Source organism: Anser anser (assembly GCF_964211835.1).
Source record: "Anser anser genome assembly, chromosome: 1".
NCBI lineage: Eukaryota > Metazoa > Chordata > Aves > Anseriformes > Anatidae > Anser > Anser anser.
In genome coordinates this window covers 193734312-193878490 of record NC_139720.1, presented here as the reverse complement: position 1 = coordinate 193878490, position 144179 = coordinate 193734312, and the positions used below count along the sequence as shown (strand labels likewise).

At 39.0% G+C, this 144179-nt stretch overlaps 1 protein-coding gene and 1 long non-coding RNA gene across 15 annotated transcripts in view; both read left to right on the top strand.

The window, feature by feature from the left end:
* LOC310904162 overlaps positions 1-6429 on the top strand; it is a 9152-nt gene extending 2723 nt beyond the window's left edge. Inside the window, exons 2-4 of one of the 2 annotated variants that reach the window (XR_014588089.1) lie at positions 3961-4066; positions 5052-5108; positions 5509-6429. This is a non-coding gene — a long non-coding RNA (uncharacterized lncRNA). Of the gene's footprint in view, positions 1-3960; positions 4067-5051 lie in introns of both variants that reach the window. The other variant, XR_014588090.1, reaches the window with a different exon arrangement.
* An 18319-nt stretch (positions 6430-24748) lies between these two features.
* On the top strand, positions 24749-118890 carry ZMYM2 (zinc finger MYM-type containing 2). Of its 13 annotated transcripts, none has more exons than XM_083810496.1 (26): positions 24757-27173; positions 28161-28219; positions 46826-46917; positions 48259-48757; positions 49022-49115; positions 54878-55163; positions 58980-59145; positions 59945-60157; positions 73233-73383; positions 74169-74284; positions 80092-80208; positions 80567-80717; positions 92554-92726; positions 98516-98681; positions 99652-99686; positions 101423-101552; positions 101713-101828; positions 102664-102835; positions 104726-104833; positions 107130-107224; positions 108356-108524; positions 109453-109604; positions 113789-113903; positions 115014-115265; positions 115674-115794; positions 117972-118890. In XM_083810496.1, exons 4-26 carry the CDS (start codon positions 48266-48268, stop codon positions 118162-118164), a joined length of 3783 nt encoding a protein of 1260 aa, XP_083666622.1. In that variant the 5' UTR covers positions 24757-27173; positions 28161-28219; positions 46826-46917; positions 48259-48265; the 3' UTR covers positions 118165-118890. The 13 variants fall into 13 exon arrangements, with proteins under 13 accessions (XP_083666627.1, XP_083666626.1, XP_083666620.1 ...); XM_083810495.1 differs by having other exon boundaries at positions 24758-27173; positions 46826-46947; positions 48256-48757; XM_083810501.1 differs by having other exon boundaries at positions 24749-27173; positions 48259-49115.
* The last annotated feature ends 25289 nt before the right edge of the window (positions 118891-144179 follow it).

Here is a 144179-nt window from a genome sequence, read left to right as displayed (position 1 = left end):
AGGACTTATATTTGTACTCTTATCTAAATACTTGCATAAATTCTACATTGATTGTAAAACTAGTAGGTAATACAAGCTACTCAAACTTCTAACATTCCGAACACAAAATAAATTCTAGAGTATTATATGTGTACTATTTAATTAGTTTTTAGCTAATGAGTTGAGTTGGGGTGATGTTTTGAAGTAAAGCATAGATAACAGTAACATTAGGTATCTCAGAAAAGCTACTGTAGCACAAGCTCATTTTTAAAAAGTCTGTCAAAGAAATATATTAAATGCTCCTCGATAATATTTATCCAAATAGCTAATGAGAACTTTTTTTTTTTTTAAGATTGCCTCAAGCTAATTCTGACAGTGGAGGGAAAAGCAATGTGTGTGCTAGGGAAGCTAAGTGGAATGTTTTGGGTAGATATATATATTCTCAACTAATTGTTTCCTTCTAAAGTCTGCCTTAGATATTATGTCAATATGCACAGTCTTTTTTTATACAATTTCTATAATTTAATTTCATTTCAAACTACAATTGCAATACGTTTTACAGCAGATACTGATTGATCTCTTGGAACTTGTTTAAAGCTCAATATTAATTAGTATGTTAGACTATATAAAGTTAAACTGAACATGCTTAAAATGCAAATTCTTTGAAACAGATATTAAGATGTTTATTATAAAGTCAGTAACACAGTGGGAATAAGTGATACCCTTAAGTGATACCGTGGAACGTATATTCAAGTGAAACTGCAGTGTAGAACATTTGATTAGGTATGTCATTATACCATTGGATTTATCCTGTTACCAATACAAGTACTGGATATTGTATTATACAACCCTATAGTCTATTAAATAAATAAATAAAACATTAAATGCAGAAAGATGAGCATTCATTTTGTACCCTCTTACACTCTACAGATAGTGCTGGTTACAAATTGCTGCTTTTTAGTGAAACAGCAGTTGCCAGGATGTAGGCTGAAAAACACTGGGTTTAATTTAAAACTTTATTGCCAGATTTCACGCTTTATACTTAGCAAGAACTGTTTCTTGCCAAGTGAACTTTCAGGAGACCATACTGTGCAAAATGGGCGATACTGTATTTGAAAAAATAAGCATAAATCTGTGAACACAGACTGCAGTCCATCCAGACAGTGTGAATGTTTAACCTAGAGAAGAGCTGCCTGTGAGAAGCACTGTATTTACTGTTATAAAACATTCTTTGTATATTTCAAAATCACTTCAGGGAAGCCTATTCCAACATCCTGAGATGCAGACTGTTCTGAGAGTGTTACAAAAGTTTTTAGTTAATCAAGAATTTAAAATATATTTTCTATATTATGGTAGGAATCTGTTACATCTCCCAACAGAAATGTTCAAGGATCAGAGGAGCAAACAACGCAAAAAGGAAAACTGAATACATTGTAGAAGTGTGGATAAGGCTCAAATCATACAGAGGAATCAAATAAGGCCATCAGAAGCAACTAATACTCTTTTTTCTGAACTTGTGGTAAGAAACAGAAGTGCAAAACTTATTCTCCAGGTAGCTTAAATGAATGGATGAATGGCATAGAGGGATCAAAATTCAATGAAGTCTCAGCAGAGAAATAACAGATTATATAGGTCTTCTTGATATGCAATTATGTAGAATGGCAGGAATTACAGTGAAAAGTGGTTCAGAGATCATCACTATGCAGTCAGCTACCTGTGTAACACAGTGAAATAATGAAGAAAGAAGAGCATCCTTCAGCCAACTTAACTGCCGCTCTCAGAGGCTAAAGATGCTGCCAGTTTATGTTTTTATAGGACTGTATGTCCTGACTTCGCATTTTACTCCATTCAACAGGTTTAAAGATCTTATCTGTGGGTCTGTTTGGGAACTGGTCACAAAATTATCAACCTACAAAGACAATCCTAATATCGCCATACACCGGGTGTTCCTATCCATGTGATTTTCAAAGTTATGCATTTCTTCTTAGTTACTAATACAAATCCATTTCTGTTCATCTCCCAGATAAAGTTGTCAGAGACTGTTTGGTGGTAACTGTAAAGTAGAAAGAAACTGTGGTTACTTAATTGATTGTTAAAAGGTAGAACATTAAATCTCCATTTACTCATCTGAAGCTAGGATAGGTCTCCCAGTTTCCTGGCTATTTCACTATAATACATTGTTGTTTTCCTGTATTTAAATGTGCAACTCGATTTGTTCAATCTTAGCTATAGAAACCATATGACTACAGTTGTAGAACTGTTGTCAGCACCATTAAGGTTCCATCTAAGTTCTTTCTTCAGTCCTATGCTATTTTATTTTAGTAAATTTTTAGTAAGAGTAGTTGTACTGACTACTTCTGAATTCCAGATGATGTAGAAAAAAATCCAGGTGCTGTGCAATGTTGATATGTGTGTAAAATTACTTCAACCCAAAATACTCAAGATACTAAAATAGTTTGATTGCCAAATACTATGTAGGATCTGGATCTTGGGATCCACTTGTTCAAAAGGATCAATTTCTATCTTACTTTGCCTTCCACTTTCAAAACTTCTGGAAAAATAATGAATGGGATGTTTTACTGAAACAGAGGTTGTAATTAAGTAAAACTATAAATAATTATGACAAGTGTATTTCAAGAGCAGTAAGTATCCTGGTCACTTACTGGAGTACTGCCCACTTAAAAATATCGGGAGAAGTCTTAGGACTTGGTTCCAAACTTTTACATACTGGATCACCTTACCATAAAAATTTAATCTAGATCAAGCCTGAATACAGAATAATGGCATTTCTATTACACTGCAAGAGCACTTGATACAGTGTTTATGGTACTTTTATAGTGGCTATCCTTTTTCATACAGTCTACAGCAGGACAAAAGTTGTTTGATTCAGCATGAAATCAAAAGTAGCTTGGTGAGATAATACCTGGTCCAATATCAAATCCTCTAGGACAAAGATAACCTTCACATTTTTTACATACACTTGAAGTTGCATTGTGAGATTGTATGAATTCAGGACTTTGCGTAATGTAGCTGCAATGCTTTTAATCCTATACTACAAGACTTCCTAAAATGTGATCAACCACCACGTGAAACTGTGGTCTTATGGTCTGTTCCTATAAATCAAGCAGAGGAGGGGTGTCTTCAGAAACCAACTAAAGGATTATTATTATTATTATTATTATTATTATTATTATTATTTAGTTAAAGCACCTGAGTAACAATTTCAACTGCACTGTATAGAGATTATTAGCAAGAATGATTCTGAGCTAGTGCACTGTGAAAATTACTTAAATAGGGATATTTCCAAGTACATTTTCATTCTCACAAAAAAATGTGCCACATGCAAAGATCATTGTTTAATCTGACCGTGCAGAAGAAGTTTTTTGATATGCTGGAAACTGATTGTACAGTCACATAGTAGAGCCTTAAAAATAGGAGTTTTCTGATGGAAATCTAAAATTGTTATCCTATGTCCATATTCCAGTTGCTAAATATATAGCTTGATTTTGGACAATACTAACCAACAACTACCACTAAGTCCATTTGGAACTACCATGGGTGTGTCACTTTTGAAAATACAGTTACTTATTCAATGTCTATCCTACTATCTTATTGTTAGCCTATCAAATAACATGATAGAAAATCTACCTGATTTGAACAGTGCATTCTAATTTTTTTTTAGGACATTGAGAGCTAAACTTATCTAGGGAGGGATTAAACCCTATATTAGATCCCAGTGCTTTCTGTCTACCTCCTGGAAGAGTGTACTTACATATAAATCTCAGACTTTTATTTACAACTTAAAATGCACATTTTTGGTCTTGTGGTTGCAAAGGAAATATTGAAGTCATAAATTAGGTATGAACGATAGAGATGTTTTATCTCCTAGCCTAAATAAGAAGTGTGAACAACAACCACCACTTAGAGGAAGAACTCTTTGAACAGACAAAAGGAGTCACAGATGGTTTCTTTCACACACAGAAACATGCAAAGCATGGTTACAGAGAAGTACTGTCTATCTCTGCATACCCTTCCTGCTCCTGCTTCTCTGGAGGGAAATGTGGATTCCTGTAGTCACTGTGAGGAGGTAGGCATCCCCTGAGGCCTGTATGGGAGGGGATAAAGTTATCAGTGCCACTGTTTGCCAGGGTGGTGGGGAAGGCGAGCCCTGCCCCTGCGTTACTACTCCAGTCGAGTAGCCACAGTGAAGCTAATGGGAACCCTGTGTCATGATATACCTGAGTCCATAGGCTACTTCAAAGGCTAGGAGAAGATGCCCCCAAAATCATAGAATCATTTAGGTTGGGAAAGACCCGTAAGATCATCAAGTCCGATCATGACCTCACACTAAGTCTGCCACTAAACTCTGTCCCTAAGTGGCATGTCAACACGTCTCTTAAATACCTCCAGGGATGGTGACTCCACCACTTCTCTGGGCAGCCTGTTCCAATGCCTGACTACTCTTTCTGTGAAGAAATTCTTCCTGATGTCTAATCTAAATCTTTCCTGGCACAACTTGAGGCTGTTTCCTCATGTCCTATCCTGTCCCACCTGAGAAATGACACCCACCTTGCTTCAACCTCCTTCCTTTCATGTAGTTGTAGAGAGTGATGAGGTTTTCCCTCAGTCTTCTTTTCTAAAATAATGTGTGGATAATACAACTGGGATTTGTCATGTCTTTTAGGCTGAGAACTTGCTGATCCCCGCTGTAGAACAAGAAGGGGTAGGGAAGCCTCTGGGTCTTTGCAGCATAGGAACTTACAAGATGATGAGCATATCTTAAAATAACCAGAAGGCCCAATGAATGTTCACAGTTAGTGTGAGAAGCCATGAATCTCTATTCTTCCTGATGCTTAGAAGATGAACACCCCTTTCCCTCACCCCTTCATTTAAATACAGCTGAGTTCTAAATGACTGTGTTTAAAGACCTGGAAGTCTAATACATAACTCAAGTTATGATCAAATCAGCATAAGAGATATTGTACTGTGGTTCAGGGAAGTAGAATACTAATGGGTTAGGAAATAAGCAAAGGCTTACTTTTTCTTTTTCTTTTTTTTTTTTTTTTTATAAGCTGCAGGTGAAAGAAGGACATCTCCTGCTGAAGATCTCTGGACAAAGAATACAGGAAGTATGTATGGGTATTACTGCGGTGGGAACCTATTACAGATCAGCAAACGAAAAGCTGTGAGTAACTACTTGTGTGCAACTATTTGATAGTAATAGAGTTTATTAATTAGGCTTATTATTTGTTGGGAAAAGAGCACAGTGGGATACAGACTGTCTGATAAGGTCCTAAAATGCTTTGATGAAATCTTTTGATACTGAAGGGGAAAGCATCTTGAAGCTTTCCAAGATGAAGTATTAACCAGTTGTGAGGAACAGGTTGAAAATGGGAAGTTCGGAGAACACCTGTGTCCTGGTTTCAGTTAGGACAGAGTTAATTTTCCTCCTAGTAGCTGGTAGGGTGCTATGTTTTGGATTAGGATGAGAAGAGCGCTGATAACATGCTGATGTTTTAATTGTTGCAGAGCAGTGCTTACACCAGGCCAAGGACTTTTTGGCTTCTCGCTCTGTCCTGCCAGCGAGCAGGCTAGGGGTGCAGCAGGAGCTGGGAGGGGACAGACCCAGGACAGCTGACCCAAACTGGCCAAAGGGGTATTCCATACCATCTGACGTCATGCTAAACAATATATAGGGGTGGCTGGCCGGGGTGGGGGGGCCGGCTGCTCGGGAATAGGCTGGGCATCGGTCAGCGGGTGGTGAGCAATTGCATTGTGCATCACTTGTTTCGTACACATTATTATTAGTAATACTATTATTATTATTATTATTGTTATTATTATTATTTTCCTGTCTTAATAAACTGTCTTTATCTCAACTCACAGGCTTCACTTTCCCGTTTCTTTCCCCCATCCCAGACAGGGAGTGGGGAGGGTGAGCGAACGTCTGTGTGGTGTTTAGCTGCTGGCCGGGTTAAACCACAACAACCTGGGAAAGAGGGCCTAGAAAACAGAATCCAAGATCTTTAAGGAAAAAAAAAAAAAAGCAAGCAGAAACTGGAGACAAGATGCCAGTTCCTGAAAGAATTTAAATATACAAATGTGTAATGTTTCATCAGGTAGGAAAGATAGTAAGTGTACACAGAGACCAAGTTAGTTAAATCATGATTTTTTCATTCTTTTCAAACAAGGAGGAACCACAGAGAAAGTGCAAAAAAGATGGAATTGCCAAGGATGAAGTAAAAATATATAGCATAAGTATATAGGTACAAAAATGAGAGAGGCCAAGACACACTCACAAACACACAAAAAGGAGGTAGTGAAGTAAGAACTTCAAGGAATAGTATGTGTATATTTAACTACATTAGTGATAACACAATTATCAAGAAAAGCATTATCTCACTAATCAATACAGAAGAAAATGGTCAACTGAACTAACAATTTAATGCTTTTTTGGATCAGTTTCCACCACCAAGGTCAATTGTGTCAGATGGTGGCACATTGCCATAGATAAAGGAGTAAGTACTCAGCCTAAAATAAGAAAGAACATATTAGAAAATACTTCAAACTGTGGGTTCTCAAATTGTAACTTCAATCTAGGATACTTAAAGCACAGGGGGAAGTAGTGAGCAACTATATCTGAAAATTTGTGAAAAGTAATGAGAGAAAAAGAGGAGAGGAGAGGAGAGGAGAGGAGAGGAGAGGAGAGGAGAGGAGAGGAGAGGAGAGGAGAGGAGAGGAGAGGAGAGGAGAGGAGAGGAGAGGAGAGGAGAGGAGAGGAGAGGAGAGGAGAGGAGAGGAGAGGAGAGGAGAGGAGAGGAGGGAGAGGAGAGGAGAGGAGAGGAGAGGAGAGGAGAGGAGAGGAGAGGAGAGGAGAGGAGAGGGGAAAGGAAATGTGAGGTGAGGGAAGGAAAGGCGAGGTGAGGAAAGGCGAGGCGAGGTGAGGCAAGGCAAGGGAAAGGCAAGGCAAGAAAAAAGAGAAAAGAAGAGAAAAGAAGAGAAAGAAGAGAAAGAAGAGAAGAGAAGAGAAGAGAGGAGAAGAGAAGAGAAGAGAAGAGAAGAGAAGAGAAGAGAAGAGAAGAGAAGAGAAGAGAAGAGAAGAGAAGAGAAGAGAAGAGAAGAGAAGAGAAGAGAAGAGAAGAGAAGAAAAAAAGAAAAGAAAAGAAAAGAAAAGAAAAGAAAAGAAAAGAAAAGAAAAGAAAAGAAAAGAAAAGAAAAGAAAAGAAAAGAAAAGAAAAGAAAAGAAAAGAAAAGAAAAGAAAAGAAAAGAAAAGAAAAAAGAGAAAAGAAGAGAAAAGAAGAGAAAAAAGAAACTAGGGAATTCTAAACCAATCAGCCTAATGTCTTTCTGTGTAAAAATACTGGAACAAACTACATATAAGAACCAAAAAGAACAAAAGTAACAGCCAGCACAAAGCAAGTCATACCAAGATAATTTAATTACTATGTCAGGTTAATTGGTTTTATAGATGAAGAAGCAGTCAGTGTATGCTTTTGTATGCTGACTAACGTTTTTGATACTCCTGTAAGTGAAATTCTAATAAATAACCTACAGAAGCATGGCCTAGATCAAACTACTGTAATGCAAAACTGTACTAATAGAGTTGTTATTGATTGTTCTCTGTCCAAGTGGGAGAGTGGAGAGTGTATTGACTTGAGTTCTGCAGGGGCTGGGGCTGGTATTGTTCACTATTTCAAAAACCACCTGAGTAGTTAAATAGAAAATCCAACTTTGCAGGCTACACAAAAATAGGAGAGAATTTAACTATGTTTAGTAAGGATTAGGATTCAAAAGAGTGCTGGTAAATCACAGAAACAACCTGGAGAATAAAAAATATATAATTAAATAGGGAAAAGTGCAAGATGCAACCTACGGGCAAAAATAATCAAATATAGGATAGAGAACAACAACGTGCCAGGTTACTGTTCTGTGAAGAACGATGTTGGACTTCTGATGGATTATCAGCATATAGTGGTGTTAGGAAAAAACAACAACAGCAACAACAACAAGCTAAAACCAAACCAAACCAAACAGGACACTGAGATGGATAAGCAGGAGTACAGTCTACAAGACACAGGAAATAACCCCACTTTATGTGGCTCTAGAGATACCAGCTGGATACTGTGTCCGGTTTTGGGCACTCAGCAAAGTCATGCATCAAACAGCAAGTGTCCAGAGGATACCAAAAGGACAACTAAAGGGGTAGAAAATATGGTCTGAAAGAAATTAGGAATATAGTCTCAAGATATTTGTTCTGAGAAAGAGATATGAAGATCTGTCCTAAGATTTCAAATAGATTAATGGACAATATTTGGAGGAAGGCAATACTCTGTGCTTTGTGTCCATTTTTACAAGGTAAGAAATACATGGTCTTGATCTTCAGCAAGAAAGATTCAAAATGGATGTTAGGTAAAACTTATGAATGTTGAAGATGTTGAAGGGTTGGAATAAAATTCATATGGTGGTAGAGGTTGTTTAAAAACAAGCTGACAAGTTTTAAAGAGCAGGTCAGGAATGATAAAGTTGTAAATAATTTTGCATTGGGCTAGAGTGATAGACTATGTGACACTGAGAGCTCTCTCAGCTTTAGTTTTCCAACTTGTCTCTACAATCTAATTAGTGCTATGAGATTTCAGCCTAGTGAGGCAAAAGAGCAGTCTCTGTCCTAATTACTCCAGTTTTTGAAACTCCTTCAGAATTGCCTTTTTTTTAAAAAAAAAAAAAACCAAAAAACAAGAAAACTGCTTGCTCAGATGATTTTAGCTGTGACCAGTCAGTCATAATATTTCTTTTCAGTATCCTTCTGTAGATCAAGGATTAGGACATCCTAGTGAGGCCTTAAGTTCTATAAGCAGTAGTACTGGAGTGTGTTTCTACAGACAGAAGATGATTGTGTTGTTAACTAGCTTGAGCTGGCTAGCTTAATACTACACAGGAATGGAGCACAGATTGCTTTGTCAAATGGCTGAATGAATCATTTCACTAATCCATTCATGGCAGGAGGGTAAGAGGCTGATGTGTCACTTTGATACCACTTTCTTGAAAAGCAGCTGGAACTCTTCATATGTGAACTGAGCCATTGCCACTTACGGTCTGTTCAGGGAATTCTTGTTCTAGGGCCTTATTACTTTCTCTATTTCCAGCTAACTGTCTGAATTTGCATTAAATACTTAGGACTATTTTAGACACCTTACGCACATAAAGATTCAGCACAGTAGCTGAAATTGAATTAATTATTCATTCTCCAGTGAGTATCTGGAAAGTGCCAGGATATTTGTTTGATGTTCTAAGAAGAGCTGGTATGGCATGCTGTCACATGCTGACCCATCTGATCGCTCACCGTGCGCAGGCTGCTATAGGATTTGGGATTAGCCATTCCCAAAGGCGCAACGCAGCTTCTTCTGCATGCGTTGTGGTCATCGTTCTCCTTGACTCTGTCATTTCTTCTTATTTGTGGAACATGCTACCTATGCTTGTGACAATGATTGTCATTTTTACCACTCCCAATGGTAAAATTCCCAGAAGTAGTTTTCATAGGATAACTGTTCTGGTGCTTCATTGTTATACAATAAACTGTTACTTTTATGCAAATACAGATGGAATCAGTTCTGTTGACTTATGCTAAGTCCTTTTTCTCATTGTAATACCATGCATGTCAGCCAGAACTAGCACACTTTTGGTTTCATGTTGCATCTTACTGTTTCCATGGGATTCAGTTCGTGCCATACACAACAGATGACGCGTTGCTTCTAGTTATGTGTCTTGATAGCCTCACCTGCCATCACTGATGGCAAATGCAAGAAGTCCACATTGTTGGTTGTTAGTTTTGATCTCTGTATTGTAATCAGTATGTGTCCAGAACCATCACTTTTTTTCCTCTAACTGTACATCTGCTGTTGTAGGCACTCATTTTCTGGATTACACATCAGGGTAGAAGGTCCAAGCCACATCCTTCCTAGCTTCCTTCCCAGTCCCTCATTAGCTAAGGTGCACTCTTTATCACATGGTAGATAAAAGGGGGCACCTGGATCCAGCTCCCATTCAACATAGGAGCTGTCTCCAATCCTAAAAACTAAAGCTTGTTGATATTACCTACAGCTGAAGTAAGCTGCTTCCCATATCAGTATGGGTGATATCTTTCCAGTTCTCAGAACTTCTTATCAATGCAAACATGTGTTTTCCATGTGTTTTCTACACATGGTAGGAAGGTAGGAAGTTTAGAAATAAAACTATAAAAACTTGAAGTATCAACCTAAGATATTCAAAAACACTGCTTGTCTGTAGAGGAGAATGACAAGTTATATGCAAATATGTAATATGACATGAAAGAATCATTATAGATTACAAAAATTTAATGATAATTGAAAGCTTTGGTCTGCTGAGACTGACTAAATTTTTCTCTACTGTGCAATGTTTCATTTGATTTTAGCTACTCTGTCCCAGTGTTAGGCGATGGAATTGCTGAAATGACTAAAATACCCGGACATGAACCTAAACAAATCATATTACAGAGTCAAAATGACTAAAGACAGCTTGTCATTGGTGGAATTCATCTTTATCAGTGCTATTGTCACAGTCCACAGTGGAACTGTTGTTTTGTTTGAAACCCTTTGCTTTGTTTGCTGGAAGACCACACTCAGCTGCAAAATGCATTTTGGAGTTGAGAGGTACTGTTTCTCATTTGTGTTACCGAGGAGTAAATGGCCCAAACAGCATCATCACTTTGAGGATTGTATACTGTTGTGTCCTGCAGTCAGATTGCTCTGGTAGTTACTTTCTGGGCTAATAACTCCATAGCTGATCACAAGTCTTGACAAGCTGACGAGGTAGAAGCCAACCCCAAAGCTTTGTCCCCTGTATTTAAAGATCTATCCCATACACTTCATGTGCACTGTAGTTCTACTAGTTGTTCTTTGCTGCTTAAATTGTATTTCAGTTGTAATCATGCTCCTGACTTGAGTCCTTACTGATGATATTATTGAGATCTGCTTTCTGTCGTGTATTTTTTCTCCTCCCACTCCAGAACTGGCACTTGCTTTTGACCAGATCACCCCAGCTCCCTGCATACACAAGGGCTTTCTTTGGTTCTTTTTAGCTTTGTCAATAGACATGCTCTTAACTGACTACTCATTTTGGCAAATCCTTCAACAGTTCTGGCTTCCTGAGTTCAGCATCTGCTTCTTCATTTACAATGAAACCCTGTGTTTTCTGCTGTGGTCTGTTTTACATGGTCTATTGCTTGTTGAGAAATAATATGCCCAGTAATTAATATATATATTGTTTTAAGTGTTTTAATTGCAAAATGCTGCTTTTATCTCCTTGGGCTAGACTGATCTTGGAATAATGCTTGTCAACAGCTAGTAAGTCAAATATATGCAGCATTTTAGACAAATAGGGTTGTTCTCAAGACAGTGTTAGTTAACCTGAGATATAAATTAAGAACTCTGTGAGAGCTTATGTTTTATGTTTCTTTCTCCATAGTGCAAAATATACTGGTATAACTGCTCCACATTCAAGTAGCATTGCATTCCCGTGTTTAAAAGTCTTATGCTATGCAGAAAAAAAAAATCATAGTGATCTTTTCTAAAAGGTTAGCTACTTCTGTATTGCTCTGGAGCCTCTCTTCCTTCCTTCCTTCCTTCCTTCCTTCCTTCCTTCCTTCCTTCCTTCCTTCCTTCCTTCCTTCCTTCCTTCCTTCCTTCCTTCCTTCCTTCCTTCCTTCCTTCCTTTTTATATGGCAAACATAGTTGAATATTCCTCAGTCATTTACTATCAAGTAGTAGATAATTCCTTCATTTCCTACGATGTGAGTGTAATCATAGTTTCATGGGCCAATGCCAAATGTACACAATGACCACTACCTCAGCTGGTATATACCTGGGAATATTCAATACATCAAGTTGCAAGTGACAACAAGAAAATGAGAAAATTAAACCAGGAAAATGCTGCAATATCTCTACATCTTTTTTTTTTTAATTAATATTTTTATTTTTATTTACACATGATTCATATTTAGTCTGAAATTTAAAGCTGATCGATGCCCAAAAAACACCTGCTTTAGTTTATAGAACAGCAGGAATTGGGAGAAGTAGGTATTCGGTATTCTGTGAAGCTTCTGAACCCTCCACTGATCCAGTGAAAGAAAGAAAATTATAATATTTCAGACTTTTACTCTGTATATGGAGAAGTTCTTACTACAAAAATGCACATTTTACAATATAGAAATGAAGGTTTTGTTTTTAAGTTAATTTGTACAGGCCAAATTTCTGTTTACCTCACTACTCCTTCTTCTAGTAAAATAGTTTCATTTTAATTCTGAAAGCATTGGATCGTATTGGATTTATATATTTATTGTGATAATGATATTCCCAGCAGTGGCAGATTTGATATAGAACTGCAACAAATCTTGAATGCACCCATTAATCCACACCAAATGTCTGAATCAGATTATTTTTCTCTAGCAAATACAGAATTTGACACCGACATAATTATTAATTTAAAATACCTATCTGAATTTGCATCTGGGTAAACATGAAGAAAATTAGGCTCCTTTTTTTTGTTGTTGTTGTTGCTGGAGGAAAAACAGGATCATAGAATATCCCCAGTTGGAAGGGACCTACAAGGACCACCAAGTCCAACTCCTGGCTCCACACAGGACCACCCAAAAATCTGACCAGATGTCTGAGAGCACTGTCCAAATGCTTCTTGAACTCCAGCAGGCTTGGGGCTGTAACCACTGCCCTGGGGAGCCTGTCCCCGTGCCCGACCACCCTCTGGGTGCAGAACCTTTCCCTAACCCCCAGCCTGACCCTCCCCTGTCCCAGCTCCGTGCCGTTCCCTCGGGTCCTGTTGCTGTGCCCAGAGAGCAGAGCTCGGCCCCTGCCCCTCTGCAGGTCTTGTCCCTGATTCCCTTGCACTGAACTGATATTGACAGGCCTATAATTAACAGCGTCTTCTTTCTTGCCCTTCTTGAAAACTGGAATTACATTTGCTACTGTCCAGTCCACTGGGACCTCTCCACATTCACAAAACTGTTAACAGATGACTGAGAGAGGTCTCACAATGACACTGGCCACCTTGTTCAGTACCCTGGGATGGACGCCATCAGGCCCCATAGATTTATGTGCATTTGGTTGCAGCAGCAAACCCCATACAAGTTCAAAGTCAACTGGGAGCTTATCACTCCACAAGTCATGGTCCTCCAGCCCAGGGTTCCAGGGGTCCCCAGGCCCCTCACTGATGTTAAAGACAGAAGTGAAGAAGGCATTAAATGTTTCTGCTTTATCCTTATTTGTGAGGTGACCAAACTCAACAAGTAACAGTCCAATGTTTTTTGTTTGTTCTTTTGCTATTAACGTATTTTAGAAAGCCTTTTTTTTTTTTTTTTTAATCCACCACGGTACTGGGCATCTTCAGCGTTAACTGAGCTTTGGCCACATTAATTTTCTCCCTTCAAGAGCGAACAGCATTTCTGTAGACCTCCTGTGCAGCCTGGCCTTCCTTCCAAAGTCTATACACTTTATTTTTCTGCTTAAGTTTCAGTAGGAGATCCTTGTTCAGTCAAGTCAATCTTTTGCCCTGCTTGATTGACTGCTGACACATTGGAATTGCCTGCTCCTGTGCCCTTAAAAAGTGACCAGCATGTATGGATCTCGGCAGCCTTGAAAGCAGATTCCCAAGGAGTTTTAACTAGTTCCTTGAGCAGTTTAGTCTGCTCTCCCGAAATCCAGAGTAGTAGCTCTGCTGACAATTTTTCTCATATCACCAAAGATTTTAAACTCAACCACTTCATGATTGGTACGGCCAAGGCAGTCATCAATCATCTCTTCACCCAGGAGACCAACGGATCAAGGAGGGCAGCTTTCCTAGTTGTCCCTTTTAGTACCTATATCAAAAAGTTACCTCCGAAGTGCTTCAGGAATCTCCTGGACCTGTATGATAGTCCCAGCTAACATCTGGGAAGCTAAAGTTGCCTATGAAGTTGTCTTATGAAAAAGGGCAATTGACCTAGAGATTTCCCTTAATTCCTTATAGAATAATACATAAGTGTCATCATCCTGGCTGGGTGATCACCCAGCCTATAGTAGACTCCCACAACAACATCCACTTTATTCACTTTTTCCTTAATCCTTATCTGCATAGAGCGCTCCTCCTCTTCCTCACCTGCCCTGCCAATCTCTCCTGAATGAAGTGAATGCAACCCACTTATGGGAAAAAACAAACAAACAAACAAAACCACAAAACACAACAAACAGGCAAACAAAAATCTTGCTAATTATTATTAAACATTCTTTGTAAATAAACACACATATTTTTCCTGCTGTGCTTATTTTGGAATTAATCATCCTTGAAACAAGATCTCTCACTAAAATGAGTAATTCCTACAAACAAATCAAAAAAAAAAAAACAAACAACTGTTGAGTGGAAAACACAATGCCACTATTTAGTTTCAGCAGTTATCCCAAGTTTGGGTCTTGATTTGTTTCCTCCAGAAGAAAACTGATACTAGAGTCAGTTACTTCTTGATGCAATCCCACTTATTTCCAAAGAAATAAAAGAGAATACATTCTGATTAATATAAAAAAAAATTTATCTTTCATAGGAGAAGAAAAAAAAAGTGATGGTAACTCTTCTTTAGCAGTTCTACATTCTAAATTCTTTCCTCTGCAGTTCTTTGATGTGCCATCTACTTATGTATAATCACATCTAAATGAATAGCAACATAAAACTCATCAGCCTTCCTTTGACAAACCGATTAGACCACATGTAGTTTAAGTGTCATGGGACATTTTGTCACAGGATGTTTTTCCGTTTTTCTTCCTAATTCTTGAATCTAGTTAAACCACCTGGGCCCTGCTAATGACAAAAGGATAATTCATGATAGCTTCCTTGATCAGAAAGCCAGAAAGGACCATTGTGTCCTCTCTCCTGATTGATTCTAGAATAGACCCTCGGCTGCCTGATCAGCACAGACCAAAAGACTTTTTCAGAATGAATTCCTATGTGAGTTATATTATAGCTTTTAGGAAAAAAAATATAAACATGATTTAACATTTGTGGTGATGAAGAATCTGTAACAAACATTGATAAGTAGTTCCAGTGCAACCCAAGGCTTTATTTTGTTCGAATATGTCTGACTGCAACATCTAGGCAATAAACAAGGAGCTCTAGTACTACCAAATAAAAGCTTTTCCTGGGACAAATCTTAAAGTTAGGATTTGTTTGAAGCTAAAGCCAGCTGAGCTTCTCAGTGCAATGGTGTCTCCCACTGCAGATTGGCTTTGCTATTTCAGACATCCAAAAGTTGGGTGCAACCAAATGCACTTAAATCTATGGGGCCTGATGGTGTCCATCCCAGGGTACTGAACAAGGTGGCCAATGTTATTGTGAGACCTCTCTCAGTTATCTGTTAACAGTCTTGGTAATCTGGAGGGGTCCCAGTGGACTGGAAAGCAGCAAATGTAATCCAGTTTTCAAGAAGGGCAAGCAGTCAATGGTGAGAGAAAAGTACATGCAGAAATATTGTACTATCTACAGGATAGTGCAATTTTCTGAGATGAAAACCACAGAGTAAGTCCAGTTTTTCACTCTTTTATTTGTTCTCCATAATTTTCTCAGTTATTTGCTCTAATTTTGCAGCATATTTTGGACCATGTACTACAGTATGAACAGTACTTTGTCCAGTACAGTCGTAATATAACTTCACTACAACCTCTTAGTATTATTTTCTTTAAATATTTAAGTATTATTTTCTTTATATATTTAAGTATTATAGCGGTCCTCTTGCCTACAAGACAGTGCTGAAAGATCATATTTCACTGTGACCCAGTTAGCTCTGGCCAGGACAGAGCCACCTGGCTGCTTAAGATTGTCAAATTTCTTCCAGCCTAATAAGCTTGCATGTAGAAGTAATAAAATGTATATTTCTTCCTCAGACCCCCTTACTAAATGATCATATCATTCTATATGTGACATGTCCTTACAGATTAACTGTATATATCAACTACCTTATAGTCAGAAAACAAGGAAGACTCCCGATTACATTTTATAAATAGAATAATTCAGTTGGAAGGGACCCACAAAGCTGTATTACTGATTCAAAATATACTACTGGATCACATCGTGCTAGAGTTCCCCTAAATTATGCCATCAGTGTGAGTTTTGCTGCTACTATCAGTGACCCAACAGATACAGTGCAGGACAACTCTTTGATACTCATTCCTTTACCATTCACAAATTGTTCCTTACATTAATTCCCTGTCTGCCTCCCTAGTCATCTGCTGATAATGTCTTCATAAGGGGCATTTTGCACTGATTATTTCTAGCCTTTTTGAATTTTGTGTGTTGGAAAGTGACTTTGTAGAGCAAAATTTCCAGTCCAGGATTTTTCCTCACAGATGTTTTCATAGTTTTACTTCTGGTCCATACTTTTAGCTTTGCTTTACCAACACAAATAGAAATAGAATCAAGTACTCCATTTCTTTGATCTGTAAAATGTCTCTTGATACTTTCCTGTTAAATTAAAGGTCTACAAAGTGTAGAGAGGTAAAATGTATGGCCTTTGGCTTTGTTGTAAAGGTATTTATGATGAAGTATATTTAAAGTTCAGATTAAGCTTTTTCCTGTAGTTTATCTTGTTGCAATCTTCTTTCACATGTTATATCAAAGGTCTACTGCTCCCTGGTCTCACAACTAACTGGCATCTCTCTTCTATCTGAGAGGAAAAAAAAAAGCCACCTACCTCAGTGGGTCATCCTTAATCTAGCAGAACAGTGACTTTGGACAGGTTAGGGTTGTTTTGACAATACACTAAATGTTAGGTATGTTGAAATCCTATGACACATGGGTAATTAATTACAGTATCCAAAAGCCTAGGAGCACAAATAAATCCATTAATGTCTCCTGTTTGTTCCAAACAAACCTTGAAACTTATTTATTTAACGACCGTGATCCATGGTAATATATGTAACACCTGTTATTTCCCACCTCCCTCCTTCCTAACTTGTATCTACTAACCTGTATTTGCAAAAGATACAAGCTGGAGGCTTACAGAATATTTGGAGAGGTATCACCCTGTAGCTGTCTTCTGCTATTCTCTAGATATCTGCTACTGGTCCCTGTTAGAGATGGGATCCTGGGCTAACAGACCTTTGATTTGACTGCTTTTATGTTTCTATATTCCTGCAAGCCTAAAAACTCTACTTGCCCAAGTTAGCTTGTGATTAAATCCTTAGATTCCATGATTAACGTTCCAGGCTGAAGTGCAAACTTTGCAATTGTTCCTCAACAGCTTGCTATAATGCCAAGAACTGAGAGCAGGGAAGCTGTGCAGGAGTATGGAAATAAGAGAAGATAAACTTGAAGGGATTAAATGATTATTGAGACAAGGAAAGGATGGGAGCTGGAAGAAGGTTTCAAAGAGATACAGGACTGGGATGTAAGCCTCAGATGTGCCAAGATGTATGTCCTTACACTGGAAGTTAAGATGTGAGAAAACAGGAGACGAGATATAGGCTGCATGGCAGGCAGTGACAGAGAAGAAAAGGGAAGGCATCATCCTTTTGAATGCAGATTAGGATCCAGGATTCATGAGTTAGCTGGCAAAGAGACAACATAAAATATTAGTTTATCTCTCCCTAATGATTGGTTTGCACAGAATTCACAGATGATAGTTTTTTGCTGCTTTTATTTGCTATTAGATCATGTCACCAGACTTTGCTCTATAAACTCGTGAGTTTTGAACTTTTTGGATGAGCCCCAAGGATGTCAATTTGCTTCATCAAGACAGAATTTCTGATGGTTGTTTTTTTCTAGATTGCCTCCTAAAACTAATTTGGAGAGTATTAAGATTACAAGAAACGAGAACATTCAAAAAGTAGAAAACACTGGATCTCAAGCTCCTTGCAAAAACTCAATTCAAACTCCTGGAATATATGTACTGTGATACAGTCTTTTATTTGTGAGATCACATACTATTTTTACCACATGCCATTCCCTCCTTCAGTACAGAGGATACCTAGTGTTCAAAGTATGAAGTCGTTTGTTGTTTGTATGACCCTTTGCTCATCTAGTACAAAAGCCAGGCAGTGCAGTGACTGAGGCAGAAGAGTTCAAGAAGAAAAAGTTGTCTGTGTGCTTTGGACAGCAGAATGAATATCTTCTGAATAACTGGACTCTAACCTTATCCCATTTCAATGAATCCCGCATGAGGCTGAAACTCATTTAATTCACATTTGGGATCGGTGATGAGAGATGTGTATTTTTCAGCTTCTAGTTACCCAGGCTTATGCTCTGGAGACTTCTCAACTGAAAGTGAAATTGATGTCAGATGTGATTGCCAAATAAAGTATAAAAATAAATGCTATATCCTTGACAAAAGCAGGCACCCAAAACAGGCACACGAAATTAACACATATTTTTGACGCTAATCTAATTGTACCTTAGTTCTCTGTGGGGATAAATGAACTAATGTTTGTGAAGCTCTCATCTGCCAGTGACAGGTGTCAAAAGAAAATTATTTAGAGCATGGAGCTGCCTAAATAAAGCACAAATTGAATACCCAAACATGAGAATAAAACAAAATGTTGAACAGCATTCATCAATGCCATTCACTTTATATACTGAATGAGACAGATGTGATATGAAAAAAAGAGTATTAGTGTAATTAGGAAGTATGATGCAATGCATATGCTCAAATGTTCACTGCCAATTAATAATTAACTCAAGGGGTGGAAAGCATAGGAGCAGGTCTGAAGGTGGGAGCACAGGGTGGGATTTTTGAGTCTGACTCAGCATGGGCTGGCAGAGGGTGAGGAGGAGCTGCTGGTTGAGCTGAGCATAAGCAGTGTGACTCAAGGATAGGAGGCAGCAGCTCCAGCGAGTGGAGGGTATAGGAGGCAGTTCTCAAGAGCCATTTTGGGAATTGGCTGTGATTTCTACAGCTGGCTTTATACAACTGAACTAAACCAAGTTGCATGGGCAAGTAGGGAATGTTGCATTTCCTAACCTGTAAGTATTTGACTTTGCAAACTTACTATTTCTTCACTTATTTCTTCATATATACTATGTATTTATTTATTTATAATAAAGAGCACAAATGGTTTAGAACAACATGAAAAAAGGTTTGTGAAAGGTGAGTAGAGTAAGAGCAATGCATTGAAGGGATACCCTAAAAGATACTTGAAAAATAAAAGGGAATGATGGACCTTTGGAGGACGACAAAAGTAAAGAACAGACTCAACAGATTCAGAATTTGGGACACAGGAGGGAGGGAATGTCATCAGTGAGGGGACTGAACATGAGGATCAAGCGTCAGTTAACGCAAAACAAAACAACAAAACAAAACAAAACAAAAACACCGAAGGAAGAAAAATTTTATAAATGTGGAAAAAGAGGCTGCAATATGATGACGGATGTTTAAAGAGCAAGAATTTTAATTTTCTGGCCACAAGTGAAAGTCTTATTTTATAGTCATTCTAAAGGAAGAAATGGTAAGGTCCGTAAGGAGTCTTGCAAGAGTCTCATCACACAGTATTGTCTTTGTGGAAAATAGGCTCGGGTCCATCCCACTTACAAGGCTCTGTGTGGCACATGATTTGAGTCTGGTGGCAAGTGAGCAACGGTGCTGTTTAGCATACACTCCCATCCACCTTTGAGTTCAATGAAGTCCTGGTGGAAAGATCCTGTGATAAATTTCCTGGCTGTATCCTGCCTGAACTGATTTTTCCAAATGACCTTTTAGCCTACAAAACAGCAATGCATTAATTTAATCTGAAGGTACTGATGACCATGGCACAGTCCTCATCCAAAAGGAAAGGACAAGTTGCCAAAAAAAGCATCGTTGTTCACTGCTAGAATGGGCTGAGACACTTTGAGTGAAACTGAAGAACAATGGTTTTGCTGTGAAAATGAAAAGGTTTGCAAAAAATTACCTTTTTTTTTTCTCCAGTCTTTTTCTATGAAATATGTCAAAATATTGTCAAAACCATCATCACAATGATTTGTATTTTTTTTAATTTTTAATATTTTTTTTAAATTGAATTTCCTACAATAATTTTTAATATTTCAAAAGCTGACAAATTTTAGCCTTACGAAATAGAATTAACTTCACAATTTTATATGGTGCATTTTTTCCACTCAGCTGGTTCTAAACAATGTTAATAACTAATGAAGAACTACATTGTAGATCCTACTGAGATAAAACAGCAGCCAGATCACCAGTCAAAACATACTCCTTCCTTTTCACATATATAGCATCACTTTGATTTATGCAGGCTAGCAGTGTGGTTTCACAGATGGGATATGCGTTGTTCCCCTGTGCTTCCCACTGCACCCCCTTATCTGGCAGTATCACTTGTCTGGTTGCACATGCAGCGAGATCAACATGTTCATCCAACTGAAAATTGGCCAGTTTTTAGCCACATGAATACACGTGTCAGCACAGAAAGGTGACAGAAACATACAGCCAGCCGTAGAGGAGGGAACAAGAGAGCTACTTTAGGCAGCGGCTTTCTCACACAGCAACGTGCCTGTGGTAAAACCACAAGCTAACCTCATGGAGACTGATCTCATTCAAGCTCCTCGGTTTCACAAATACCAGGAAAATAAAGGAAAAGTATCTACTATATTTAATGGGAAGAAACAGAGTTGAAGGTTCTTGTGTACTGAAGCCTCCTCTTCCAATATTGTTCTTACAGACACCACAGGAGATGTAGGTAGAAAGATCTAGTTTAGGAGGAGACTTAAAAAGGTTTGAATTACCAAATCCAGTACTTGATTAATATTTGTGATCAAATAGGATTTGAGATCCACTACTGAAAACCTAGAGAGAAATTGGATTTAGAAAGAAAATAGATTTTTCTTTCTAGATACGTATACATATATAGACACCGCTCCAAAGTTAGGTTGTGGTAAGATGAGAGGCTAGGCTCATGTAACAACTCCCTCTTGCTGAAACGGAGTAATTCCACCCTTCTTTAGGCTGCACGGTCTACTGTGCTGTCTGTGGGGGCTTTGGTACCTGACTGACACCTAAGTCACTTCAACTCACTAAGGTGGCAAAAAGCTATTCACATTTCTATCCCCTGATTGGTTTAGTAGGCTGGAGAATAAATATTATTAAAGGTGGCAGGACCCCAAATACAGCTGAATGTCAGACTAGCAGCTTTTCTCAGCAAAAGGTCACTAAACCAACACGTAAGGATGCTATTTTAGGGCTGGACTTACAGTTTGAGGACAGTACAAAAAAGCTAGTTGTAGAAGATTATCCTGAAATTGATTTAGTGTAAAATGAATGGAAAGTAAACAAAAGCAGGTCTGTATCTAAGCCCCCTGATTTCATAAGGCAACTCTTGGTAAACTAAGGGACCCAGATAATCAAGTCAACTGGACCGAGGAGATCAGGAGTTTGAAATGGAAATGGTTTGCTGTTACTTCAAGAGGAAGGTACAAACACAACACATTAAATGATAATTGAGAATATGTAGAGAGCTTTCATGGAAAGGAGGACTGCTTTTCTTTCCTTGTGGGTCCCTTCCAAACCAGGATGTTCTAAGATAGCATCAAGAAGCACAGAGATAAGACATTATTTGCCAGAGCAGAATAAAGGAAACGGCAGCCGGAAGTACCAAACAGGGGAGTGTCAGACAGGACAGTGTCTGCTAGTAGATTTCTTCAGGATTTATTCTCGGGACTGATCTTACTGTTTGTCAGTTAAGAGAAAATAAACTTATTGCATTGGCTGGTTTCACAGAGTCAGGCAGCAGCACCAACTGCAGTGGGATGAGCTGCAGTGGGATGTCATATGGAAAAACAATGAATGACCCTGATGACTGAACTAAGGGAAACAAAACAAACTGCCATAGTACAAAATGCAAGGTCATGCACCTGGAGAATAATAAAAATGTTGCTGTTAACTGAGAACTTTTCTAATAAACGAGTGGGGTAGAAAATAACATGGGTATTGCTAGAATAGATGGTGGTTACCTAACACATTTGTGCAAAAAAGCAAGTGTGCACCCAAGTCTGAGATATTTTCTGGAGATATGGAAATATTAATGTATTGTACAGTGTACTAGTTCAATTTAAAATGCAACATAATTGGAATTTGAACCCATATTTAAGATGGATGAGTTCAGACTGGGGGAGGTGGGTTCTACTCAGGCTAGTGGAATGATTAGGGGAATGAAGATCTGTTGAGCAAGAAGAGACGAAAAGATCTTTGTTTAGTCTTGCAAAAGGAAGGCTGAGCAGGAATATGATTACTGTCTATAAATATATCAGGGGGTAAACGCTGGGGAGGGAGAAGAGCTATTTAAGCCAGAGGACAAATGCTGGCACAAAAACAAATGGGTTCTTGAATAAAATTTGTCTGGAAATTAGAAGAAGGTTTCTAACCACCAGAACAATGAAATTCTGGAACAGATTTGCAACAGGAGTAGGGGGTAAACATATCAAACTACCATTAAGATGGAGCTTGAAAAATTTCTGGAAGGGATTATATGACACAGTTTCCTGTAATAGCAAAGAACTGGATTCAGTGACCTAGGAGGTCTCTTCCAGTCTTAAGGTCCTGTATTCTGTTTTACACTGTCATTTCTTATCCATAAAGACAAGACATTTATCCAACTAAACCCTTCAGATGTTTAAAAAAAGAATAAAAATATTTTGCAAGTAAAAATAATGTTGATTATTGTAAAAAAAACTAAAAAAAAAACGATTTCAGAATAACACTTTATTGGGTAATACATTCATGGTCAATTGGAATGAATTCTGTGTGGAGGTTGCCCAGTTTGTTGTCCTTTACTTCTTCAAAACTGAAATATGGGATGTAGCATAAGGGTCATTTCAAGACATATTGTATCATGCAATGAAGAGTAATCTTATAGGATAGTGTATATTCTCTCACTATTTGACCTTTTGAAAGATCACTTTTGGTCAGAAAAGCTGTAAATTAAACATCTGAATGCAATCTATTTACAGATACATATTGATTTGTTTATAAATATTATGAGAAGTATACATACCTCAAAAACCATAATGAAAACCATAGGCAATACTTTGTAGAAAGCAATTTTTTTTTCAATTTTATATGGTGTGGGGTCTGTTATGTACTGTCCAAACATATACACACATATGGTCTCTTTCTTTTAAGAGTTTTAGTCTATAAAGAATAGCTAAAATACCTAATGAAACTCAAAAATTGGAAGACAATTAGGGGGAATATTATAGAATAAAAACAGAATGATCAAGATGTTGCTGATCACAGGTGTTTTAAAAATTCTTTTTTTTGTTGTCTGGTTTTGTTCTTGTTTTTTAATCTTTTTCCTTCCAATACTATTTCTTGAAGTTGTGCTGATGAACCAACTAGTAGAAGATTATACCATGACCATGAAAACAGGACATGTTCCATCAACAGCTACAGTTTTTCCACATCTTTCTTTCTGATGGTGAAGGAAAATGCCAAGGGGAATTAAGGCTATATACAGGCAAGTAAGTGAGACTAAGGACCAAAGAAAAATAAATATTGCCAGAAATGGTAGGGGAAGAAAACAGAGAAAGAAACAAGACAGAGGGTAAATAAAACTGTAAAAAGCAGTGAAAATGTGGTTTGTGGGACAGTACAGTATGGAAGCAAACGATATAAGAGAAAATTTGGGGTCACGTTTTACAAAAGATTAGTCTCCACTTTCGCTTCACATGTGGTGGAAACACACAGACATTTTTACAAACCCAAGATTTATTTGCTGTTCAACCACAAGTTTTTTCCAAGCCGATCTTCGAATCAGCTGTAATAGTCTGTGTTTTGAAGGGTTCCATGAACCATTGCTTTTGAAGTGTTACATATATGAAGTGGTGAAAGACATCTTGTTCAAGTACTTCCTCTTCCGTTCTCATCCGTTCTCAGAACTCTGTTCTAGACACTGGGACAATTATATTGATGCAAACCTAAACAGTGTTCAGGCTGAAGAAGAAGTCCTTCAGGAAATGGAATATGTTTACTTCTACTTCTGGAACAAATCCCACTATTTATAATCATAGATAAACACTGCTGATGGCAGGAGGTAGCTTCAAATTATGTACATTCTGATCTTGCAATTTACTATGCATCACTTGAAGGCTGGCGTGGTAGTGTTCCTAAGGTTCCTGCTCAGACATAAACTCTTCAAAATATATCACATTACTCCTTCTCAGATCAAATACTGTTGACTGCTTTTTAAGACAATTTTACTCCGTGACAGATAGAAGGATGTCACTCTTGTAAGTCATTGAGCATATTGTTGGTTCAGCTTTATTGAATTTGTCTACTACCAGTCAATACGTTAAACATTTTTTAGTGAAGTTGCTGACATCAGGCCTGTCCATGAAAGCAGTGGTGTGGAGCCTATAAGTACAACCATTTTGGATCTGTGGAGTTTATGAAGAGATTTTTACTGCTTAGTGTTTGAGCTAATGCTAGCTTTCTCAGCATAAAAAAGAATTACTTGATCTACATTGTTGTTAAGAATAATCTGAATTATACATGTTTTTAAAGATGAGGAAGAGCTTACTAGGTGTCTGAACGTATTTCTCCTTTCTCCTGATATCACATGTAAAAATAATACAAAAATATGTGCTGTATCTCATTATTTTTGTCTACTTTTGAATATACAAATTCAAAAATGGGGTTATATGTATACATGCAGACTATGGCTCTCTAGAGTTATAGACTTTTATATATAAACACATTTCAGTCCAGTTCCAAAGTTGCAAGCAAAACCATTACAATTTCTGTTGGACCTGTATAAGTTTAAGCATTAATGGAAAGGGTCTACATTCCTATATAAAAGTCCTAGATAACTTTGGTAGGTAATGTTTATTGCAAGGACAGTAATAAAAGGAAGGTGTTCTTTGGTTACTTTTTTGAATAACTGAGTGAGTTTCACTTAATGTGTTCTAAATGAGAAAAACCCTTGTTTTCTACCACCTATCTTTGCGCATCAAAGCTCTCAAAACCTGGGACTTAAGTCTTCTTGAATTTCTTTCTGAACTTCATTATAGCAGAACAAAGATGTCTTCCTGAGGCATGCAGCTGGAAAGGTAGGAAAATGTATAATGCGGAAGATGACTTAACATGTTTTTGACTTTTACAAACCTAGAAGGTTTTCAAGGCTAATAAAGGAAATGCTTAGGAACTAGCTGACCTGACTGAACATATAGATTCATAGAATCATAAGGGTTGGAAAAGACCTTCAAGATCATCTGGTCCAACCATCACCCTACTACCAATGTCACCCACTAAACCATGTCCCTAAGCGCCGTATGAGATTTAGTGTTATCAATGGTTGTCTGGCTACCATGAACATAGTTAGTTGGACAGTGTTGTAATGTGGAACAATGCTTATGAATTATTTGAAAAGACCTTCAAAATGCTTGGCAATAACTCTCCTTGGCATGTCCCACCAACTCACCTCCTTCATCCAGGAAAGAGCAATGGCGGTGCAAGCTGCCACCAGCCCTCAGGTAACTCTGTCACTCCAACACCAAGCAGCCCTCCAAATTTCATCAGAGAGGTAGGATGGTGTGAAAATTCATAAATTCCTGTCAACAACTTACAGTAACAGCATTGGGCAAGCGTTTGGCTTGAGCTGTTGACTTAAGTATGTGTCTCTGGGTGGGACGGTTGGGGAGGAATTAGATGTATTGTTGTGACAATAGAAGATAGGCCATTTCTCGTCTCTCCCACACATGAAAATTATTAACCGAGCACACCAAGGGTAGCGAGGGAGAAGCCCGCCCTTCGGCGACTGGAGCGCCGTCGGAGGGCTCGCTCCTCCGCCGGTTGCCCGGGCCGGTCCCGCGGGAGGCCCCGGCTCCGCCATGGAAATGGCGCCGGCAGCTTGAACCCGTCTCCTCAGCCCCGCAGGAGGCTCTCTCCGGGGGACACCGCGCCGCGTGCTTGACGCGAATTGATCCGGGCTGGAGAGGACAAGGGCGGGTGCTCGCTCCTTCTTCCTCCCTCTTCTGGGCAGGGAAGGACGAAGAGATGGGGCAGAGCGGGGCCGGCTCGCCAGGTCCTCGACCAAGCGGGTGTAGGTGCCATGGCCGGAGAGGGGGCACGGCGCCGCGCAAGGGAAGTGCGCATCCTCCATTTTGGCAGAGGGCGGGCGGACAGCTTGGCTCCCGGCGCCCGGCTGCCGTCGCTAGCCCCGGAGCTCTCCTCCCCACCCCGCGGCGCTGCCAGGGGGGCCCCGGGCTCCTCTTCCCTCCGGGAGCCGTGCAGGGGCGCCTCAAATGGACGCCCTGCTGCGCCTCCCGTTGGTTTGAATTGGTCCCAAGCTCCCCGCAGCGGCTTCCGACAAAATGGAGGACGCCACCACTGCTACCACCACCACCACCACCACCACCAGCAGCAGCTCCTCCAGGAGCCATGGCGGCGGCTGACATGGCTCCCTCCCCCACGGGGGGTGGGGGCAGGAGGGTGCCCGCAGCCGGGGCGGCGCTGCTCGGCGGGGCAAGGCTGCGGGTGCCCGGGGGCAGGCTCCTTCCCCGGGGCTACGGGCGCAACCTCGCTCTCCCCTATGGGAGCAGCTTCCATTATCCACCCTCCGCCCCTCATGGAAGTGGCCCCGGGCTCACAGCCCCGCCGGGGGGCGGCGCCTTCTAGGTTGGGGGGAGGCTGGAGGCGAGCCCCGCCAGCCCCCCAAAATTCTCCTTTTCACGGGGAAGCTGAGCCCGTGCCCGGGGGCTGTCGCGCCCGCAGGGACCGGGCGCAAGGCGGGGACGGGTCTCGCAGCGGGCGGCCCGGAGGAGCGCGGCCCGCCCGGCCGCCAACTTGTGCGAGTTGCCGCTGTCAGACGGCGGCGGGGAAGGGCGAGGGGGGCGGCGAGCCCGGCGGCGAGCGGCGCGCCGGTGGGCACCGACTCGGGCTCCTCAAACCTGATGGATCAAAGTGGGAAGAACTCGAGGCACGGCCAGCGGGAAGATTGGCAGTCCGTAGGGTCAACCGGCTGCGGGCAGCCCTGACGGGCGGGCCTCCCGCCCACTCCGCTCTCCTAGCGCCAGCGCCCGCCCTCGGGGCGAGCCAATAACGGGGTGGAGGGGGCGGGCTTTGCCCAAGCTCGGTTGGCCCGGTTCCTCCTCCCCTCCGTTAGCAGCTGCGCTTAGCCCGGGACTGGACCGAGTTAGAGTTGAGACGGCGGAGGAGTAGCGCAGAGTGCGTGCGTCCCCGCGGGGAGGGGGGGGGGGAGGGCGGCGGGTTCGGGGGGGGGTCGGCACTGGGCGCCCGCTGAGCCCCGGGGAGCCGGGGGAGGGCCGGGGGGGCTCCGCCGCCGCCGCGCCTCGCAGCTTCCCCGGGCCAAGTGCCCCGCTGTGGCGTCGTCGGTGCCGCCGCGACGCCACCTCCCGGGGTGGTGGCGGCGGCGGTGGTGGTGGTGGTGGCGGTGGGAGGAGGGGGGGGGGGAGCACCGCCGGGGGGAGCACCGCCGGTACGGCCCGGGGGTGGGCGGCGGGGGGAGCCCGGGGGCAGTGCTGGGTGGGGGGGGTCGGGGTATTTGGGGGAAGGGCCGGGTCTGGGTTAGCGCCTCCTATTTTAACTCCCTCCCCCCGGTGCCCGCCGGCTGTTGTGCCCCGCTGCCTTGCCGTGCCCCCCTCCCTCCCTCCCTCACCACCACCACCGCGGCCCCCTCCCCAAATTCCCCCCCCCCCCCCAGCCCCGGGTGCCTCCCTCCCCCGTGCCCGGCGCGGCTCCTCCCGTATTGTTCGGCTGGGTCCCTCTAATGGCGGACAGGAGGCGGCGGTGCTGCCGGCCGACTGCAGGGGGGCAAAGCCCGCACCGGGGGCAACTGCCGGGGGGGGGGGGGGGTGGCTGTATGCCTGCGTGACCCCCCCGGACCACCCCACACACACCTCGGGGTGCCGCTTCGGGGCCGGCTCGGCCAAGTTACCGGCTCCTGGGGGCTACTGCTTCGTCCCCGCACTCGCCCCGGGGAGCCCCCGCCGCGGCTGAGCCCCGGGTGGGGCCCGGCTCGCGGGGGGGGGGTGCAGGAAGGGTCCCCCCCCCCCGAGGGTAACCTCTGTTAATCGGTGTGTTTGGAAGGGTTTGGGTTGAAGGGGATGCGGGAGATACCTGCTGCCCTGGTCGGGAAATGCTGCCTGGGGGCGCTGCTCGGTGCCCCGTGTTAACCCCGTGTCTTTCCCTTAGGCTCCAGCCCGGTTTGGTGCAGCCTTGGCAAGAGAGCGACGAGGAGAGGGAGCTCCATTGTGAGTGCTATTTATGTATCTATCACCGCTTCGGCCTGCTCACCGAGGGCTTGACCCCCCTTCCTTCCTTCCTTCCTTTTTACCCCCTGCCCCCAGAGGAGAAGGAGGGGCTCGGGTGGGGAAATTCCTGGGTCCAGCAGCTGCTGCCCTGGGGCGAAGCCCCGGTAATGGCTGTGAGGCGGCTCCTCCTCGGGGTGGGCGCTGCTGCTGCTGCAGACATCGCTCCTGCAGTACCAACTCCGGCAAGCAGACGACGGGCTGCTGCCGCCGCTCGCCTTACCCGGCTCCGGAGGGAGGGGGAGGGCATATTTCGGGTGCCCTCTAGAGTCTCAAAGCGAGAATGGAAATCCATAACGAGGCGCCTTTTGCCATCTTTATTTTCTTCCTCTTTCTCCAAGCCCCTGTGCTGCGTGTCTCGAAGATAAGGAAAGGTACGGGAGGTTTTAAAATAAGCCAGCAGTTTGCAGAGCGTGCTCTGGCGTCTGGTCTTTGTATGTTCAGGTTGGGTCTTTATGCCTCTGGATTTGCTCGGGTGATTTCGTTGTGTGCTTTTGGTGTTTTGTGCGCCTTGGCAGTGCTTCTGAGCCATCTGCTTTGCCCCTTCCCCAAAAAGCTGAAGGTCACTAGGGAAAAACCCACAGCTTCTTAATAACAATCGGTTTCTGTGCTGTATCTCTGTGGGATTTTCAAAGCAGACTGTGTTCTCTATTGGGTGGTAGGCCACCTAAGGGGAGGCTCGTTACCAAATCTTGTATGTAAGATCAGGGTAATTTGACTCTAGTTTAAATGCTTTTAATATCATTTTTTGCTGTATACTGTGAAAAACGGTGATTCTGAAATTGCAAAGTAGCACAGTGAAGGAGAAAGTAACCTGGCGTGTATAGATGCACGTTTTAGGAGCTCATGAGTTTGGATGCGACTGTTGTCTGCAGGCTCTCGCCGCTAGAGGCCACTGCAAAAAGCGTAGCCTAGCCTTGGGAGGTCTGGTTGATAACGTGCAGCACAGAGAACAAAACAAAAAGGGAGTGTGTATTTTGTGCTCTAGGTTCTTGAGTTGGGCACAGGAGGAATTCAGGTCTTGTAGTCTTCTCCACCGCTTGTATCTTGAAGTCTTTTTGTTATTTTCCCCTTACCATTCTAAGTAGTAGATTGCCCAGATTTACATAGGTTGTCACTTTGGCACTTTTCGGTGGCTTACATGTAGAAGGAATAAGTGGTTCTCTGCAAAAATGCCACTGCTAAAGAGGAAGACATGAGATCTGAATTTATTCTGAGCTTCTAAAATTAACAACTTTGTGTAAGACTCTAAGAGTTTGTATGGTTTGTTATTATTAATAAAGCGGTCTGTTCTAAACCTTGACTAACTACTGTATAATTTTAATTGTAGTTCTTTTATTTTCACTATGCCTTGGGAGGAAGGCTACCATCTAATTTTACTTCTGATTCATTATACATTCCAGTCTGACAGCTGTTCTGCTTTTTCTGATGTTTCTTCATGTTAAAAAAGTAACTTCTAACAGTGATCCAGGCAAGTAATGCTTTGGAAGGAGGGAGACTGTTGTGTTGGAAGGGAGTGGAAGAGGATGCGTACTGGAGCTGGTATGAAAAAAATATTGCAGCTTTGTGTAGCTGCCTATGAAAAGATGAGAATACTGCCAAGAACAGCTGTATAGCTAAGATTCAGCAAACCTCAATGAGTAGTTGCCATCTGGTTTGTGAATTACACTAACGTCTTGCACGAAAGCATCCTACTAGATGGCATATTGTTCTCCACCAACTGTGGTGGTGGTGGTACAGCCTTTTCTCTGTTATGTGGCTGGAGGAAAGCAGGGTGTCCTATGGCATCTGATAGGCCAGGCTGTTGTGTGATGGGAGTCTATTCAGTGCCTGCTGCTGCGTGGGCACTCCAGGCTCCTCAGCCATAATTTGTGAAATGAAGGTGGTGATGGGACATAATTAGGTAGTTAGACCAAATAGTTTTTTTTTTTTAAATAAAAGACTGTCTTAATTAGAGTATCTACGAAATTTGCTGTGTATTGTTACTCTTTGACCCTAAGTATGATTCCATTCTACTCATGCTTACACTGAAATAATATGCTAAGAGGGATTTGCATTGGCAAGAATGTTCAAACGCCAGTGAAAAAATGAAAGCAGGTTTACTGTCTTCTATGGAGCTTGTTCAAGTATGCAGAGGGATGTGGGACCAAAATGGATACAAAGTCTGAGACTTCTGCTGGCTTTCTTTGTGTTTTTGTCCAGCAGCATTGTGAACAGCCTTGAACTGTTATAGGAGCTTTCATTGTGGTTTCAAGGGGTAAATAGGGTATTACCGAAGTTCTATCTGTGTGTATTGGAGTTCACAACTAATCAATATACTCAGCAACAAAAGCAGAATCAGGAGTTCTGCGAATAATTTATATGAATTATTATTACTGATGGAAAATCCAGTGTTCATGGAGAACTGCTTTTTTACTCTAGGGGGCATGTACATCACAAATAATAATGAACTCTACCTATCTGTAGAAAGAGATTGAGATAGAAAGCTTGGGAACTTGAGAAGTAAGCTATCCCTTCTGAGAAGTTGAAGATAATGAATGATTGCCTTGTGAGGTTGTTAAAGCCCTGTATGCTATAGGAATTTTGTTGTCTGCTGAAACTGTTTGGGTTTATTGCAATAGTTAGAAGTGCTTTTTTGCAACTTCTTTAAACTTTATTTCTGTGATTTAATCTTACTAGGTGAGTGCTTCAGGAAAGTAACTGGGTTTCTGAGAGCAGAGTTCAGAAGAAACTTAACTTTTCTTCCATACTTGCAGCTTACCCTACGTGCTGCTGGAAGATATGTCTGGCAGTAGGTGTTAACTTGGTATGTGACTCAGAATGGTTTGGGTTGGACGGGACCCACCCTCGTAGTGAAGAATTTCTTCCTTGTGTCTCATCTAACCTGTTTTAGGTTAAAACAGTTAGCCTTTGTCGTATCCACTGCAGACCCTGGTGAAACGATCTGCTCGATTTAGTTGCTAGTATTAAAATTCTTCATTTTGGAGCAGGATTAGTGAGTTTGTCAGTGTTTGGTACTTGTGAGAGAGGTTTTGGATAGAAGAGAGAAGTGTGAGACTTCTGAAATGCAGTTCCCTGGTGTATCCCCTTAGTTAACATGTGGACTACTTGGCTTGAAACTCCACGTATTTGTGCTTACATTGCTTTGGCAGTTTAAGACTTCTGTCTTTCCTAAGTTTCCACAAATCATCAATTTTAAGACAAAAGCCATAATTGTTCTGTGTAATTCTATGCCACTGGAGTTCAGTAAGATTCATATGCACACAAAAAAAAGATTGTAAATCTGTATGTGTGGGAACATCAGCAGTTGTATAGGGGTAGATGCCTGCCCTTTATAGATGGGTTAGATCATAACTGTCCATTCAGGAAGTCTCACATGTTCACCTCAAATATTTCATGAATTGGGCATGTCAGTGACTCAAGTTTTGTTCTGATAGCATACTAGAGTAAGAAAACAGTTGTTGTTTTAGTCAGTGGTTACAATACAGACAATGAATTCAAAATGAACAGCGATTATTCAGTTTTGTGGTCAAATGGGAGTCTCTGGTGACATGGTTGCCACCAGCGTGTTTTTGCAATTACTCTGTCTGAAGGGCATTAATGCTTACTGTGTGTCTGCTAATGCATAAGCACTCAATCTTCCTCCAAGCTTTTTGGAGCAACCTTTCACCATAACTTCCTTCTCTACTGCTACTGTTGGCCACGGGAGAATAATCTGATGGGGGTGTTGGGATCAGCGCTGGGGCAGGGGGCTCAGAAGCAAGTGTTCAACTCCTTGAACAGAGTAGATGCAGTAGTGTCTTGAAATGCACTTGGACGTTACTGGTACTCTTCCCAACCACACTGAGCATCAGTAACACAAGAGGATTGTGGATTTTAAGCTTTTCTGGGATGAAATTACATAAGCATGTGTTGTTGTTGGGCAGGAAGGATAGTTTTGGATCTCTGGAATACTTAACACTTAAAATGTTAATGCTTTACCTAAAATAAATAAATGAATTAGGCATTCTGTAGTTAACCGTGTTAAGGTTCATAAACTCTATCTTTAACTCTTACAAGAGTTATCAGAATCCTTTTGTTTGTGTTACTGTAGCTTCTGAAATCCATAATGCCTAAATTTGTGTACCTTATAGTGTACAAAGTTACTGAAGCATAGTCCTTACTCATTAGCTTTAATGCTTACTGACAAATGCTGAGCAGGAAGTCATCTTAATTCCACCTTTTTGGAAAAGTGTGTAAAATACTGGTATTCACTTGTTTGCACACACTATTTTTAATTGATTGGAGAAAAACTGATCAGATATTTGCACCATAGCTCACCAATTTAACTCTTGGGGGCGGCAATAAAGTAGGTCATGGTCCTCCACTGGAGAGAGGACAGGGGTGTTATGGAAGAGCTCTTATAGCTTTCTATATAGTTTCCTCAGTTCTTTTGTTGTTAAAGATAGCATTGGAAGAAGAAAGGCAAATTGGGTATAACCCATAGAATAGCAATATACACAGGGTTTCTGATTTAGCCCCATGGGGTCTCAGTCACTAGAAACATGGACCTGTTTTGCAAACTGCAGACTTCTGACTATGTTTTGTCGTCTTGTGCTCCTTTAGGCTTTTCTGTGAGATACAGCTATACTGAGCTCCAGACAAAAGTGCACTCATGAAGCAAGTATGCCCACCCCCAAAAAATAAAATAAAATTTAGACTTAGTGAAGATCTTTCTTCTTTCTGAGTTCCTTTTCTTTGCATCTATCTCTGTTAGACCTCTCCAGTTTGATGTTTGCCCCTAGTACTACACCAAATTTCTCTGAAAGTTATCTTGCTCATCTCATTCGTAAAGTCAGCTGTCATCTCTGTATGGAGGGTTTTCAAATCTCTCTCTTCCAGACTTTCTGCTTTTTCTACCAGCTGTATCGTGGTGTGTGCCTCTGACATCTCTTTGTGGACGTTTGACCTTTAGCTCAGGCTGCTATCTCAGAGGCAATCCTTCCTCCCCAGAAGGAAAGCTCTCCATGCTGTCTGTCACTTGGGGGCTGTGTTGTCATGGGACCTCTGGTTTAAGCCTGTAATCTAGCTGTTGTTTTAGACACAGAGCACACTGTTCTTCTTACAGATAATATGCTCCATCTTAATCGATAATAAACATGTAAATGGTTGGTATTTAGTTATGTGATCCATTAACACATACATCTCATACCTCGTTTTTGATCTCTGTATTTTATAGTAACACTTTTTCTTACGGTTTGAGTAAAAATGATCCTGATCTGTTGATGTGGATTCAGAATCCTCAAGAGTGATTCCGTATTCCTTGGCTTTGACTGTCTGATTTTTTTGCATTTTATAGTTTATGGTTGTAAAAGTAACAGGTTATCAGCCTTTAAATTAAAGTTGGGGGTTAGCTGTGAAAGGTATTACCAGTAATATAGATATATATTTTGTTAAAGAGATTTTTAAGGGCTCTCCAGAAAGTGACATCATGGCCAGTTAAACACCTTTGTCCATTCTCCTGTGATGCTCCTCGTGCTCAGGGAGGTTCCTTGTGTGCATCATTTAAAGCAGGTGCAATCTTGTAATGCAGAGGAAGCAAACTTCAACAAACAAAGCCTACTAAAAAAAACAAACCAGCACCTTTCCCATTACCCTGGGACCCAAACACTCCATCCTCGGGACAAGAGCTAATTCAAACCATTGTTTATGGTGGTGCTCTTTCCTTGTATTCTCTTTTTTGTCTCTCTCCATCTGTTGTCCCTTATGTTTAGGTTGTTTGTTCTTTGAACAGACATTCCTATTCTGTGTTTGTACAGTGGCTAGCATAACGTGGTCTGTCACTTTGGCTCCTAGGAACCTATGTTACGAGCTGTAATATATGGGTGTGGTATCAGTGCTTTTTTTCTTCCTTTTTTTTGTAGATAGGGAAGGAAGACCTAGTGTTGTGTTACACCTGAAATCACGGCACAATTTTATTTCACCAAGAATTAATGACTAGTATGTCAACCTGTATATGTTTATGAACTGCTACTAAGCTGGAGGAGTTTACCAGACATCTCCTGAGTTACTAGCCAATATATCTGTGTTCATGGTGGTTATTTAATATTAATTCGGCAGGTAAAGTTTTATTCTGGTAGATGGTTCCTCATTAAGGAAGCCAAATATTATCGAGAAGTTCCTGTAAGATGTCCTCTGCAATACATACCAAAAAAACACAACTATGTGGAGGTGACAGAAAATGGAGAACACAACTAAGAGGTTTTTTTATTATTATTATTTTTTAATTTGTCAGATGCAAGTGTTGGATATATTTTGAAATTATTGTCACTGTGTTTGGCTAGCATTGTGTACACTTCTATCCAAAGAACAGAAACACTGAGATGGTCTGCCTAATATTGTGTGTAGGACCGCAATTATGATCTGAACGAAGGCCAGCATTTTTTAATAATTAAAAAGAACTGGAGAGTTCAGAGAAGACCTACAAGAATGACTTAGGGAGGAGTGGAAAATACGCTTTGTATTAACAGATTTTAGAAATTCGGTCTTTTTCTCAGTTAGGAGAGGATAGGTTAGGGTGTGACTTAATCCTGGTCTGAGACAGACTATGCACCCAAGAGTGTATTAGATAATTGGGTGCTTTTCCTGCCCTCTGCGTTAAAAACTTCATTTCTGAGGGCTGGTTATTGGCTAAGCAACACAAACTCAGGGAACAGTGGGTAGCCTTTCAGCATCTACGATAACGAAGAGTTGGAATAACTGATTGAGGCACCACTCTATCCTTCTTCGGCAAAAGTTTAGAGAGGACTTGAAAAGCTCTCCGTTAAAGTTTGATGGATTTTTTTTTTTATTATTTTTAATGAGACTTGGAATATACTTTGTACAGGTCTTCATTCAAGTTACAGGTTTGGACTCAAAATACTGGTTTAGAACAAATGCTATACAATGTATTTTTAATAGGGTTCATTCAAATAAGCATGTATGCTTCTTTGCATGACTGTTTAAGCCACCCTAATTTAGTGCTGTTGTCCTCTTCTGTTTTACCAACAGTGGCCTTTTCTGTCTCTTCTGGGGAATCAGTTCAGCTCCACGAAACCTCGCAATGAAGTTTCTTCTTCAGGGGAGCTGTGTAGTTGTTGCGTTTTATTCTGTTTTTAGTGTTTCAGCTCTCTATCGCTTTAGTCCTCATGAGTGACTGACTGTTGGGACCTGTGATTACCTAGGACAAGCGTGAGAAGGGGAGAAAGTGGGAGAGAGGAGTTGGAAGCCAAGATCACGGCAGTCCTGTCCTAATCTGGATGTGTTTCTTGCCCTGTTCTGGATATGTTTCTTTGTTGTGGAACAGCAACCATGGCAAATATAGTATGCATTTTGTTGTTGTTAAAAATAAGGCTACATTTAACTTCTTAAAACTAGTTGAATTTTTTTTTCCACTCAATATACTGGAGTCTTGACTGCATAATGTAACTTAGAGCCAGTCAGGGAGCACAGCTCTGAAAACTTACCATACTAGCAATGCTGACCATATCCATTCTCGCCTTGGATCCCAGTTCCTATCAACTTTACCTCTGCATCAAACTTGAACTATTTTTTTTCCTCAACCCTGCTTTTTCACATTGCTTAATGTTAAGATCTTCTTTCCTTTGTAATACTGTGGCTTCATTGGCTGTTTGTCCATAGTCTGCGTGGGTTTCCTCGCTATATCTAGCATAGTATTCATATATGTTCTCAAATTCAGTTTTTCCTTTTTCTGAATTACTAGGTGTGATGAATGCTAATCACTGAAGGTAAATTCTGTTGAAGAAGCTTGTCCATACTCAGCCAACAAATAGTAGGTTGTGAGCTGAACTTGGGTATTTCTCAGGTGAAAAAAATCTGTTCAAGACTACTAGTTGATGTTTTTGCTAAAGAGAAGAGGAAAATTGGTTATCTGTAAACTTCTTCCTTTACAAGCTATATTGAATGGTACTTTTTCCTCCTGAGCACATACAAAAATAAAAATGGATTTAAAAAGCTTTAGTAAAAAATGTTTGTGGGCCCAGGCTCTGAGAAACTGGGCATGCCATTAGATGCGATGTTTATCAGTTATCCGTACAGTTATTTGTGTCATGGGCAATACATACACAAGTGTAGATTGTATGCTGGTTTTAAAATAATTATAAACAGGGGGAAAAAAAAAGAAAAACGAAGAGGAAGCAGCTTGCAGAGAAGGAGCTGGGAGTCGTGATGGACACTAAGTTGAACATGAGTAATGTGCCCTTGCAGGGATGAACGCAAACAGCATACTGGGCTGAATGAAGCAAGACTATAGCCAGCAGTTTGAAGATAGAGATTGTTCCACATGGTTTGATACTTGAGGCCACATCTAGAGTGTTCGGTCCAGTTTGGGGTTGACCATAGTATAATAAAGGTAGCGATAGATTGGGATGAGTCCAGTGGAGGGCCACCAGGATGCTTCGAGTTGGAGCATGTAACAAATGGGGGCCAAGAGGGATGGGGTGTATTTAGCCATAAGAAGAGAAGGCTAGAGGGACATGTAACTGTCTTCAGCTAGTTAGTGGGAAGGTATAAAGATGAAGGCAGATACCCACTGGTTTGATGGCAGGTAATGGGCACAGGTTGCAACCGGGAAATTGTGAATAGCTAAGATAACAGCACTGGAAGAGGGTGTCCAGACAGGTTGGAAAATTTCTGTAGATACTCCAGACTATGTTGGATATAACCCTAAAAACCTGACTTAACTTCAGATATGGGTCTTGTTTCTAATTTGACACCCTTCTGAGCTGGAGTGAATTCGCTAAGGTGACATCCATCAGCCCCTTTCGAAATCTGCTGTTCTGTAATTCTATTAAACTTGAAGCATTTAAGCGAAGTCTGATATCATTTAGTGACAAAAAATGCTCTCAACTGATAAGCAGTGCTTTATTGGAAGTTATATTGGACATTTATTTTTTTCATAACAAAAAAAATGATGCTGTTAAGGTAAAATCGATAATGTAAATGTGTGAAGCATGGTTTAAAAACTGCTTAAAATCACCTTAAATGTACTAAATTAAAAAAAAATACAGGGAAGGTTAACTTCTTATGAGAATTAACATTGCTCTGTCTATTAAATTGGTCTGTTTCTGAATGCATGGTTTTACAGGATACAGTAATCTACTAGATCTCACCCTTTTACAGCTGAGATTTCTTTTCCTGTTTCCTGTCCCTGGTTGTTTTTTCAGGTTTCAGTGGTTTATACGTGACTGATCGTACCCCCAATTCCTTTTAATGTTACGAACTTGGCCAACTTCAATGTTTTTATAAATGACTTGGATGCAGGACTCGAATGCTTACTAAGCAAGTTTGTGGACAACACTAAACTGGGAGGAGCTGTTGACTCCCTCAAGGGGAGAGAGGCCTTGCAGAGAGATCTCAACAAATTAGAGGGCTGGGCAATCACCAGCAATATGGAGTTTAGACAAGAGCAAGAGCCAGACTCTGTGCCTAGGAAGGAGCAACCCTAGCTATATATACAGACTGGGGGACGAGAGGCTGGAGAGCAGCCTTCTGGCAAGGGATTTGGGGGTTCTCGTTGATAAGTTGAATGAGGGCCAGCCTTGATGGCCAGGAGGGCCAACTGTACCCTGGGGTGCATCAGGCAGAGCACTGCTAGTCAGTCGAGGGAAGGGATTGTCCCGTTCTGCTCTGCGCTGGCGTGGCCTCACCTCAAGTACTATGTGCAGTTCTGGGCACCACAGTATAAGAAGGACATAAAACTGTCAGAGTGCCCAAAGGAGGGCTACAAAGATGATGAAGGGTCTGGAGGACAATACATGTGAGGAGTGGCTGAAGTCACTTGGTTTGTTTAGCCTAGAAAAGAGGAGGCTGTAGGGAGACTGTACCTCATATATAATACATAGAAATAGATTATTACTCTGAGCCTTTTCTCATTAGTATCTATATTAATTTAAATCTCTAGCATTTGCTGTAATGACTGTTACCCGAGTATTATATAATGTTACCTGAGTACTTCCAACTCTGCTTCCTCAAACCTGTAATAATTAAATGGTGTGTTAAAGGGATTATACACTTTGTGAATTACCATCTCAATTTAAATTTTAAAATGCTAGGAAAAGCTGGGGACTTGACAGATTTAAATTCTGGATTAATAGTCTTTATTGGTACCTGTGGAGCAAGTGTGAGGCTTGTTTTTGAAATGAGTGCTGTAACCCACGGATGCTTAGTAATCAGTAGCCTATATTCCACGTCCTAGTCTGGACATCTAAATAATTTTACTGATTTTGGTCTGTTTCTGATCTAGCCGTTGGGTATGTATTTTTTCCCAACTAGATTATGTGTACTTTTAAAATTAATTTATGTCAATTGACACGGTACACTTCTACTTTTCTTTTGTGTGTATTGTGCTTATCCTTTGCTATTTCTGTATCTTTAGTGTTTCTCTTCTCTTACTGTAACGTTCCCTTTGACTTAGGTCATCTTTCAAGTCTGTTGCTGTGGTCTAGTGTTACCGACTTTCTTGGAAATAGATATGTATTTGGATGTATGTAGTAGATAAGCATTTAGATAAACCTTCTTTTGTGGGTCCTTGGTTTCTTTGTCTTGTTTCACCTTTCTATTCTATTTATAACAATGTATATCCTCAAGTAGCATGTTGCTGCTTGAGTAGTAGAGAGAGAATTTATTGTCTGCCACATTACAGATAATGGCTTTTAAGGCTAGAAGCAGTACTGGGTTCTTGCTATTCAGCACCTTTTCAAGATTAAACAGGTATGAAATACATTGAGTGTGTGTGGGGTACATGTCAGTATGGCTGTCCTAAAGCTTCTACACTGTCAACATTATGATTTTGATTTGCCATGAATAGCTGTGCCAAGTGCTGCTTATTCCCCTGTGAGTAATCTTGAAAATGCGAGGTGCTTGGTGTGGATACTCTTCCATTCAAGATTGATGTTGAATAGAATCAAGTTTGAGATTGATCCTGAATTTTGATGCTGTTCATGCATACGAGGGAGCAATTCTCAGCACTGGTTGATAAGTGAGACCAAAAGAAGAGGCTGTGTTAAATAAAGGTATTCAGATGTTCCTGGAAGTGTCAGATGGAAACCAGATGTCAGCATTCACATGTGAAGTTGATGGCTGCAGTACAGTTAAGATATTCAGGAGGTACTGAAGCTTGCGTGTTCGTACCTGTCACTTCTCAGTAAGCTTTAGTTTGTGTTTAAATACTTTCTCCTCTGAATAAAAACAACTTACTGATTCAGCTGCTTCAAAATGATTCTTTCACTGCATAGCTCTTGCCATCTTACTGTTTTTAGTTGCTGTCTCTGCTGGAATGCAGGTCTTTGCATGCATATGCTTTTCTCCTCAATTTCTTGAAACGTGTGACAAACATGTTTTGGATGCTATATAATGAATTTTAGTACGTGAGTTTCTTACAGATTTGAAAATCTGGGGAAAAAAAATGGAATTTTAGGCAGCTCCAAACCTACTGGAAAATAAATTCTTCTGGAATATTATCCTTAGGCTGAAGTAATGAGATCTTAGGCTTTTATAATGATGATACTTGGACTGTAGGCTTGTAAATCTAATCTGTCAAAACTGAGTATCCTGTCCTTGAAAATTCTTACCTGTGGTTGAGAAACAGCAACATGAACACGTTGATGGGTTACTGTAAAATGTTGTTCGGACACTTGGTTAATCTTTATAACTAACTTGAATAATATTTTAAGAAAGACTCTTGTTTTACTTTGATGTTGTGTATATTTGCACTTGAGTTTAGCTCAAAGTACGCAAGTATGTTGAACTCCGTAGCATGATTTGTGTGTTAAGCTGGTTGACTAATTAAATAGTCATCGTGGCCTCAAAGTAGTGTGTTAGGTTTGCCTACAAATTTCCAATCCCCTACTGATTGTGATCAGTAGATACACATGTTTTAATTTAGTATTCACTCATTTCATTGTCAAATGGCACGTGCATTTTGGAGCAAGCGTGTTTTACTCAGTATGGGACGTGTTTGCTGTCAGAGTCATGCAGTTGTGGCTTTCAATTTCCTCTCACTATCCTATCCACTGAAGTGGTCTTGACCAACCTTGTTACAGTCTGGCACAGCTGCTAGTGTTGTGCAGAGAATTTGTTTTGGGGAACTGATGTGGCTGGAAAGGACTTTTGGAAGAAAGTCTTTGTTAGCTGTATCAGCTTTTGTCTGGTTAAGAGTGTGGTAGCATCATGAAATGAGCCTGTGAACCTAATCACCAGGTGGACCTTCAGTAATGTTACAGCTTTTGGTAAGGTCAAACCTGTAAAAGTTGACAGTAACTCAGGGCCACCATGTATGAGGCATATCTTTGCCTAATATGCTAGGATTGTTGGCTAGATACCCCTCAGGAAGGACATAAGGAGAAAACATAAAAGTGCTGAATGTTTATAGTAAGGCTGTTCCACAGAAATGATCTTATTGTGTGGTTGTCTGCGGTAACGGAGCTCTATATCCCATGACTCAGAAGGGCCCTTCAACCCTCCCCAACATGGGTTTCTGCTCACATAGGTAGCTGGCTGTCCATACACACTATATTTTATTCACTACATAAATTGAGACTGGTCTGCAGTAGCAGCATTCAGATTCAGCTTACAGCTGGTTTAAATTGCAACCTTTTAAAGTATATTGGATTACTTCTGCTCTTCTAGTGCTTTCAGTCTTTCTCTGTGGGTATGGTTGGGCTATTACACTCTCTTGATTGCAGTGTAAAACAGCCACTTAAAAGTGACTTTTAATTGGAATGGTTTACTTTATTTTGGGGTGACTGGTGGCACACATTTGGTCAGCCGGGGAGGTTCAGTTGATGGTTCATACCATGGTGTGTAGGTTGCATCTATTTGTGTAGGGGATATAATGGTCCTGAGTTATAGCAAGAAGTTACAGCATGCTGCTAAGCTAGTGAAACAGCTTCTTCGTAGCTGTATACAGTCCTCACAATAGACTGAGGTTTTGATAATTAGACTTATAAAAAGTCAAGGTAATGAAAAGTGAATTTCTGTGGTGTTGTGGTTGGAAGGAAGGGTATGAACTCCAGGAAGTAGCTGAGTTGAGGAATTCAAATGAAGTTATGGTCAAAGAAACATCAAGGTAAGGAATTAATCAGTAGAACCATACAGCATCACAGAACATTGAGATGTGTTCAGATTAGTCTTGTAGCTCCTTATTTTGCTTAAATATTGATTTTTTTTTTTTTCTTCCCCTCCCCTAAAGTCAACCTAACAGCCATAGGCCAAAATTCAGATGTGGATAAGTGGTTAAGACTTCCATGAGGCTAGTGACATCTCCTGTACATCTAATAATGATGTTATTCCTCTACTAGGTTAAAGTAATTACTATATTAGGTTAGTAGACAGTTCGGTAATCTGGTTGCAGCAGCAAGGATAGAAACTTGGCAGTTAAAGCACAATTTTTCTGCAGGTGTGTTCTCTTGATTTTCAGCATCTGGCTGGCTAAGTACTTCTGTAGTTGCCTTTCAACTACTGTGTTTAATGGTCATCAGTGTATTTATTTCCAGGTTTGCCCAATCCTTATTTTAACTGGTTGCGTTTCTGGCCTCCAGCATTCTGTCATGGCGGTTCTCACAGTTGAGGGTTAAAAAAAAAAACAAACAACTTTCAGGCACAATAGATTATTAAATCTACATAATTATTTCACAGGGTGTCTTTGTGTATAATGAGACTCTGGGCATAGCTCTCTATTTATCTTCTGCATTTTTTTTTCCCCCTGAGTTATCTTCCTTTGTTTGTGTCTTCCAAAAAGAAAACCTTTCTTTAATATAAATTCTTCAGCATCTCACCTGTTTTTCTGTTTCTCTGATAAGGGGGTGACCTGAAAATCTCATAATTTAAAAAACAAACAAAAAACACCTCCCACCCCCAACCATAGTTCACCAGCATCTTCCTTATAGCGACAGATATCTTCTGTATTGTTGATTCTTTGTTTAGAAAGTCTTAACATACTTGGTTTTTCCTCTTTGGTCATTGATGGTTGAGTAGATTTGATTGAAAGAGTGGATCTTTGACTTCCAGTTCAGAGGAATCACTGTGTATGTTATCCTTTTCTCCCTGTTCACTGTCATGTTTTTATCACAAGTGAATTTTGCCTATCGCACTGTCTGATCGTTCAGCACTGTGATACTCTTCTGCTTTCAGATACTGTGAATAATTTTGCATGATTAGGAAAATGTCCCTGTGGTAGTCTCCATCTCTTATGGTTGATTTATGAATGTTGACCTGTATTATTTTATTTTGGGACCCCATTAATAACTCCTCTTTATTGAGATAACAGCAAGCAATACATAATACTTCTTTCTCTTCAAATAATTGCAAATCCTCGTGAGGACCCTATCTTGAATCTAATTATGGATAATTTCTACTGCAGTCTTTAGTGAGAAATGTGTTTGAATGTCTTCGGAAATCTTGAGTGCTGTATACTGGTTTAATTAGGCTTGGTCAATGAGCATGTGAACCCTGCAGAAGACCTCTACAGTAGTCCTGTGAGATGTTAAATTCCTCTTGCAAAATCCCTGTTAATTCTTTCCCCTTACATTGTATTTTTCCTTAGTGTATTTATTCAGCCGTAGTTTCCATCAGTCTGTCTAGTGATGGATATAGGACTGTAATCTGTAATTATCTGGGTAATTATCACCTTCTGTTTAAGTAATTGGTTGCAGATACGTAAATACAAAATTGCTGACTGTCTTTAGAAGTCGTAAGTGTATGTCATGCGGCCCTAGTGATTTGTTCTAAAATTCTCTTCTGTTACCACTTTGATAGGATGTCTTTCCTCTGACTTGACCCCTAGAAAGAGAGCTTTGATGTAGTCTTCCCTGATCTTTTCCTTCCTGAACATCAGTGCTAACACCTTATTCTGTGTTTTCTGCTGTGGTTCAGGTTTCTCAGGTACTCTTCTTATTTTGGAAAATTGTACTGTTGTATAAGAATAGATATGTTAGTCAAACCTTTGCTCTGACGTAGCTCAGTGGCCTGTCTTAAGCCATGCGTAGCAAAAGGTAAAGAATAGGATAAGCATGTGTGAGACTTCCCTCCTAGTACAATTACAGCATCTTTTTATCTCAGAGACTTTTTGATAGTAGTCCTTATGGTTTTGGGTGTCATTTTAGGTTGGTTGTGTACTTAATATGGTGAGTTTTTAAATAGCCTTCATGCTGTCAAAAAGCTTTTTGTTCTTCTAGCTGCACCATTTCATTTCCTTCTACCGGGTTCCTCATACTTAGGCTGTTCTTTCTTTTTGAAGATAAGCGGTGAAGTGACAAATTATTTTTTCATTCCTTTGGGAGCTTAAATGTGCTGCTCAGATAATTGCATCTTGACCATGTTGCATGGCGCAGAATTACCAAGTGGTGTTTTTGTTTTTGTTGGTCTCCTAGTTGGTTGCAGTTGGCTGCATTGCATCTCCATTTCTGGTTTTTGTCTGCCCTCTTCCCATAGTCTATGCAACAGCACTTGAATTCTTCTGTTTGCTGCATGTCTGGCTTTTGCAGTCTCTCTTGCGCCTGTTATCTCATGCGTGCTGTCAAGTGGAAGTGATTGATATTATAGCATTAATATGCTGTTTCTTCTATTTTGGGTATAGAATGTAAATGTTAGCACAGTACCTGTTGAGGTAAATAATTTAGTTAAGGTACTGTGCTTTCTTGACAGAAAGTAGTACTCTTTCACAGGGGCAAATCAATCATTCTGTTGTTCCTGTGGCGTTTGTACCCTGGTATAGTGCTACCCCTAGGATTTTATTCATTCATTCAGCATTGAAGATCTCTTAGTTACGTGCTCTCTTTTCCTTACAAAGTTTAGAAGCCTAGAAAGGAAAAAATTTATTTTACCTTTCTAGGCTTCAAACCTTTTATATGGAAGCACTTGCACATGCTGGTCTTGGTTTGGGTGTCTGTTTCAAGTGCCCTGCTTTGATTTTGTTTTGGTGGGGTTACAGCGATTCCTTTTGATTGCCATGACTTTGATCCAGGGCTGCATAACCACGACTGTGTTCTTCCATACCTGTCACCTGCATCCCAGGTGTTATTAATGGCACCCAGGAAAGGCCTTTAAACTCCAGATTTTGGTTAGTTAATCACTTTTAGGTATACCCTCCCGCCATTCCAAAATTTCTTCAATTTCTTATAAGTTTAAAACTATTTTATTGTTCAGCTGTGGAATTAAGACTTGGCTTATGAAGCATTGCCTGGCTGGCTGTCTTAAAAGCTGTCATATCTGTCACTTCTTTCTAGAGAAATGCCCAAATTTTGCCTTTTTATTTCTTCAGCAATTAAGTCTTGAATGTAGCCATGGGATTGTAATTTATTTCAGCATGAACACTTTTTATACGTGAGTGATGTAATCTAATGTAAAAGGAGGGCATGCAAAGCCTGGCTCAGGAAGGGCTGGTGTGTATCGGTAGCGCCCATGTTTCCATCCAGCTGTAATTGTGGGGCCTGTGTGCTGCCACAAAGCCTTGAGCTCGCTGCACAGCAGAACTGAACGTACGTTGCCTGCAGACTAGGCCTCACCAGTCTCTGTTATTTTTTTTATTTTTATTTTTTATTCTTCTCTCTAGGGTCTAAAAAATTCATCCAGTGATCAGTCTAATGAATCTTAGAGGTTTTAGCTATTATGCTTCTACAGTAGCAGCGGGAGATGCTTAACAAGTTACGAAGTGTGGAGTTTTTCCTATTTTCCCATTCTAAGTCTATACTTTTCACCTGGTAGATTATTACTTTTTTGGTATTTTTCATTTAGAAATAATTGACCACAACATTGCCTGTGTAGTCACTGAGTTTCTCCTCAATATTGGCATTTATAGAGCACTAGCTATCTCACTTTGCAAGTTTTTTAAAACTTTTTTTTTTTTCTTTCTGAGTCTTGCAGAGTTAGAAGCTGATTTTTGTGAGGAAATACGTGCAGGTATTACTGTCCACTAACAACTAAGCACACAAGTTTTTCTTACTTTTATGTCATACCTATGTCATACCATACTATTGTACAGGTCACAAAACCCTTTAAAGATCCTGTGTGGAAAAAACGAGTATGTTTAGGCAAAAAAGATATCTTTCAGGCTATGTTATAATACATGGACTTAGCTTTGCAGTGTATTATGTGCAAATCTACCTTTTTACTGAGCATCTGTAAAAATAGGAATAGCAAAGGTTTGAGTCAGACCTGAGGTATAGTCTTGGCATATTCTCATTTCCTCCTTGCTCCCATCTGTTCAGGTATATGTACAACTTTATTGAAAGCTTTATATGCTTGATATGCTTTTCTCCTTGTTGAGAAAGAAAATATATGAAATAAAACTGGGAAACTTTAAGAATCAATGAACTGAATACATGCTTTTCAGCAAAAGCTGAAATGTAGGGAAATCTAACTTTTGAATTATTCAGCCCTAGAGGGAGAAAATGATAGGTAAAAGAGAATATTGGATTAAATTAATCTTCAGTGTAACTGACTGATTTCCAGGGAGGTACAAGCCAACTGCGTTGATATTTTTTTGTAAGAAAACTCTTCATTCCAATTGGATGTTACCTTTATTACAGTTCAAATGCTCTTACACAATGGCATTTGGCTGTAAGGCGAACATATGAAGGAATTAAAAGGTGGTTGCCTCTCTTCTAGGATTAATCTGGTTCACAGCTTTGCTGTTTGGATTCTGCTTTGCCAGCTTCAGTTAATGGACATGAGGGCTTGAATAATGTTGTACATGCTTAGAAGAATTTTTGTGCTTTATTCCCTTAGGCCTCTTTGCTTTCTGGGGATTTTAAGGGCTGTCCTCAAACAGTATACAAGTTGATACTGTATTGTAAAAATGCTGCCAAGCTTGGTAAACCTAATGACTGTTGCAAAACCTGGGGAATAAATACAGTCTCGAGCTATGAACATTTTCAGTCCCTTGTGAATGGTCATATGTGTTAATATAAGCTATGGATGCCTGAACTTGTGCTCAGTATTACCGCAGTGTGTATATACAATTTGAAAATGATTAGCAATGTAGGGTTTGTGTTGCACTGTAAGATTGATTTGCAGTATGCATTCTGTAATTTTCCTTTTGCCATGTCTGAATTTGAATTTTGTATATTCTGCTACAGGCATTGGGAAAGTTGATACCATAAAAAGCAAAGAAACTTACCATTTTTTTTTGTCAATAGCTTGGTTTACTTGAACCATTTATTTCTTTCGTGTTCTATTACAGATAGACTTTTTAATTCTAGTGTTTGATTATTTAATTGCAGCTATGTCTGTCTGTCTCTTAACAGACATTGTACTTTTTTCATGTACCTATAAAGCATTGAACAAAAGATTCTGGAAATGTGGCGTCATAGATTGGAAAATGTAGTCCTGTTGCTGCTTTACTCATGGCAATATTTGTCTAGACTAACATTCTCTATTGGCGTGGAATAACAGTGCTAAAAGTCAGGTTTGAACTTAAACCACAAATTCAGCTTAATGAACAGAGTTGGTACAGGAGGTCTGAGATGCAGAAACTGTTTGAGGTATCTAATGTTTGTTTCAACCCTGTTTCAGAAAACTGATTTTACAGAAGGCAGCAAGTTGATACAAGAAGAGCAGGTTCCCCACAGGAAAAGAAATAAAAGGTCTTGGAGCAATTTATTAAGGTAAAGAGATTGCAGTGGATTTCTGGATGGGTAAGTATTGATGAGTGGGATATTTCAACTTCCTCTATACACCTTCCTTTTATAAAGGATTTATAAAAAATGCGTGGAAAGCTTCTTCTAGCTTTTCACAAAAGCACAGTGATAGCATGCATTAGTGTATACTCTCAGACATACCCCATCGTGTTATTTTCGTGTGTTTCTTGTATATATTAAGATCACCTTGGTATACACATTACTAACTTTTTTTAGTACAAAGTTTTTTTTACAGAGATATTAATCCCTTTAACACTACTTACTTATTTGGAATTACAGGTACAGAAATTAAATATCCAGGTTGCCTTTTATCAGTTTTGAATCGATGGTAAAGTAGACAATTATAAACAGGAGATTCCCCAGACTGAATGATCACTAAATGCAAACAGAAACCCATGAGCAAGGTAGCTGTTGGGAGGGAGCCTGAAGAAACATTGCTTGCTGTTAGAGAGAAAGGAGATAAAAGCTGTTGAAAGCTGCAGTGGGACTTGAGGTAGTAAGTCAGGACCTCAGATGAGCCACATCTGATAGTGGCTAGAAATGAGTAGTTGCTGTGCACCCTCAGTAATGTATCTATTCTCATTGCGTGCACCAGTTCCATATCTGTTTTCCTTTTCTGCCCGTTACACTGAGGCCATGTAAGGAGCTCTGGCTGTATGGCGGTGGGGAAACATCAGTTGAATTTCAAAGTTATTCATATGCAAAATGATTTTGCTTCTGCTTTTTTTCTTTTTATTGGCTAGGTGCTTGTTTGTGTGTTCATCTGGCTTCCGTCTTTTATTGTATAAATCTGTTGTAACTTTGTAACATTTCTAATAGCAGCAAAATTTAATAGGAGTTCAAATTTTCTTTCTGCTTGTCTAGATCTTGATCTTGTTTTGCAATCTAGCAAAAATAGTGTTACGGGATCACTGTGTATATATGTGGGTGGAAGGAGTCCCTCAGGAGAGGGACTGAGAAATGAAGATTTTATAATAGATACCAACAGAAATTCAGTTTCTGGTGTGTGTGTATTTTGTGTTAAACATAACGTGTAGCTGTTAGTGGGAAATACTAGGAATGGCATTATCTCTTGCTAGTACAGGATTAGAAAGTTAATGAAAGAAGAAGTGGGAAAGTTAATGTTAAGGTACTCAGAAGAGTATAGATAAACTTTTTGTGTGTGTGTGTGATCCCATATAGGAAGAAAACAGAGTAAAAGCTGAAACTATTAATTCTGTAGTTTTTTTTGGAACTGTTACTGGAAAGTTATATCTTTCTCTGAAGCTGGGTATGTTTTGTCTTGTTTTGTTTTTCCTCAAACAGCAGATCTGGAATGGATGCAAGTTCTCTGGGAGGATTAGAACTGTCTGAACATACTCCTGGTCTACTAGGGAATACCGCCATGGCAGCTGGTCTTGCAAATGTAGGAAATACATTTGGAGGTCCACCTAGTTCTTTAGTTTCTAGACCTAGTAAATTCCAAAACTCGCCTATAGAAGATGATGATGATGTAGTTTTTATTGAACCTATCCAACCGCCTCAAAATTCTACATCACTGATAACAGAACAAAGGAACGCTGCATTTACATCATCCAAAAATGATGAACTTCAAGGGGAAGATTGCAAAATGCTTCCTCCTCCAAAAGACTTAAATTCACAAAAGGGGAGCATAAGTGAAACTATTATTATTGATGATGAAGAAGATATTGAAACAAATCAAGGACAAGAGAAGAATGCTTCCAGTTTTAATGAGCGAAGACTTCCAGAGTGTAAAAATAGAACCAACGATATGGATTTCTCAGCTTCCAGTTTTTCAAGAAGTAAGGTAAATTCAGGAATAGGTGGTAGTGGTATAACCACAGAACCAGACTCTGAAATTCAGATTGCTAATGTTACCACATTAGAAACACGTGCTGTGAGCTCTGTGAGTGATGGTCATTTAGAAAATACTGAAGGGCGTGACATGAACTTAATGATTACACATGTAACATCACTGCAGAATGCCAACTTGGGAGATGTTTCTAACGGACTGCAGTCAAGTAATTTTGGTGTTAATATGCAAACATACACCCCATCTTTAACTTCACAGACCAAGACTGGTGTAGGACCTTTCAATCCTGGTAGAATGAGTGTGGCTGGAGATGTATTTCAAAATGGAGAATCTGTGACTCATCATAATCCTGGTAAGTTACAATTCTGATTATTTTCTTAAAATGTGAAAATACATAATAGAATGTTTTGTTTTTTTTGGCAATTGAACTGCTTTAGTTTATTAATTTAATTCTCACAATTCTCATGGAAGATCTTGGTTCTCTTCATTCCTATGACAGCCTTATCTGTGACTCTAGAATAAAACACGCTTGATAACATGATACGTTGCATAAGTACAATATCCCAGTTTAGCAGGTAGTGATGCTTTTAGATGTCTTGAGACGTAAATATTTTTATCTAAAGAGCAAAGCTTTCTTTATGACTTCAGTGTATCCCTTTAATTCGCACAAAAAAGGTAAGTGTATCTGTGTAACTTTTATACCTTTTTGTGTGGTTCTATAACTAGTATAATGCATCAAAATTATTTAAATAAGGTTTATTTTACAGATCTGTTGTTGTGCCATCTGAATATAATTTGACATGCAAAAAAATTAATTTGAAAGTCTGATCTTAAGTCAAAAGTAGTTAACTGTCATAATGCATTCCATACTGAGCAGTTCTCAGTATTTACAGTGCTTAACAAAATGGGATACAACTTGTAGACTTGCATATTCCTGCAGTAAGTTATACGCACATCATAAATGCTATTTTGTCAGCTGTGATAATATGCATTTGTCTTAAACACATTTATGAGTTGGCTGGTTTTGTTCTGTATCTCTGTAAATTACGGTATATTGTCTCGTGTTTTAGCGAGTAAACAGGTCTTGCTAAAAATAGCATAGGGCAGTTGTGAATTGTTTTCTTGAATTGCTATTCTATAGAATTTAAGCTTTCAAGTTTGAGCTTTTAACTTAAAATCTTACAAGTTTGTATACTGATACTCCGCTGCCCCATTGGGATAGAAGTGGGAGTGAGGAGGGAGAATTACCACTTTTGCAAAAGATTTGGCTTCAGACTAGTTAGGGTCATTTTAAAAGGAAAATTTAAAACAATTAAAATCCAGATGCAATAGGCACTTATTAATTCACAATTTCTTAACTTGCTAATATGCTGATTAAAACATATGGACTTTCTGCCTACTTTTCAGGAAATATTTAAGTAGTATAGTTCTTCAGTTTGGTGATACATCACCAAATACAGTTTTGCAAAAGCGTTAATATCTTCTGTGTTGTACTATGGAAATGCCAGTATTGAAACTAAATCTTTAAATCAGATGTTATATTGTGTTCTTTTTTGTTGTATTCATCTTAAACCTAACTTCAAGATTTGACTTTTGAAGTTGAAATTTGGGAAACATTTGTGGTCTGGATGTCTCACTGAATAACTTAGAAATTCGTCTTTTAAAACTAATACTCTCACTATTGATAGTTGATTCCTCAGACATGGAGTACGATTATTGTGCCACCACAGATGGTCAAGTAGTTGTGGATGAGAACTTAAAAGTTTTTGTAGTTTTTGTTACCTTAAAATAGTGTTGTCGTTCCCCCCTCCCCCCTTTTTAAGGGGAAGTGCTTATGAAGAAAATTAGCATGTACCTTTCCTGAGAAAGGGTATGAGCAATTTATTTCAAGGTGTACAAATGCAGGATTTTATTTCCTATGCCTGTGGTCTCTGGTCTCTGTATGTGAATATTTATAAAGAGCAGTAGGCTCAAAAGGAGACAGGAAGGGCTGGCACAAGTAAAAAGGAAGGAGAAAAATGCAACGCGAGAGAGAAATGAGAAAAATGACCAGGAACATGGAAAAAAAGGAGGAGAGAAGAGGGAAGACAGCTATAGTGGGAGTGGCTTTTATTCAAGAAAAAGCCTGGAAAATGGTAGGTTTGGGTCATTTACAGTTTTTATGTACTTATAGACATGTACAGGAAAGATTTTCAAGATACGTATTTCAATTTTCTTTTTTTTCCCCAGAAGTTGCCTTCTTTTCTTCTAGGGACTGTGCGTGTGCTTGTCAGCAGAAGTATCAATGTCTGTAAATCCTTGAAGGGAGGGTGGGGAGAGGACGGAGCCAGGCTCTGCTCAGCGGTGCCCAGTGCCAGGACAGGAGGCCATGGGCACAGCCGGGCACCCAGGAGGCTCCCTCTGAGCACCAGGCAGCACTTCTGTGCTGGGCGGGTGACGGAGCCCTGGCACAGGCTGCCCAGAGAGGCTGTGGGGTCTCTTCCCTGGGGATCTCCAAAAGCCACCGAGACGTGGTCCTGGGCAGCCTGCTCTGGGTGTCCCTGCTTGAGCAGGAGGTTTGGACTAGATGGATTCCTGAGGTCTCTTCCAACCTCAGCCATTCTGTGATCCTGTGATTTTTTTTTTTTTTTTTTTTGCTTCCTGTATGGAGGATTTGAAGTCTTGAAGATGAAAACCAAGAGCATTATTTTTCCTGATCCTTATTAACAAAGGAACAAGGACATGTGTTATCTACATATTAGAAAAATAGTAGATCAAATCTGTTGCTAGTGAGGCTCCTCAAAAATCTGCTGTGTGTGGTGACAAATGCATTATAGGTTGTTTGGAAGATTTCTTCTGGATTAGTGTTAGTCTGTTTCCCTGGGCGAAGTGCCTCACCTATGTGGGAAGAGGTAGGTAAATAACAGCGAACTTTGTGTCCCACACATTAATTCAAAACCCAATGTCCCCAGTAAGCACTATAGTATCTATTTCATGTGCTTTTAGGATGAAATTTAGTTTCTCTGAATGGAATCCAGTTCTTGTGCATCAAAACTGCTCTAAGAGCAGAACCAACACAGTAAATTGACGGCTGCAATTTAGAATTGTCCTTATCTGAACCAGGTGATTAATGCAGAGGTAGTTGAGTATGTTTCAAGAGCTGCATACCTCTACAAAGCTTTATAACCACCTTCCCCTTCACCCCTGCCCCAAGTTGTGCTGATAGTTTCTTCAGCTGCGTTAAATAAATAAATAAAAATTTAAAGGCATCGTTTCACTGAGCCTTTTTTTTCTTTCAAGATGGCTCTACAGATGAATGTATTGGGTGTGAGTGAGGGTAAGGAATAATTTCATAGCAGTTTAAAGCAGGAACAAATGAAAAAGAATGGGAACACCCCGAACAGCCATTATAGTTAAGAAATTGAACATGAAACTGGTCTCATAATTATGGTCTCATAAACGTGACCATTAGAGGAGAGAGTTGCAGATAGAAACCTGAAGGATGAAGACATAAGGGCAGTGGGGCATGGAAACTGATCAGGAATCAGCTAAGGAAGTGTGACACTTCTCAGTTCAAGGACATGAAAGACAGATTTTAGAGGTCTTTTGTAGAGCATGCAAAGTGGAGGAGGAAACATGGTTAAAATGAAATGTGAGGAAAAGTCACAAGATAAAAATGTTATGAATGAAGGTGTGATATGGAAAAAGTAAAAAAAAAAAATAAAAAGGAAAAGCAATAAGATACATGTTCTTGTGACATGTTTGTGGAAGGAGGAATGCAACAAGATGTCAACTAGGGGAGGCCTTTTGAAGTGTAAGATAATAAGCAAATACTAAAATCATCTTAAAGAGGTACTAGGAAATCATGATAAAAGTTTCAAACCCAAATGAGCCTAGCGAGTATATATTTTGGTGAGTGGAAGTTGAGTGCTTAACTAGAACTACAAGCACATGTAATTTTACAGCACATGCTGCATGTTTCTTATAGAGGAGATACAAACTGTGCTCCCACTTGAAACCTCTTTCTACGAGGAGGATCTGAAAATATTTTGTGGTATTAAGGTGCTGTCAGGATATAAACAGCTGTCTGAGGTAGTTCACATAACAGTATAGAAAAATTTGAAGAGGGCACTCAGGTGGATTTTAACTTGAGCACTGTGCTAACATAACTTAGATAGTCAGTGTAGAGACTTGTGCTTTAAAAAGTAAACATGTTTAATGGTTTAAAGAAGAATGTGTTTTGTTCTGTTTCCTTTCTCTCTTCTCCCCACCTATTTGTTTCCAGCCCTTCTCTTTACCCTCAAGCATTGCAACAAGTTGATTTCCAACTTGTATTACGTGTCTGAGAAATAGGACATCCTTGACAGCTGCCAAGTCACAATGGGAAATGATTTCCACTTGTTGAAGAATGTTTGTTTGTTGCTGTAACAAGAGTTCTTGAAAATTTGTCACAAATCTTTTTTAAAGCTTTGCAGTAAAATAATAAAACCCTTTGTGAAAAAAAATATTAAAAAAAATACCTTCTCCTCATACAATTTAATGAATGATTATAAACTGAGATAATGTCCCTTAATTACAAGTTATGGGCAGTTACTAGAGTCTGTAGGTTAAGGTTTTGTTGTGTGAAGTTTTAGGATTTGAAATAATTTTTATTTGATTGTTAATGCTAGTTTAATAACATTGCGGGAACATACTGAAGTAGGATATTAAAGTAGCTACTGCAGTAGGACATTAAAGGCTTCAGACTTTTTATTTAGCTACATTTATTTACAGTAAATTCAGTATAAACTTAAAAATAGTAGCACAAGTACTGCTAAATACAGTTGTAGCTGTGCAGGTGAAATGGTAAGCAGTAGTGAGATACTATTGTAAGTGTTTGGAATAACAGGCTTGAAAGGTAAGTCCCATGTGCTTTGATGGTACTTGAGGTAACTGATACATGCTTTTGGAAACGTGTGTAAATGGTTTGTTGTAGTGGAAAGAAGTTCCTATTCAGGTTTTCTTTCATACTTACATAATATATCATTATTGGCATCCTTCAGAAGCTCAGAGTTCCTGAATTGTGGTGATAATTGTTTAAAATGAAAGTTTACATTCCAAGAAAAAGCCTAGAAATTCAATTTTATTGAAGGGCGGTATTGTTTGTTTTCTTTTTTGTTAGAACTGTATTTTCTGGTCCAAACCAGGTTATTGAACATGTAATTTAACAGAAGCATGTGATGTTTCTAGGTGCATTTTTTTTTCAATAGCAAATTTTACTTAAGTTCTTGTTATGCAAATTGTTCTGCAAAATGTTGTGCTATAAAAGGTTGGCTACAAGTGACATAGTTACATAGTAGTCTATTGTACAAAAATGCAAGTAGAGGGCTAGTCAAGTCTGGAACACAAGGACATGGAATTGGGAATGTTATGGAGACTCATTTTTAGGTGTGTTGGTTTCTTCTGAGGAAGACTTGAAACAGTCATGACTTTGCCATCTTGTAGATTAAATGTTACTCACTGCATTGAGAAGGTTAAAAACAAACTCCTGCAATAACCAGTGACATAGATGCAGATCCCAGATGTGGACCCACCCTGCTTGGCTTTGACTGCAGTACAGTTCTCTTGTCTGGAGACTAGACTAAAAGACTAGTGGGGGGGAACCCCAAATCAGGGATTTATTACTGAGGCTAAACACATCAATTGCTAAAAGCTTGCTTTAGAACAAAATAACTAATGAAATTCCTAACGTTTCATGGTTTTATAGATACATTTGAGAAGTTTGTATCTCAAACATTGGTTTTGAAATTCTGTGTTCTCTGTTGGTCTCTCTTTTTAATTGCAGTTGGTAATTGCAGTTTTGTTTGTCTGGAGATACAATTATCAGTTTGCAAACGCAGTGCAAGTGAATTGAGGTCTGCAAAACTTGTCTCAAGGTGTAGAATGGGACCATCCTGAGACTTAATTGATGTTCTGAAGCTTTCTGCAACAGTGGAGAGTGGTACAATGAAACTGCATTTTATTGTAAACCTCAGATTCTAAAATACCATCTATTTTCTGTTGTCAGTTCCAATAAAAAAAATAATCTATGGATATTATTCTCTATATATGTACATGTTTGTTCACTTAACCTTTTTTTTTTTTTTTTACCTGAAGATTCTTGGATATCCCAGTCAGCTTCATTCCCTAGGAATCAGAAGCAACCAGGTGTGGATTCTTTGTCACCAGTAGCATCACTTCCTAAACAGATTTTCCAGCCTTCTGCTCAGCAGCAGCCTTCTAAACAGGTTAAAGTCACATGTGCAAACTGCAAAAAGCCTTTACAAAAGGGACAGACTGCGTATCAGCGGAAAGGATCAGCTCACCTTTTTTGTTCTACTACCTGCCTCTCATCATTCTCACACAAACCCACTCCAAAGAAACTTTGTGTTATGTGCAGAAAGTAAGGGATTTTTTTATTTTGTTTCATATTAGCAGCTAAATCCAGTAATACTTGAGATTCTCATGCATTTATGAGAATTGCTCTATTAATGATATAAAATCTGTCTATTGAAGTGCTTTATATAGTGTCAGTTTAATGTTTGGAAATGAATTCACTGTGTACACTGTAACAAAATAAGTCTATCAGTGTTCAAGTTCAGACTAGGGCAGATATTCTATGAAAGGTAAACACTAAAAATTGCAGATTTTTTTTAAGACAAGGTGTCTAGTTATATCCCATGCCAAGATACATTCCTTAGATACAATATTTATCATTAAAAGAGTGGACCTTGTGTTACATAAAAAGCTTTCATTTTGATAGCAAAAGATAGAAAATCAGGAGATATAAAATGGGGTAGGAACTAAAAGCAGCTGGAGCTTATGGGAGTTCTTCCACTGTTTGTAGTGTGTAGGGAAGAGGTGCTTTGGGCTTGTCCCATAGAATAGGTGCAACTATGGCAACATTTGAAGTTGAAAATAACTTGAGCAGGTAGTAGAAGAGTGACAAGCATACTTTTAGGAGGGTTACTCTAAATTATTGGATAGGTTTGACTTGCAATTTTTCATTATTTCCAAAACTTAAAATTGCCAAAGAAATATCTCCATAATTTTACTCTTGTAATGTTAGGTGTACAAACTAGCCGTGCTATCTTGTTCTTTCAGTGTACTGATAACTGAGGTATTTGTACTTTCTTGTGTATTTTTTTCTTTCAGAAAAGTCCCTCAGTCTAGTATACCCTGCACTGACACTGATTAAATGGTGAATTCTTACTGAACTTAAAAAAGGCTTGCACTAAAGAATGCCTTTATGCCTTTATTAATATATGTTTTAGAGAGGATTATTTCTGCTTAATCACAGATTTAAACTAGTAAAAGTTTTACATTAATATGCAATGAATTGGTTGAATGGCTTGTATCCAGATCTCCCTCTTTTTTTCTTTCTCTTGAGATCAGTAAAATTAAACTATAGAAAGTATTTATATCCTGCATCTTCTTATCTTGGTACACTGTAAATACCTCAGATTTAACATTTTTAGCTCTTTTAAAACACACACAAAAGCTCAAATTCTCTCAACCCTTACCTCTACAGTGCTAGTTAAGAGCACTCTGTACTCTTTCTGTTGGTTTGTACATGTTTGTACACCTATTTCTTTTTTTTTTAGAAGTGATCTGGCATGGTAAATATTCCACTAGCTGTATCATATATAAAGATGAAGATTAATATTTTTTTTCCTGACTGAAATCTTGAAAGCTCATGGCTAAATTAATGCTCTCTTGCAACTGATTCTTTGGATGTACTTGTTAGTGGATACGTACAAATGAAAATGATGAGAAAGTATCTTATTTCTAGCTTCTTTGCATTTAAATTAGTTTGTATAGTGTTTGATTTCTAGACAACATCTGTGAAGTCATCTTCAGACAATTTTAGAGGTGATGTTGATCTTCACTCTTCCATTAGCATTCAGCTGCTCATTCAATCACACTTAGATGGAAGATGGAACATGAACTAAATGGTTCCTCAGTAGTATGGCTTTATTATGAAGGCCAATCTTATCCAGCTTTTTTGCTTTATTGCTGAGTTTTTGCTACCTCATTGTAGCAAACCAGGTACTCTGTTCTGAATTTGCATTTATGTTCTTTTCCTGCTAATGCAGAAATGGTATTGTCAGGTTGCAGTTTAGTGAAAGAATATGGAACTCTAGCAAAATGTAGGAGATGTTGAATGTAGACTGGAGCAATGATAGTAGTTGATATGTCACAGGTGACTTTCAGAGGTAATGCTCAATTTTATCTTCAAATACATAGATTAAGTGGAGAAGGTGAAGCTTAAGATAACTTGAAGAAAAAATAGATATATAGATATGCACCCTCATCAGAAATAAAACTTCTACATCTTTTATTGTAAATCTTTTTAAATAACACTACAGAAATAAAACCTTTGAAACTAGATAAATAGCGTAGGAATGTTAGTAAGAAGAAAAGTGTAAGAAATGCATTCTCCTTAGTGTTTATAAAACTCAAATTTTATTGACTTTGTTACTTCTTTTTGACCTCAGACTCCTACGCTTTGAAAGTTACACGTGTTTGTAAGTCCTTATGGAATCCAGCCAGAAACTGAAAGCTGCTCGGGGCAGGAGCTCTGGCTTTGGTTTGCAGATCAGAAGTGATAGCAGTCCCAAACCTAAATCCCTTCTATCTTGCCAAAAGGCAAGCCAAAATCTGCTGACTTTCCTTTGATGGGAGGCAGGCTTGCAAATGTTAATAATATACAGGGGTGGTACAAGTTTATTTTTGTAGAGTCATCAAATGATTTGGTTTGGAAGGAACCTTAAAGATCACCCAGTTCCAACCCCCTGCCATGGGCAGGGACACCTCCCAGCAGCCCAGGTTGCCCAAAGCCCCATCCAGCCTGGCCTTGAACACCTCCAGGCATGGGGCATCCACAGCTTCTCTGGGCAGCCTGTGCCAGGGCCTCACCACCCTCTGAGTGAAGAATTTCCTCCTAACCTCTAATCTAACTCCCCTCTTTTAGTTTAAAACCATTCTCCATTTCCTATCACCACACTCCCTAACAAAGAGTCCCTCCCCAGCTTTCCTGTAGGCCTGCTTTCAAGGGGATCTGTCTAGGGACCATACAGCGTATTTCCACTCATCCTAGTTTCAGAGTTCCTATATATGAGTGTCTGGGAGATGTCTTTTCCAGTTGATGATCAATCATAATATCAGTGAAGAGCTAGACTTGACCAAACAGTTTTACATTTATTCTGTCTAATAGCACTTCCTGGATGTTGACTATTTATTTATTTACTTAATAGGCAGATGGGTAGACTTCTTCTGTTTCTTCTCCTTCCTGCTTTTAATTTATGGCCTACGATAGTTTGGGATTGAGCAAAGCTACCAGTGAGATTGTCTTCAGATTTGGGAGACCTGAATCAAGGGCTGACTGAATGTGGTGTTAGCTACCTTCAGTTTGCTCTGTGTGCAGCACACAGTTGAAGATCAAAGAAGTTTAGAATTAACTTTAGTGGAAAAAGTGCAGCTAGAAGAGGATTTGTTCTACTTCAGATTAATTTTATTGGTTGTTACTTCTCTGGTTTTATGCATTAGGTTGGCGCAGCTTCGTGGGCAGCTGTGTTAACTGTTAAGGTGCTTTGGAACTTTAATGGTGTTAACATTTAAAAATAATGATAAAACTAGGTTTTATAGTGGTATAGTTTTAGTAATTTTGATTACATTTATAAATGTAAGTATGAGAAAACAACCTTCTCTATTCCCTTCATTCTATGCTGAGATTAATACAGGCAATGGTGAAGTTCTCATATGCAAATAAAGACCATTTCTCATCTTTTACTGTAGCTCTGAATTTCTTGTATGAAATTTAAGAATAGCTTTTGCGTGAAGTTGCCAAAGAGCTAGTTTAAATTCACCATATTCATTTTTGGTTTAAGATTAGGTACCAGTTGTGGCAATCTCAGTGATGCATTAGTTACCTAGTTCTAGAATAATGTAATAAGGAAAAAAATAACACCCGGTGAGGGGTGGAGGGGAATATGTTTTTACACAGGAAACATTGTATTTGGAATGCTGACATTAGTCATAGAAAAATTTATTAAACTTAGTGTTTGACATGTGACTAACAATTACACACCCACAAAGCTGTTTTGAAATATGAAATACAAGCATTTGAAGGAAGAATGCATGTTACAAGCTGTAAAGTGTTCTTATTTAAATACATATAATTATACACATACATTCTAGACGTTTTTTTCTATTTCAGAGATATAACAACAATGAAAGGTACCATTGTTGCTCAAGTTGATTCAAGTGAGTCTTTCCAGGAGTTTTGCAGTACATCCTGTCTATCATTCTATGAAGATAAACAAAATCCCTCGAAAGGAGCTTTGAATAAATCAAGATGCACTATCTGTGGTAAACTAACTGAGGTCTGGTTGATTTTGTTGTTCCCGTCTTGTTCTCAGTAATGAAAATAGCCAGAATAATCTTGGTTTACAAATATTCTAAGAGAACTGGAAAAAAAGGAAACTTGAAACGATTCAGCATTTTATATACACTGAGATAGGCTTAATATACATGAAGAGCAAATAAAGAAATAATTTGAGAGAAAAATTACTCTTGTTGACTTTATTGGACTTTTAAGAAAGTGCCTTTGCTGATATTTTTGTACCTACTGTCAACAATTTTATTGAGCATTGCCTCTTGTAATTATAACATGGATCTCCCTAGCAGAATTGTCATTAAAAAGTCACGATTTACAGAATTAGTTTTTACTGTATATATTGAGATACTACACAAACGTTTTGAGGTACATACCGTATACTTCATTCTAAATTCTCATTAATGTATTTTCTCTTGATGCCATTACTGGGGGCACTGTAGTTCAGGCTAATGTATACAGTTTTCAGTGCATATGTGTCTGGCCAATCTTTGCATGTTTATTTTGTAAAATTACATAAATTGATATTCAATATCCAATTATTACATCCCTCCCTGTGATCTTGGCTTTTAGGCTACAAGAGCAAATGGGTCCAAGATTTTGCTTATAACTTTGGAAACAAAAGAAATTTCTATACTATGTGATCAGTCCTTGAATTACTCAGCTAGTAAAATCTGTGGGTTTTTTAATATAGTTTTGTGCGTGAATGCAAGATTTTTGACTTCTCTTGTATCTTAGGCAACTTGGTACTTTTGTGGTGACGGAATACTTTTATTCTTATTTTTCAGATTCGTCATGAAGTTAGCTTTAAAAATATGACTCATAAGCTGTGCAGTGACCACTGCTTCAATAGATACAGGATGGCAAATGGTTTAATAATGAATTGCTGTGAGCATTGTGGGGAGTATTTACCCAGTAAAGGAGCTGGAAACAATATTCTTACTATTGATGGTCAGCAGAAAAGATTCTGCTGTCAGAACTGCGTTGGTGAATACAAGCAGGTAATTATTTCTTAATCTATAAATTAAAATTAAAATAAGCATTAATACCCCTTAAATTTATCCTCTTGCTCATAATGTGGTTTTATTCTTTATTAGGAGTCTTAAGTAACAAAGACTAAAAATATGACGTTAATGCAAGTGTGGGCAAACTAACCTAAATGGGCCTTCTACTATTGTTTTTTGATGTTACTGTAATAACAATACTTATTTGTTATGAACCAAATATCATTGCAATTAACCTTTCTGTTAATAATTTCTTTTTTTCTAATGGGTGTATCATTTGTAATGGGTACATCATTTAGGAGTATGTTAAAAGCAAGGCTGACACAAGCTTACTGGTTCAGAAGTGATAACTCTTTTTTGGATTTAGCTTTTAAGCTATTAATAGCTTTTAAGCTATTAAAACATTCAAAAATACACAGGATGTGTAGGTTGGACATTGCTGTGAGAATATGCTTACACGTTGGCTATGTACCTGTACTATGTCTCTTCTTCACTGTACAGCATACGATTTTGAAAATGATAGTTACTTTCATTCTTCCATGTCTTAAATTTTGTGTTTTTATTTTCTTTACTTGGTTTGGGTTTTATTTATTCTTAAAATTGTTAAGATAGCAATACTTGTGGTTCAAAATGGTACCAAATCAAGAAATCGGATGGCGAGTAGTGATGCACTTCACATATTACAGAGCTAAGTAGTGATGCACTTTATATGTTACAGAGCCAACTTCACTCTGAACTGTTCATTGCTAATGCTGGTTGGAAGGTTTAAACATTAATCACACTATTTATGCTATGATAACTATTTCATAGTTGTGAAATGTTAAATAATTTGGGGATTTTGTTAATTTTATTGTTTGATCCATACTGCTTTGAGTTTTTAGGGATAGTGTTATGAAATGCAAAATCGCTATTTTACTAGCAAGGAATTTCTGTGCTTTTTTTTTTTTTTTTGAAGTTAACTCTTGAATATGTGAGTGGCCCCAGTGCTGAATATTGCTTTGGGTTCTTTCTTCATCTCTTTCCATTTTTGAGAAACCAATGACCTAAGAGAAAAGGGAGCCCTGCACTGAATGTATATATGATAAGTTTCTTAATGTTAACATTATTTTTGTTTGTATTTTCTCTTTGGACATTCAGTTTTACTACTTTTGGGGTTGGCTGTTCTTGTGTATATGCAATGTGCATACAGCAATTCTGGAAACGTGCATATGTAAATAGCGTAACTGAAAACGTAACTTAAGCGTTGTTCTTTTGTCACAGCGAAACCAAAAGGGACAGGATAGGTTTCCAAGATACTAAAAACATAGGCATGCCCAGAAGCCATGGAAAGACTTGAAGAAACGTTGAATACTGTCTCTCGAAGAAACAAAAAGGCATGAGATTAACTTTGAACTTGAGACATTCCCACACAACCAGTATAACATGCACTGCATATGGAATTAAGAAATGAACGTGGAATTTTGAGAGGTTGAATGATAAATCTGTACTTAACTCTCATTACAGACTGTACTCTTTGTTTAGATATTTCTGTATTTTGTGTTTAGATATGTACTTGAGAAAGATATGGGTAGCAAGTTGTATATGCTAGTTTGATTTGGGGAAGAGGAGCAGTTTGCAGTACCAGGAAATCTTCGCTAATAGTAAGTGGGTATTGTGCGTTATTGTGCGGATCCTTAAGAGAACCTTTCAAATTGAGAAATGTGTTGTTTTGGTGTACTCAGTTCTGACAGCAGGTTTTATTCAAACAAGTTCTTAGTTTTTTTTTGGTGGAAATATTTGGTACTGGGGAACTGTAATAGGCTATGAGAAGCTTAACTCTAGTGCTCATGGACATCTAGTTTGGACTGGTGATTAAATGTAATTCATAGCTGGCAGATTTCAAATGTTCCTGGAGTTGTGTGGGTTTTGGGGGTATTTTTGATATTAAGAGAAACTAGAACTATAAAATTAGGAGCTTTTCTTAGTGTATGTTGTTGTAGGTGTCAAAGTTGCTCAGGGTACAGTTATTTCAGAGTAACTAGTTGTCTAGCAAGATTTATTTAGATTTGAACTTGCATTTTCATTAAGGTTTTTGAACTGAATGTATTCAAGGAGTTCTATTTTTGAAAACAAGTTTAGACTTTGGAAAATGTCACTGGTAAATCATTGGGCCACAATTGGTAAATTACAGGTTGCTTAATTCAGTAGTAACAATGTTTTCTTGGAAATCTTTGATTCAGATCTGGCTGTTAAAGGAGAACTAGTGAAGGAGACAATACGGGAGACTTTACATGTTGAAATAAACACATTGGAGCCAATAATACAGGAAAAGTTGATGTGTCATTTGATTACAACATTGTGTTGTGCAACTGATTACCATGTGTGACATAACAGTTTTAGCAAATGTTTTCTTACAAAAAATTGTAAAATAAATAGGTCTTATTGGTACGAGCTTTGTATTAAGCAGTTTATTTTGTAAATGTCATAAGCTTATCACTATACATTTGTAGTAGTAAGTAATAAATGAAAACTGATTTTCATTACTTGTACCTATCTATATACTTCATATTTTTTTAAATAAATATTACACTGATTTGAACAATTAATTTTCATTAACTTATCATGGACATTTATTCTTCCTGGAATGAGAAATGAAAATTGTGCATAATAAAAATTACTGTGGCTCTTGGAATGGCCACCGAGCGCAAATAATCCACTGTTGATGAAGGGTTTCTTTCCTCTGCTTTAGACTGCGTTGGTGGGAGGCAGGGAAATAAGGAACTGTTATTCGTGGGGAGTAGGTCGTCTTCTGAAGTGCCTAAGTCACACTTGAAAGTGATGGATGCACATAGCTTTCTATGGACTATTTTCAGAACCTGCTTTAAAACTGAGACAAATGATCTTGAATATTACGTCCTGTGTTCTGCTTTCCTACTGGTTGTTCTTTATCTACAACTGATACAATTACAGAGCTTAAGTTTCTTTTACAATGACAAATTTATGAAAGATAAATAGACTAATAATTTGTTAGGACTTAAGAAAATAATCTACATATGCATAGCCTATGAAGCCTATGAAGAAAAAATTAGTTACCCTGATAGTACAACAGCCATTCATCAAGACAGCTAAGCTCTTAAAAAATAATAGAGAGAAAATAATATTAAAACCTTGCTCCAAAACCAAAATCATTGTGACAGTTTAGATAAAATGATGTCAGAAGAAAATTCGTACCAGAAGCAGGTGTTTTTAAACCTGAAGGTGACTACTACTTCTAGATTGAACTGCAGTGCAATAGATAAAGAATTTTCAAACTCTTCACATCTAGGGGGGCAAGAAGGACTTGAAGAATGATGCTGAACAAAAGAAGTAAAGAAAACACAACTCTAGAGGTGAATGAGGTAGTCATGTCTTTGTCAGATACTATATTGCCTATGTAATTTTGGAAATCGTAAAATATTTTGATTCCTTTGTGTAGGCATCTCATAATTAAAATGAGAATTTACACACAAAAAAAATCAGTATGCAACAAATTGAAAGAAACCCCAGGTATGCCTGCCATGAAGATATTATCCAAAGCAGCCACATACATCATTACAATGTTTTTCCTCCAGATACTATTGGATATTCTCCGTATCCACAAAATTAGCCGATTTCCTTTTCAAGGCAGTTATGATGTTTGTTGTACCCTGGTTGGCCCGAGCTGGGTACAGGCCTGACAACCTTGTTTGAAGGATCAAGTGAAGTCTGTGACTTGACTTGTGCTACCAGCCATACATTCTAATTTTCTGCTCTTCAACTAAGATAAGGCTGAGTCTGATTGTGTCTTCTTCTATAGATAAGTCTTTGAACTGTTTTGCTTACTGGCCTGATCAATCCACAGTGTTCTCAATTCTGGCATGAAACGTGTTTAACGCTTTACTAGTTTAACAATGTTACTTTTTTTTTATGCTTCACCTTTTTTGTCTTTCTTGATTCCTCAACTAAATTCTTGCTAGAATGTCCTTGACCTTGATTGCTTCGGGTTCTTCTTAAAAGCAATGGTCTTCATGTGCTGTCAAAAAAGAAACGGCTAGAGCTCCTTGCCCTTCATGATTTCTTAATAGTTTTGGGATGAAGTTGAGTACCAGGTGAATGCAAACCAAATGGGTATTTTCCTGGCTGGAGAGGATGCTGCAGTGTCTTTTCATCTTGTGAAAATTTTCCTTCAGCACTTCAAAAAGGTGGTGGCATCACCGTCGCTGGGGGTGTTCAAGGAAAGGTTGGACGTGGTGCTTAGGGACATGGTTTAGTGGGTGATGGTGGTGGTAGGGGGATGGTTTGACCAGGTGATCTTGGAGGTTTCTTCAAACCTTAATGATTCTGTGATTCTAATGATTCTACGAAAAAGGCCATTTGGTTGTCGTCTTTGATTAGATGAAGACTTCTTAAATGTGCTTCAAGACTAACAAGGCTATGCCATCCCTACCAGCTCTTCGCTCACAGACAGGCAATAGAAAAAGCCTAACCTAGGCAGCTGCAACTCAAATGTGACGTTTTGCATTCTACTCCTTGCCTAGCAATTTCTTTTGTGAAATTGTGTTTTTACCTGTGTGCAGAGGTTTAGGAACCTTTGTTGTATACAATGACATGCATGTCAGTTCTGCAGTGTAGGATTACTATTTACACAGAGCTTGTATTTACTCTCACAGAAAGTATCAAATCTACTAGTATAAATTTCTATGGAATGCTATGCTAGAACGTCTTATTGCATGGTGCTTTGGTGGAAGTGTTCAGGGTTTTTAACTTGTCCCATGCAGTGTCTGTTCTTTCTCTGTGCTCTTGTTATTAAGATGAATCTGTCCTATTTTTTTTTTTTTGGTGGTGCAATTAGCTATGAAGTCTCCTGCTTCCTGCAGTAGTTACTGCTTTTTAAACTCTTGGCAAGTGTCTGTGTTTCAATAAATACAGCTGATAAAAGCAGTAACTGTGAGGTCTGAGCAGCCTCTTTAAATTGAAATATTAGAAATACTGACTTTTTAAAAAAATAAAAATATTTCTGGTCTCTCCAAAGAGACAGTGTTGGGGTTTCAGCCAGTTCAACTGAACTGTGATTTGATAATGGAACCTCTTCCTCATGTAGTAAACTACTTCTGTCTTACTTCAGGTAATACCTAGTCTGGTACTAAGTCGTGTCTTACAATACTGATATTAATACTGTGTACACTTCCGCAAAGTAAAAAGCATCTAGCTATTTCCATTTATCTCTCATGGTCAAGATGAAATAAATCTTTACCGATCAAGACAGTCCACTTCCTTTCCTTCTTGATCTGTATGGGGTGAGGTTTCTTTGTTTTTGAGGCCTCTTAATTTTTATACCTCCAGTTTCTTGTGTCTCAGATGTAAACGAAATCCCTCTAGAAATTTTATATATATATATATATATATATATTTGTACCTCTTATGTACTTGAGTTTGTGGAACCACTTATTTGACCATTTCTGCTTTAAATGTTTTTTTCCCACATGTAGAACCTGTTGCTCTCTAATTAAAAAATAAACAAATCCTCACAACTATATAACCAGGCTACTGAAGCACCAGAGTTGTTAGTAACTGTTCAGGATATTCCCATTCTGTCTCACCCCTATTTTAGTAGATGGAATGAGATAGGTTAATCGGAAATGTTAAAACAGCCACGTACTTCTGAAGAAAAGTACTCAAGGCATAATTGTGAGGTGTAATCTGTATGGGAGCACAGGAAGTTGTTATGAAGAGGAAGCAAGGAGGGGATATGACTAGGTATTGGAGTTAGGGTAGATGCAGCAGTGCACTGATGTGGTTACACCTCGAATGATTGGAGGTAGAGGGGAAAAGAGAAGAGGCAAAATAAACATGAAACAGAAGGAAAAGCTTTCATATAGTTAATGTAAAAGTAAAATTTTTGAGGTAAGGGAAGAAGGGATTTTTCAGCTCTTATTTCCTTAAATTAATGAAGATAAATGTCTGGGGAGTGGGAATGAAACTGGCAAGAAGAGGGAGCACTGGAAGTGGGAGATGCCAGAGGAAAGTTACTGGACATGTTAATGATTTGGTTGTTTGTGTAGTTCAGCTGAAACACCAATTACTTGGTGTTCAAGAACCACAAAAGCAACTGTGTAAGAGCCTTTGCTCTTAAGACATGGGCAAATGCTTTTGACGTGTTACTAATCTTAACCTTAAGTTGGAGCAGGGAAGAGTTTATTCTTTGGGGTAGAGATGGTATGGGTGTGGTATTTCAAAAGGCTCAATAAATAATATGGTTTCTTTTTTCTTTGCTGTTACAGATTCTGCTGACATCTGGTTCTTTTCTTAGACGTGTATTGCTTCTGGATCCATCTGGACCATCCTTCTTTCAAATGAATCTGAAGCAGTTTAGCTGCTTCTTTCTTGATTGCCTTTCTAGTGCATCTCTGTTATTGTAGAATTCCATGTAGTGAATATCTCTGCTTTTCTACTTCCAGAAATTTTCCATTTTCTTTCTCATTTACTTTTCTATTTGAACACAGGTTGTCTGTGTGTCTGTCACTGAATATTTTCCTGAAGTTTTTCCTATTTTTATCTTATTTCTAATTCTAAACTGTTACTCTGTAAAGATAGTGGAGAGAAGCTTTTGCCTGGATTGAGAAGTATGTACAGGTCTCTTATGTGGACTGTATAAACAGAATTGCAAGGCACTTCCTCCAGTTCTAAACACATCTTTGGGCTGCTGTATGGCATTGTAGCAATCAGCTGGTCTAATGTTCTTAGTCAACTGGTCTTTGCGTGGGAGAGATTGTAGCAAGAATGCTCTTAGGCTGCAGATGTGTCCTTCATTCTTCTGAAGGAACATGAAAGAGACCATACTGCTCTTCTCAATGGAGAATAAAAGCTCGTAATGCAGGTGCCAAGATCTTAGGCACTAATAGCTTTATTAAGATACTCCTGCAATACTCCTGCAACTGAAAGGTTCAAGAAGGGAGACTGTAATTAGTTCTAGTTTGCAAGCAGAAGTGAACATTATTTCTAAAGTACCATGAAGTTATAGTATTGGTCTGATACTTATTTTTGGGCTTGATCTTTATTCTTAGTTACGGTATGTACAAGAAGAGCTCCAGACTTCAGCTTTCATCATCCCTTTAGTAAGATGCAAAGGTAGACACCTTTGCTGATAATGACATGAGCAAAAATTCCTCAGAAAGCCTCCAAATGAATTTCCTCTTATTTCTCGGAATTTGGATTTCTGTTGCCACAGTACCGTTATTCCTGGAATATATCCAATTCTTCTGTTCTATCTTGTGTCTTGATAGCCATTTCTGTAGTTGGCAGTTGGAGTTTAACACTATCCTAGCTGACAGAATGAAGACTTGAAATGTATACTGAATTAATGACTCCTAAGAATTTGTGTGAAGTGTTTTACCGTATTTCTTTTGTTAGTTGTTTACCATGAGAAGTAGACCTGGTTTCTAGGATTAAGCCTATTATAGAGTTTACAAATGTCATGAAAGAGTGAGTGATTTTACAATCAAATGGAAGAAGACAAGAATGTTCAGGCTTCCACTTTTGCTTTGGAGTTTATGCCTTGGAAGAAATCAAATACGAATGTGTTCTAACTAAAATTAGGTCATCTCAATGCAGAATCTAGGTGGAGGAGTGAGGGAGAGATGTAGTCAGACATTAAGCTTCCCCTCATCAGAGGGTATTATGCTGTTGTTTTCTATAATTTTTGCCCGTAGATTAACTCTTTTTATTAGTAACCTAATTGATGCTATTTGCTAATTCTATAGCAGTATTTTTCTTGAAATTTTCTTAAAATTGCAGGCCATAAATATACTCATAGTGTCATAGGACTCTGCAAAATGTCTTAGGGATAGCTTGGAGATGGAGGTTTTTGAATTTTCAAGAAGAGGTGCATGGAATGAAAATGTCGGATATTTTCTCTTGCTAGTTGATTCTGAGCTCATTCCATCTTTGAAGCTTTGGAACTGAAGCAGAGACTAGTTTAAAATGTGCAAGCTTTTGTCTATAATCATTCTTGTCTACTCCTGAAGTATCATGGAGAGTACAAGTATCATGGAGAGTGCAAGTCAGTCTTTCATCTGGAATGGAAGGATGACTGCCAAACAAGCAGCTATGGAAAAAAAGACTTGGGTGTCCTGATGGATGACAAGATGAACAGGAGTTAGCAGTGTGCCCTTGCAGCAAAGATGTCTAAGTTCGAGGGCACCTCTTGTTGTGTCCACTCCCCTGCTCAAGCAGGGCCACTTGGAGCCAGCTTGTCAAAGACCATATCCATTTGGGATTTCAGTATCTTGAAGGATGAAGACTCCACAAGCCTCTCTAGACAACCTCTTGCTGTATTAGCAAGAGGGTAGTCAGCAGGTCAAGGGAGGTGTTTTTTCCCCTCTGTTCTGTACTCCAGAGACTGATGGTGGAGCAAGGTACGCAGTTTTGGATCAACCTGGATGAAAAAGATTGACAGAGTAAAGTAAGTCTGGTGGAGAGCTACCAAGGTGTTTAGAAAGGCTGGAGCACGTGACAGGCTTGGGTAAGATTAGTTTGTTTAGCCTTGGGAAGGCTAAAGGGAGATCTAGGGGATTATATGGAGGTCGGAGTTGGAACATTCATGGAAGTGCGCAGTGGGAGGTTGAAAGGCAACAGACACAATTTGAAAACACAAAGGATTTGATTACATGTAAGGATTTTTTTTCTTTAATTTATGGCAGTGGTGAAATACTGAGAGGTTGTCCAGAGAGGTTTTGGAATGCCCGTCCTTGGACATACTCAAATTTGACAAGAACTGAGCAGCTAGCTCTGGACTTGCATTGAGATGGAGGTTGGACTTTGACCTTTGGAGGCCCCTGCATGATTCTGTGTTTCTGGAATGAGGAATGAAGCAGTTATGTTTAAAATAAAGTCATGAAGTCTTGTATTTTCTGTTTCCTTCCCTCTTAGTCAATAATGAAGATTTTGGCATTCCTTGTTTAATTTTTCTTTCTACCAGTAAAGTTTTTTGGTCTCATGACCACGATACATTAACAGCACTGACACAGCTTTACATTTTTCTTCATTTCCTTTTTTTTTTCTGAACACATTTTTCCTTGTGGATAGTTAAAATATTCAAGTTGAACTAAAAAGAAAAATCTTACGTAGTAAGAGAATGAGAACAACTACTGGTTCAGAGCAGGAATTGCAATGCCTGCAGTGTATGTAGGTGGACATACAAGGAACAGTAAGAACAGGATGGGTATATTTATGATATTTTGTCCTAAGTATTTTTTTTTACTTCTGATTCTAGATCGAGGGATCCGTTAAAACTCGTATAACTTTCCATTCACATTTTAAAATTAGTCTCTTCAAGTACTTCTGCAGTTAACACACATACAATGTTAACATCCGTGACGCTCTTCAGTAAGAAGTTCTGCTGACCTTGTTAGGTGAAGAACCACCTCCTGCTGTTTGTTTTTACCATTTTTCTGTTGAGCGTCATATGACTTCCTGTAGTTCTCATCTTGGACAAGACAACAGTTGAACCATAGTGACCCTCATACCATTCTTGGTTCTGTGGATCTGTCGTTACCATAATTTGTCTTGCATCCAGGCCATAAATCCATGCCTCGTGATTGCTTTTATGCCCAATGTGTTAATGTAGTTCTACTTAGTTTCTATCAGTCTTCTGTTTGCTTTAGTCCAGCTTCAAGAATACTTCTAGAGAAAGGATTCTCAAATTTTACTTTTTCTATGGGTTGAAACTAATACTGCAAATTCTTAGAGATGGAAGACAACTTACGTCTGTCAGATGATGACAGGATGAGGAGTAATGGTTTTAAACCAAAAGAGGGGAGATTTAGATTAGAGGTTAGGAGGCACTCAGAGGGTGCTGAGGCCATGGCACAGGTTGCCCAGAGAAGCTGTGGATTCCCCATGCCTGGAGGTGTTCAAGACCAAGTTAGATGGGGCCCTGAGCAACCTGATCTAGTGGGAGGTGTCCCTGCCCGTGGCAGGGGGCTTGGAGCTAGGTGATCTTTGAGGTCCCTTCTAACCCAAGCCATTCTGTGATTCTATTGAGATGAATGTGAGAGTACAAAACTGTGAGAGTCTCGTCTTGACTTTTCGCACTTGAGAACAAGAGAAAATTCGTGTTTTGCATTATGGCTGTCTAAAAACATGGGACAATACAAGGATGCCTGTTGATATTGTCAATGGGGAAAGCCTTTCTGTGGGACTATTAAAAAAAAAAAAAAAAAGGTGCAATGCAGCTGTATAATGGTGATTGATTAGTACTTTCAGGTATTTTATCAGCACTTTAATTTCTTTTATAGCAGTGTTGTACTCTTTAGTTTTTGAATGGTTTTAATATTCAAACTTAGAAGTTCGGGGAATGCTGAAAAGAATAATAAAAATACACCAGAAGTTCAGCTTGAAGGACACAATGATGAGTCCTTGGGAGTGATAAATTTGAAGAGGTTTGGAGCTTTTTAAGTTTAATTTTTTCCTTCACCGCTGTCCCCCCTTCACTCCTGTAACAACATATGTTGAAATTGCCAGTAATACAGAAATGCTTAAATTCTCTTAAGTGCTGTGACAATAATTGTGAGAGAATCTTCTGCATCCTTGATTTCTTTTGGGGGAATTCATGGTCTTTGTACTGCTAGTGTAGTTTAAGGTTCTAGGGAAACTAGGCAGATACAAAAAAAAAAAAAAAAAAAAAAAGGTAAAAAACCTGTCCTTTCTAATTTTGGAATATTTATAAGCAAATTGATACTTCGGTTCTGGATTTGGTAGCTTTAACAGATAGTAAAAAAAGATGCTTCTTGTTGCTTTTAAGTCTGAAAGATCTAGTGTCAAATCAGTAAACAACTCCAGTATTATAAGGATATATGAAATTCAGAAATAATGGACATGGTGGTGCACTGTACTTGATGTGCATGAGCCTTCCTTGGCACCAGTTAAATTCTGACATATTGAGATACTGGTTAGCAATGCTTTTTCTACGTCCAAGGGGTTTTGTCCAAACATGAAGTCCTTTGATACAGTGAATCATGTCCAGTTATGCCTTCATCAGCTTACTATAAATTCTTTTATATTATATTTTCATCTTGATATAAAGTTGTTATGGTTTTGTTTGATTTTTATTTCAGACCAAGAACTTGTGAGAGCTCCACCTGCCTGTACGTTGTTTTCTGATTATATTCCTTAATGCACTTTGTTAAGCTATGTCAGCATATTTGCACCAGTGCTTCTAGATTTGTATTTCATTTTGTTCTAGAGGTACCAAGGCTATATGTGTGTGCAGATTTTTTGATGGTCGTTGTTCACTGAAATTTTTTCAAGAAGTAAAGTCTTACGTAAAGAGTGACCTCCTATGTTCTCGATGGTATAACTTGAAGGATTCTCAGTTTTCTACTTTCCTCTTCTCAGCATGCCGGAGGAGATGAGTGAATATTGGCAGAATAGCTGCAGCTCATAGAACAGTACAATGCTTGCATTTAGCTCGTGGTACTTAGTGTGAATTTTTTCAGTATTGTGGCTCATGAGAAGGACTGATTAGCAGGTACTGGGGAACATTTTTAAAGGGAAAAAAAAAAAAGTCAGATGGGAAAGAAGGATCCTGGACCTATATAAAATATTTTACTTTAGGTAGAAGCTTGCTATCTTGGCACAGATTCCTTTTTGGAGGAAATCCACAGCAAAGATTCCATCAAAGTGTTGTGCAAATTTTGAAGTTGTTGAAGTATCTTTAAAGTTTGCTAGTCTGTGCAAGATGCTACACCTAATCTGTGGCAGAAGCTTGTATGTTTGTATGTTTACACGTACTCATTTTTAATATAGGGAAGACATCATCTTATGCTGCCCTAAGTTTCTTCTGTGTTTGTGAGACTGGATTTAGCTAGTTCTCAAATGTAAGTAACTAGAGATGGGAAGACCAAAGATATCCACTTAAGCTTCTGTTACTTTGATCAAGGTGGAGCAGACGTGAAAGATTCGTTGTATTTCTTTTCCCCTTAAGCCTTGAAAAAGAGGAGAGGCAATGCCAAAATCATTCCTGAACAGAAGGCGGGAAGAAATCTTACATGCCGAAGTGTCAGAAGGGTATTTTCTAATACCCAATAAGCAGAGATTGTCTGATCTGAGACTCGTGATTGTTCAAATTCAAGAATTATTGTGATTGCTATCCAAGCCTTTATAAATTTCTGTGGCCAGGGAAGGTGTTTAGACCTTTTTTACTGAAACTCGCTTTATGTTGCATAGGCTACGTACTTCACTGTTAGGTAAATAATAGGTGTGGCAGGTCAAAACTACTGATTTTTGTCTACTTTGTCACTGGTATTTCTGCTCAGTGCAACTTTTCCATGCTTTTTATATAACGTTTATTCTGTTTTGTGGGACACTGTTGACTGACAGACTGCTGTGTTGAGATGTCAGAATTGAGTCTGTTTTCAGGTTAATGGGAGTCACAGTTCCTCGCTGGGTCAAATGAGGAGTTTAGGAACTCTGCAGGGTATTTCTCCTGCCTGGTGGACTGGAACTAGGAGACTTTAAAAGCTAGAGAAGTTCTCCAAATGGTGTTGTTACCAAGAAACTGCTACAACTAAATCATACTTGATAACATTAAGGATATTATTTGGGGGAAGAGTATAACTTTTTTTCTTCCAAGTTTAGCACCGTTATTTATCCTTCATCATGCCAAACTCCCATTTCTTGTCATAAAACCATTGTCCATATAACCATCAAGGAGAGAGAAACAACGTCGTTTCAAACCCTCCAACTCAGCAGAACTTGTTGTATACTCTAATCACAGTTTGTAGGTAGTGGGTGGTTTTTTAATATTCTTATTTTCAGGGAGTGTAATTTTTATATTTATTTATTTTTTGTTTTACATAGAAATTTAGTTTTAGCCAGATCCCAGGAGAGAGAAACAAAAAGTGCTGACTGCACTTGAGAAAATGATTATGAGAGTCAGTCAGTATAGGAAGGTTCTGGTTGGGGAGAGAACTGCAGAAATAAATAAGCTTTCCTCTATTTATTATATTATAATTTAAAAACAAAAGCTGAACATGGTTTTAACTAATGCATTGTTTTGCTTTGTTTTATGTTTTAGAAATATGGCAAATTAACATCTTGTACTGGCTGCAGAGCTCAGTGCAGGTTTTTTGACATGACTCAGTGCATAGGACCTAATGGATATATGGAGCCATACTGCTCAACTGCATGCATGAACACACACAAATCAAAATATCCAAAATCACAAAGTAAGTGACAAGGATGATGGATTTTCATCACTGATAAGAGTAGACCTGATTTTTTTTTCCCAAGTTTGAACAGTGGGGGTGGGTTATCTTGTTTTAGAATGAATCTCTGCAGATTTTTAGTGTCTTAATAGGTTTTTAAATGTAGATTTTAAAAAGATCATCTTATATTGAACACTAGTAGATGGACCCATGAGGGGTCATTTTCCCCACTAGTATTTTTGCTTGATTTCTGAAACAGTTCATCTGTCTTAAGGTCTCCGGGAGGGGGGGGGGAAATGTTGCAACATAAAGTGCTTTCTGCCACAGAATGGCAGTGCAACTTCCACACACGTGAATTAATATTTTCTTGTCTTGGCGCCACCCCATTTTATCTCCTCAAGCAATAATTGATAATTTCCTTCTTTTGCAGAAGGATAGAGGTAGTTATACTGTATATAAACATTCTCTAGGTAAACTGTTTAATCTGGGTGAAAGGAATGAGTAAATCAAATCAAAACTTACGTTCTTCAGTATGCAAAGCAGACATAGATCTCAATTCATCAAACTTAAGATCAAAACGCTCTACTGAATGTTGTTAGAAGGTGCTGTTTCACATGTGGTGCTTAGCTTTAATGGCAGAATTAAAAAAAAAAAAGGCAATTTCTTTTGTTTTATGTGACTTACTGAAGCTGGCTGGAAAACAGACAAATTTTAGCTTTTTACATTGAAAAGCTGACCTGTAACCCAGTATTTTTTGCGTTACTATTTTGTACTTACTTTGTTTGTAAACTACGTTTTTCTTTTAGGTATGGAAATTATTTGCCACTTTTGTAAACGAAACTCTTTACCTCAGTATCAAGCCACAATGCCTGATGGAAAACTGTACAACTTTTGCAGTTCCAGTTGTGTAGCTAAATTTCAGGTTAGCTGTTGTGTTAAATATTTTCCTCCCTAAATATTTGTTTACCTGTGTTTGTGTTAAATATTTGCATATTAAGCAAGCTTGCATTTATATACGTGCTTATGACTTACAATTAACACAGCAGATGCTTCTGGCTCGTAACCATTTCTTTTTAAAGTACTGTTTCATAATAATAACACTAGTTACTATCTTAAACTTACAGGATAATAATAACCCATTTCTCCTTGATGCTGTAAGTGAACACAAAGTAATGCCACTACTCATCTTATTTTTCCCATGCCAGCCTCTGTATGGAGATGGGTTTTGCTGCTGTGCATTGATAACCAACAATTTTCATCTCTTTTATGCTAAATACAGTAACAACATTCTCATGTAGGATATTGTGCTGAAAAAAAGGTTTGTGACATGGGGAATAGAAACACAAAGTTAGGTTCTAAGTCATTACAACTTTTACGGATGAAACTAGCTGTTTAAATTACGTCTAGAAATTGGATTGTTGCAAGCCTGATGGTAGGCACACTGTAAGAGGCTGATACGCTTTTTGAAAATGTCATCTCTTTAATATGACTCAGTTAAAGCATATGTAAAATGCGTTGTGGTGATTAATGTCTAGATGATCAAAGAACGTTTCAAAGACACTGTTTCAATTTGTGTATGTAAAAAGAGCTTCCCCAAATGTGTGCTGTTTGATTGATAATTGTTCAACACCATGTGAGGAGGCAGTTACACCCATATAGGGTTAACCCATTTGTCATGAAACTTTTAAGTTTTCTGTCTACTGGAAAGCAAATCAGTCTCTTAATTGCTTCCTTAACATTCCCTGGATGGGACCTCCAACATGTTGCCCTGTTTTTGTGCTTTCATCCTAACCAACTTAGTAGATGTCTGTTAGTGCAGTCTAAATGGAACTGATTAACAAAATAGATGTGGATTGTTAGTATGTAATGACAAATCTGTTGGACTTCTTGCAAACTCATTCAGCATCTACTTCGTTCTACGTGGTCTTACAATTGATTGCAGCCCCAAGAGTGCTCAGAATGAAAACTTTCTGCTATTTGAGGCAGAAAAATAAAGGTAGTGAATGACAAGTACAACCTGGGCCTTCTTGGATTTGCAGAGAAATCAATATTTAGCAACACTGTGGAATATAACTGCAGATCAGTGATGTCCTCGTGGGTTCTTGATCTTATTGAGACCTCGCTAATACTTCTTTTATAGTTTCAGTACGACACGGAAGTCTCTCCTCAAAGTTGTAGTGTACAATCTGTGAGTCCTCAGCAGCACCAAGGACAGCTAGGTGGTCGTTTGCTTACAGGTAGTTTGGATAATCTTCTCTATTCGATTCTGATTTTTGATAGTTTTCATGTATTCACTGTCTAGAAGAATAAAATTATATTCACCATTAGATAAAAGTTGGTAATATAAGAACTGCTTCTTCTGTTCGTTTAGTATTTAGATGGAGAGGACAGTATACCGCAACGTGTGCTTTGGACTCTGTGTTCCCATGGAGGGGCTTATACCTGAGTGACACGTAGGAACTGGACCTAAATTGAGAACAGAGTTTATTGCATTCAGTCACATTGGAATGCTTTCTCCAATGATCTTTTGAAAAAAAACCAAACTGCTTTATCATGATTCTCCATATTTTTCACTTTTTACGGATGAAGATAATTTTTCTTGTACTTTTTCAGGCATTGTATTCATCCCTTTCTCTTACTGTGCCTGTTTTTCCTGTACTTTTTTCTTTGTTAGAAGTTGCCTTTCTCACAACGGAATAATTGCTGTTCAAGGTCTGTGTCTCCCTTCTGCAAAAGCTTGCTTTTGGTTTACAGATGGATTGGAATGTTTAAGTTCCTAATTTTGGTTGCAGTGTTTTAGGGTTGGTTGTTGTTTTACCTTATGCATAACCTTATGTTTCTAGATAATTGTTGCTTTAATCTATTCAAATGCTTGAGAGATTCAGCTGAGCTACTTGTTGTGCAACTTACATCTATATCTGTATTCCTCTTCGTGCAAACAACTTGCAAGAGCATTCATCCCTGTAATAAAGAGGGTAAAAAAGAAAATAGCCTGCCCAATATGATTGATGTTGGATAGTTGGTATTAGAATAGTGGGACTGTATCTTGTCTTCTTTCATGCTCATGTTGGAGGACGTCGTTGGAGATTAAAGGACAGAACTGCTCCGAAGCTGTATTGTTTAAATCCAGTTTTGCTGTCAGTAACTTTACTGGGTCAGTTGAAGATCTTGCACTGAACTTGTCTCTTAAGGAAAAATAAAACTGCTAATTTATTTCTTGTGAACATGGAGGCTGTAGTACAAGTGTCTTACCCAAGTTAGCAAAAGTACAAGTATAAATGTCTTAAAACACAAGCTATCTTGCCAAACCAGAAGTCTATACAAAGTTTTCAGAATATTATTGCTAAAGCTTTTATTTTTCAATTTATGGATAGATCTGAAGAGTTTTAGAACCAGTTTGTGTAAGAATTAAAAGTACATTTTTAAGCAGGATACTCTGTTTTTCCATGGTTGTGTTGATCTCTCCCTTAACCATTATTATGATGTCTGTAAGTGTTCTTTCTCATATTCCTTACATCTCTGTCTCACTCTCTGTCTGAAATGGGAAGCATGTGGGAGATGCTTGGCATGCTTTTTGGAGAAATAGTGTTTCAGATCTGATCATAGTAACAAATATTTGAGGGTTCTGTGCGATGGTTGAAGTTCTGTGTGTGTGAGGGCAAGGGAAGTGTTTAGTTCCTTATTTAATTAATTGCCCCTAACTTTCCTTGTGGCACAGTTCGTATGATGCCATATGGGTGCCTGTACAGTCCATATGGGTGCCTGCCTCATATATATTTGCTTCTTCTTCATGTTAACAGAGAACAATTTAATTCTTTCAAAATTCTTTTTCCTGAACTAGTGAAAGAAAAATGTTTGGCTGCCTATTACACCTTCCACATACACATTTACATGCAGAAATGTTTCCACAACTTGATTTTGTATTGCTATGAGCAAGGATACCACCTCTATCACTTATTGCTGCAGGTAATGACAGGGGCAGGCCAGAATCTGTGCTTCTACACTGGTCCTATCAGAAGACTCCTGGGCTGTGTCTGTCTATCGTTCAGTTGTAATTTGACAGCTTAGAGCAGTTTGTGGTGGTTGCATTGAAGCCTGAAAATGGCTTTACAATGATATTTAATCTTGCTTGGCACTTTCCATGCTCTTGTTGTTCAGGCTCAAGAAAAGCCAAATTAAAGATAACTATTTGGGGATTGAATTTAAGATTCCATTTAAGGGTGTACGTACATATGTGCACATACACGCACACGTGATTTCAAATATATCTTTGGTAAAGCATAACATCAATAAATCCTTGATGTTCAAGGTGACCTGAGAAACACTTTAACAAATTTGTGATCTTATCGATTCTTTTGTGTAAGAATGCTTCCAGATAATTCCTAAAGATATTCTCTATTCTAAGCATATTGTAATTTAGAGGCAAGACAGGATGATGCTACATGCATGACATCTTGACTCATTAAAATACTATGCAGAAGCAGCCTTTAATTGCAGCATAATGGGAACTTTAAGTAGGCAACTAAATCATGTTGTGATTAACTCTTGGTTTAACAACTATTTTTTGCTTGTTTTAGAGCTATCAGTAATGTGAATTCAGTTCTTTACTGATTTCTGTAGAAAATGTTTACTTGACCATAGAACTTTATGATTAAAAAAAGCAACAACCAGCAACACTGGTTTTGTTTTAGAAGCAGTAATGCTTAATCACTCAGATAACTTTTATCTACAGTTAGGTGCAAATATTCTTTAAAACAAGTTTGAATTTTTAACAGTCTAAAATTCCATTGTTCTCATATCTTCAGCTTTTGTTTTTCTTCAATTACCAGTCCCCTAGACTTGGTAGGGCGTACATTTCTACCACAGCAAATGGGAAAAGAAGTTGAAAGTGCCATACATTAGAAAACAGCAAAACCTAGTATTTTGTGCTGTAACCCTCAAGATAGGGTTTTGCAGTACCACATTTAATGGCAACTATAGACATGGAAAATATACAGTTGCTTTTCTTTTTGTGAGCACTTGATATGTTTCATCTTCATTCTTCCCTTTATCTTCAGTGTTCTACGGGTCGTCACAGCTGCTAGTTTTTCAACATTTCCTTCGTTTCTAAACTGATGTGATGGGTATACTTGCTTATTGATTTCCCTTTGTTTTCAACCAGAGCTTCTAGGGCTTTCATTGCAATTACATAATCCATATGGCAGCACGTGTTGAGAATGGTGTTTGCTTTTTGAGGAAACCTGCAAATGCAGAAATACAGAGGTTGGACCTTGATGTTGTTGTGGTTGAAACCAGGACAGATGTCAAAATGCCTTTGTGGCTCCTATATTAGTACAACTCTTTGGCAACCTATTTAGAGCAGCCAAAATCTAGTAAATCTCAACAGAAGAGATGTTTGCAGGATATAGAGGGATAAAACCAGTAAATACTGTATGTAGGCATCAGACTTCAAGCTGTTATAGGACAATGGACCATTGGGATAAAGGTGATGTCTTTTCTGTTGTTTGGTTCTAAGGTTCTGTCCACGATCGGGAAATGTGTATGACTACTTAATGTCTGCAAACTGGTGCAGAAGTAGTGCATCTGCATAAACTAATACTGTTGGCTCTGCTGGCTAACACTCAGCAGTATTGGCCTGCTTATGTGAAAGTTTACATCAATAACCAGTCTTAACACAATTTATTTGTTTAGTGTAGATGAAGATTTAGTAACATGGCAGCCTGAAGCAAAGTATCCTGTAACAGAAATGTTTTATATTTTCACTAATGTAGATTTGTTACTACGTCTTCATCTCATGTAAAGAGAGTGTCTTTAAAAATATGTCTTGTTGCAAAGCTTGCAGAGAAGATGGCCGTAAGAAATTTATATTCTGGATTCTTTGGGTGTCCATGATTGCTACTTATTCATACCTTGTCTTGAACGGTTCATGGGTAACATGCCAGTAGTTGGTTGATCTAAGGATACGCAAAAGATTGTCTTGGAGGCTTATAAACAACTTACTGGGAGACTACAAATGCTGTAAAATTGAGTTCTCTATTGATTACTGCAGAAATGCATTAAGTGAATTATTCAGTTACATAATTAAATTCTCATTCCTGCATGAAATCAATATTATTTTTCTTGATATGAAAACCTTTGTTTAGGACTTGGCTATTTGAATGGTTGCATCTTCCAGCCACAATGATTGAGGCCAGCTAGGACTATTAGCTAGTTTTTTCTTAATCTTAAACCCTGCATTTACTCAGATTATTGCTGAAGGCCTTTTACTTTAGTATTTGTATTTTGAAGTGATATGATTAGGTAAGGTGGTGATAATCTGCTTTGGTCAGGTTTGGATTTGAAAATACTTTTGTAGGTTTTTGTTTGAAATTCTGTGACCAAAGTAAGGCAAGCTGTGAATTATAGTTTTCTGAAAATACATGTTTTGTGATTAACAGGTGTTCAGTTTTAGGAGACTTTTTTTTTCCGTTTATACATTATAGTTGCAAATGGCAGACATTAGAAAGGTAAGATAAAAGAAATACTGAGAAAGAGAGGGTGAAGATTCAAAACTAGAGAATCTAAGATGTCAAGGGAAAAGACTAACCTGCTGTGCTTTTGCCTAGAAATGCTGCTGACTTTATTTATAAACTCCTAGATTTTCAAATGATGTGGGTTAAATGAGAAAAACCCCACATTTTAAAGGTAACTATTTTTTGTGATGTATATGTATATATTTTTGTTTTTCAGACTCTCAGTGTGCAGTCTTCAACAAACGGTCAGTTTATCTCTCCCACTGATATTCAGTTGAAATGCAATTATTGCAAAAGTTCTTTTTGTTCAAAGCCAGAAGTACTGGAATGGGAGGTAAGTTTTTTTTTAGTTCTGTTTTGTTTTTCCCCCATTATTTTTAGAATGGTGAAGTGTTTACAAAAGTTTAAACCTGTAACTGCAATATAAGTTTTCTGGATAACTCGATTGGCATATTTTCCTATTTCACATTTTCATATGAAATGTTGACTATTTGTTGGACTCGCTATGAGCCTGAGAAAGAGTTGCTTGTTTTTAGCACCAGAAGTTACACTCTAATTGTGTGCTTGCTCATCTATTTACATGGCATGTAACAGTTGTGTCCTAAAGGCAAACTATTATTTAAAGTTGCACTTCCCAGATCTTAAAATTTAATGTTAACCCTCTTCGTGATGCTTTGCAATTTTGCATTTAGAACAAAGTGTATCAGTTCTGCAGCAGAGCATGTTCTGATGATTATAAGAAACTGCACTGCATAGTTACGTACTGTGAATACTGTCAAGAGGAAAAAACGCTGCATGAGACGGTGAATTTCTCTGGCATCAAAAGACCGTTTTGTAGTGAAGGTATGTATGTGTTTGTTTTTTCTGAGGTGTTGGTCATTGTATGTTTCTGCAGCTGACATACTGTGTTCATATTTCATGTTAAAGTTTAAGGTACCCATTCATTCTGTTGTATTTGATGCTGAAACACAAGTTTCTTCATCATTAATGCATATGCCTGTTAATTCATCAGAGTTGCTTTTCTGGTCTTCTGTTGAGTTTTTGACCACTTACTTCAGGTTAGGAAGACTGGACATCTCTCTTCAATGTGTGTGTGTAAATACATACACATGTGTATGCATATGCACAAATTTTTTTTACATATTTTCTTCTTTCAAAAAAAATTTATGCAGCAAAGCCTATCCCTACACTACCTGCATTGAGGAATACCAAGCTTTCTGTTTGATTCGTATTTTCAAAATTTAATACAACAATGGAAAATCTTTCTATGTTAGCTTAGAAAGGTCATTCAAGGAATAGCTCCAGTGATGCCTGTTGGTATATGTTGATTAAAGTCATCGTAATTTTCCTGATCAATGATTAGAATTTTCAAAACAAAAAAAAAAAACAAGCTATGCAAAGAGGTATATTGGCACAGTATTCTTTTAAGTTGCATTAAAATATTGAACATCTTAATAGAAACAGAAAAATACGGTCTTGTCTTCCACTTCTGGTGAGCTATCCTTTGATATTTAATCCCAGTCTTAGAAATTTAACTACAGGTTTGGATGACCTATATTTGGAGGATGTACTGAATATATATATATGTATTTTTTCTTTAGTAGTTCATATGATAATGCTTTCACTATCATTTCATAAACCTTGCTGAAGGCTCTCTGCTTTCAAGCAGATTAAACAGCAAATGTAACAATTTACTTGAATCAGGGTCCTGTTAGCTTGGAGAGGAGTGGAGTGTGTGGCTGGAGGCATCCTTTCTTCCACAATATTCCTTTATAGCTCTGGTCTTTGGAATTTCTTGTTTCTGATGAATGGAGTGTGGTGGCATAGATTTCTCCACCATCATTACTTTCTTGTGTTCTGGACTGCAAAGTGATAGGTGGAGAGTTTTACAGTATGTTGCAACACTCAGTAACATCTAGCTAGATATTGTTTCTGTGAATAAACAATTCCACAGGATGTGTTCAAAGACAAGAGCAAACTTCTTTGAACCTGGAGATTGCAGTGTATGCCAGTATTATTGTGGATACCTTGGACTTCCTCATTTCAAACCCTGGCAGCTGTCACAATGAAATCAATAAGATTCATAATGCACACTATACCATATTATTACTCCTGCAGAGACATTTCTTTATGATGAGGCTTGGAGTGAGAGGGTTTGTATTTCCTATTGGAAAATTTGAGGAAGGAAAGAAATATTCTTTCGTGCATAAATACAGTTACTGAATGGGGGAAATCCATTACTGAAAGTTTTAGTGTGGGTCCCAAGTTTGCATGTGTTGGAATTCCAGTTTGAGAGCAGAGGTGATCTTTGAGGGTGAATACATCAAATTTTACTGTTAAAATGAATTTTATTGTCTTGGTGTGATGATCTGAACCATTGAATAACAGAGAGAAGGTAGTGAAAAGCACCATTAAATAAGACGTAGCTTGAATAAGTATGGCACACATCTGCTAGCAGAAGCTTAGGTCTGCTTTGTGATGCATATGAAAAAAAACTGTGTTACCTGATGAAAATGACTTGCTGATCTGCACAGAAGCTCTGTAGAAACAACCTAGGTCAGTTTTTTAAAGGAGATGTAGTGATATAGATTGCTGCAGAAATTCTGGAATTCAGGAGTTAAAAGTGGGGATATGATGTGGGTGAGAGGGGTCAAGATCTATAGGTGGACTGAGTGTGGAGGTAAACAAATGAAAGTTCTGTCATCAGAGGTGATAAATTCCTCTTCCGCACTTTCCAGGCACCCAAACAACACTAATTTTTCTTTGATCTCATAGGCTTTTTCCAGAAATACATGCCCAACTGTTTATAAAGTAGAAAAGCTAGTAGATGTAGGAAAGAAACTCATTTGATATGGAGGTCATGCTGGTTTTGATATTGCAAACTATTCTTCGATAAATTCTACCAACATAGACCATTTTGGTGAGGATGTAGTTTTTCTTCACCAGAGGACAATATATTATGATTTAAGAAGAAATACCTAAGGTACTCAGTTACAAAAGATACTGTCATTTCTGGAAGAAATAAAACTCTTCGTGGAAAATACTGGCAAATTTCAGGTGTCTATTTATAAAGGAAGGCTCCTGAGTAAAAATCAATAGAAATTAAACAGGTGTTGAAATTTCAGAAAGAATGCTTATTTGTTCATCTTCAAGCAAACTTACGGGAAACATACATAAGATCAACCACAAATACCCCTTGACTACTTATGCCGACCTAGTTGGAGTAATGAAGATGCCATCATTCCTCTACTCACATTTTTCAGACCTGAGTTTTTTTTGTTGTTTCAGTTTTGGTTTTTTACACATGCACACACTTCTAAATTTATACACACATAAAATTGACAAACCCTGACACCCACATTAAAGTCTCTGGGATTAGTATTTCTGTGCAGTTTCATTCCAACTCAGTTTCTTAGTATGTCTATTGAGATATTTGAAAATATGTGCAGTGAGCAGCTGAAATTTCTGTTGCAATAATGTATAATTAGAAATGATTCATGCTAAAGGTGGCTATTAATTATTTCATGGGATACAGTATGCTTTTTCTGTTTTTGTCCAAAACTCAGATGCTATGTGGAGGATGAGCAACCTGAACTGACTAGTTAATCTGTCCCCCTGGTGCTGAGATTTAGGAAATTAAACTGTGCTGGCATTTTATGACTAGGGAGGCATACCAAAATAACAATATCTAAATTAAATGAAATGTATGTCATGTATGCTAAAACAAGATAATCAGAGTTGCTTGTGAAATTTTATATATATGTAGTCACATGAGTGACAACTGAGGATAGGCTGTGCAAGCTGTTATTCCTGAGATCTTGAGTTTGGGATTTTTCAAGTCTCATGTACAAAAGCAGTCAGTCTTTGGGAATTCAGCAATGGAACTGTTTTAGAATAGTATCTCCATCACTTTTTTTCTTCATTTGGCATATAATTAATCTTTTCCAATAGAAGTAAGTGCTATAATTTAAATAATACAGGCATTGTAATAATTTTGTGATGTGAATTTTAGTAACATTGATTCATATGCAGTAGTCTGCTTCTTGGAAGAAGGTTGGTAAGCTGCGGAGTAACTCAGTTATCTGATACTGGGAAGTAACTTGGAAGTTCCTTTCAAATGGATAATACAGAAAATTCAACTATGAAAACAGCAACTATATTATAATCTTGACAGGATGCTTACATGTTTCTAGAAATATGGGTCTAAGTACACGATTCTGGAAATTAAATTTAAACAGTTCTGATATTTCATCTAAGTAGAGTCTAACGCCTTTTGAAATATTATAGAGCTGACAAGTAGTAAAAGAATTTAGGAAATTACGTTAGTTCCAATCTTAGTATGTCTAGGAAAGATAAGTATTTAGTTGAAGCATTGCGTATTTTAGATTGACATCTTTTCAATCATTTCTGGACAGTAGATCGTTAGATAAAGTATACTGTTAAATGCTTAGCTGATTTTTAGATTTATATGAAAACATTGCAGATACTGGGAACAGCCTAAACACAAGTGTTTTAAACTACTTCCAAGTGCTTACAAATGTTTCACAACCAATTTAGAAATCAACCTGAAATTACAGAGATTGCTGTTATTACTGGAAACGTTAACAGATTTCCAAAATGTTAAGTGATATGAAATATCACTGAGACTTGCTTAGAGTTGCTGGGCTTCCCCAGTAGGTGGGGAGCTGCACTGAGTAGCAGTTGGTATGATGCTCTTGTGCAGCAGAGTATCATACCCTAGGTGTGTCAAGCCTGCTTGTGCCCCTTTCATTGCTGATGTTTGCTTTCGTTCTTAAACATACAGAAACTATTTAAAAGGATTTTTTTATAGCTTATGTTATCAGCTATCTATTTTTAGAGATATAGATACACCTCTTAAAAGGTACAATGTACAGAATTTGGGCTAATGTATAGAAAATTTTTAAAGTGGTAGTAAAGCACACGTTTTAATGACAAAATTTTATGACAGTTGTTACTTCCTAATTGCATGCTATTTTGCAATAGGACCTCATAAAGTTATCAAGCATCGGTGAGTAGTATAGATTGTAGTGACAGAAAAAAGTGATATTTATTTAGCATACGTAAATTTTTATATCACAGTTATAACTACTTTGTATAATAAAAATTTTCTTTTGCAAGCTCTCAGGTTTGTGCTTCACAGAGCTGTTATCTCCCTCTCTGCAGCTCTGACAGTGTCCTACCATACCGAAATAACTTGTGCTCAGTGTGGTGCCTTTTCATCTTTAGCCAGCCACGTTAGTTTGCTTTTGCTTTTGGCTGCTTCCTTTGACAATGTACAATGTACCCCTCTAAGATAAATTCTAACCTGAAATATTGGTTTCCTTGTGGCTTTCTTTTGAGGATTTCTTCAGTGACGATTTGGAATATTGTGGCAAAATGGAACAAATGAAAAGCTTAACGTCTTAAATGCTGTAAAAAATATGATGCACAAAAATCCCCTTTCGCAATTGTACGAATCGTGTTGTTAATGAGGGAAGGTGTTTCTTTCCTACAAACCAGGTTAATAGAAAAGTGGAGGCCACTTCAGACAGATTTTGAGGTGCCTGATTTATCCTGAGAGAATACAATGTGCTTTGACAGTTATGGACATAAGTTGTAATGGAACATCCCTAACATCAAATTGAGTCATAGCAGTTTTTGTTACAGAGCTAAGATTGGCACAATGCGGTTGTTCAGGCCATGTTGTCTTATTTAGTAGTCTGGTAATATATGTTTAAGTTGCAGACAACTATTACAAACAGATTTTATTACTGTAAAAGCTCAAAGATACTATTCAGCTGATTGACATAATAATAATAAAAAGAGTTAAGATAGGAAAGAGAGCATATTCAAATCAGAGAAGTCCCTTATGAAATATTTAAGAGGTGCTCTCACTGCAGAAGCAGCAGGTAAAGGCTCTAGGCTGTGTTGAAGGAAAGCAGACCTGCACATTCTAGACAAATGCATGCAGAAAAGCTGAAGGCTCGTTTCTTGTGGTATGCCACAAGTGGGAGAGTCTGGTCATGTAGATGTAGTTTCCACTTAGTGCTTGGCTGTATGCATATCTTCTGGAATGACTTGACAATTTTAACACATTACTGTGGATTTTGATTGTTCTGACAGCATTCTTATAGTCAAAAATGTTGAATGCTAGAGATATGTTGAGGAGGAGATTATTATGGTTATCTTGGACATGGTTTAGGGTGATGTTGGTGGTAGGTGGGTGCGGTGGTTTTACTCAGGTGGGCAGCCGAGTTCCACCACAGCCGCTCTCTCACTCCCCCTCCTCAAAGGGAAAGGGGGAGAAAATACAACACAAAGGGCTCAAGGATTGAGATAAGGATGAGGAGATTGCTCAACAATTACTGTAACAGAGTAGGAAGATAGTAAGATTTGTTGCCTATTACTAACAAGCTAGAAAAGTGACAAACAAAGGAAAGAAACCAAAAATGCCGGCTGGCAGCTAAACACCACACAGCCGTTCGCTCACCCTCCCCCCTCCCTCTCTGGGATGGGGGAGAGAAACGGGAAAGTGAAGCCGGTGAGTTGAGATAAAGACAGTTTATTAAGACAGGAAAATAATAATAACAATAATAATAATAGTGATAATGATAATAGTATTACTAATAATAATGTGTAAGAAAACAAGTGATGCACAATGCAATTGCTCACCACCCGCTGACCGATGCCCAGCCTATCCCCGAGCAGCCGGCCCCCCACCCCGGCCAGCCACCCCTATATATTGTTTAGCACGACGTCAGATGGTATGGAATACCCCTTTGGCCAGTTTGGGTCAGCTGTCCTGGGTCTGTCCCCTCCCAGCTCCTGCTGCACCCCCAGCCTGCTCGCTGGCAGGACAGAGCGAGAAGCCGAAAAGTCCTTGGCCTGGTGTAAGCACTGCTCTGCAACAATTAAAACATCAGCATGTTATCAGCGCTCTTCTCATCCTAATCCAAAACATAGCACCCTACCAGCTACTATGAGGAAAAATTAACTCTGTCCTAACTGGAACCAGGACACCCCCCAACCACCCTCTTCCACCCACTCCCCCCAAGCAGCGCAGGGGAACAGGGAATGGGGGCTGCGGTCAGTCCCTGATGCTTCATCTCTGCCGCTCCCTCACGGTCCCTCCCTGCCCCTGCTCCCCGTGGGGTCCCTCCCACGGGATGCCGTCCTTCCCGAACTGAGCCTGGGGGGCTGCCCACAGGCTGCAGCTCTTCCAGAACTGCTCCCACACGGCTCCGTCCCACGGGGTCCATCCCCCAGGAGCAAACTGCTCCAGCACGGGTCCCCCACGGGCGGCAGCTCCCCCCAGACCCCCTGCTCCTGCGTGGGCTCCTCTCCACGGGCTGCAGCTCCGGCCCGGGGCCTGCTCCTGCGGGGGCTCTCCATGGGCCGCAGCCTCCTCCAGGCCACATCCACCTGCTCCACCGGGGGCTCCTCCACGGGCTGCAGCGTGGAGATCTGCTCCGTGTGGGACCCGTGGGCTGCAGGGGGACAGCCTGCTCCACCAGGGGCCTCTCCACGGGCCGCAGGGGAACTTCTGCTCCAGCACCTGAAGCACCTCTCCCCCTCTGGCTGCACTCACCTTGGCGCCTGCAAGGCTGTGTCTCACTCCTCTCCCTCTCCCAGCTGCTGTATAGCAGCAGGTTTTTGTTTTTGTTTTTTCCTTTTTTAAATCTGCTCTCCCAGAGTTGCAAACAACATTACTTATTGGCTCGGCTCTGGCCAGCAGCGGGGCCCTTATCTAACATGGGGCAGCTTCTATATTCTTCTTACAGAGGCCACCCCTATGGCCCTCTGCTACCAAAACTGTGCCACGTAAACCCACTACAGGGGGTGGTTGGACCAGATGATCTTGGAGGTCTTTTCCAACGTTTATGATTCTGTAATCTTCTGTCCCTCTGTAGAGAGAGAACATTGATACCGTTAGAGCCATTTGAATTTTGAGTACAGGTTGTGCTGAATCTGAAATTTTTAGATCGTGTAGAGTTAATTTCTAAAATGGCAAAGAAAATAGAAGTGAAACCTGAAACCCTATCCATTGGTTGACTACAGCAGTCTTCATTAAATTTGCTTTCTTCAGTGTTAATTCTCCTTCTATGTCTTTGAAGAGGTTTGAACCAGTTCTTTATGCAAAGACCGCATTGGCTGTTGCAGATAAGGGGTGATGACGACTTAAGGTGCTGAAATTATGATCACAAGAGGAAGAAATCTTATAAAGATGCTTCTTATTAACCCAAGAGAATAATCAACTGGAGAATAAGAACAAGAAGAAACTGGGTAACTGGATTGGGGGTAGGTAAGAGAAGAGAAGGGAAAGAGCTAGTACCTAGAGATCTGAAATTTTTATCAGGATAAACTTAGGATGTGTAAGAAGGTGAGTTGAATTGGCATAGTAAAGTAATAAAAGATTCCTCAGCAGAAGACAAGGAAGGAAGTGGGTTACACGACCTCCCTATTACACAGAGAAAATGGGACCTACTTTAAAGGTAATCCAACCAGGACCCAACATAGGATGCTTTGCATCTGTTTTCATTAGGATAGTGATGTTTATTGTGAAGCCAGAGACAGAGAGAACTGTAGGAGCAAGGGTATGGAAGAGGTGGATATTATATTTGAATCAATACAGAGAGATAGAACAGAAGATGACAACAGAATGGTGTGGATTGGAACATAATTCCAGAATTCATCAAGACCTAGCTTGTGATGTTGCAGACCTATTGATTTTACAGGTTTGTGATGTTACAGGCCTGTTGCTATTCTTCTCTAGATGAAGTTGTTACAGATAACTGTTGAAGTTACTACAGGATGAGAGAACAGTGAGTCTGGGTATGTAGCTTGAAGAAGGAGAAAGATAATCTAATAAATACAGCCTTTCAGCAATTAAAAAAAAAATTGCTTTTAGGGTGGAATAATTGTGTTGTATAACAAATGTTATTCTCTGTGATAACAAGAGACTGGTAATGACTCAGGAAGCGTTTGTAGTTCAGCATTTCTTTTTCATGGCTTTTTGCATGTGTGAATGTACTGAACTTCCAGTAATTCAGGTAGTTGCTGCTGGTAGAATAGGGCCAGGTTCTTGCTAGCTTGCTTGCATTAGTTTACAGACATCAAGTGAAACATGTTTTCTGTCACGGATAGCTCTGCAGGGCTGGATCTGGCAGTTCTAGAGACTGCTGAAAGAGAGGAAACTCTCTTGACCTTTAGCTTGTTTGAAGTGAAGGTTTGGAGGAACTGCTTCTGTGTCATCCTGTCAGTAAGTCTGTGTTGCATGTGTTCAGAGGCTTATTCTCTCTCTAGTTATGTGGGAAGGTCTAGGGTTGCAAGAAGGGATGAGTTTTGGAATGGATTTTGTTTGGAAGCCAGAATTTCAATAGCCTAGTTGAGGATGTGTTAGGTTGATTTAGCAGATATTGGCAACTTCTTTTTTTGCCTGGTTCAAATTTTGCATTGGAAAGATCTCATCTTAAAATGCTTCTTAGTGATCTCTTTGAGGTAATGGACTCACAGGGTGGTCCTGTGTTAAAACCTCGCTAAAGAATATATTCAGTTACCTGTATAGCTGGAACCAAATGACTTACACGTACATTTTTATTTAAAATGACTAGCAGCTAATCTCTTAGAATCACTTAAAGCAGTAGAGGCTTCTATCTGGTCACACTTTAGCTGGTGTATATGTTGTAAATAGCAAAAATTATGAAGAGTTTAGGAATTACTCGTGTATCTTCATTCAAAATTATGGGGCTGGCAGCTGTTGGTGTCGGGCAATGCTTATTCATGAAGCCCAAGTTTGTAGGGCAGGTATGTTGGCCAAGCCTTTAGGTTTCTAGTGTTGATATTGAAATGATCAGAAAACCAGTGCTTTTTGTATTAACTCATCTACAGTGTTCTGTCAGTTAGAGCCCGCTTCTTGGTCACATCTACAAGGCTAGCAAGGGAGCTACTGCTTTGTTGATTGGGATTTGCATTGTGTACTGTGAAGACCAAGTTGTTTAAATGAACTCAGTCTGTTTTGCCAAAAGTGAACACCTTTCTCTGTGCTTTAAAGAAAGTCTTACCGTTCCAATCAAAACCATAACTTCTTACCATAAAGTTATATCCTAGGTATGTACACAGTACCAAGGACCTAATTAAAATATATCCTGTAAAAAGTATTTATAGCCCTATAAAAAGGCATTCTGTTTCCCTTTGTCTGAAACAAGATCTTAAAGCAACCAAAGGTTCCCTGGTCAAGTGGATTATGTTACATATTACAAAGACATTAAAAAAAAGAAAGGCATTAAAAAGCATCAGACATCTATTTCTGAAGATTTTTTCTCATGATGATGCAGAAAGAATAGCCTGTATTTCCATTACAAAAGTCTTCAGGGATATAAGTCTTCTATCAACATCTGAAGTTTTATGAAGATGGATTCTCAATCCTCTGTAGAGGCATCCTTCAGCAAGAAGTTCTGCAGTCAGTGATTTATAAAATACAAACAAATATGTTTTTCAGGCACTTATTCTCAAGGGCTGGATTCTGGATTCTGAATTTTGGGTTTTTTCTCTCCCAGCTTATTTTTCACTGCTCATTATTTTCTGTGAGTCACAGAGATGTGGGAGATGTTTGACTGTAGAATGGAAAAATTCTTAGTTGATTTTTTTTTTAATGTAACAGCAGTATCTTCTTCAATTTTACTTTCTGTCTTTTAGCAGCCAAGAAAAATGTAAATTTTTGCCGTTCATTTTGTAGGCTATTTAGCCAGTTAGCTTACCTGATTGGTGATAGACTACTTTTACTAGCTTTGGTCTTAAAAGATGGACACAGCTGTGAATGGCTCTTCTAAGGCACAGCTCGAGGGGAGGATACGTTGTGGTGCTGACCTGTCTCTGGAACTGTGACGAAGTCAAAAGAATCCAGTGCCACATACAATAATGAGAAATATGGCCGTCCGAAAAAATACTGGCAAGAAATTTTCAGTGCTTTAAGCAGTACTTTGAATCTTGCACGCACTGGTACCTTCGGGATTATTATTTCCTGCAGAGCAATATATTTTGCATCCAAATTAGTTGCACTCTAAGGACGTTTGCTTCATTCGGCCCTTACCTTTTGCACTCTGTGCTTTGTGTTAGTAATTTTCTTTATTCTCTTGTTAAAGAATCAGAGAGATATGACTAAAAAAAAACCAGTTGAAAGCAGTTATTACCTACAGTGTATTTTATTTGTATGATATCCTGTAATTGTATTGTTTTGACTTTGTTAGGAAATTTAATTTCTTAGCAGAACTTGCAATGTTGCAAGTTAAAATTTCTTAATAACCTTTTGTTTTTGGAAGACACCATCTGCTGTAGCTTCCACTTGTATTTGTGTGCTTTTAGTGGTTTTAAAATTAGAGTCTGTTTAACTGAAATTCAGAATACCAAATTCTTCCCTAATAGACAACAGCACAAGACAGTTAATTGAAATTACTGGGTCTATTACAATTACATTATTTCTATATTGTGTGTTCCAGAGGAAGTATATATTGCATACTGATTTTCCTAACTTACCAGAAGTACAGAAGTCTGCATGTACTAGGCAATATGCCCAAGCAGAGCAAGTACTAGGAAGACTTGAGTTCTGGTCTTGGTGCTACTATGGTATTTGGGAAATCATAAAAACACATGCAGTATCTTAGATTAGTGGTCTGCGTAGATGTTATCTTGTCCCTTCAGTGTTTTATATGGACAGTTGCTTCATCTTCTCATACTGTTCTTTTCTGTAAAATTAACAAAATTATAAAGATGCACGGAATATGATTTAGGCATCAGCTTGAATAGACACTGGATTTGAGATAGTTTAAATACATTATATTCTCAAAATAGCCTATGTAATAGCTAGAGTATTCATCTTTTAATGCATTTAATGCTTTAGAATATCTTCTGTAGTTTGCTTAAGGGAAGATCAGATTATTGAAGAATATAGCTCTCATTATGATGACCTTGGTGTTATGACTGCATAGAGAATACAAATTAAAAAATAACCCACCTAATGTGAATGGGAAAAAAATACGATACAGATCTAAGATAGAGATCTTACACAAATTTCATATGTAAGCTCCTATCATTGCATAATCATTCTCAGAACTGCTCGCTTCATTGCTTACTTTGTAGTTTTTTTTTTTTTTAGGAAACTCTTCAGTTCTTAGATCTTGAACCTATTAGTGTTCTTAAAAATGAAAGAGTTGTCTAAGTGGTTTGTTGTACTTAAATGAATGGAAGTAGTAATAGAAGTAGGTTGATCCTTGAAGATAGCTATTGTTTTAGAGAACAGTGCTGCCTGGCTTACAATTTCTGCTTGTCATTATCTGGATATCTAGCATTCTGAGGATATGTAATTCCAAGTCAATGCTTCTGCAGGGATCTATATGAAAACAAATTATGCAATTTTTTTGTCTGTTTCTTCAGGGATTTGATAAGTACAGATTTAAGCATAGTGTTTTGAGAGAATGCAGACACCACATAAACCATAGGGTTGTGAAGGAAAGGTATTCAGGTAAAAATGTCTTGAAATATAGTGTATTATGCAACCTGAATTTGTCTGAAGCCCCGATTGTTAGCTGTTGTTGTATTCATTTAGTTTTCAATATTTAACTCTTAATTGTGATATCTCTCTGTAAAAATTACTTTGTTCCTAATATTTAAAATCTGTTTCCAGGCTGCAAGCTGCTATATAAACAAGACTTTGCAAGACGGTTAGGACTGAGATGTGTTACTTGTAATTACTGCTCGCAGCTGTGCAAAAAGGGAGCAACTAAGGAACTTGATGGTGTAGTGAGAGATTTCTGCAGTGAAGAGTGCTGTAAAAAATTTCAGGACTGGTACTACAAGGCAAGTAACTCAGAATTTTTGACAAGAGCTCCAGAGTTTAACAAAACAAAAATGCACATGTGAGGATATCTCAAGGACTGTGCAGCAAATACGGCTTACTTCAGCAAAGCATTTGCTGCACAAAAAGCAAATGTATTAATTTCATCATTTGAATTTTCTTAGAACATAGAGCAGCATTTCTATGATCTGATTTATTAATTCATTTGGCAAAGCAGTCTTGAGTTACAGAAGAAAAAAGAAAAAAACTACTATGTATTTGTTACTTTACAATTCCAGTTTTCCCCCCTCAATTGATACTATATTTTTCTTGTCAAAATTACTTACATATGTATTCAGAATGTTGAAAACACTGTTAGTTAGCAGCTGTATGATACCTTAAGCTTACTGATGATAAACTAGGTTGGCAGAGTTTATCCTGTTCCTGCTTTTGCCTCCTTTTTTGCCTTTTCCCTTCTCCCACAGTTTGAACTGCAGAGGCTTTCACTGTTGATTATTTCCCAGTGGAAAGGATGCCAAAGGGAAAAGCAAGACCAAATGGATTTCTAATAAAAGTTTAAAACAAATGTGATGGCATCTGTTTCTAAATCTCTGGAAGCTTAACTACCTTGTGAAGCACAACCAGCAAAGAGTTCACGTTAAGAGGTTTTTTTTTTGTTTTCATTTTTTTTGAAAGAAGTAAAGGTGAAATTGGACTGGGTTTAACCTGCGATTAGTACCATGGAACATCCTGGAAAGCTACACTGATAATATCAAAACAAGAGCTATACTTGTGGATAAAATTGAAAAAAAAGACAATACAAAATTGGTCACCTTACCAAAACTCTGTTCAGAGCCTGGAAGGCAATAAAAAGCTTGAAATGTTAGAGGTCTAGATAAAAGTCCTGTAATTCAAGATGATCTACCTACCGTAAAAGACCTGAATCTGAAGACATATCTGATATTTTGGAATGGCAGGTTCCAGAAGTGTTACTGCCCAACACTGTAAAGTCTTTATTTTGAATAATGTACATAGGGTCCTTTTAGAATTTTCTGAAAAAAAACTACTGAAGACCAGTATCAGTTTCTTATGTCTCTTGTGATAATAGGGTGATGAAGCTTGGCTGCAGAATTCTTAGACTTAAAATGTTATTTCATACAATAATATTATATCAATATGCCTTAAAACTTGAGGTATGGGATGAAGTTTATCCCTTATTAAAAAATGCCTCCTAATAGAGAATTCAATAAAGCTTTGGTGTGCTTTAGAAACCTCTTGGTGATTCAGCGAATAATACAGTCTGGGGATGTGTGTACCAAACTAGTGTCATATCATAAACTTCTATGGAAGTTTGTACTGTGATTCAGATTTGGGAAACACTTGAAAACTCTGGCGTTAGTTTATCCTTCTGATCTGTGGGATAAAGCAATAACTGAATTAGCCCATTAAGTCTGCTTAAGAAATGGTGTTGGTACCGTGGTACGGGAAAATAAGATATGATGCCATGAAAAAGTAATTCAAGCAGACTTACTGGCAACTAGTGACTTTTGATACTTTTGATGACACTGAACTGTTAGATATTTTTACTTTCTGAATCTTGTCCTTGCTAGTGGAACTAGTGTTACATGATGTTGAATTGTTGATTGTCATTTTTTTCCAAATACTTCTGAAAGCCTTTGCCTAAAGTTCAGGTTAAAGAAGCTGGCATTTTTTAAAGTTCTGGTTATAGAAGCTTGGGATTTATTGCATAGAGAAGACAAGTACTAGGTTAGGTTTGGGGTGTGTGTATTTTGCTAAAACTGACTTTTTTTTTTTCCTTTACATTCTTGCTGGTAACTCCTCCCTCTTTTTATAAAAGTCATTCCAGGTATCCTAGGTTTGGTAGCATATTGTTAGTGAACATTCTTACCTAGTCATAAGTAGGTAATGATCAAAATAGAGAAAGACAGAATAGATATAGGCCCCTCCCTCGATTTGTACTTCATTTCCTGTTTTGTCTGTTAGCTTCTTGAAAGAATAGATACATATGTATGAGCTTTGTCTCATTTATGCAGTGTCCAGTGCTATTTTGGAGTTTCAATTAAATGTATACATAAAGAGAAATAAGTAGTAATAACCTAGTAATGTTTTAACGTCAGCATTGTGCTCATTAAACAAGTGTTTGTCTCCATTTTCTTTGTCTACTTTCTTTTATGGACACATTTTTCTCATGTAGTTTTATCTGGAAAACATCTTAACATTTACAAAATAATTATTTATGGGAGGGCTTCCCTGAGTGCAAAAGTTCTCTTCACAGAAAGCTAGAAAAAGATAGCAGAGGTAGAAGCACATCAGGCTTATCTAGAAGTATTCCTCAAACCTAATGCAAGGGATTGAAATGTAAAAGAATAGTTAGGTCATCATCATCTGGTGAATGACAGCTGAAATTGGTTGGTACCAAGTTCTGAGGATGTTTTGTAGTATGGTGTCCAATGCACTTCTGAGAAGAGAAGCAAAAAATTCGGTGTCTTGAGGCTAGCTCCCTATGTTATTAGTGCTCCTCCTTGTAAACTTTAATTGCATGCTGTGGTTTGGATCATAATTTCACAGTCATTTTTCAGATTTCAATATAAATATTTTAGTAGCCTGTTTGATGACAGTTTCAATCATTTGATGTTTCTCATACAAGAGAACTGAAAGTATCTTGACAAAGATTATACAGTTTTGAGAACAGTACAGAAATTGGTTTCTTAAAATACACATTGTGAAACATTGCTGAAAATACCACAGCTCAAGTGCAAATATAGGTCATTCCAGTCTGCAGTGGAATAGTGATTGGATTGAACATGTATGGTAATAATTGCGTATTCAGTGGAGGTCAGATGTCTACAGCCAAAGCTAAGTTGGAGGTGAGGAGCTGCAGTCTGAGGCATAAGCAAATAACAATGATTGTCAGCCGTGGTAAAATTTGAAATGATGGAGCCAACATTAATCTAGAAGGTAAAGGCAGCAAGACACCCTTATGAAATTTCTCTTGTCCAAATTTAGCCATTGTATAGTTAGACATCTCAATTTCAAGCAGTTACCCTTTCTTGTATAATAAGGCACTCTCGGGAAACATCTCTTGCTTTCTACTTTTGCAGATGGAACCAAAGTAGCTTGGAATAGACAGCCAAGATAAGGTCAAATTAACGTCAGCCCAGATCTTTGGAGAACATTGGAAACAGGTCAATGGAGGATTAAAAATGTAAATAAAAAGCCCCACATGTGAAAACTTATACTTTAAACCAACTTTGGGGCAAACAGAATCGATTCTTACATTTTTAGTTGGACACAAGCGATTTGAGCATGTTGAAGTCTGGGGAAGGAATTGGACCAAAAAGCAGTCATGAGTGGAATAGGAGTTAGGTGAAAATGGAGCACAGAGGGTATAGGTGGATCTTTTAGACATACAGTGTTAGAACAGACTCAAAGGCAAGAATTTTGGAGATTCAGTTCATGAGTAGTTCCAGTACCTTAAATAAAAACAAATGGGAAGGAAGGAAAAAGCAGAAAACCATGATTTCGGGTTTTTCCTTTCACTAATTTCAAGGTCAGGGAAGTGGGAGAGTAAGCAGGTAGTAGGAAGCTTCAGTGCATGGGAAGGTTTATAGAATTGACTGCAGTTATGGTTATGGAAATATTTAGAATTAATGTAGTAAACGTGGAGATGAGAACTGTAGCATCCATACAGGGGAATATTGGGTTTGCTAAGGAGTGGTGGTTTACCATGTCTAAGGAAACTGATTGTTTTTTTTTTCCAGCTAAATACCATAGTAGCAGTCCAGGGGAGACATTAATTCACTTATTCAAAGGCTTAAATGAAAGAGCAGAAAATAGAGGGAGAAAGCAATTAGTAGCCCGAAGACTGTAGTTGCCGCATTTTACAAGATTTAGCACCTTCTTGCTTTGAAGGACAGAGAAAACTGAGAAGAAAATGGCACTTTGGTAGTCAAGCTGTGTGCAGTAGGTGAGAATAGGTGGGCTTTTCTGTACGGGGGTCAGCTGTCACTCTTAATGATCATTGTTAGAGGGGCTTGAGATTTAAAATTAGAGTGAATTATACAATTTTTTATTTTTTTCCTACTGGTATTTCAGCCTTCTGGTGGTTTTGTAAAGATGCATTTGCACTGAAGTTGTGAATTCAGTTTCCCTAAACTGATAACACCTAGGCTATTTTGATAACACTCCATGCTTCGTCTGCTTCCCCACTTCCAAGAATACAATTTACTTGCTCTTTTGTCCCTCTGAGAACATCTATGTTGCAAAATGAATTGTGGACCAGCGTCGGCAGAAAGTCAAAGTGACAAATGTAACCAAAAGTAAGGGATGGGGAGGCAACGTGGTGCTGCAAGGCTCCTAACCTTGTGTGCCAGGCGGGTGCATGAGCACTACTGCTGGCACCTGCACCAGGGAAGGGGAGAATACCTGCCCTTTCTGTGGCACCCTTAATTGATTTATTTGCTTTGATTGCTCCCAGGCAGGTTGCAACATGTTTATTTAAAGGAAATACGTGCATACATATATATACTTGAAGCTGGTTATACTGTTAGAATCAAGTCTCTCAATATATCATTCATAATATTTGAAAACTACAGCTAAAAGCTGAATTTCCTGCATTGCCAGAGAATGGTGCTGGACTGGTCAAGTACAGTGAAGGGACTTAACATTTAATTACCTTTTACATTTGAACTAATTGGCCTTTTGATACATTTTTTGGAATTGTAAGAACTACAGTTGGACCATTTTTTTCAGCCATCAGAGCCTTGTGCATAACTGCAGTGTTGTGTATGGTTTTGCATATTAATGTTTTATGTTGCATACTATCATAATTTCCGTCCTCCTTTTCTGGCTATACTATTAGATTGAGTTATTTGAGATTCCTAAGCATCCATAAAGTGTTTTTTTGGGGGGTGGCTTATTTTTAAAGACCACTTTGGGATGGAGATTGCAAGAAAATATCAAGGGGAACAACACTGCAAACAGTTCTTCACTTACTGAAGATCTGAAACTGGGACTAGTACTCTTCAGATAGTATTTTATAGCATGGCTAATTAAATTCTGTGGAACCAATTTAGTAGAAAAATGTCTTTATTAGTGATGCCTCATGAAGTTATCCTGTAGGCTGGTGAATAACAAAGTTTTGAGTTTCAAGTTGTGTGCTAACTGGAATCCTCTTTAGGTTGAGAGCTATTTTTGTTGCTTTTAAATCATTGTGAGAGAATAAACTTGAAGGAACTAATTAATAATTGGAATCTAAAATTGTTGTCAAACTACCAAAATAATGGAAATAGAAAAGTTATTTACACCGAAGGGCCCTGATCTGACACCTAGAGAAGTGATTTTGTTTTCTTTAAGTCACAAATGGGGGAAAAACAAACAAACAAAAAAACACACAAACCAGTCTTGGGGGAGAGTATCCTACTTGTCCTGGGTTCAAGCAAGTCATTAAGGAATCTCACTTTTGTCTCTTGTTTGCAGAAGGTTTTAGTAGAATTAATGAAAATTGATGTGCAAAAATGAGCAATTTTTAAGACTTAGTGTTTAATTGAAACACAGCATGTTAATTATATTAATTATGGGTATTAACCCTCAGCAAACACTTGAAAGTAAAGTGACTAATGTGTATAAATGTGGGTTAGAGGGTTGTATAAATATAGAGCCTACATGAGTGAGACTTAACTGTGTAGCAGTAACGATTCTTCAGTACTTTCAAAAACGTAACCTTTTAAAATGTAAAAGTATTTTTTTTCCAAGGCTTATTTAAAATGTCACAATCTTTCTTTGCATTAAGGCTGCACGATGTGACTGTTGTAAGTCTCAAGGAAATCTCAAAGAGAAGGTGCAGTGGCGTGGAGAAATGAAACACTTCTGTGATCAGCACTGTTTGCTCCGTTTCTACTGTCAACAAAATGAACCAAATCTGGCAACCCAAAAAGGACCTGAGAACTTACAATACGGTACGTGCTGCCTTACCCTTGCTAAATGGCAAACAAAATGCTTCTTTTAAGTGAAAAATTCAAAGCTGCTTGAATTATTTATTTGTTGTAATAAACTTGCTTGTGTTAGAGACTGCCCATTTTTGTTTTGTCACCAGATGCATTATTTATTGAGTTGCTAGATATTTTTTTATCCTAACTCTGTATTTTAATGCTCTTTTGAGAGCGGAAGCATTTTCAGCTAATCAAATGCTTTTGTAATCACTTTTTTCAAAAACTAGATCTTTTTAGGTTAAGCGTAATTTTAGTGTTTTACCTTCATGGGGATAGAAAGTGGCTTCCTCTTTCATTGTGCTCCAGTGTTTTGTTACTTGCTCTGTGGAAGCATTTCTTTTCAAAACATGTTTTGGTCAAAGAGACCAGATAAATGCACTCAGAATTAAAAGGAAATGAAGAAATTGAATTAAAAGGAAACAAATGAAACAAACTCAAAGAAAATAAGAAAATGAGAATTATCTAGATGTGAGCAATGCATTGCTTTTTTTTTTTTTTTTCCTATTGGCAATAGGTACCTTATATGTTTTCTGATGGGGCCAGAATGCATGTTCACATGGTTTACAGTGATCTAAATTGCTCGTCAGCATGCAAGTGAATCACCTTTTCAATGAATATAATTATATCAACACAGCTTCTTTGTATGGCTGTTTTCATATTTGAACTTTCCGATATATACTTTTATGAATGAGGTTATAGTCACATCTGTCTGCGGCATTGATTTGGCTTTTGGCTTTGTGTAAGGTCTGATGCCAGAGTAGTGAGGTGTTTGTGATGAGCAGTGTTGAGTACAGTTCTCACCTGTGGTACAGCGCTAAACAGTGCTGTTAATTTGACATTACCCTGATGATACGTGTTGTCTGAGTTGCTTACTGAAATCTATTACGATCATGAAAAAGGGGGAAAAAATCTAAAAATGTTTTCTTGCATTTTTTAGATCAGGGCTGTCAAACTCCTCGAACAAAAATAACAGTAAGTACATATTTTTAACATACATATAACCTAATTGGAGGCATTTAAAATGTGAGATCCTGGTGGCTAAAGATGACACTGTTAAAAATACCACAAACCAATGTCTTTGAATGATACTAAACTAAATTTGTGGGTATTTTTTAGTCTTTGTCACGTCAGTAGTTGAAATTAACTTTTAAATGTTCATATTTTATCTTTTCAATGTCTTCTGACATTGAAGCCTTTTATTTTACATCTGTGCTGCACGAAAGTGTAGTTACTCCATGGAGTCTGTCTGTTTTTTTGTGTTTAGACTGATTAGGTGTATTATTGAGTATAGAAGGGGAAGAGAATTTCCTTGATCAGTTAGAATATTGAGGTTGTGTTTCAGCTTTGAAGGGCTGAAAACAAAGCATCAGTTCTTAAATTCTAAGTGCTAAGAGTAGAATAATTGGAACACAAGGCCTGACTGACTTTGCTGCAAGTGGCAGAGTATGGAAGCACCACCTTCTGCAGGATTGCTGTCTGTGAGGGTGGACATCATGAGCGGAGCAGTAGCCTTCACTTTGAGTTTATCAGTTTTAGTCAACTAGTCATAAATACCATTATTAATAATATTTTTTTCATTGAACTTAGTGAATTTGGTTTGAAACTTGGTTTTGCTTTGTCACAAGATCTCACTTTTCTGTGAAAGAAGTATCTCAACTTCTTAATGAAAATATGGTTCTGTAAGGCAATTCTTAGTTTTAAGTGAAAGTACTTTGATGGCATTATAAAACACATTAATGAAAAACACAGAAAATAACTGGATACCTGGGTAATAATAATAGGAATAATTGACTGGAACTTGGGTAACTGGAGATACCAGCAAGCTAAACCGTCACATTAAAAACATCTGGTATTTTATGTTTAATAGCTTCCAAAGATATTAATATGGTCTATAACTTTTTAAAAGATCATATAAAAGCTATGATAATAATAAATAAATGTGATACAATTATTTTTTACACTTTAGAAGGTGTTCTGCCTGTTAGTCTTCTGTTATGATTTTACGTTCTTTCCGTATTTAAAAGGACACATGGGGCTAGTCTTACAACATATGACCAAGTAAAAGTGACAGTCTCTGATTCTTAAATCAGGTTCTAAAACAGCTGCCAGGGGACAAAAAAACATGTTAGGAGCAAGATTTTTTTTTAACCTGTTGACTGTAAGAATGCAGTTTGAGCATTGTGATATTCCCAAGTATTTGTTGACGCTATTGTAGAGCCAGCAGGGGGAGCTCAAAGTTTATACTTTAAGTATTAAAATTGTTTAGAGAGTGTTTTATCTAGAAATGATCATTTTTTTAAAGTGATTTTTGGATTATAGCATACTTCAAGAAGATCAGACTTTGAGCCAAAAAATAGTTTTGCTATTCATCTTGGATTCTTTTTAACAGCTAAAATTATTTTAAAGTTATAAAATAGCTTAGATTTTACTTCCATGTATACAAAAAAGAAAAAAAAAAGTTGTTGATTGAAGTGCTAGCCCAGAATGAGCGAAACACTACTATGTTACATTCATTTTAGTAGCAGCTCACTACTAGAAATGCAGAATAGCACACAGTTAAAGAATAATAGTTAGTGCTGTTGTGTGCTTGAGCTTTCTCTTCAGTATCTTGTGCATGGAAAGTATCAACTGATACATTACATCAAAAAACCTTGTGTTGTTGCACTACGTTGACTTCAATACGTTTTCTTTTATTTGCTTGCCTGTAGGGCTCAGCACCACCACCTTCTCCAACACCTAACAGAGAAATGAAGAACAAGGCAGTTCTTTGCAAACCTTTGACGATGACGAAAGCCACATACTGTAAACCTCATATGCAGACAAAATCTTGTCAGACAGGTAACTCTTGAACCACTCTTTACTTTGTTACAGGCTTTTTTTTAAACCGTTATTCTCTTGGAACATATGGCAAATATTTTGATTTTTTTCCCTAACCTGCAGGTGTAAAATATATTTAAGTACCTGGCAGTGTTTGCCTTTTTCTTTTTTCTTTTAATAGAAGATGATTGGAAAAAAGAGTATGTCCCAGTGCCTATTCCTGTACCTGTCTATGTTCCGGTGCCTATGAACATGTATAGTCAAAATGTTCCTGTTCCTACAACAGTTCCTGTTCCGGTAAGTCAGACCAGCTTTATGTTTAAATTGGCATCCATTCACTTGAATGCAAGGGACCACTTTGTACTGCTGACTGTTCTCATTCTGCTCCACCTAAATGACTGCAGGATACTGCTGCACAATTTATTGACTTGGGATCAGAAATCTGACAGTGGCATATAATTTCCTGATTGTTCTTTAGGACCCATCTGCTTGCTTGTGTGAAAATCTTGCACTGCTGAACATTTTAGAAACAATTCTGAGTGATTTTTTTGTTTGCTGAATAACCATTAAACAACTAGATTTGTTCTTGTTTGTGATGGAGAAACTGAAAGATTGTGTTAGGGAGGGATGGCAGAGCAGGATAAACAAGAACAAAGAAAGGCAAATAAAAGAATCTTGTACTGGGAAAAGAAAGTAAGTTAAATTTGTTATCATTTACGTACCAAATCTCATCCAAACAGTGGTTAAAAAAAGAAAAAAATGAATTCCTGAAATTCCATCTTTCACAAACAAGTCACTAAAAGAGGATGTTGATTTGTCCAAACTGTTAGTCTGAAGTTATAGTCAGAATGAGGTGTAGAGCTCCAAAATTCCTTCTGTTCTGATTTTGACACACTATAGTTCGTTGTATCTTTTTTTGTGTCCTTTCCTTTTCTCCCTTCCATTCTGAATCATTTGTATTGATTTTTTTAACCTGTCAGCAATTTTTTTAGCCCACACTGAAGTGATATTTTTCTAATCTGTTTTAATTCGGTCTTCTAGAAGGGTGTAGAGTTGGCATTCCTGTGTTGGTCGCTGTTGTTGCTTTGTTGCAGCATTTTTTTTAATCATCTCTTCCTCCCTGTCTACACAGGTGCCAGTTCCAGTTTTCTTGCCCACTACTCTGGATAGCACAGAGAAAATCCTTGCAGCAATAGAAGAGCTGAGGGGAAAAGTGCCCTCAAATCCTCTGGAATCTGAGCTACTGACTTTGTCGGGGATGTTGCCTGAACATGATGGAAAAGCAGAAGTTTCTGACATGGCCAGTGAGTTAGTTACCATGTATTAGACTCTTTGGAGTGCTGGGGTGTATGTAAATAAAGAAGTTTTTTTTGATGGTTCTGTCAGTGCAACAGTGCTATTATTGAGTACTTATATTAAGTTGAAATCTTAATCATTTAAATATTTTAGAACATTTTAGCACATTTGAAGTAAAAAAAACTTTCTGAAGTCTCTTGCATGACTTTGGTGGGCAAAGTCATTTGTCTTATCTTTGTCTGTAAAAATATAAACATTTCTTTGCTTGTGCCAGCATCCTGGCTGATAGCAAGCGGTCATCTGTGTTTGTACCCACAGGTTTTCTTCTCAGTGTAACTCAAAACAAGTCATAACCAGACCACTCTTCCTTCCAGACATGCTCAAGTCAAAACTTTAGGGGAAGTGTTCTCCACAGCTGTGTCCTTGAGGTTCACACCTCACATGGGTGTGAACAGCTTCCTCTGAACATGGTGGGAGACAGCAGGGGCCCATTCTCTTTGTGGTGATACTTTACTATGCACATTTTACGTTGTGTGTGCGGAAGCAGGGGTCTGCTAAAACTTAGAGAAACATACATTTCACAAGTGGAACTGCGGTCAACAAAACCAGATTACCTAATGATGCTTTGGCTCTTGATTGATTCTCACATGCAAGTATCATCTCTCTGAAGATAGTAACACATCAGCTGATACATCATTGCGGTTGTGATGCTCAGATGGCTTGTCATCCCAGCAGGGCACCTAAAAGGAGAGAATTCTCTCTGGGATCACTTTACATCTGAAGATCAAAAAATCCTGCATATCTTGTAATGCTGTTTTTTTTCCAATGCACATATCTATGTCCCTCTTTCCTAGCTCTGCTTTCCAAAATCCTCAAGTCTCTTCTGTAACTTTTCAAGAGAATTTGCTGTCTCTTTCAAAAAATTAGACTTTAAGGTTTTTCCATGACTCAGGTGAAGATTTTTTTTTCAAGCTCTTTCAACAAGTGTATCAAGGGTGTTGATAAAGGACATGAACTAATGACTTGGGCCTGGTATATAGGAAGCCAACGGTGATAGAGAAGTTGCCAGTCCCAGGAGGCATATTGTTCCTTAAAATGTTGCCATTCTCTCACTAAAGCTGGACATTTCTGGTAGCACTGCAAGGTTCTGGAGTACCGTGTCCAGTTCTGGGCTCCCCAGTACCAGAGGGACCTGGGCACACTGGAGAGAGCCCAGCGCAGGGCCACCAGGATGATGAAGGCACTGGGAGCATCTGTGCTGTGAGGAGAGGCTGGGAGAGCTGGGAGTGCTCAGCCTGGAGAAGAGGAGGCTCAGGGGGATCTCATCCGTGTCCCTAAATCCCTAAAGGGAGGGCGCAGAGAGGCCGGAGCCAGGCTCTGCTCGGTGGTGCCCAGTGCTAGGACAGGAGGCAGTGGGCACAGCCGGGCACCCAGGAGGCTCCCTCTGAGCACCAGGCAGCACTTCTGTGTCAAGCTTTTTTTTCTCTCAGCCTGCCTTCCTTGTTTGCTTTTGAAGGATATCTTTCACTGACTTGAAAGTCTGTTCTGTTTGCTGGCCAAATTATGTAGAAAAGTAGTTATATATTTCAAGCCTATTTGTGTTCTGTGATAGGTTGATATGATCCAGATTCCCCAGTATCTGGTATTCTGTACACTAAGAGACTCATCTTAATGAAGAAGGACAGATGGGATCATAAGTATCTTTTCTGTTTAAAGGAAATCAGATTGAAGAAGTAAATCTGAGATCCCCAAAACAACAAAATCTAGCATCGTGATGAGCAGAAAAAGCAGTTTTAGAACCAATCAGGTTATAACAGTCTAAGTCTGTCCAATTTGACTAATCCACGTTAGTTAAAATATAAGTTTTTTTCATTTTTCTTTGTTTATTTTATTTATAGGTGTGATAGTTGAGTCAAATCTACTGAACTCAGAAACAGAAGCACAGAGAAGCTTGCCAGATGTTCCATATGAACGAGACCTTGATATTGAAATAGACTTTCCAAGAGGTATTTTTTCTATAATTTTAATATATATTGTAAAACAGACATTATGGACAGCCATTATACTTTGTTTCATCATCCTTTCACGGGAGCTTAATTTGATTGCAAAATCTACTTGGCTGACTCTCTTAGTAAAACTTTGCCATGCTGTTGCAGTACTGGGGACTTCCAAAGGACTTTCTCCATCTTTCTAAACATGGTATTTTAAACAGCATGCAAAGATAAGGAAGGAGTTAATCTTTCATAAGGTTATGGCTTATATGGATGTATCTTTTTTTTTTGGACATGGATTTAGGAAGGATATTTTGGAGGCTTGAAGTTTCAGACGGCATGTATCATGGAAAACAATAATGAATTCATCCTGAATCACCAGATATTTGCATGTGAAGTGAAATGATGGTTTAGAGTGGAGATGACAAGTAGATACTTTACTTGGACAGATAACGATAGGACAAGGGGGAATGGTTTTAAATTAAAAGGGGACATTTAGATTAGAGGTTAGGAGAAAGTTTTTCACTCAGAGAGTGGTGAGGCACAGAAACAGATTGCCCAGAGAGGTTGTGGATGCCCTGTCCCTGGAGATGTTCAAGGCCAGGTTAGCTGAGGCCCTGAGCAACCTGATCTAGTGGGTGGTGTCCATGCCTACAGCAGGGGGTTTGGAACTAGATGATCCTTGAAGTCCCTTCCAATCCAGGCCATTCTATTATTCTAAGACAAAAGGACAAATTTCCCACTGAAGTTTATTAGGAAGTAGCAGACTAGACTGCTGCACTTCACTTGTGTTACCTTTTAGTATCTTATTCGCGTCCATACATGTATTTGAAAAAGTTAATATTTGAATTAACAGGAAAATCACTAGTTTGAGACCTTTCTTGAAAGAAGGTCTTGGTTTTAAATTTTACAATTTCTACTGTTCTCTACAGGATGCAGGCAAAAAGTCTTTATTTCCTTACGCTGTGTCCTAATCAATACAAGAAAGCTCCTGACTATAGGTAGAACTCCTTAGATGTAGCTTCTTTGGACGTATAACTCATACCTTCCCTGGGTAATTTCTATATCTGCTGTTGAAAGTCTCCTTTTGCCTTGTGCTGTAGATATCCACACTACTTGCCCAAACTGAGTTTCTCAGTTTGCTGCATGTCTAATTTGAAGATCAAGTCTTGGAATTAGGAAAACAGATTGACATTAATCTGAGGAAGTATTATTAGCAATATGTACCCTCTTTTTTTTTAACCCTCTTAATAAGAATGTTTTTTTCTTCCATGCTTTTTTTTCCTTCCTTATGTAAAAAGCCTAAGTGGAATAGTAAACAGTAGCAGTTTATAGTAGATGTTAATTGTCTTGGAGTGCTTCTGGTATTAGATTCTTTGTGATAGCAGGAGAAAGGCTGGTGTTTAGTCTGGGGTAGAGTTCTTAAATCTTTGAATGCAAAGGATATTTTATTTGGACCAGTTTTCCTACTTGTGGTGATTACACTTGGTGATAGTTTGAATAAGTTCTTGAGTAGTAAGGTGGTAAAATTGGAATAATCTTCAGAAGAGCATTGTTTTGAATGAAGTCATTGTTTGATAGTTGCATGAGAGATGAACCATCTTCAGTAAAGTAAATAAATTTGGAACTTATACCATTAAATCTATTCATATATTCTGTCATTCTGCTGTGTTGCCTGATGTAATAGACCTTCATCCTAACCCAGAAATGTTAAATAAATAGTACTTTGTCGTAATGCATTTTTATCTGTTTACCTGTATTACCATAACATCCGTCACAAGCTAGGCCTCCACCTTGTAAATATAGACTAAAAGCAGTTTCTCTGAAAGAACTGACATTCTTGACGCATTTTTAATCACATACAGTAGCTATATAAAATGCAAAACATGACTACAAAAGAGAACAGTCAATGAGCATAGTGCTTGTATTAAGTTAATTTGTATTTTTCCATTCATAGTTGCTCATTTTCATCGTAACTTAAACTTCTTGATACCAAAGACTGTCTAGGCAGGAAAAATTGTGTGAAGGTCCAGAGTAAGAAATGCTGTCGTAGTGATGTGAGATAGTTTTTGAAAATGTTCAGCATTGCATACTTTGCAATTTATTTCAAAAAAGCATTTTGGTAGTTTTGCCTTACCTTTAAAGTAAGAATAGGCTTATTCCATCTTAGTAAAATCCAGTCCTCGTTAACGTTTCATGTGTGCTTTTGTAGACCCTATATGTTAATGCATGTTGATATAGTTCATTGTCTTTTCAAATCAGTATTATCCAAAAGGAGTTAAAAATTAAGTTTCTGTTAATGTATTTTCAGCAACTGAGGAGCTTGATACAGAAAATGAGTTTTTATTGCCTCCCGTTTTTGGGGAAGAATATGAGGAACAGCCAAGGCCTCGCTCCAAAAAGAAGGTAATCACATAATTCTATTAAAAAGGCACAAAATTTTAGTGGGCAAAAATATGCCATGATTTTTTCAATTTTCATACTGCTCATAGGCTCGTATTGCCTATGTACCTAGGGTATATAGTACCCTATCTTTTTGATGTAAATTAATACATAAAATAAGGACTTTATTTTAGTCCTCTGACTGTTAACAGTAAACTGTTAGATTTAATAGGATGATAGCAGTTTCTAAATTCTGATCCCATTCTTGCTATAAAAGATTCACGTTGATAGATTTGTGGATGTAGCGTGTCAGTGCTTCACCTGTTTTATATACTTACTGTATTTTCAATAATGTTTTTCTGCCTTCAATTTAAACAAAACTCTCATGATTTAATTTTATAGTAAAATAGAAGAATGTTGGCATTACCATGGCTTATAGTGAGACAATAGCACGTACTGTATAAAATGGTTAAAAGAAGTTACTTTTTTATTTGCTTGTAATTTTCCTAGATTTTATTTTCAGTTAAAATCCTAGTTTAGACATTGCAAACAAATTAGCCCTATTCTTTTATTTAGAAGGAAACTAACAGGCAATAGAGTTTCTGATGCCTGGCACAAAGCTGATAATAAAACTTACTAAGAATAAATGGGTCTGGTTTTAAATTTGGAGTCTGTACTATTGGTACTATCCCTTTAATTACACTGCTAGGCATGCTTTAATTTTGGACCAGTGTTGGCTTTCCCATTGATGGGTTCAGCTAAGCCTAAAAGTTGACCTGACAGATTGATAGCATCTTTAACATCCTATGCATTGACAAAATGAAATCCTAAAAACACACTGAATTATTGGGTGCCTTATGTTCATTGCTTAATATGATATAACCAATGCAGCAACTCCATTATCAAAAATCTTTTGTCTGTTTTAGAAATCAGTTTGAAAGGTGAATTAGAAATGACTGTCAGCTTAAGTAAACACTCCTCTTAGAAGTATATTCAACACAGAAACTACCTGCTGGCTCTAGCTGAAGGAAACGTATGTTCCTTTATACTGAACCTTTAGTTTGTAATTTGGCCTGCAGCTTGCTTATTCTGCCCAGCTTCTGTTATTCCTGTTAGAAGCTATTAGTAGCATTAACCACTTTGTTTCAATGGCAGGGAGTGAAGAGGAAAGCGGTGTCAGAGTACCAGTCTCATGATGATAGCTCTGAAAACTCAGAGTGTAGTTTTCCATTTAAATATGCATATGGTGTAAACGCATGGAAGCACTGGGTGAAGTCTCGGCACTTAAACGAAGAGCTGCCAGAATTAGAGGAACTGAAATCAAGTAAGTATATCCAAAAGTCTGGCATCCAGATTTTAATTTGGTAGTGAGAATTGCTGATATTGTCTGATTTTTCAGCTGGAATTTTTAGTAGAAATTTTCACGTGGCCCTAGTGTTCCTACAAAAACTGTGATTATTTTACCACAGAGTTGCCACACTCTTTTTTTCCTAAAGAAATTTTCCCTACTTGGCTCAACATTCCAGGACTTACACTTCTAGTGAAGTCAGGACAGAACCTTTCTAGCTCTTCTTCATGACCATTTAGGTTTTTTGTTTGCATCCTGATTTTCCTTGTATTCTAACTTGCCTTAGAGTTTGCACCTTTTTTGGGCTTCTTCTGAATTGCAAGGGAGGGGCATCCTACTTCTTGTAGGATGAAGAGATCTTCACCAAAGGCTGGCATTACAAGGCTTTGGAGTTCTGACATGGTGTGGCCTTCACTCCTGTGGAGCGCTGCTGCTCTTTCTGCAAAGCTCTGCTGTATGGACATGTATTTACACTGAGGGGAAAAGAAGGGACTGCTGGTACTCTTGCTGTTCTTCAGTTCCCACATGCATCTTAGCATTGTTGTGTTATGCTGTTGGATCTTTGGAAACTGTCATTTCCCCTGAAGGTCTCCCTCTACAACACTGTGTTCACTTCGGCATCTTGGGCTACTTCCTGCCTCTGTGTCATCCTCAGCTGTGCATGACAGTAATTCTTCAGTGGGTGACGCTGCACTTGGTTAATTAATTAGACTTTACTCTGGTAGCCTTGCCTATTTTAATATAGACCTAACATTTGAACTACTTGTTACATTTAGACTCATTCATTGCTTAGTGTAGAGGACATCAAGCCAGTTTTTCCCCCTTTAGTCCAAAAATACCCCATCCCACCCCCAGCATGTAATAATACTGTTGTATAATGTAGCGTTTTTTCTTTATTTTACAGCAAAGTCTGTGAAATTAAAGGAAGATCTATTATCACATACTTCAGCTGAGTTAAACTATGGGTTGGCACATTTTGTCAATGAAATTCGAAGGCCAAATGGAGAGAACTATGCACCTGACAGCATCTATTATCTGTGTCTTGGGATTCAGGAGGTTAGTAGAGGCTGTAGAGATGGGAAATTGAGCTGTTGATTTGACTCTAATCCATTTCAGTGGGAGAATGGAGATAATGTGGATTTATTGGCTGAGAAGAGGCTAGGAGCTATTCTTAATATAATGGCTATGATCTGGAACACAGAGAGGCTGTTGTATATATCATATTATAGAAAGCTGTCTGTAGAGAAAATGAGTTTGCAGACCCATGCAGAAAACTCAAATGTAAGCTGGTATATTATAATTTTAAGCTTTTTGCTGGGTTAAAGCAAGGAATTTGTAATCTAAAATGACACAATTTTTCCAAATGCTGTGCTTCATTTGATTGCTAGAGATGGCTTAATGTAAAAGAAGAATGAAATTAGGAATGAGCTGTAAAGATTTTACTAATTCAGTTACTTAGCAGATAGTGGAAACAAGCTATTTGAAGTGTTGTTTTGGGAGAGCGTAATTTATCAAATATTGAAGATGGGGACAGTCAGTTCTCTCTTCTGGAATGCAAGAAACTGTGTTGTATTTTTTGCCTTCCACCCCAAATTGCAATTATATCATATTTCAAAGCAAAAGGGAGGCAGTTTAGATGTATTTTATGTGAAGGCAATAACACATCACTAAATATGGAAAAAAAGCTATTCCACAGCTTATCTTTTAAGCAGAGAATGTCTTATTTTTTGGTACATAAGGCAAATCATAGATAAAATAAACCATGTTCAGAGCTGAGAACACAGAAAATTTCATTTAAGTTAAAAGGCAATAAAAATGCATATGATGTGGAAAGCAAGATGTTCACAAACTTTGTCATCCTGCTTAAACTTTTTTAATGTATAAGGCAAAGTACTTGAATAACAAATATTCAACAAATCTTTCAATCAAATAAATATTTTAACCAAAATATTTCAAAAGAAATAGTGCTTCTAATAACTTTTCCGTATTAAGAGTATACAAAATTAAAGAGTTAGTTGGTATCGTTCCCTCATGGTTGAAATTTCAGAAGTGAGCCTTCATTGGCATTTTAGTCAATATTGCTACAAAGCATGTTTCAAATTCAGCTAGCTTTCTGCCACTGCACTTGCATGATCTGCTGTCTCTCTGTATCTTTCTGTTGAATAGAAAATATTCATATTGAGCTGATAAACATAGAGGAGCTGTGTGTTTATAAAATGGAACTTGACTAATAACTTTTCTCTTTTTCAATTTTTCTTTGTGCCATTGACATTGTTTATTTTGTCTATTGTGAAAGCTAATTATACAGAGAATAAGATTTTTTTAGCTCATCAGAACCAGTGTTTGTGTTGTACAACACAAATATCAGGAGCTCTAACACATGTACAATGCCGAAACATTAAAGGAATAACTAGTATTTATACGATTATGTAATTATTGCTTATATTTAGCATCCAGTATTTAATACAGGTGGTGTTGACAGCCCCACTTCATTGTTTGGCCCAGTTGCGCCACTGGTACTCAGATTTATAGGAATTTTTGCCCTTTTTCTGAAGAGTTTGTGTTTCACAGAGGCAAGAGGAGCACAAATCTGGCAAGGGTTGCGGCAAACTTCTGTGTGCTAATGGCAAATTGTGTGCATTACCCTTTCGAAGAAAGAGGTTTAAACACATTATTGGTACTCTAAACACAATGTAGTTACCACAAAATGCAAACAAACTCCATTGCCTTCCAGTATTTTCTTACTTGGATGGAAAGAAGAACTTTCCATCTGACAACCCCCATATGGGTACTCCTGAAAGACAGGATAAATTGTCTGTTACTGTGTAAAAGGTATTGGCTCTGTTTAACTCAGAAGGGGCTCAGAGAACATTAAATGATGCCAGATAAGGATAAAATTATGCCAAAGATCAGCAATATTTTACTAACTTGGAGTAATACATCAAAGAAAGAGAGTGGGGAAGATGTGAGTTAGAAATAGAGCACTCTCCCCCTCCATCAAAGTTACCAAACTCACTATGGTGAAGCACTGGCTCAGGCTGGAGCTTTTCTTCCTGGCTGTAGCATGGCTAGAGCACAGTGGAAGTGCTCAGGAGTCCATCAAGTCTTCAGCTGTCTTTCTGACTGTAATTTGTTTTTTTTCCTTAAAGGAAGCACTTGAAAAATCTGTTACAGAATACTTGTCCTTGATTCAAAGCAGTACCTTTTCTCCGTTCAGTTTCACTTGCAACTGAAATTGTTCTACCTCTGGCCAGAATTGGTTCGATAATGATTTTGACATCTTTGAAGTACAGTTCTTGAAAATACCACACTTCAAAGTAAAGGTTGTCGCATGATGGGGTGGCCATCTAGCAGAAAGGGGTCCTGTGGAAAAAGGTGTTAGCCTGCCTTGCACTCCTGCTGCATCATGGCTCTCAGACTTTGTCCCAGTATAAGATGACTTTTTGCACATCACTGAGGGGAAGAGGGGCACTGAGGTGTTCGCAGCAGTGGCAGAAAAAGTGATCTTGGTGCACTGGGAGAGGTGGAATTAAAGCCAGTTCAGTTGGTCACCTTTTCCTCCAGCCCTTGATAAATCTGTCTGCATACTCTCAGCAAAATGCTAATGAAACAAGAGTGCATAATCTAATAGTAAGTCTAATAACGGGGTGGTTTGGGCAAAATTCAGGCTGTTATTGCTAAGCAGGTGTTTAAATGTGCTTTGGGCCGTAATTCAGGCTGTTTTCCATTGCAGAAAGCAGCATGCCCAATGGTGCCTTCCTGGTGGCTCTGGTTTTCTTAGAGCTCATAGAACCATTAAGGTTGGAAAAGATCTTCAAGATCATCTGGTCCAACCATCACCCTACCACCATCTCACTTGGAAGCTGCTAATGCTAATCCTGCCCCCTCCAGAGCTTGTAGTGTAGCAGAGCATAGCACTATGATATAGAAATGAAGGTTTGCTGACATGCATTTGGTAGTTGTGTAGCAGGGAAGACCCTAATGTGGCGTTATCATGTAGACCCTGCAGCATTAATGGTCTGTGAGCCTCACAGATTTTTACAGGGGATGTCAGGGTTTAGCCAAACATATTCTGAACCAGAAAACCGTAATGTTTTTAGTTGAATTGTCACAGGCTTGGGTGGGAATTGGTTTCAAATGAGTTTTCGCTCTGATTTCAGTATTGCTGCCAGTGCTTGATAGAGACCTATGGGAGTGTTTAATACAGAGAAAAGGAAAACTCAATGAGGAAAAATGTTCAAGGGAGAGAGAAGCAAACCCTATGATGCTTATAGTAAGCAGTATTGTCTGGTTTGGAATTGCTTTGTAAAATCAAAACCAATGTCTATAGAAACAATCACATTTCGGGGAATATTGTACTTTGAAGAATACCTACCTGAAGGAAGATGTGCTGGAAGCTTCTAGGAAGTGTGTTAATTCATTTTTCCTTATTATAAAAGTAAACTGCAAAGATAAGCAAATCAAGATATGCTGAACTATTTAGTAAAAATGAGTGCAGTTTAATGTTATTTCAAGTAGGTGTACAGAAATAGGTACGATTTCCAGAACTGGGTACATTTTTTGTGTCTGTCACATTTATTGTATTCACTAACAGGCTTGTTCACACAAAGATAACACTGGAGTGGAAATTTTAAGAATCCAATCCTCCGTTTCTTAGAAATGTCTCCAGAGAGGATAACATCAAACACTAGTATAGCCTTCAGCCATGAGTTCTTGGTAAAGGTTCAGAAGAGTTTCTGTTTGTAAGGTCAAGAGGGTGAAGAAGATAGACAGCAGAATAGGCAGGTGCCTTGCATCAACCTATCATTTTTCTTGTACTGCTTTTTTTTCTCTGACTTCTGTGTTGTAGATGCTTTTGTCATTGACCAGACTTCACGAATAAAATGGCAGTTTCTTGCTAAATGTATTTTTTCTTTGAAGAAATAGCTGGAGGAAAAGATGAATTAGTATTATTTTTTTTCAGTGACTCACCATTCACTGATACAATGTTGGATACAAGAACATTTTAGAGAAAAATGTTAGAGTTGTAATTAATCTATGATTCATATCTAGTTAAAAGTTTACAATGTACATTGCATTGGAGTTTTAAAACTTTTCCAGTATTTAGTAGGTTTTCATTTTATTTTCAGATACTGTTTTTTTTGAGAGTGCAAGTATTGTACTGACAAACAACCCTGTAGTGCACAGGATTTGGTCTAATCTGACATTGTAAATATTGTCTGTTACTCTCTTCTCTGTAGTATTTATATGGAAGTAATCGAAAAGACAACATATTTATTGATCCAGTCTACCAGACGTTTGAACAGGAATTAAGTAAAATCCTTAGAAGTTGGCAACCAAGCATACTTCCAGATGGTAATTTTCTTTTTGGTCATGTATGTTTTTCATCTCTTAATAGCTCCGTGTTCTTAAACATGTAGTTATATAGAAACATTTTATGTATTGTGATAGTAACTGATCAAAATATATAGATAGTAACTGATCAAAAATCACAAAGATTTCATCTAAGACTTCAATTAAGATTGTACCTGTAATTCTTATCTTTTTTCTTGGTAATCCATGTTGCAAGAATTGATTTTGCCACCACCTGTTAGTTTTAAATTGACTATAACCATTTTCAGGAGAGAGAAACCAGAAAAAGCAGCGTGTTTTCAACTTTTTACCTGAGCAGGATTAATTTTTGCCCAAGTGAGTTCTCAAATGGGAAACAGACAGGTGGGCACTGGGCTAATGAGCTATGTATTAAGCCTTAACTGGACTGGGAGAACTCTCAGTTTTGAGCCTTTTCCTCAGGAATATTGTTGGTTCACGGAGAAAACGGAAGTGTGGTATTCTAGGAAATTTTTCCCAGCAGATCAATTTTGGTACTAAATTGCAGAATCCATTCTTCTTCCATCTGTGCCACAATCTTCTTGTGAGTGAGGGCTCCTTCTCACCAGCCCCTTTCCTCTCTCTACTTGATATTGTCTTTTTTTTCTGTATAGCTTTGGAGGGCTTTGTTTCTGGCCCTCCCTATACAAACAAATTCCCTGAAAGTAATTTCCAAGTGAGATATCCATGAGCAATAAGAATGAAGGTGTGGCTATCCAGAAGTCTTTCATGAGCAGATTAAAGAAAACTCAAAAATATGCTTTTATGAAGGGACTAAGATTAGCCCCTTGAACATTTGCTTTTATGTAATAAAGTGAGGGAGTGACATGTAAGAAATACTGTTGCAATAATTAAAGAAATGTATTCTGTGTAAAATTGCATATACTGATATATTCCTCATCAACCATCTCTTCCTGAAACAGTGGGTGCTGGTGTCTTTACTGGGTGTTTTTTGAGGGCATGGATGTATAATAAAATATGAGAGGCTTCTCTCATAAGCATTTTACTACATTTTACATCAAGCAAGAACTTTATTCTTTTACATCTCGACAGTTTATGGGCTAATCCATTTTCTCTTTTTTTTTTTTCCTGAAGGGTCGATATTCTCTCGAGTTGAAGAAGATTATCTATGGAGGATTAAACAGCTAGGATCACATTCACCAGCTGCTCTTCTGAATACGCTGTTCTACTTTAACACCAAGTATTTTGGTCTGAAAACAGTGGAGCAGCACTTAAGACTTTCTTTTGGCACTGTTTTTAGACAGTGGAAGAAAAATCCTCTAACAATGGAAAGTAAAGCTTGTCTTCGATATCAAGTGTCTTCCCTATGCAGAGCTGATAGTGAAGGTAGTATGACAGTTCCAAAATAAGTATTGCAGGAGCATATAAGTATTGCATCCACCTTTCACTCATCTGAGGGACATCTGGGCACCTTGCCAGGAGCCAGAGTTCTGCTGTTGCGTAAAGTTTAGCAGCTCTTGGCTCCTGGATCTTTAATGGGAGTATGTTGTCTGTGGAGACTACAGTAATAGTCTGCAGTAAATGATCCCTTTCAGCTCACTGGTCTCCATGATACATCTGGGACTTTGTTGTGGCTATGGGTTGCATTTCCAGTGTGCAGATATACATAGCTGTGGTGACTGAATTGCAGTACCTGGTGGGTTGAATTTTAGTGAGCCCACTCTGGGGCGTTTATTGAAAAATGTGCAATAACTTCAAGTTATGGCTTAGATGTTCTTGGTTTTCTTCTTAAAGATAAAATTACTACTGGAAAAAGGAAACATGAAGACGATGAACCAATATTTGAACAAATTGAAAACACATCTGATCCAGCTAGGTGCCCTGTGAAAATGTTTGAATGCTATTTGTCTAAAAGGTACGTATGAAGTGGTAATACAGAGTAGACCTGATACAAAAGGGGTACATTTTGATGATGAAATATGCTCAAGCAAAAGAATGAATTGAATTCTTCTAAAAAATATGAAACGAAGGCATGGAAATTTCCAGTCCTGTAAATGGGCAATACCTGAAAAGTGTGGGAGCAGTGGAGTACTTCAGTATTGGTTGTCAAGGGCTCCATCTGGGAATGACAATATGATTCAATTTTCTTAACCAAGCAACATCAAACATCTCTGCAGAGAAATATCAACAAGGAATCTGGTAGGTTTTGCTACTGAGGGTGTTCGTGAGGTCAGCGTCTCTTCAGTAAGAAGCTGGTCAAGACAATGGATTTACTTCACATAAAGTGAAGTCAAGTCATCAGGAATTTGAAATGTAGATACTTTTGAGGTATCTCAAAGTAAGTTAAAATATTTTTGTAGTAGAAAAAATATTACGGACAGTGACCCAGCATTTAGAAATAGTTTGTTTCCTTCCAGTCTGCTCAGAAATTAATACATTAAAAAGGAAAAAAAAAAACTTAGGGAAAATTAAAAAAAAAATAAAAATTAGCAGCTACATGTTTTGGAAGTGTTTGAAAAGGGGATTTTGTGGGAAGTATTTTTCATTAGTTGGAACAGCCACCACAGCAACTGATTTTAGTGGAGTTTTTACGTAACTGTAAGTGGAATATAGGCAAGTGATACAGGAGAAGAAAAATTACACAGTAGATCAAAGGAAACAACACATGGTATGTGTTAGGAAACAATGTTTTACTCTTAAAACTGAAGAAAGATGTAGACAGAAGTGCAAGTATATGATGTTATAAAGAGAAACTTATGGTTGTCTGTTAATACAAGCACCTCATTTTTCATTAATTCAGTTATGGGTGTTGGGGGGGTGGATTGTTGTTTTTTCACCTTTCCACTATCTACTGTCATGATCTGACGAGGGTATATTATTACGCTGTTGAAGGTGTTTTTTTTTTTTTTTAACTGATACTCACATCCGGTAGTGGGGAGGAGATCAAATCACTTTTCTTTAGAAACATCTCAAGTTTGTGAAAAAGAACACATGTAAGTCCATTTGGAGCATTGTTTAGGGTCCCACTGTCTTGCAGATATTGAGATATTGGTCACCACTGCCGTCTAGAGCAGCAGACTGCTTTTTCTGGTTCCAATTCTAACAACATGTACTTTGCATCTTTGATGAAATCATGTAATTAACATATTTAACACTTTAAAATCTATTGTGTGTGAAATATTGTAAAAATTTAAGGTAATGTTAGCTTTTTGAAATATACTTGCCAAACTGTGGTTGAAATATACTTGCCAAACAGTTGACAATTGCAACTGATATCTGAAGGATCTTCTCATTCACAGTTGTGAGCAATATACCATTGCTTGTTCCTGTAAAAATACTGGCTTTTCCAAAAAGTGGGAAGGGGGGTTAAAATATTTATATTATTAGAATATTTTAAACCATCGTATTTTTGGCGTCTAATCTGGCAATCTGATTGATGTGAGAACTGAAAAAATCAACATTCACCCCATCAGATGAAAGTAACACATGAAATTTTATCAGCCAGTTTGGGAAGATGGGCTTGATATTTTTACCAAAAACTGTGAAATAAAGTTGGCTCCTGAAGTCTGTAGTATTTATCATGTAGTCATAGAATAGCTTGGGTTGGAAGGGACCTTAAAGATCATCTAACTCCAACCCCCCTGCCATAGACAGGGATGTTACCCACTAGATCAGGTGGGCCAAGTCCCCATCCAGCCTGGTCTTGAACACCTCCAGAAGTGGAGCATCCTTTTATGAAGGATAGAGCGTGAATGAGCACTTGTATATGCAGGATTGAAAATTATTTCCTGAGACTTGCTTAAATGGGCAAAATACTAGAATTTCCTAGTGATTTAGAGGATATGTCTGAGTTGGACCAAGCATGTATATGAATTCCAAAATATAACAGGTCAGGTGTTAGGGTATTTTAAGGCTTAGTGACCAACCCTCTGAGTGAAATAGAAGGAATTTTAGTATTTTTCCACATTAATCTTCATTTCGTAACTTGCCTAAATACATGTAGAATTTCATTAACACAGTGTCAGAAATATTAATGTATTAATACGTTCTGTGAAAATGTTATTCTAACTCCCCTTGTTTTCCACCTTGTAGCCCACAGAATCTGAATCAGAGGACGGACATGTTCTATTTGCAACCAGAATGCTCTGTCTCCTCGGATAGTCCTATCTGGTACACTTCCACCTCACTGGACCGCAACACTTTGGAAAATATGCTCGTACGGGTTCTTTTAGTAAAAGATATTTATGAAAAAGACAATTATGAACTGGATGAGGACATAGATTAAAACAAACTTCCAAAAACATTAAAGAAAACAAACAGCATTAGATATAGTCATGCTGCTAGACCTTTATTATGGAGAACATTTCAAGTTTACCCTTTGTTTTATGAGTTTTGTAGCAGTGTGTACCCTCACCTGGGTATTACCATGTAAATAATCTGTGAGTGAAAGTTTCCATTATTCTGCGTAGTGATTTTAGGACACATAACAAACACATTTCAGATTCTTTTTTTTTTATTTTATTATTTATTTGATTAGGTATGTTTGTAACTTTTTACATTGCAAAATATGAATGAGAATGTGCCATGTGTAATTTTTTTTTTCTTGTAGTAAGAGACAACCATATTGCACAACTCTGCTGTTGCAAACTTCCTTGAAAGGACACTCTTTTAATGGGTTCTTAAACCGGATGGTTGTGTATGGGTAGCACTACTAAAGTTTAGAACTTGCTGTGTCTTTCAGAATTTTTAAATAAATTGTAAACTAATAGGTTTTTTACTTTTTAGTTACTGAAGCCTTATAAGGTTATGTAGAGAGATTCCATCTTATGTACCAAAAATAGACAAAAGAGAATGCTGTCAATATTGGTGTACTGTAATGTGAATCTATTCTGGTGAAAACATTTCTTTTGTTGCCCTTATTAAAACCTTAGTGTCCTTTCCTTATTTGTGACTCTCTCTCAATTGCCCCTACAAATAATATATGTATATATATAAATAAATGAGCATAAGCTTAAAGCATGTGATCATCAAGACATGTATTTTGTTTAAAAAAAAGGCAAAAAAGGCAAAAACAAAGAAAAGGGAAAGATTAAAAAAAATGTCTGATGACAGTGCTGTATAATTCTTTTCCATTACTTTTCCTGCCATAAATGCTGGTACCTCATATTACTGTAAATCTGTCTTTGTAGCCTTAGCGAAAGGAATTTTAATGCTGTATTACATAAAGTAATACAGTGTACTAAATTTGAACTTCTTTGTCCTTGCATTGCTGTACTTAAATACAGTGAATACTTGACTATGGGTGGGAAAATTCTTTTAACTAATGCCTCCATTCAAAAGCCATATGATATGTGATGTTGCAGAGAAAGTTGAAAGATCATTTTTTTGAAGAAAACTCCTTTCATGTGTTCTGTATCTTTTCATTGTGCTTATTTTGCATAAGGAGTCTGATTTCCAGATACATGTTTATCTGCTCAAGTTTTGTTCCTTGCTCTTGTTTAACTGATGTGAGCAATATGGTGGCTGATACAAAGACTTTGCTATTGTACTGAAAACATTGTAGTAGAATATTCTACTATAAAGTACTAGTCATGACTTTTGCTTTCTTAAGTAACTTGAATTATGTTGAGAGGAATTATCTGTTAAAGGGGAAACTTTGTGTATGCATATATATACACCACCTTAGGACTCATTTCTTGCAAGGGCTGCATGGCTTTTTCATTTTCCTTAGATTAAAAGAATGCACATAAGGACTTATCTTTCTATGTAGAGAAATAAAGCTTCAGTTGCTTTGTTTTGGTAAGCAAGTTTATTTAAACTTCTGCTATTCTTGTGTGTCCATGAATACATATTAACTTTAGATATCACTATTTCAAAAGTAGATGTGTATGTACTTATATATTTTTTCATTTTTTTCTCTTGACTCTAACCTTCCTGTGAAATCAAGAAATAATACACAGCAACACTCAGTAGATAACTTATAGCTACAATGCTCTTTTCCCTTTGTGAATGCACAAGAACTTAGTTCTTTAATAAGTTTTTTGTTGTTTTGTTTGTTTTTCAAGCAACAGCAATACAGTGTATCCGTGATACGTAAAAGAAATGAAGTTGAGCATCGTAATCATAGTTTTGTTCTGACCACTCTGGTTGAACATCTCACTTGACCATCTTAAATTTTAAGTATGGGAGCATTCACTACTATTTACCTACCTAAAATGTATCATGTGCTTAACATGGATTATTTCTTTTAAACATTCATTTAAATGTTTTGAAAAACGGTAGTAAGAATCACTTGTATCCCCTTCTGTATAATTTCAGACTTCAGTTACTTCAGCATGGGCTTCAATCTCACCCTGTTTCAGACAGTGTTTAACCACAAACACACTTGTAAAACTACAGACTTTTATCATGAAACCTGAAGTACCCTGAATCAGGACTAAAGTTCAGTGTGTGTATGTTGAGTGTTTAGTCTCAAACAGAATCTGAATTGTTATTATCAAAATCAGATTGTCTATTTCTTAAATAATAAGGTTAGTTTGAAACATGGTATGCTGAACAACGCATGTACATTTTCAATGTCATTAGAAAACAAGGAATGCTCTCTTAATTTTATCAGAAATCATATTATCCTGAATTCATCACATTTACTACACAGGATTCACCTTTCATCAGTAAAAATATTAAAGTTAGGATTTGAAATAACTTTTACATACAGATCCATGTTGGAAACAAAAAGGTTTGACAAAAAAGTAAGTTATATTCCAGAAGATGGAGCTATTCCATCATCAACCATAATGTTTTCCATGGGTTTAGCATGTCAAGGCCAAACATTGTAAACTTCTGAGATACAGTGGTCAAGAATGCATCAAGGCTCAATGTAAATGTGCTCTTCCTAAATTCGAGTGTTAATGATTGTTGTGCAGCAAAATGTGCAATGCTCTGTCCTACACAGAGCTCCCAAGCTGACTATATGCATCTGAATCCTGCCCTCTCTTTCCACCTTGAGAGGGAAGTGTAAAGTGGTAACCTGGATATTCTGGCCATCTCTGTAAGCTCTGGCACAGCTCACCTGCAAAGTGCATGTGGGAAGTGCTCTACATCTCCTCCACTGGAGATCTAGTCTTGAACAATTCGTCAGTGAAGTTGTAGCCTCAAGATACTGGGAAAATGAGAAAGCAGCTGTAAGCAAATTACATAGAAAATATGCCTCATTATGAAAAAATGAAAAACTCATGCAATCTTCAGAAAAGTAATTTGCTTCGTCAGTCACATTTTTTTCTGTGTATAATTGTGCAGTAATTTTGGGAGTGTGAGAAAAATGCAGCCTAGGTGTTTTTGTAATTACTGAACTAAGCGTAAATTACTGAAAAAAAAGGTTGTCATTGTGGAGTAATTTCGAAGGTGTACAATGTTATTTGCCTTTAAAATGCCACTGTGTGAATCTATAATGCAACAAAATTTGTTTTCTTATTATCTATGACTTTGTCCTATGAGAGGCTGTGTAAATAGGAGAGGTGGCCAACAAAGCTGGCAGTCCTGAAAGCTGGCAGAAATGTCTTTGGGATGGAAGAGAAAAGATGGGAGTGGTAATGGGCATGCACACCATATTTCCATTTTAGCAGACTTTTTTCTTTTGGGGGAGGGTATATGAAAGTTCCTTCTCATTCTAATACTCACTTTCCCATTTTGTTCTGCTGCTGTTAGGAAGGGCAGTTATGTATTTACATTACATTACAAGTAGAAGGGAGTATGACGTAGACTAAGCTGAGTGGGAGCTTTCCAGCTTCCTCTTGCACCAAGGGCATCAGGACTTTCAATGAAACTGAAATTCAAAATATTTTAAGGCCAAGGAGTTACCGAGATTTAAAATAGTATGAGACCCTCATAAGTGAAACAAGACTGTCTGGGTTACAACAACAAATGCTAATGATGTTTTGGAAATGTATTAAAGCTGCCTTGACGTTTGAGTTACCCTCTGTTTAGGGCTAGACTGAAGCCGTAGGGTTTGTGTGTGTCTCCTGAAGAGCCTGATCATGGCTAACAGCACAGACTATACTCTCCCCATGGCCTTGGGGATTTGTCAAGTCAGAAATAAATCTTTTCAAATTAAAAATCTGCTACAGTAATGTTGAAATCTGAAAGCCTTAGAACATGAGCCATGGCACAGGTGCTTGAAACCACAACGTAATGGGGCAAGTGCTTCAATATCTAGGCTCATGCTAGTGTTTGTAGTGGTAATTGCCTGTCTGTTTGGACATCCACAAGCACAGCAGCCATCTCACAGGCATAAAAAGATGATGTGGGGATGTTCTTTGCACTGCTTCATCTGGAGCTGCCAGCCTTGGGAGAGTGGCTCTGCCTTGGCAGGGCCCCAGCTTGCTGTGGGCGGCCCCGAATTAGGCCATGGCCAGAGAAAGCTGTAATGATAATTCCACTTCTTCCTTATCCTTCAGTAAGGCATAATTTCACCTTCGTGTTACCTTTACAAAAGTCCTCACCATCCCCAAGCCAGTTCTCACAGGCAGAATACCAGAAAGGATTTGAGTGAGACACTTGTGTGGTGAGCATCTTCAGGGATACGTGGTGGTGGCTGGAGAAGCTGGTATTGTTGGGTGAGGGGAGTGAGATAATGCAAACAGAGAAGGGACAGAAAAGATTGGTTGTATCTGTGTTGAGCAGTTTACAGGATTTAGGACTGTAGGCTTTGCACTCTGAAAGTCCCTTCCAGGCTTCTGTCCCTATTCAAACTTGCTGCACAGCCTGTCTCAAAGGATTTCACCCAGCTACTGCTCTATGCTGTTAGTGGGCGTAGAAACAAGGTAGATATTTAAAAGCATTTTGTATAGCTAGTTCTATTTTCAGGATATCAGTATTTTGGTGTTTCCAAATGCATTAATTTCATACAACTGGAAAATTTTTGTATTTCCTCGCCTAAGAATCATTTGTCTTCATAGAGTAAAGCAATTGATACAGCAGTTGTGGCATATTTGCTTGTGCATAATTTGAGCAGGGAAGGATGCAGTTAAATCCCTGTATGGTGTACCAGGTACCAGCAAGGAGTCACAAAACTTTGCCTGTTTAATCAAATATTTTTCTATCTCTAGCCTCTTTTTTTCTTTTTCTCGAAAAAAAAAAAAAAAGAAAATCTGTAAAGAAAGTTGAGTCCTTGGAAACAGCCCTTAAGGACATCGTCAGTCGGGTTTTCTCTGCTGCTGGCCGTCAGATGTGAGAGCTGGCTGAGGTGATCCTTGTGTTTATCACAGCTAGGAAAAGCAGCCCAGAGTCTGCTCCCCTCATGAACCATGGCATTATCCAGGCAAACCAGTGGCAGTCCTGGAAACGCCTTCGAGTCGAACGATTTCTGCAAACTGAAAGCAAATACAGAAAGAAAACGGGAAGGTGGAGCTGAGCTTTCATTTCTCATTCAAGCGATTTGTGTACTCTCAGACTCTGCAGATGTGAGCATAAGCAGGAATTGGGCACGACCTGAGTTTTGCTTCCCCCATGGCATGGAGATTGTTGGAGAAGTGGCATGTGGCCCTGGATGAGGCCTGCTCCTGTCTGCCATCCCGTTTTGCACCATCAAAGCCTGTCACATCAGCGCTGAGAGCTTCCCAGAACTGCGTGCCAAGCTGAAGTCTTTATTTTACTGGTTGTACCTGCCTTTGCCCAAAACTGTGAAAACGAGGGTTTGACTGGAGGGCAAATGCTGAAAATGAATAACCCTCAGTGGTGCTTGCAGGTTGTGCAGGAGGTGAAAGCTATTGACAACAAGGCCCAGGGATGCCAGGAAGGGGAGCCAGCATTTTGCGTTCGAGAGGTCTGGAGAGAACAAGACCTAGCATTGAACTGCCTCCATTTTTCAGCTGTTGCCTGACTTTGAGGAAAATAAGCAAATGGTGAATTGGTGGCTCATTCTGACCTGCCGTTTCCCCAGCAAAGGCAGACTGGTTTGGTTTCTCTCAGAAGAGGTCCTCAAGAATGGGTTTTCTGCCAGGTACAAGGAAGGGTTAGGTTTGTTAGCATTTATTTTCCTTTTTTCCTTTTTTTTTTTTTTATAAGTGCTTCTGGTTCAGTCACAGGGGAGGGAAGTGCTCAGGGCATCATTGGTTGTGTCATGTACAGGTAAGTTTTGAGAGCCTGTGCCTAGATAGTTTTAAGTCCTCTATTTTGCTATTGCACTAAAATTTTGGTTCATAAAACATTAAGCCTCCATGTTCTGTCTTAGAAATGAACAGGAACATCCTTGTCGTCTGTATAATTTAAACTGCTGACGTTTCCTGTGTGACAAATCACTAAAAGTGCTTTTCTGGTTTAAAAAAAAAAGACGTATTTTATTTCTTGGTATGTTTGCTGAGTAAACAATATGCTTCCAACTGTCATGAAGATGTTTTCTGTTTTCAGCATACATTATGCAGGCGATGTGAATGTAGTATTTGCATTTCTAGTCTTTAATTAAGCATTTTTGGAATACCCTACTTGAAGCTAAAAGGAAGCTTTTCAGCTCAGGACAAAGCTGTGTCACCGTGGCAAACAAAGGTACCCGCCACCACTGCCAAATCATCGACCTGGACAAAAATAATTCCTGAAAGTTTCCCCTCCTCGTTGCATCTGAAAACATCTTCTATTTGTTTTTTCTCTAATGCCAGAAAGGAAATCCATGTTAGTACATAACAAATCAATGATAGTAATCAAAAGAATAGATACTGAAAGATCTACAGTCTGATTTCCGTTAACTTAAAAAATAAAGCTTTATTTTATTTATTTATTATTTATTTATTTATTAAGATTAAAGCTGAAGGTGAAAGTTGTTTAAAAAAAAGTTTTAAAAGAGAGCAGGAGCAAGAGCATTAGTTGATGGGCTTAAAATCAGCTAAGGCAGCTAAAAAATAAATAATTAAAATTCTCTGTGAGCGTGTCCTTCAGTTCAGGTTTGTTGGAGGACAAGAACCCAGGTGTCTTTTGCAATGTACAGACTTGTTCATACACATTTTCTTATATCTTGGGTAGTTTCTACAGGCAATGTTCTTGAAGTGATACACTTTAAAGAAGTATCTATAGATTGCACTGTCTGTTACTATATTGTGAGAAAAATCTCAAATAATTTTCTTCAGGATCTTCTGTGAAGCTATTCTATTTACGATTGCAATGGCAGGCGTCCTGTCAATCAGGAGCGCATTTTTGTAAACAAATCATAACCTTCTATTCCCTACTTCCCGACGCCTGATCACCTCCCCTGTTTCCTCATTAGCTGACTACTACAGGTTCACAAGCTACTCGACGCTGCTCTATACCATATATGTTCACATTTTCTTTTTTTCAACCCTTTAATTTCTCCTTTCTTAAGTTCTGAGAACTTGTGATCTTTGTTTTACTGTTCTCACACTGCTCATCCTCTTTTTCTCAAGCTTCTACCTTATTTTGGAGCAGTGAGGCCTTATACTGTCTACTTATCTACTTAGCATTTCTCCTTATTATGACCACACAACTACCTTGCAATACAGAAAAGTAATTCTCTACTGCAAAAACACAACTTTGTTTCTCACATATGTATTTATATATGTGTGTATGTATGCTCACCTGGAGAAGGGACCATTGTTTCCTCTGGCCCTCAGGCAATAAGTGTTTCTTATTCTAAAATCTCGCCTCATCCACAAAATCCAACATTCATTTTCACGTTTAAAAAAACAATGTCTGCTAACTCCCCAAGGAGGACATTCTTGTTGGTGTCATCATCATGGCAAAATAATGTGATTTCTCCTCCAGCTTGACTGGAGAATCCCATAAAGGAAGCTCCTTGGAGAGAAGGTACAGAGCAGTAAGCTAACTCCTCACCTCAACTGAATCCCCTGAACCGTGAGAAACAGCTTGGGTTAGTTAGGTTTTGGTACTTTGCCAAAATAGAAGAGGATCCTATAAAATTCCTTAGTAACAATATGGTCGGAGTTTAACAAGGGTCCAGACTTTGTGGTGCAATCATTGACCTTTCTGGGGAATGAAAGCCTAGCAAAGATGTAGAAATGATTTCTATGGGAGAAGGACTGAAATATCCAGACTGTTTAAGCTCAGAAGGGAGGAAGTGAATAATGGGATGTCAATATGAAGTGTCAAGCAAAAGAATTAAAGTGAAGAGAGCCACCCCTTCACAGCACCTTGTTAGTCCACATAAACCCCCTGGGGTGTGATCTCAGGGTGGGAGCAGTGCTAAGTCTTCTAGGTAAGACTTGTGTTATTGAGAGCAATCACAAGAACAGTTTATAGTTATATATTTTTTTTCAAATATTAGAAAGTGAATTTGCTGGCCTGTATATTTAAGCAAGTATCCTAGCTCCTTCTGTTCCTTCAGCAGCACCCTGGGACCGATGGCTGCAGTACAGGTACAAACAGGTGAGCAGAAAAGCCTCAGAGAAATAAGACCACGTATGGGATGTATTGTGCTTTGCCTGCCCAGAGGCACAGCAATTCCCAACACAAGGAAGGAGGTTCCTGAGTTACAGGGGAGCTGCCTCTTGCTACTGTCTTCTGAGATGAGTTACCAGGAGGAAAAAGATTTCCTGGTCCCAGCAACATGCCCATGGCCACTGCAGGACAGAGGTGCACTGGCGTGGGATGCATTTGGTCTGATGAGTGAGGCCTGGAGCTACCGGTGGCAACGGAGGTGCTGTTCCTGGGAAAAGCACCTCTAACCCCCTCCTGTGTTCACTCTTGTGTTTGGCTGCTCCTGTCTGTCCATTCCTGTTCACTAATGGAGAAATTCAGTTGACCTGCTGGAGAAGTTCCCCACTCACAAGGAGCAAAGCAGTGGCAGTTCTGCTGCAGAACACGAAACTGCTTTCACGTTTTTAGAACATATGTTTCAGAAGATGTGGTGGTATCAGCTACGTATGTTTTCTTCTAACACAGCTCCCCTCCGTTCAAGACTAGGAAAAATGTATGAAATTACATATGCGGGGGCGGGGGGGGGGGGGGGAAGAGAGATGGATGTTCTCAGTTGTTTGTGTGTTGTTTTGTTGTTTTTGTAGAAACATTTCTCAATAATACATGTATAATATTTTATAGAAATAGGATGTCTGTTAAGATTTAAAGATCCAAGCAAAAGTGACCAGATGTTGAAAAAGGAACGTGACCACAGCAAGACTTCAGATTGAAGAATTAAATCTGAGTTTAGTTTCAAAAAAAAAAAAAAAGGCCCAAAGTGATGTTAGTGTGAAGAACCACGAGCAAAAGGTGTCTAGTAACGCCCTGGTGCCGCCCACTGTAAGGGTTCATGTAGTGGAAGCATCCAACAGGAGACTCACCTCACTACAGATCTCACCAGCTGTGAGGTGGGAATCACATGAACCCACGGGGCTGGGAGGGTGCATGGAGTTAGACCTCCTTCCAAAACCCATGGGAGTACGCTGGGGTACTCGTGCAGATTCACCTCAGAAGTTGTCCCAGATGTTGATGCATGGTTTGGATCTGGAGCTGAAGGCAGTGAGTTACAGCGTAAAGATGTTGCTCTGCTGCACGTATCAGTTGCAGAAGGTGACTTTGCTTGGTTGCCTTAGCTTTGCAGTCCTGGGGCATGTTGGCCCTGGCAGGGTTTTGATGAGTTATGATTGCAGAGGCTGGCTGAACGTCCATCCAAAGCCTACTGTGACTTCTCACACACATCAAGGCACATGTTAGGTTTGTAACATAACATTAAAAACTGACAAGAGCAAAATGCTTTTATGAATGTCTCCTGCAGTGGATGGACACACACAAAAGCTGTCCCTCAGAACTCCTGTTTTCATCTTGACATCTCAGCAGAAGCCTGCCAGCTCTCCCTGCTGTAGAGTTTCTGGTAGACCATAGAGGTGCATGTGAGCACTGGCACAGGCTGTCCAGAGAGGCTGTGGAGTCTCCCTCCTTGGACAAGCCACCTGGATGTGGTCCTGAGCAGCCTGCTCTGGGTGTCCCTGCTTGAGCAGGGGTGGGACCAGATGGACCCAGAAGTGCCTTCCCACCTCAGGCATTCTGTGATGTTGTGATGTGAAGGATAGGGAATTAGACGTAAGATGGCTTGTTTGAATGCAGCTCTGGAAGCTCTGCTAAAACCTATTTTTATTTGATTCTTGACTTCCACGGGAAGTCAGCACTCAGGTGCCCAAACTGTACCATACAGAAAATGCAGGTACCAAGGAGAATGTCAGGAATCTTCCAAAGACTTAGACTGCCTTGTACAGCTCTTTATTTGGAGAGATTTTGAAGGTGACCTTTTATAGTGCAACATTTCTGGTTCATGACAATCACTTTGCTGAACTGTTGGTAGAGGAATCAATAGAGCCAAGTCTGTTGTTTCAGGAAGGTAACAGCACAGTAGTAAAGGCCTTTGAAACAGCTTTAATGGTTTCATAAATTGAGATCATGACACAGTGTGGACTGTAACAATCACGGTTTGGACTCTGTAAAAGATCTGTTTCTCTGTCTGATTAACAAAGACAGCACAAAAAACCACCACCACCAAACCCTCTTGCATTCAACTCCCAGCTTCATCACCATGTGTTTGAAAGGGCTAATCCTCATCACTAGTGGGAATAGCTCAACAGACAGCCCTGATAGTAGTAGCTATGAACACTGGGAATGTGGAACAGGTCCCTTTTGCAGGTTACCAAATGTGTGCTACAAGTACTGGGAATCTGGCAAAGGAAAACATTTCACAAGGGAGAAGCAGGGAGCTTTTGCTCGAACAGCAGTACAAATTCCTCAAATTGCCTTTGCTTATTTGGCAATGTATGAATTATTTGCAAGATAGAGGAAAGAGAGGTCTGTTCTTGCCACGACACTGATCATTTGCTTGTTACAAGAAGAGCTTATGATGACTGCATACATGAATCCAGCAAAAGGCACAAAGGAAATCTCTGTACAAGCAGTGTCTCCCACTGGGGTCATGTTCACTAGTGATCTCTGAGCACATGTAAGACACCGGACACAAATAACTTCTTTTAACAGAAAATGTTCATTTAATACTAAGCATTTTGCCTGGTATTTTTCCTCAGTATCAAGCAGTATTTCTTTAACACAAAACCACTATTTGTATTTTAACCTTTGCAAGCAGCTCATCTCACAGCTGCTGTATTACCTGCCGCTAGTAGGGCCTGACCCAGCAGTGGCTGCAGGAAATGAAAGTGGCGACATTGGTTTCAGGGAGCTTTGGACACAGATCAATGGACATGTCACGGTGATTATATTTCTCAGTTACAATAAGACTTAAATTGGTTAGATTTTTTTTTTTTTTCTGTAAATGGGTTCATTAACTCCATTTACTATATATTGCTGTAGTACCTGCCAGGTTTGATTTCCACATGGTTTGGGTCCGAAGAAGTTCAGTAGTCATCCGCATGGAAGAAACAATATGTGTCTGCAGGCAAGTACCTTATATATTACACTAATCCATTACTTGTACTCATTTTCAATATAATTTTCAACTGTTCAATGTTGTAGGTGCTGTAAAAAGGTTTCTGGCTAAACAGAAATCTCACTAGCTGTGCTGGGTAAAACAACTCATGTACATATAAATATATAAGTGAAGGCAGACCACAGTGCAACTATTGCACACTTCTCAATGAGGCAAAAAAGAACGATCAAGAGCAGATTGGAAAAAATTCAGAATTACGGAAATCTGTGGTAATTGGTGATTAATTTATTTTAAAGTAGGTGATCAAAACCAGTTCCTTAAATAGTACCTGATGATGTCAGCCCGTAAATTAATTAATTAATGGCATACAAAGATAAATGATACATCAGAGGTATTTCTACTAAAATATGTCCTCTTGCAACAGAAGGCAATCGTTTGAAATCTTTTTCTTTCTTTTTTTTTTCTTTCTCCAAATTTGGTGTTGCTGACAAGAAGAGAGCCTTTTTATGCCATTGTGCAAGGTTTCTGAGATGGTCACATGCGCGAGAGCGCAGTCAATGCATAACAAAGACTGCTGTGCATAACTGACACCACATACAATGAAAGGTTGATGTAACCACATTTCTGTTAACTCTGTGAAAAATCAGGCACATTAGCAACGTGGGTTTCACAGGGTTTCGTGTTAGGGTGAAATGAAATACATCAATTACACATTACTGTTAACAAGGAAAAGATTTTCATAATTCCATTTTTTTTTAAAGAATGATGCGGAAAACAATAATTTAGTTTCAATTCTCTTTTTTTCCTGAGCTTCCATTTCAGTGTGCTATGTGTCCAAACAGCCCCAAGCTGGCATTACTGAAGCATTGACTTGCTCCTGCTGTATGGTGAATAGTGTGCCCTTACCGCATGGTTTGGGGAATATGTGCTACATATTTGGGAAAGATGTGCTACAACAAAGCAGGACAAGAAAAAGACAATGCTAACCAGAAATATTCAAACAAAAATGTACAGTTAAAAACCTGTCAGAAGAAATTTCACCGTGCACATTACTTTTTTGCTATTTGATAGACCAGGGATAAATGAAGTGAAGCCACAGAGCACAGCAGCAGACCCACACCACCCAAGCACTTCAATGCAGTTGTTTCCCCCCTTCCAGCCCAAACGTGCCTGCAGAGCCAATCTCACTCACTCCATACACAACCAGATGGCATCCAGCCATCTGCCCAGCCAGGATGACACCTCCTGGGGAGGACACATAGTGTCCCCACAGGTGTCTTTAGGACAGTCCATCCTCCTTGTTCCCCACAGGAGAGCACCACAGCCATGTGAAACTTTGGGATGACAGAAACAAGAACACCATACCATTTCTGGGACATGCTGAACTCACTGTCCAACTGCTTGTGTAAGTGCCCAGTAGACATCAGGTCTGTGGTAGACATCAACATTCGCAGGGAAGCTTATCTTAACATGTCTGAGGAAAACAAAACAAAACAAAAAAACTCTCTTCAGCCAGGCACACTGGGATGTCTTGTGACTGCCACCCACAGATGGTACTTGAAGACTGAAAAGATGGAGGAAAGCAGACTTCTGTGCAGTCTCATTTTCTTCCTGGCTCTAATTCATCATTGTGGAGCTGCCTGCTGCAAAGTGCCACTGCTGTGGTTGTGACATCTTGGCCAGGAAAATGGATCCAATGCTGCCTCAGGGTGTCTTCTGCTCTTGGAAGAGGAAGATACAGATGTCATAGAATCATATAATCATAGAATCATAAAGATTGGAAAAGACCTCCAAGATCATCTGGTCCAACCATCACCCTACCACCAATGTCACCCACTAAACCATGTCCCTAAGTCCAACCTTTCCTTGAACACCCCCAGGGATGGTGTCGCCACCACCTCCCTGGGCAACCCGTCCCAACGGCTGACTGCTCTTTCTGAGAAGAAATGTCTCCTCATTGCCAACCTAAACCTCCCCTGGTGCAATTTGAGGCCATTCCCTCTAGTCCTATCACTAGTTACCTGTGAGAAGAGGCCGACCCCCAGCTCCCCACACCTTCCTTTCAGGTAGTTGTAGAGAGCAATGAGGTCTTCCCTGAGCCTCCTCTTCCCCAGACCAAACCACCCTGATTCCCTCAGCCGCTCCTCACAGGACTTGTGTTCCAGGCCCTTCACCAGCTTCGTAGCCCTTCTCTGGACATGCTCCAGGGCCTCGATGTCCTTCTTGAAGTGAAGGGCTGTCAAATCAGTCACTGCCTTCCTGGCACCTATGGGATGTGCTGGTTTAAATCCAGCCCAGCCACAACCATCAAGCATGCAACAAGAACAGTCCTCTGGGCTCCTGGATGCTCAGGGCAGAGTGAAAGACACCATCATTGATGGGTCCTCCCTGAATGTACCATCCAAGGATGACAGGTGGAATTTCCTCTCCCAGGACAATAGAGGGGTCCTGTGGCCCTTTGGCTGACAGAAAGGAGATGTAACCCTGGGTGTATGGGTATAAGGCTAAGAGGAGAGCTGCCCCAGACATGATTTAACATCTGATTCTCTCAGTATGGAGGAGAGGTGTTGGGAGACAGCACCTGGCAGCTTGGGAGAGGTGGCTGGATCTGAGACCAGAGAGGCTGTAGCATCTGCCACCTCCTGTGCAAGTACCTGTGCTTCTCCTGACACCTGCTTTGTGAGCGGCACCGTGCTGAAGACCTCGCACCACATGCGCAGGAGCTCAGCACTGAGGACCACGCACCATGTATGCAGAAGCACCACACTGAGGACCATGCAGCATGTATAGCAGAGCACTGCAGTGAAGACCAGGCACCATGTACACAGGAGGGCCACACGCCACAGATAAGTGAAGATCACACTCCTTGGGTTTAGATGGCGGCTGCAGTTTTTGTGGCAGTTTTGGGAAATGTTCAGAGGTGAGTCAGGATGAGCTGTGCACAAGGTCACCACATCCTCCCTCAGACAGAAAGCTATTGGATTCTTGCTGAGAGAAATCACTGGCCTAAGCCAGCCATGCCAAGGATGCCCACAGCCCTGGGGCTGACAGCAGGTAATGTCTGCAGGCCAACAGAGGCCTTATCCATGTTTCCTTCTGTGTTTTATGGAGAGCAAGCCTTGTTGGGGAATGTTTTTCATCAAGAAAAAGAAGCTTTATCACAGTAAAAATAACATGCCTGCTGCTGTGTGGTGTTTGGTGTCTTCAGTCATCTCTGCTCTGAGCCCCACAGCCAGCATAACTAATGGGGTCTTTCCAGAAAAAATGATATGGGAGGAGGTTATAAAGCATCTCTAACTCCAGACTGTTTTCTGCCTCATCTGCTCCATGCGTCCTGTGGTCAGATACATGGATTACAGACATTTTCCTTGACCTGAAGATACACAGAAACATCATTGCAGCTTTTCCTGTTAGAACTCCCCTTGGCTACCTCCACATTCAGTACGACTACAGGCAGCTTTAGGGCACGACTCTTCATGCATATCCCAGTGTGACATAAAGCAAAACTGGAGAATCACATTGCACAAGTGACTGTTTCCCACCATTGCCTCTAAGGCAACACAAATTTAATCTCATCTAAACTTGCACGAGGTGAATCACATCCCACATACTATTAAGTAACCCAAATAACTCTCAGGGTCTTTTACATTCTCTATTTAATTTTCTAGATGTAAAGGTGTAATATCCTGACCCGTCAAAAATCAAGAAGCTGTGACAGAGAGCTGTTAGAGGAATATTTCCATGTTATTAGCCATATTACATCTGTGTATTTTCATAGCCTGCATGCACTTGGGAGCCCTGAGCTGACTGTGAGCAAACCCACAGCCGGAAAGCAAGCGATGAAATTTCCCTTCCTCACCCAGCTGCTACAGAGTATGAGGAGGTAGGACGCTGCTCTAACTACCGTCACATATGTGCTTAGAAACTGCTTGAAATAGTCATTTGGCTATTTAACTACTATTTTTGCTGAGTAAATCCTGATTTAATGGCAAAGTAACACTTTCATGCAGTGGATTCTGGAAGAAATGGAGGACTGTGGGAGCCAGCAAAAGGGTCTGGTCTGGCTGCTCCCATCCCATGGGGAGATAGCCTCTGACAGCTGCAGGAACGGTCACACCAATTCCCACACTGGACCCTGTTCACATGTTAGAGCTGTACAGCAAGACTGCAAACAGAAAGGGACAGCAGCAGACTGATGTCCACAGGGCTGGGCCCAGCTAGGAGGAGAGCTGAGATGCAACAAGACCATGAAAGCTATGAAAAGACAGGACATCATCAAGAAGGTCTTGAAGAAGATCAGGACATCACACTGGAAGAAGAAAGATCACACAGAATCACACACAGAACGCTTTGGATTGGAAGGGACCTTAAAGATCATCAACTTTGTGAGGTTCACGTGGTTCCCTGTTCAGTTCTCTCTGGATGGCATCCCTTCCCTCCAGCATGTTGACCACACCACACAGCTTGGTGTCATCAGCAAACTTGCTGAGGATGCACTCCATCCCACTGTCCATGTCACCAACAAAGGTATTAAATGGTGCTGGTTCCTGAGGAACACCACCTGTCACTGATCTCCACCTGGACACTGAGCCATTGACTGCAACTCTTTGAGTGCTACCATCCAGCCAATTCCTTACCCACCAAGTGGTCCATCTGTCAGATCCATGTCTCTCCATTTTAGAGATAAGGATGTGACGCAGGACAGAATCAAATGCTTTGCACATGTCAAAGTAGATGATATTAATTGATCTTCCCCTATCCACCAATGCTGTATCCTCATCATAGAGGGCCACCAGATTTGTCAGGCACAATCTGCCCTGGACAAATTTAATTCTAAATGGGCTTTGTCTTTCCTAATCTGATCCCTGGCTGCTCAGAAAATTTCTCTGTATCCCTCCCAGGCTGTCTGTTCTTGCTTCCACCCTCTGTCAGCCTCCTTTTTCTGTTTGGCCAGGAGCTCCTTGTTCATCCATGCAGGCCCAACTTCATCTTTGTTGGGATGTGTTGTTCCTGAATAAAGTTTTTACAGAACTATTTTCTAAAGTAGTCAACTATTTCTAACATCTAGTATCTTTACTGTTTATTCTAAATAATTGTAACCAATTCTGTAGTTCACAGATTTGTATCAGATTTCATATAGTACTAACGCTACCATAATGATTTCTCTTAGACTATATATATGCCACTGCAGTGCTTTATCAGCTTTATTTAATGACATGCACAATAGCCCTTTGAGGTGAGTATTGGGGATATAGAAAAGCTGAGACATGGGAAGATATTTATTAAAGCTATTTTGTGAACAGTCTACTGGAACGGATGGTCTCTGAGAAGACAAATGAGGAACCAAGAGAAGAGCTATATGCACTGTGGAAGAGGGCTTTAAAATGGAGAAACAGGTTTCTTTAGTCATATTTCTTCATTATTCTTTTTGTTTTGTTTTGTTTTGTTTTGTTTTGTTTTGTGTTGTTTTGTTTTCCCCAGAAGGAATGTGCTGCTACTGGGTGGAAACCTCCCATCCTTGCACACCTGGGTTTCAGCAAAGCTGGAGAAGATTTGGTTTAGGAGATGAGTTAAACTGGCTCAGCCATGGGTGTGACTTGGAAGCGTGCAGGTGGATGTGTGTGGGGCCCAGGACCAGGGTTACAAGTACAGGTATGTTACTAGCCTCACCCCAACCACACCAAGCACTTGAACTGCTAAATAAAATAAGGTCCAGACCGAACCCTGGCCCTGGGGCAAAACACAAGACAAGCTCACCCTGGCACTGCACCACCAAGTGCCCAACCCCTGTGGGCTGGAAGGGATGTCCTCCCTCCCACCCGCCGCTCAGCTCAAGCATAGCGTACTCTTCTTTGGCTCAGCTTCAGGCAGTGCCCCGCTACCTTTTAATTTCACATTATTTTGATATGCAGAGCTCTTTAAAGTAAGAGAAAGGGAAAGAAACAAAAACCCAAGATTTTGGACTGGCTTTGTCAGTCATTAGAAACATGAAAGCTATTTACATGGTGTTATCAACAAACAGTCTGAAACAAATTTGAACCAAAAGTTTTTGAAAAATAAAAGCTTTTGCTCTATTATGGCTTGATTTATTTCATAAGGCCAACACTGCGTTACCTATCATAAACCTACCTAATCACTATCCTTCAACCTTTTGATATTTATCCTCATCATATATTGCCAGCAAGCCAAGAAAAAAAAAGTGAACACCACAAAGTAGTGTTAGTGCATGAAGTATGAAGCTGATATCGTGTTAAATCAGGTTGTCTTGAGTGATGTCCTGTATTTCTGTGAAAGAAGGTTCTTGCTCACTGTTTCAGCTGTTCCAGTTTATTTTAAACACATCAGGACATTTTTTTTGGAAGATGGAGATTTCTATCAAGCGATGTTGGCCAGACTCCAGAGTTCTTCTATTCATCTAGAGCTATAACAGTACTGAACACATAGCTGTGAGTGTGAAAGCAATTTTCACCCCTGCATTTTTGTTTCTGTTCAATCCTCTTGTCCTTTTAGACAGCATAATAGAAGTGCTGCAGTAAGCAGGGTCAAGTAGGATATGCCGGTGAGAAATGTTAAAATGAGACTATAGGCTGTGATTATGGGCTCTAATGTGTGATGAATCCTTTTAAATCACATGATATGAACAAATGTCACCATTTATTATAAAACAACAAAGTGTCCAGCTACAGGAGGAATAGAATGGATGACAACTGCATTTTTAAATGCTTTGTTTAAGCAAGTACAATGTGATCTTTTTAGGCAACTAGGAAAAACTGAAGTTAAAGTAATTGCATTTCCAGCCTGTTTCAGTTAGAACAAGTATCTTTTCAGGGGATGAGGATTCAGTGCTCTTTATGACTCTCATGGGCAGTCAACATCCACCTCCTTCTCTCAACTCAAGTGGAAATTAAAATTTGTTATTAAGATAAAATATTAATTAAATATTTAATGAATTCATGATGCGTTATTAAAAATGTAAATATAGGAAGTTCAAGTCCAATTCTGTTGTAAAATTACTTCTAGTTCTTGCTTTTATTATCATTTTCTTAAGACTTTGGTTTATGCCAAGATGTAGAAGAACTCTGCAAATAATACCATCCATTTTACACATCAAGAACTCTCCATCCAATCTTCTAATTAAAAATATCACAAAATATTTCTAGTGTTCAAGACAATCAAGAGGTGTTATACCTGAAGGGACAACAGGAACCACCATGACCTAGGAGCCAGTCTGTGCAGACATCCGTGGTCGCTCCAGATCTTAGAGTTGACCTGTTGAATATATTCTGCTATATATGAGCAATTGAGTTAATTCTTTATCTAGTTTAATTCACAGAGCCAGGACAGGGCAGTAAATCCAGGCAGGGGTACTGAGACTATCAGGGGGAAGCAACCACTTAAGCTGCCAGCAGCCAGGTAAGCTTGTTTGATCATAAAACTGGGGACACAGTCTCTCTGAGTGGTCTTTTAAATTGCTCGGAAGTCCTTTCAGAAGCATGAAGGTACTGCTGGGCTTTCTGGTGCCTTCTGCCAACCCAAAACAGGCTGTCATGCTGCCCTCCAGGCTGCACAACAACTCTGATTCTTCAACTTTCTTGAGCTGGATGACCAGCTGAGGAACCTGAATGTACACAAGTGCATGGGACCTGATGAGATACACGCACAGGTCCTGAGGGAACTGGTGGATGTAGTTGCTAAGCCACTGTTCATCATGTATTAAAAGTTGTGGCAGCCCAGACAATATCCACTGTTCTCTCCTCATCTACCAGGCCAGTCATGTCATCGCAGAAGATTAAGTTGGTGAAGCATGACTTCCCCTTGAAACTAAGAACTTTTTAGTGCAGCAGGCACGCTCCTTCAGACATGGTGCATGGGTTGACAACTTCAGAAAAAGAGATTGCCTGCATGCTGCTGCTGAATCACTCTGTTCCAGGCCTGGTGAAGAGTTATAAATAAAACAAATTAAACAAGTGTATAATTGGGCATTCTGCAGCACTAACTTCCTCTTCAAATGAAGCGTAAGGGTGACAAAGTAATTGCGAGTAACACAGCTGCACCCATGTCCAGTCATGTTCAAGGCTTACAAAAGGATAATAAAAGAATTATAAAGTCAATGTTTTTCCGACCTGAGAAATCAGGACAAAACAGGAAGGAAGGAAGGAAGGAAGGAAGGAAGGAAGGAAGGAAGGAAGGAAGGAAGGAAGGAAAGAAAGAAAGAAAGAAAGAAAGAAAAAGAGAGAGAAAGAGAGAGAGAAAGAAAGAAAGAAAGAAAGAAAGAAAGAAAGAAAGAAAGAAAGAAAGAAAGAAAGAAAGAAAGAAAGAAAGGAAGGAAGAAAGAAAGACAGAGAGAGAAAGAAAGAAAGAAAGAAAGAAAGAAAGAAAGAAAGAAAGAAAGAAAGAAAGAAAGAAAGAAAGAAGGAAAGAAGGAAAAAAAGAAAAAGAAAGAAAGAAAGAAAGAAAGAAAGAAAGAAAGAAAGAAAGAAAGAAAGAAAGAAAGAAAGAAAAAGAAAGAAAGAAAGAAAAAGAAAGAAAAAGAAAGAGTATAACTGTGTATTTCCAAACCACAAGCAGAGAGCGAAGGACTCAGCCCAGGTTGGATAGGAAATTTGCAGGAAAGTTGGAATATAAAGCTGTGTCTTAGTTTTTCTCTGATTCCTCAACCATAAAATCAGTATTATGTTTTTTATATATGGAATATCTCCCTTAATTTCTTGGTAAAGGAAGTCTCTGGTGTTGATAACAGCCAAATTATCTTTATACGTAACGGTATATGTTTACAAAGTTTGCATCTCATTAGAATTCATGTTTGCCAAAATTCACAGAGAAATCACTATATCAGCTCTTTGGTTAGCATAGGAAATTTCTGAAGCTCAAGGCAAAAACTGTCTTCTCTGGAGACAGGGAATTGCTAATGTCCATGGGAAACCAGGAATTACTGGAGAAGATGGGCATAGACTTGGCTGTATGTCAGAAAGTCATTTTCTATAGCCCTGACACCAGTTAGGTGACTGCAGCCAGGAAATAAGATTCACACATCAGCTATGCATCATTTGCTTTGTCAGACAGACTTTTTCTTGATTTGAACCCTTTTCTACCATTATTTCAGTCCCTGAATATCTGGCAAGAGCCCAACAAACTGCTCTGTGCTTAAGGAACATGACAAAGCACTGCAAAATGCACAGGTGAGATGATGAAGGCAGCTGCTGACTGCTACGGCCACAGTACTTTCTCTGCTCACTTGGTTTCTGTCTTCCTTTACTGACGACAGCAACAGGAGTTCAAAAGGTGGCCATTGGATCAGAAACCCTTTCACACAGCTTTGCTGGAAGGAAAGGGAAATTAAGGTTAACAAGAAAGAAATACCACTGCGCGTTATCAGAAATCATGTCCATAATTTCCCATGTCCTGGAGCTGCATGATTTACTGCTGAACTAACACAATAATGCTAGAACATTGCAATACAGTGCGTCATCTAAATGATCAGCATGGATTTTTTTTAATGTTTTAAAGTACAAAGTTAAAAAGGACTAAGTCTGCTAAAGGGAAGATCAGTCAAGGAAAAGCATGCTGGAAAAGATTTAGGCTGGGACTGCAGCACAACATTAGAAGGACCAGTTGTCAGCAACAGAAAAACATCCCTAAGCAACTCAAAATTAATTTAGATCACAGCAACAATTTATTCTTCACCAGGTAATGAGCACAGTACATTGTCTTGCTTCAGAGTTCCCAGGAGAATTAATGCTCAAGGCAGGATGTTGCCCTCTGAAGCTGGAGGAAGAGAAATGTCAGAGGACACCTGGCTATTTATCCTTGCTACCTTCTCAAGAGCAAGGGTTATGTTTTTCATGTGAGTAGTTCACATACCCAGATACTCCCTGGGAAACCAATAGAGCCTGGCCTGATTATTGAACATTGGCATTTTCTTGTCTGTTCTTAGAGAAAAACATCTCATTGTTCCATAGGTAACTTCACAAGTATGTCTGTAAGGTGACCATGATCTCCAAGTCCAGCTAGGTCTCTCTTGGCAGCTCTATTCTGCTGATGTTGGGTGTGGACATTACGTGACCTCAGTGTCTTTCCAGCCTTGACCTTTGTAGAACAGCAATTAACAAAATCTCTACCAACAGCTTAAATGGCAGGAAGAGCACCTTTTCATAAAGACTTGTGAAAAAACAAAGCACTGAAACGGGGGTCACTGTAAGCAAACAAGCACATCAGAAAAGTGAATTTTTTAGTTACACAAATTTGACCTTAGAAAAGCATTTTATTTCTCCTGGAGGATGCTGAGATCCCACACCCTTGTGCTGGGAGCCAGGTAAGTTCTTGCCTGTGGCTCACCAACCCCAGGACTTCCCTGCCCACCTCTTCCCTGCCTTACAAAAGCATTCACCAGGATAAAACATGGGAGAAATAAAGAGTTTGTCAAGCACTGGGAAGTCAGAGGTCTCTCCCCATGGAAAGATGCACAGCTGCTGACTTGAGGCAACCTACTCAGCCCCTGGCCTAAGCCCCCCCTCCTCCTGAAGTTGTGGATGCCCCATCCCTGGAAGTGTCTAAGCCAGGTTGGATGTAGCTTTGAGCAACCTAGTCTAGTGAAAGAAGTCCCTGCCTGCAGCAGGGGGTTTGGACTAGATAATCTTAAAAGGTCCCTTCCTACCCATACCATTTTATGGTTCTATGACATTGTGATAATTTGTGTCGGCAGAGACAACTGTTCTTGTTTCTGCACCTGCATTCCTCATTGCAAACAGTCTTTCCGTGCTCTTTTATGGGCCTAAATTTGCTGCATACCCCAGAAACCACAAGATGGACAACAGGACTCAACCCAAGTTGGCTGGGTTGAGTCCGTCCCTCCCAAGGTTCATGGTGTTTAATGGCAAAGTACAACACTAGACACATGGAGTGTGGCGATCTGGGGCATGGAGGAGTACTGTGTCTCCATGGGACACAGCTAAATACCTTCATTTATTCTCTTATCCAGCTAAGTAATAATCATGTGTAGGATTTACTCTGCCTAAGACTACCTATCTAAGGTAGCTGCCTTGGTTGTCTCTGCAGAGAGACCAGCCTTTCCCCATGGAAAATACTCCTAGAAGAAACACACCTGAGGACTAGGGGTAAATCACTGCCTGGAGACACCACTGTCACCCCATTGCCTACTGGATGAGCTTGCATTGATGGGATGGACCAGCTGTGCAGCACTTGTTTTGTCTATCATAGCTGGGCCATTTAGAAAGGGAATTTCCATTCCCTAATCCAGGCAGCCTTTGCATTTGATGAGCTGCTCCAGGCTTTACCATTAAGTACCCTTGGACTGCTGAGTGAGCCCTTCAGAAGTCACAGCAGGGGTTATCAGCAATGCAGGGAAGGGAGGAGCAGAGCGCACAAAACTTCCAGGAAAAAGACTATTGTTTTTCCTTGCCATTTTCTAAGAAAAGCAGCAGCATAAACAGTCCATGTGGGAATATGGGCCTACAGAAACTGAAATACCACAAAATTCATGACTGTATTTCTGAGGTCTGAAAATATGAACAACACACACTTCTGGTATGCGCATACAAAAAAGCCAGGTAGGATCAAACTAAACAGAATTGTCTTTTTTTCCCACCGGAGGAAAGCTTATTCAGTTCTCCAGCAGGCAGGCACTTCTGAAATTAAGAATCATTGTTTTATTAGTGATATGAATAAATATAAAGCATCAGAACAGTGTCTATAGAAGTGGAAGTCAGAGTGTGGAAAAGCATCTTCTGGCTGTATTTTAAAAGGAGTTTCATTCTTTTAGGATGTCACTTTTAGGTTTGAGCCCAGGCTTGTAGAAATGGAAGAAAAGCCTTTGAGACTTCTATTTCAAACCCTTAAGCTGTAAGTTATTTCCTATTTAAATAGGCCCATTTTCTTTAGCCTGCAGAGAGTGGAAGCAAGTACAAATAGCCTGGGAGGGATTCAGAAATATTGTCCAAACAGCCAGGGATCAAGTTAGGAAAGCCAAAATCCTTTTAGAATTAAATTTGGGGGAATGGGGGCTGAGGTCAGTCCCTGACGCTTCGTCTCCACCGCTCCCTCACGGTCCCTCCCTGCCCCTGCTCCCCGTGGGGTCCCTCCCACGGGATGCCGTCCTTCCCGAACTGAGCCTGGGGGGCTGCCCACAGGCCGCAGCTCTTCCAGAACTGCTCCCACACGGCTCCGTACCACGGGGTCCATCCCCCAGGAGCAAACTGCTCCAGCACGGGTCCCCCACGGGCGGCAGCTCCCCCCAGACCCCCTGCTCCTGCGTGGGCTCCTCTCCACGGGCTGCAGCTCCGGCCCGGGGCCTGCTCCTGCGGGGGCTCTCCATGGGCCGCAGCCTCCTCCAGGCCACATCCACCTGCTCCACCGGGGGCTCCTCCACGGGCTGCAGCGTGGAGATCTGCTCCGTGTGGGACCCGTGGGCTGCAGGGGGACAGCCTGCTCCACCAGCGGCCTCTCCACGGGCCGCAGGGGAACTTGTGCTGCGTGCCTGGAGCACCTCCTGCCCTCCTGCTGCACTCACCTTGGGGGCTGCAGGGCTGCTTCTCATTCCTCACTCTACCAGCTGCTGTAGTACAGCAGGTGTTTTGTTTTTGTTTTTTTTTTTTTCCCCCCTTTTTCAATCTGCTTTCACAGAGGTACAAACAACATCACTTACTGGCTCAGCTCTGGCCAGCAGCAGATCCCTTTGGAGCCAGCTGAAACTGGCCCTTATCTGACACGGGGCAGCCTCTGGACTCTTCTCACAGAAGCTACCCCTGCAGCTCCCCACCACCAACACCTCTCCATGTAAACCCACCACACTCAGAAACTCATGGATTGCGGATTTCTTTTGTTTGCCACTAACTGTATGTAAGACAGCTGTAACTTGTTCCATCTTACGGCATCTTAGTAGCTTCCTGGAAGTAAATATCCTGTGTTAGATCTATTCACAAAAAGACGGTGGTGTTGATGCTTAAGAAATGTTCAGAATGCCACAGGCAGTTCAGAATGCCACAGGCAGCCTGAGCTAAATTCTCTAGTTACATTGTCTACACTGCCTCTAAGAGATTTAAACATATATTTCACAACCTGCATGAAGACAATGTCAGTATAATAATAATTTTAAATGAGATTCAGGTAAGGAAATGACAAAATGCTACAGCATCCTATATTTATCTCATTGGGATTTCCTTTTCTCTCAAAATAAAACTGAAAGCAGCATATTCTCTTCTGGGCAGTAACCACAGCATAACTTCCCAACATCATGTGCTGACATTCAATTTGTGTTGGCTCTGTCTTTGCATCTGTCATTATTGCATCTGTGACTATCTTTATGTGTTTCAGTCTTTGCATCATCAGTGCTTGTATCTCCCAGTATCTCTTTGTATTCTCATATTGTATTTTTGACATTGACCTGTAGCTGAAGCACACCAAAGTCATATCTGTGCAGTATCTGCAGCAAGACTATTGTAGCAGAAATCATCTCCAATCCCCTCTGTGTGGCACAGCATCAAGGGAAATGTGATTTTTTTTGTCACCCGAATCCCATACCAAATTAGATTCCTAACAATAAACTGAAAGCATTTCTCTCTTTGTATTAACCATTTTACCTCAAATTTTGTGTAAAAGATGAAAGTTACTGTCTATGGAAAATATCAGTTTGATAATGCTGAAATCCTCTTCTTCAACAGATCAGAGACACCCTGTTGCCGCCACACTAGTCCTGAGTACTTCCAGCTGGGATCTCAAGTGCTGGCGTACCAGAGGGGAAAGGGCAAAGGACTGAGTGTTGGTGCACTTTCTGTGCTTGACCCCATCGCTAGCCCTGTCAGCAAGTTGCCTCTTGTGACGGTGGCTTTGAGCGTGTAAACATCAGCGCAGGACGGGAAGACGAAGAGCTAGGCACCATTTCCGTCCCTGCAGGCTGGAGGGAGTCACGTCCACAGCACAGAGGCTCCTCCCCACCACCAGGCCAAGGTCTAGTTCATGTCTAGGCCTACTCCGAAGCAAATGCTCTTCTCTTCCTGAGATCTACTTGGCATTATAAAAATGGTTGTCTTAGTGCAGCAGAAATCCCACAATATACTTCCAGTCACTGCCTCCCGCGACAAGGCTGTAAGCTCCTCCAGCCTCTGTTAGTTCTCCCAGTGTTTTGAAGACATTGTATTTGGGTTTAGCCACCAACACTGTGCTTCCTCAAAAATAAAATCGTACTGCTTGAAGGATCCCACAAAATGTAATGTCTCAAAACTCGGGAAGTTTCTTGTTGTTGTCCAGTGCATGGAAAACCAGTGAACACAGTGCAGTAATACCGTGCAGTTGCCTTCTCATGATAGACAAAAAAAGCCTGGAGATGTATGGAGTTTGCCTATCTCAGATCATTTCCCCATGTGACACTGTTTACATTCCCATCAGTCATGCATTGGAGCTTGCCATGTTACACTGAAGCCCCATCACCAATGGCATGTCCTCAAATTCTTCCTTAGTTTGGGGCTTCCCTCTAAAATTATTCTGGCTTGTGTTTTAGGGGTTTGGTGGCACATAATTCAGATGAAAGAAGACTATGGTAAAAGTCATGGAACTGTATGGGATGGCTTGCAATGTCCTTAGCTAGTTAGTGGAGGTATTGAGACAGGGCAGGGATTTTTAGAGCTGTAGTAAAGAACAAAATGATATACAGAATAAACAGTGTTATAATTATAAATAAATAATTTTAAATAGGTTGTTTTCTGGAACACTCATAGTTTGGCTATTGGACACAAACTTCTAAATCATGGTTGCTGAATTTCAACTATTATTGTGTATTGCTTGTACAAATTACTATAGCCTGCTCTTGAAAATGTACCTCCTTTCCAGTAGCTAACAGTATGTCTGTACAACTTAAAGCTTCTCACCTGCAGATGTGAAAGCACTTCTTAAAGCAGGTGAAAGTC

Coding starts and splice junctions, on each gene's coding strand:
- ZMYM2 (XM_083810501.1), top strand. CDS start 48,266: ATGGATGCAAGTTCTCTGGGAGGATTAGAACTGTCTGAACATACTCCT. Junction 109,605..113,788: donor TGTGTCTTGGGATTCAGGAG/GTTAGTAGAGGC, acceptor TCTTCTCTGTAG/TATTTATATGGAAGTAATCG. Junction 115,795..117,971: donor GAATGCTATTTGTCTAAAAG/GTACGTATGAAG, acceptor TCCACCTTGTAG/CCCACAGAATCTGAATCAGA.